Source organism: Phasianus colchicus, chromosome 1 (genome assembly GCF_987193195.1).
Source record: "Phasianus colchicus chromosome 1, bPhaCol1.hap1.1, whole genome shotgun sequence".
In the NCBI taxonomy this organism is placed as follows: Eukaryota; Metazoa; Chordata; class Aves; order Galliformes; family Phasianidae; genus Phasianus; species Phasianus colchicus.
The window spans coordinates 120,502,191-120,603,378 of record NC_143436.1 but is presented as its reverse complement, the minus strand read 5'-3'; the positions used below and the strand labels follow the sequence as shown (position 1 = coordinate 120,603,378).

Here is a 101,188-nt window from a genome sequence, read left to right as displayed (position 1 = left end):
TAAAGAGATAAAAGTGCAGAGAACCAGATAGAAAGATAGAAACGTAAGCTTTTCCTCCACTGTATATGCACTGAGCTTAGTGACACCACAGCAATAAAGTCCCTTTGATGTACGGTCAGGCCAGCACTATGCAGAGAACAGTGCAGAGACACGGTATTGAAATCCACTTATTTTGCTGTATTTCATAGGTCCCTCATTAAGCAGGTTAGGGATATGGGTTTGGAGGGGAGTTTGTATTTTTTCAGCTTGTTTGTGATAAATATCTATTTTGCTGGAACCATTCCTTTAGCTTCACTGCCTAGAGACAGTCATTTATTATCTCATTAGTGAGATGTCAGTAGATAGCTGTTAATGAGTTTGGTTCATATCCACAAAGGCTTATGTGTAACTAGATGAAATAGGTATAATTTTAGTGTGATCTGTTATCGTGCATTTCATTGTAATACCTCAATATTTTCTTAAATCTGTTCAAAAAGGTAATATCCGGGGTGTAAAATTTTCCATGCCAGAAGTAATAGACTATAAAGTTAATGGGACATCTTTCACTGGTGTGTCCATGCTGCAGTCAGGCTCTTACATAATATTTAGATGAAAAGTAATAGGACTAAGACATGCCAGTTTGGACCAGTTATTATAAATTTGGTAGCTGAGACAGAAAGATCCTTCACGACCTCTTTATTATTTTTTCTTTCCTGGCACTAAGTTGCTGAGCCTATGCTTTAATAGAGATTCATTGTACTGCTAAGACATGAGGGGTCTTAGTGTGGGCAACTTGCTGATCCTGTCTGCCCCATAATTGGGGCATAATCTCCCTTGAGACAGATTAAAATTATATATATATTACAAAATATCATTGAAACTAAAAATAAAGGTAAATAAAAATTGTCTTTGCCTCTGCCTACCCTTTCCCTGCTATTATGTTTCTATGGTCAGTGGTGGTACCCATTCACTTTGGAGGAATGAGTTGAAATATGATGAAAAAAGCACACTTACTCATTCATATGCGATGACTGTTACACAGAATTCTCTGAATCTTAAGAGCTCTGTAAGTTTTATAGGTTGAAAGACCATCCTCCATCAAAGCAGCTGTGAAATAGGCTTGGTCCGTTCCTGAGTGGAATGGGATTTCCCTTGCTGTGGTCTTCAACCACGTGTGATGTGAACCCAGCCTTCAAACTGTGGAGAGTACCAAGCTAAAGAGACTTCTTCCTCAGCTGCTTGTGTACTGCATTGCTGATGGATAGAAGGAAGTAATAGGTATCTGCCAACTAAAGGACAGCACGGGGAAAATTAATATATAAGACTTTTGGTGTGGGAAAGAAAATTCAGAGCAGCCTGAGCCAGTAGGACTAAACAGTTCCTCAGTTTTCCATTGGAAGAGGCTTACCCATTGCTCCCAGCTCTCCCCATCCCCTGCAATTTCAGCTAGGAATTTTCTTAGCTATGAGATGAGGGGGAAAAAATGTGGCCTTAGTTTTCTGCAATTCTCTGAAGTGTTTTTAAAGTGAGTAAGGAATAATAGCTGAGTCCCTGACTCACCTTGCCTTTAACATGCTTTTGGTTCAAAAGGTGGTGTTTTCTCCTCTTTTAATCATCTGCATATTGACAGAAATAATGCACTCTGCTATCAATGACTGGTAATGCAATGTATAGGGAAATTACTCTTTTTCGATTGAATAGACGTGTTAATCTCACGTAATCTCATGTTAATCTCATGTAAATGAAAGGTGCTCCTGAGGCATTCTGCCTCTTGAGACTTTCATTTCACCCTGTCTTTTGGGGATGTTCACCTCCAAGGATTGCATTAAGAGAAATCAGCTGTAAGGATGGAACAGGATACTAAACAATGTTGGTATTACGTATTGAAAGTAAAAAATACAAGAACTAAACTGCAACGAGTATGGCTCCTTTTGAATTCACTGTACACAGCCTCTCAAGTATTATGCTTGTAATAATGTGAAATATAAAAATATTGCTATTTAGGTTTTGTATTGTGTCACGTAGCAAATTAGAATTAAATGGATGCCATTGTTAGTAACATTCAACTTGAAGCTTGTTTTCTAACCAGAAAAATCATCTTTATTTTAACTGAATAAACAAGAGCCAGGCAGAATTTCAGATGGTGTAGAAGAGTTTCTATCAATGGTAGATGAATATTAGTACAAAACAGCTCCTCTTATCCCTTCATAGTAAATGACACAAAGACTAAGGGCATACAGTGTATTAAATTTCTCTAACAATAAAATTTAATTTCCAAAAATAGAATCTGCATTGAACAGTCTTCATTTATGTACAGTCTATATAAAACAAGTGTCAGGGATTAATCATTATACGTTGGTGTGTTCATACATCATTTTTGCTCAGCATCAGTATTTCTATGTCTCTCCTTTATTTGGGCTTTTGAAGACAGTGATCCTTCAGGCTGCATTTCAGGAGCATGTTCCTACAAGGCCGTTTGACCTGTTTATTTGTAAGAGGGATGCTCTGAAAGTAACACCTCCTATTTTATTATGTTGATTCACGATGACAGAGGCAGATGTTGGTGGTATGACAGCAGAGGTTGAACCTTCCCACCAATATCCCATTACATTTTGTTGCTGTGTGACAGATGGTAACACGGGCATTCTGACATGGAAGTGCAGATGAAGTAAAGGTGTGTCACTGAATTCCTCCATGCAGAAAAAATGGCACCCACTGACATTCATCAGTGTTTGCGAATGTTTCTGGAGACCAACCAGTGGATGTGAGTACAGTGGGTGGTGCCTTTCAGTGGTGGCAACAGTGACAATAGGTCACCTCAGCTGGTGCAGGTTTTTATAAGCACAGCATGCAGGCTTTTGTTCATCACTGATGAAAATGCATCATGAAAATGCAGTGGTAATGACTGTTAAAAAATAGTGTTTTGTAGCTGAGGATTTGTTCTATCAAATAGTGTTATTGTGCTCTTTGTATCTGTTGTAGTTTCCATGGAAATAAATGCGAGGTATTACTTTCAGAACAACTTACATAAAAAGATTGAAGGCTCACACCTTATATTTTTTTCATTGTACAAGGTTAAGGTGAAGCATAAACATCAGAACACTGGTGCATGTTTATATTCGCACGAAAAAGAAATACTTTGGCTCTGCAGTAAGAGAAGAATTTAGCTAAACTCACCATAAAGACCACCCCTTTTAATATTGTCTCTTCTTTTATTACACATAATCCACTATTCCTGTTCCATAACCAGGAATGCAGAACAGGAAATTAGATATTACATTCTTTGTTCATTCTGAATTTGGTGAAGTCTTTTTTAAACTCTTTTGTCTATATTCATTCTTTTTAAAAAAGAAACCAAATTAATTTAAATAATTACTTTTTCTTTAATAAAGCATTTATACCACTTTTTCTCAAACTTCTAAATATTCTATTCCCTGATCTCAGATTAAATCATTCCTGAATATATACATATTTCTCATTAGTTTCTGTGCTCTCTTATTTCATCAGTACTTTTCTGTGTTAAGCAAAGTGGACAAGAAGAAAGTGTTGATATAAATGTACAAAGAAGATGCTTCCCATGGAGTGTTGCAGAATTAGGAAGTTCAGTCTTCATACAAATATATAAAATGTTTCAGATGATATCCATTCATGGAATCCGTTTGGTTTCTTGTCAGACCTGCATAACAAATACAAGACCAGAAATTAATAATTTATCAGTGATCTAACAGATGTTTCAAGAGAATGCAGAGAAGTACTTGCAAGTTGTAAGGGGGAGTATATTGCCAGCACCTGCAGTGTACTTGTTTACACCTGAGCTCGGGGAATAGAGAGTGGGTATGAAACGAATCTTGATCCACTAGCTTTTTCCACCCACTATCCAAGAATCCATCTGATGAAACTTCATGACTCTCTCAAAAGTTCATAAACTCTTAAAGCGTTGAGTTTTGCCCTCAGTAAGGGTACCTGCATCCCTTGTCCCTCTCCACTGCCCCAGCACTACAACTTGTCCCAGGGAAGTCCCAGTGCTATTCCAGCAGGCACAAGCTGCAAGTCCAGTGGCACAATACAGCAGCAGGACTGTGGCACAGATCCTGTTTCTGCTTTAATTTTCAGGATCAACCATTACTGAACACGGTAGAATCATAGAATCCTTAGAGTTGAAAGGGACCTCCCGAAGGCCATCTAATCCAACTCCCCTGCAATGAACAGGAAGATGCACAGCTAGATCAGAGCCTTACCCAGCCTCACCTTGAAAGTCTCAAGGGATGGGACATCAACCGTATCGACTAGACAGTCCGTTCCAGTGCCTCACCTCCCTCACTGTATAAGATTTTTTTCCTTATAACCAGCCTAGATTTACTCTCTGAAGTTGAAGCCATTTCACCTTGTTCTGTCACCACAACCCCTACTAAAGAATCCGTCCCCTTCTTTCCTGTAGTTCCCCTTTAGATACTGAAAGGCCTCTATCAGGTTACCTTGCAGCTTTCTCTTCTCCAGGGCGAACAGCCCCAGCTCTCTCAGCCTTTCCTCATAGGAGAGGCATTCCATTCCATGGATAAAACTTTTGATACAGTACACTCGATGCAGCAGCACAGTAGTGTCTGTTGTATATATCCCATCAGTGTTAATTTATTTATTATGTTAAGCAGTGTAAGGGGGTGTTAGCTGCTGTCTGTGGAATGATAAGTAATTTCCATTGACCCATCTGCAGTGATTCTTTCCTGCAATGTCACAGCTAATTTGAAACAGCATAGGATTGAATCCTGTTCTCTTACTGGGGTATTGGAGGTTGCCATTACATCAGTGGTTCCAGACAGCCTCAATACTGAGGAAAGGGGTTTGAAAATATCTTTCAGTTTTTCAAGACATTAACTTTCTTAGAGCAGATGTTTAATGAAATAGGATTTAAGTATTTGGTGTGAAGAAATATCTCTATATCTTTTTTTTTAATTTTCTTAAATTAGTGAACCTGTATTGAATGCTCAGAAAGTAAAGAAAAAGCCACATCATGGTGAAAAAATGGCAACCTTCTGTATTTCACAATATGTCATTTAAACAGGGTTTGCTACACTTTGTGTTGGGGCTGTACGCATTTGAACAAATATTGGAGGGACATTCGAAAGACTCAAACTACTTAGCTTTGAGAAGACACTGATGGAGAAAAGAGGTGCTGTTCAGAAAACCCTTACATGAACTCCTTGGAAATGTTGGTAAGTTTTGAATAAAGAAGTCTAAAGAAAAATAACTGGAGTTGAAAAAGGGAGAAGGAGTTATTGTCCAAAGGAAAGAGATAAAAAACAAACAAACAACAAAAAACAGTGCTACTAGCATGATCTTTGGCCATTAACAATCAAGCTTAATCAAGTCTTAAACTGACTCAGTGATGCAGTGTACTAGTCTGCTTCAGCTAAAACTTCCCCACAATCAGGTAATTTTTTGTACTTCTGATCTCAAAAACAAAATCAAACCTTGAAGCTGTATTTGATGGCTCCCCAGGATACGCATGCACGTGTAATCCTGTCCTGTATAATTACTGCCTGCCTACACACACTCTCTTATGTTTCAGTTGAGTATTCTCTTTCAAACTGTTCTGTGCCTGTTCCTGAATATCACAAGGTGACTGTTTTGCAGTGGTGGGTGGATAAAACATTACTAGCTATGATTAAATGCAAATGCTCATGCCTGGGCTCAGAATAGAGGGTATCTATTAGCACCGGTGTGCTCAGCACAGTGGGCACAAAGAAATATAATTCAGCACTTGGTGGCACGAATGTTTTCAGATCTTTCCACTTAAAGAGAACAGTGTCAGGCTGTTTCTAAATATATTGTGGGCAGGTTCAAGAGTGAGTGACAGCTGTAACTCAGCGTCCTCTTTTATAGCTTATGTGCTTTTTTTTATATACCTTTCTAGCAGATTCATGGTTAAGTTTGTACTTCCTTCAAGTGCCATCCTGCAGGAGACATCTGCCCTGCGTAGGAACTCCATGCTCATCTTTCCCTACCTTAGTCACCAAGTAGTTTAGCCTTTCCTTACTTCCTGAGCCCATTATAGCAACTGTTCTGTGCTGTACGCACCAAGAGATCCAGCCTTCGGGGATCTTGATGCAGGTATGAAAAAAATACAGCCCAACTTTCACTAGTGGTGCCCAGTGACAGGATAGGAAGTAATCGACAGAAATTGGAATACATGAAATATCATGTAGACAGGAAAATGAACCTTTTTAATGTAACAGCTCTCTAACACTGGAGCAGGTTGCCCATAGAGGCTATGTAGTCTTCACCCTTGGAGTTGGACAGGCCTGGGTGTCCATCTTCGGTGCACCCAGCCCTCAGAGACCTGCAGGGGCTGCCTGTGCACCAAGCAGGGGTCAGGACAGGTGATCTCTAGGGGTGCCCTCCAGCTTCAGCCAGCCAATGAGTTTGGGCATGGCTTATGGTCTCAGGAGAGCTTGTCCCTCTGTTGTGAGGGTCAGGGTGGTTTTGTGGATGAGGTGAAAGATCCTTATTTGCCCCTGCTTCTCTGTGGGTATGTCAGTGCATTTACAAACTAAAACAACAAAGTGTAATTTGCCATATTATTGTGTGACTAAACCTGCAAATAATCAGCTGCTTGGGTTATTTTCAGCTGCATGCTCAATTTCTTCAAGTACTCCCTTGTCCTTCCCCAGTTTTTCCCCTCATTGCTCCCAGATATTTGATACCTGTCTCTTGCTGAAATCCATGTTAATATCACTTAATACTTTGATGACCTCAAGGTTTAAGTGTCGCAGCTGGCATCATATCACATAGAACTGAACACATGTTTCTCTACTTCCCCAGTGGCACAGGACTCTCATTAGGCAGAACATTCACCAAAAGGTCTGTTATCTCCAGTCCTCCCAGTCACAACAGAGATATAGCAGACTTAATCCAGAGAAAACCAGTTGTCTAGGAGGCCATATCCCAGAAGGAACCATTCCTAGAGGCATTCAAGACTAGGTTGGATGGGGCCCTGGGCAGCCTCATCTAGTGGGTGGCAATTCTGCAACCTAAGCCATTCTATGATTCTATGAAGACTCATTAATTAACAAGAGGAGCAAAAAATTAATACAGCCACCAGGACCCTGTTACTTACAATCCAAATGCAGGACCAACCAAAGTGTCATGGTAAGCCTTACCAGAGAGCTCAGATGCAGAGGAAAATAAAGCCCAATTCTTCTTCTTGAATTTGGTATAAAGCACACTGCTTGCAAGTAGTGCTATTTTAACACCTGCTAATAATATTATCTTTCTCTCAAGTGTACTTCCCGCTCTCTGGTTGCTTATAATTGCAGTCAGTGGACCCTCTATTATCTCCCCATGATGCTTCAATCCACTCAGACCTCCTTCTGGCCAGCTACAGTTCTCTCTCCCAGATCCCAAAGGCACGTTATTTTTAGAGCTCAAACTCCTCCAGACATCAACGGGAGTCCACAAACTCAAAAATAGGTTGCTTATGGTACATTAAAAATCCTCACAGTTATGTTCTCTGGTTATTCTTTCAGCTGCTGCAGCTTATCTATTAGTGCCTCTTTTGCCACTTCAACCTTATTCTGTTGAACAACACTGCATTTTAAAGAAAACAGAAAGGTATGTACTTGACAGAAAATGCAAGCTTAAATGTTGTCATGATTAAGATTTAAGCTTAGAAGCTTTCCTGAATCACAGAATTAGCTTTTTTCCAGTCCTCAAGCCGTTCTTCTTTCCCATTTTGAGAATCTGCAGGGCTCTGATTACAGTCAATGAGATGCCACAGTTAGCTTCTATAGCAAAAAAAAGCTAGGTTCCTGAGTTTTCTAAACAAAGGGGAAAAAAGTGATGGCTATTTTAATGTAAGAGATTATTTAGTTTATGTGTTTGTTCAACATAAAGGAAACTTCTAAAATAAATCTAAATAAATAAATCCATGAGTTTCAAAATCTCACTTTAAAAAAAAAAAAACAACAATTTTTAATGTTGCATCTCCTTTTTTTTTTTCCCTACTGTAAATGTGCCCAAAGAGGTGAACTGCAAGCAGATGAAAGATTTATTTAAAAAAAAAAAAGCACCAATAATCCCAAACTGTCAGTATTTTCTGTTCTTCTACAACATGTTAGTTGAAAGAAGAAATAAGAAATTAATCTAGATGTTGTCTGTACCTCCATACATGCAACAAAATCACCACGTTCAGTGCTAATATTATATAATTAAAGACTGTACACGAATCACCAGATGGCTAAGTAAAATTTCTCTTTATCCAAACAGCTTACAGCCCTATATATTTAACCCTAAAATTCTGATAAGGCAGCTGGTTTTGTAATAAGTGCCCTCACAAAGGAGAAAACAGGCATATAGCATTAGCACTTCATAGAAAATCAGTGATTATAGCAAGTGCACAAAGGTTCAGTAAATGCCTCCCACTCAGCAAGCTTCCAAAGTGAACGACCACATGATGTTTACTCCTCACCAGAACCCATTTATAGATCTCTTACTCACCACTGTCACAGTCGTACATGCAACGTTTAAGAAGGCAGCAAAAAGTCCTCCATTTGGAAGGGGACAGGGTGGTTACAGTGGGAGAACTGCATCTTTTCTTTAGAATAATGTTTCACCAAACAGTGAAACGTGGTTTTAAACATGCAAACTTTAAAGTCTATAATCATCGGAAAACATTAATTACATACCCTGGCTATACAGAGATTGACAACAGGCATGGATGCTTGAGAAAGTTTTGCACAGGAAAACTTTGGTTAAAAAGGTAAAAAGTGTCTCTTCAAGTGCAAAATAATGATAATGACTTCCTACGGAGTTAGGAGACCCAGGAGAGACTTTTGCTCCCACAACTTTTAAGTGACATCTGGGCATTCCCAGTGAATAAGCACTCTGGGAATGAAAAGGGTATCAATTTCAGTAAGATAAGAAGGGGAAGAGGTCATGAACTTTTCTTAGTCTGGAGCAGATTTAACCTAGAATTCCAACACACTGATCTTCAAAAGGAAAAGCTTCTGCAAAAAGGTGTGTGGAATGTGAAATAAAAGTGGACTGTCTCCTTTGACTCCCTAATTCTGTTTCCCTATTGGTGAAGGCCTTGTGCTTCCTGAGATAGTAATCTCAAGTTCAAAGAGATCTGCTTTAATTCAACTGCTCTCACTTCCCGTTAGCGGGCACCACTTGCTGAGATCATCTTCTCCTGTTCCACTGCTTTAACATTGATATCATGTCTGGAATTACTGTCTGCACAAGCAGAGGAAGAAGCAGTAGGAAGTTAAATGTGCTCAAAGTGAACATACTAGAACTGTGATAGGGATAAGAAAGACCATTCAGGTAGCAAAGAGAGCTTCATCCTTTGAATTCCCCCCAGTGATAGCTGATTGACTCAATTAAAAGATTTACTTTAAATTAAACCATGTTTTACTTCTTCTATGTTTGGATTATTATTTTTTTTTTTTTCAAATTATTTCAGCATATTTCTTATGTTTCTGGTCAGGAAAAAGTAGCAGCTCTCACATACTTGAAGATATCTCCTAAAACTTCTCAAATACATTTCCTCTCACACATCTTTTCTGGACGTGGCCTTGGACAGCCTGCTCTGGGTGTCCCTGCCTGACCAGGTGTTGGCCTAGATGGACTAAGAGGTCTCTTCTTACACCAGTCATCCTGTGAGCCTACTATTCTGTGAAATATTGAAAAGATTAAATAGTTTCTCCTATTTTTTGATTCCTTCTCTTATGTTTTGGCTTCTTACCTATAGTAAATTGAAATGCATAGGAATGCAGCTGAAAAACAGATTCACACAAATACACAGAGTTTCAGTACAAAAAAAAGTCAGATTTTTTTTTTTTTTTTGAGGTTTATCTGACAAATAATGTCAGAAACAAATGCTGAAATACAAAAATCATCATTTTTATGACAACTTTTTCTTATCTTTATCATGGCATTTACTGAAAGACATATGTGCATTTTCTCATGCATATGTTGTTCTTCAAACTAACTTACAGCTATCTTTAGGCAGTATGACATGGGGAACTAAGGAGAGTTCTGACCCAATTCACTCCCTATATGCTGCCGTAGTGTATAACATCTTGCTCCTTACATTAACACAAAGCTTAGTCAGCAAAGAAGCTTGCAAAGGAGAGGCAATTCAGTGTGGTGGCTCTGAAATGACAGCTATCAAACGGAGGTCTTTCAGATCAATATGTTAGGGCAGCAAGTTTACCTCCTGCCAAATATAGAACATAACAATCTTGAAATGTATAAATTGGGCACTCAGCTGACATTACATAATTAAGAAGAATGGCACTGCACTGAACTAATGACTGCTGTAATAGTTTGAGTGGTAAAAAAGATTAGATAACAGCATGTGTTGGAAGCTCTTTGGAAGATTTTTGGCTCTGCGTAGTTGTATGAAACTGTGCTTGGTTGCTATGCTGTCCTCTTAGTTATTTGAAGATTGTAACTACTTGGGCACAGCAGCTGAATTAAGCAAGTGGTTCACAGTGAGTTAATATGCATGAAAAAGAGAACGTGAACATTCATAGATGTATTATTCATGGTGAGGTTTGTGCATGGACTCCTGGTGGAAGCTGGTTGAAGCAGCTTCAAGGTAACCAGCTGCACTGTTGCCTTCTCAAGATGAGAAGATGCCTGCAGCTGGTAATTGAGGAATAGATCTCACACCTGAAAAACGTATTATGATTTTTTTTTCCTTTTGAATAACATCTGTTCTTAGAGATGAGCCAATCTTTTCACGTGTATGAATAAGATAACATGAGAGATTGTAGGTTTCAACAAAAATTACAGATTTTACTGTTGTTATGTGATTACAGAGTCATGGAATGGCTTGCACTGGAAGGGACCTTAAAGATCATCTACTTCTAGCATTGATCACTACTTCCAATCTCAAATTAATTCACTGACAACTAATGGCAAATTAGTCCTCCAGAGACCAGTAGACTTCATAGACTTTTGTGCTTACTGAATACCTGATCATTTGCTTTGGAAAGGTAAAAAATATCTGTTGTATAGAATGTAAAGAAGTCTAGTTGCTGCTTAGAGTATAATATCTTGAAGTTTTTCTCACGTTACGTTTTCCTTAAGCCTTCCTCCCTACAAAGAACTGGAAAAACAAACAGAGGTGGCAGCTCTCAGAGATCCAAGCCAAGTTTTGCAGGGCAGGGTTCCACATTTAGGAACTCTGTCTAAGGACTTCAGTGCTCTTACACGCATCTAGAAATCCTGGGCTCATACAGGCATCTGGCATCTCCAAACTCCTTGCTACAGATTTGCAGTAAGTCAAGGAGCTCTGTAAGTAGAGCCCTCAGCACTCTTTGATTCCATGTCCAGACTGAGAATCTTTGGGGTAGGTAACCCACCCCACACCTGGAAATCACCAGGTTGCCCTCACCTCCCAGGATATTTCTAGGGAAGATCCCCTAGAAACAAACGCTGATTGTTTCCTTGGAAAAAAAAGGAAAACTGAAATATTTCTGTTTTTTTCCTGAAAGTATAATAATTCAAAATTTTGGATCTTTGAAAAGACCTGATGCCCATAAAGCCATGATTCTTGATATGAGTTATATTGTTTTTCTGTTTTTCTTGATAATCAAAAACAAAATGCAGATGATGCAAATGATATTACATATAGTTCCTAACAGACCAATGTGTTGCAACTAGTATCACTTGCAAAAGTGAAGCAAACAAACAAATCAGATTTCAGCATTTCCAGTGGAAAAGAAAGGACATCTTCCTAATAACAAACGTCCCTTCTTCCTGATTAATACTACTTCAGAAAGTTTTGGATTTGTAATCTGTGACAAACATTATACTCCATGGACCCTGAAAATGTATTACAAAATTTTCTCCCTTCTCCTCAGCCTTATCAGTCTCTTTTTGTTTTTTCTTCTGCTTGATCTCTTGGCTCAGGTCAGAAACTCACATATAACAATACATTATGGCCCGTTAGTTATTATCATTTAGATGAAGAAGATTTTTTTAGCTTATTGATTCGCTACAATGTATTTATTGCTACAAATGTGCTGGTTTTAGGGATGAAAATCAACAGTTTCTTAAAACTGGGAAAGCGTATCTTGTAGTGTCTCATATCCAAATAGCTCATAGAAACTGAGTCCTTACGGATTGTTTCCAAAAGAGTAGTACAAAGAAAACATACAAATTCTGATACACTTTCTGTTATTTTACTACTGCTTCTGTGACTTTCTCCAAAGTTACTATTCACACTTTCTCTGCATAGTTTACATGTCTGGAAGCACACTGGTTGTGGCATATGTTTACCTCACATTAAATTCAGGTTTCCATTTTAATTTTCTGCTTTTCATTAATGCTTACCTTCCTAATTCTTATAAAGTGTCATCCCTATAAAAAGATTTTGCAGACTCATCTTCAATTGCTTTGGGAGTCTATTGAGGTCATTATGATTTTTAATGGGAAGCAAAGATCAAACAGTATATAATAAAAACTGTTTAAAACTACTGATGAGAAACTGCAATAGCTCTTTCTATCTGTTAATGAGAACTATGTTATGGTACTTACTACCTTTGTAATTATTACCTTCTGAAGGGAAAATACAACTTCTCCTCTGGGGTACTTTACTAAGTCCTGTTATGCTTGTGCGGGTGTGTGTCTATAATTATTGTCCTTTGTAATTACTAATCAATATAGGGAGGAAACTCTTTTCTGAGTTCATATTAAGTTGTTCTCATCCGCCTAAACCACCTTCTCTTTAAAAACCATTTGAATTCTCCTTGTGGGATTGCTCAAGGACTTGGTCTCCTTTTTAAGGTATCATCCTGATTGTATTAGCAAGTATGCCCAAACAGTCTGTTAATGAAACCACATGACTTACATGCATTAAACAGTAAAAATATGGCACTGAGATTAGAAAGGGATTTCCAGTACAGTCCAGTTTTAATTTATTTTCATTCCATGTAATAGTAACTTAGATTCTCAAGATAAAACCTTACAAAAAGAAAGAAAGTTCAGGAACTGTTGTACAGAAAATTCATCAGCAAGGAGATAAAGGCCTAAGAGCCAATGCTGCAAAGTACTTATTACCTCCTCTGAGATGCTACAAATCCTATTGATTTCCCCTATGATAGCCAAAACCACTTATCAGCTTTCAGGCATAGGGTGAAAATTAGACAGTAGAAATGTACCTGGGTGGAGGTGCACTGTGAAAATAAAAAAGATGTTGCTATGTCCTAATGAGAAAAAAAAATAATTAGGCTGGTAATCATGATGTTTACGGGATGAACATATGTACAGAAGGGGACAGGCTAAGCATTATTAGAAATAAAATAACGATTGGTAAGATTTAAAAAGCAGTAATAAGAAACAAATTTCATAAAAAATTAAAAGAAAAGCAGTGCTATCAGAAACAGCAGGACTTTGTGTGTGTGTGTGTGTATGCACTGAAAATGATGAAGGCACTGTAAGGAGGCACTCGCTGTTGTAAAATGAAATGCACCTACTGAGAGTTAATTGCATTACTGGGATTTGCCAACCAGGATGTGTCTCTGAAAGCAAACTTTCCAGCTAGGAGAAAATGTATATGGTGGTGAGTGCTCTCACTGCAAAGACTCCCTGCAGTCAGCTCTTGGTCACCAACCACAGAGATAACAGAGGGTAAATGTCTCACGGGTGTCTGAGGGTGAAGTACAAGAGGCAAGGACATGGCGACTGGTATTGCTCTCTGTAACCTTGGTTTAACATGGGAAAATATAAAGCTAAAATGCAGAATTCCTGGGATTCCAGGAAGGTCATGAGATATCCCACCACAAGCACTACAGTACCTAGGGAAAAAACCCTCTCATGCCATGAAAGGCAGAATAAGCCATGGGTCCAAGAGCATTTTGCAAAACTTTGCTGCCTGCTCTCTTGGCAGCCCCATTCACTTCAGTCATAGCATCACCCCTGCCAGTGTATGAAAATACGTGACAGGGCCAGGCTCACATCTTAGAGTGAGCCATGAACAGTTACGCAGGCCAGCCACTGAAGGAGGACATCTTGCAGCCTTGGAAATCCTCAGTTGGTAGCTTGGTCTATGACATTTTGCAAAAATCTTAACAGCCCTTGTTTGCACCAAGCCTGCAGCATCAATGGCACTGCATGATCAGTGCCATTTTCAGCACAGCATAAAGACCACGCTGCTCATTTATTGGCACGGAAAGTTGTAGAAATACTTATTTCAGATGTAATTATTCTGCTATTTCAGAGTGGGCAGGAAACTAGAAGTCCAACAAGTTAAACAAAGCTTCTCATGGAAAGTGCTTGATTTAGCTTAAAAACTTTGATCCTTTCTCAGGAAATTGAAAATCCTCAGATGTTCTGTGCTTTGAAAATTCAAGCCACTCCATTTTATTTTATATTTTTTGAAAAATGGTTGATTTGGGGTAGACTGAAATTTGAAGAAAGGTGATTTTATTTTTACTGACACTTTTATGCGATAGTAATGATTCTTCCAGCTAAATCTTTTCAGCAGTCTTAACATAGTCAAGCACTGCAATATAAGTATTTGTGTGGATGAGCTATTAGCTTCAAGATCGTGCTGTTTCATGAACACTCTAAACACTAACAGGCATAATTGTGCTATGTAATTAAATGATGAAAAATGACTTTTGAATAAGTTGTATTAATACACTACAGAATTTCTAGAGGGAGGTACTTGCCTCAGACTTCCTTTACACTCGTGCTTCATTCGGTGTTAACTCTCCATATTAAATGTTTAGTTTAAATTATGTACAAATCTTTCTCATTAATCCAAAAGCAACAACTCACTTGTATTTTTAAAATAAAAATTTGTAAGCAAGAGATTGTAAATTTTTGTTTTGTGGGAGTAGTAGAGTTGCAGGGAAGATACCTGTCAAGCCCACAAGCAGATGTCCCCATTAATGACACGTCTGAAGTGCCACTGATGCCTGATTACATCTGTGGAGCTGATTTTTCGAAAATGATTGAGAAACTACATGATAAAAACTGCATATTAAAATAATATTAAGTTGATAAAGGACTCTTGTAGGTATCAGTTAATCAGATGAGACTGAACGCAAAGCCTAATCGTGCTTATTTGTATCCAAAACTTAAGACATAGGTATCAAATTTTCTTTCAGCTGTACTTCAAGTGTACAGTCAGGATGTTAATTCATCTGCACCAGTGAACCCATAAACAGTCACCCTCAGCTTCCATACTTCCTGACTTTTCAGTTCCTACCACACTTGCACCTTCTCTGAACATTTTTATTTCACTATTCTCCAGAATTCACATATCCTCCAGTGCTCTGCCATTCATATTTCATCACAAATACTTTCCACCTCCCATGGAACTTGAGTGTTTGAGGGAAAAGGTCTAAGCATTAGAAGTTAACTCATTAGACTTTCAAAGGCCATGTGTTTGAACCTTGGCAAGACAAATTTTGTCTTTCATTTGTCACTGAAGAAACTATGCATTTCATGCTGGTTTTAGAAAAGAATACTTTAAAAAAATGTTTTTGCAAAATGAAGTCTGATCATGTGTGTCCTGAAGGTAATTGAATTTTAATGCCATTTGTACATATGTAATTTGGGATTAAAGCTATATGTATTTATATCACGACTGTTTATGAATTTCTAATTCCAGGCAATGAAACTAGAAGCAAACACCATCTTTGTGTACTGCAAGCACAGACTTTCTTCTTTCAGTGAAGAGAAAGGGGAAGATGACAAGAGAATTATTAGGTTGGATAATTATGGAGAAAAACTGGAGTTTGCTTGATTTGTTATTTGAGCATTAGCATGGGCTGAAGCTGCAAACGTTTATTTAAAATGCAGTGAGCATTTATACCTTAGATTATGCCAAGCATCAAACTGGTCCAATATTTTCTGGAACATTTCTCCGCTGGGAAAGGTTTATGCTTTGGAAGTGTAACTTTTTATGGAAACATCTTGCTTCCAGCAATTCTCCTAGTGCAGTACGGAACATTGAGCATGACTGATCTGGGCAGTTTCTTATCAGCCCCCACAGTGGCTGCCCGGCAGCCTGCCTGGATGATGTTGCAGCTCCTTGCAATGGGTTTCTAAGGGCCAACATTTTCAGGCCTGTGAAACTCCCAACCTTAATTCCTGTTCAGCAATCCCACCATTGAGAACTTGCAGGAGACAGTCTTGCTAGTCAGGGGAGAAGTACTTTCTTTTTAAACTCTTTTGTATGGCTTAACCACAGCTGTTCTTGTACTCTTACACAGCTGAGGGCAGGACCCAGCTTTGCAGAATAACATAAAACTTGCGTTTCCATACCAGCCCCACAGTCCCCACCTCATCTCAGTCTCTTGCTCTAGTGATCTCCAGCTTCCATTCAGGTGTCTCATGCCAAATATATAAATACTGTCCTTCAAGGTTCATTCTGACAGTTCCAAACTCTAATAATCATATGGTATGTCCCACCTCCGTCAGACTGTGATAAATATATATAGAGAGAGAGAGAGACAGAGGTTTTCTCAGCATTTCATTTGCTTCTTGGTGATTTGGCTGTGAGGGTTTGCTTCTCTTCGTTTTTCTCTGCCATTGCAAAGGTCTCTTTAAAACATCCTACAGTGAATGGGTCAGAAGCAAAGCCCTATTCAGATGCTAAACAATACTCGTCTGTAATAAAAATGCCCTCTCCAGTCTGGGGTGATTCATTCTATACAATAAGACACAATTAATGAACACAACCGCTCTGAGACAAAGGGAAGGATAAGGAAATGGGAACTCAGTTATACTGGGTGTAATAATTAGCAGTTCTAGAATACCAACTGCTTGGCTGGTGACAAATAGCAAGAATATTATTTTTATGTAATAGGCTGAGCCATATCAGTACAGTATTTTGAAAGTATTTAGCCAGTTGAAGATGCAAAATCTTTATGAGTCACGCAATTAATATTTTTGGGAAGTTCACGAGGTACCTATCTGCATCTTACAGAGCTTGAACTGTTTTAGAAGTCTGCCCTCTAGTTGCCTGTGGGAGTTACTGGTCACAACGCATTATTTACATAACTATTTTGACTGTGGTCAGTCTCTCAGCAACAATACTTTCTCTTTCTTTACAGCAAAGCAAAGCAAAAGCAAAGCGGAAAGGGAAAGGGAAAGGGAAAGGGAAAGGGAAAGGGAAAGGGAAAGGGAAAGGGAAAGGGAAAGGGAAAGGGAAAGGGAAAGGGAAAGGGAAAGGGAAAGGGAAAGGGAAAGGGAAAGGGAAAGGGAAAGGGAAAGGGAAGGGAAAGGGAAAGGGAAAGGGAAGGGAAAGGGAAGGGAAGGGAAAGGGAAAGGGAAAGGGAAAGGGAAAGGGAAAGGGAAAGGGAAAGGGAAAGGGAAAGGGAAAGGGAAAGGGAAAGGGAAAGGGAAAGGGAAAGGGAAAGGGAAAGGGAAAGGGAAAGGGAAAGGGAAAGGGAAGGGAAAGGGAAGGGAAGGGAAGGGAAGGGAAGGGAAGGGAAGGGAAGGGAAATTAGATAATATAAGAAAAATAACTTAAAGTAAAATAAAGAAAATAGAATAAATAAAATGAAATGAAATAATGAAATAAAATATACTATCACTGTGTAAAGCCCCTAGATTCAAAGTATTAATGCTTTGAGCAATGTTCTACAGTAGAATCATAACATAAGAAACACAGGAAAAATCCCAATCTGCATTAAAAATAAATGCTTTGAAAAAAATAGCCTTTATTAATGACAAACCTACAAAGCACAGGCAGAAAAAATGACTGACAGAAAAATGACTTTCAGAAAAGAGCCTTTCACACTATAGCACTTCTCATTGCTGAAGAAGCAGCAGGACACACTGCTCATGTGCATTACTATTGAGGAGGGGACAGAAATAACATTTTAGCTCCTACAGATTTTCTAGAAAGAGAAAGAGTCATGGCAAGACATGCCCAGGTGCCTTTGTCATAAGGACAAAAAACTTACTGATAGTCAAAATAATAATAACAATTGTTATTATAGTTCTGTATGGAACAAGCACAGTGCCCATAGAAGGCACATGGCCCTACAGGCCCTGCCTCCCTTCAGGCAGTGTGTCCATCCTGCCAGCCTGGCCAGGCCATAAGGACAGGTTGGATATTAGAAAAACTTTCTTCTCCAAAAGAGTGATGAAGCAGTGGCACAGACTGCCCAGGGAGGTGGTGGAGTCACTGTCCCTGGAGGTGTTTAAGGCACTGAGGAACATGGTTAGTGTGCTTGGTGTGATGAGTTGGTGGTTGGACTAGGTGATCTTAATGGTCTTTTCCAGACTTAATTATTCTATGGTTCTGTCATTCTGTGACAGGTACAGAGGAGCAGCCTTTGCAGCTGAGTTGCTTTGTGTCAGACACAGACCAAGTTAGCAGGCACTCTGCCAAAATCCAGTTTTATTTTAAAGGCTCGGCTATAGTACATGGCTCTGCTGTAGTTTGGGCTGTTTATGGATTTGTTAGGGATTTAGCTAGCTCTTGGACAGTTTAAAACCCTGCAAGACACAACTCACTGCACCATGCTGCTCATCAGCTAAAGGAGAGCGTGCGCCCTGCATGCACAGGGTCAGTTAAAGCTCTTCCAGGGGCTTTCCTTGAAGTGTCAGGGCAGGGCACTTCTCCTCAACCAGGATGCTGTTGCTGGACCATACATTTGGTCACATCATACATCTGTGCTGGGGAATGAGGATGGGGAATGTGAGATGACGGGGCTGGGCCAGGGCAAGCACTGCCACTCTTGAAGCAATATCAATCATGAAGCTCTCTCAGCTTGGTTTTGTTGCTATTAATGCATGAAGAGCAAGTTCATGCCCCTTCTCAGTGTTTCCTCTCCAAGAAAGGAAATATAAAGCTCAGCCTTCTCTATCTCTGGGCAGCAACATCTAATTTATTCATAATGAATTCTGCCTCTTCTGCCACCTTATCCAAATGCAAATAGCCCACATTTGACTATCTACTTACACTTTCTAAAAATGCTGCTTTCTCCTGGTCATATGGCTTCTGCTCAACAGGATTCATTATGTGTGAGTGAGTGTTGTGCACATCTGATATGCCTACAGATAATATCACAGCACAACTGAACTGTGAGTAATCCTGGTACTATTCATCCACTTGTTTTATTTCAATATGTGCAATAAAAATGGGGGCCTGAGACAACAGTCATATTCTTGCAAATATAGTTACAGAAGAGGTGGAAGTTGGCTATAATATTTTCAAAATACTAAAATCTGGATTGGGAAGTCTCTGTACACTTTGCAAATACTTTATTTTCTGAAATGCTTAGTGATTAATATGAAGAAAAACACAATTCAGAAGTAGGACAAACAGAAGGATAAGAATGTGTGGTAAGAAAGTGACTACTAGCTGTCAAAACCAGCACAGTCTTTCTTTAACCCACATTCTCTGCATCTTCTTCTGAATACATTACACTCTTGTTCTGGATTTCATGGCCTCCTTGCCATGAAGAACAAAGAGATCTTAACAAGTCTTAACTTTGACAGCTACCTTGTGCCTCTTTAGCGATGAATGAGCACAAAAACAAGACTCACAGTATTGATTTAACTTGACATGTAATTGATTGAATTACAAAACTGTGTATTCTGACATCTGGTCTATGCAGAATATGTTTAATTCCTTGTATTATCCTGTTTCTTTAAAGCTTCTGAAGGTCATGTGATAATCGTCTCTTCTCTGGAAATATTGTTAAGGTAATATTCTATATACACAGCTGACTACACATTACATGACAGTACACTGTATACATATGCTGTGTTTATAGATTTTTGTTGTATATTACAGCTTCCAGTAGAAGTCTATTTTTTCTTGGAATTAATCTATTTCTTCAAATTGTAAATGAAAACATTGCATAATGGCTAAGAGGCAGGTGCCACTATAGGAATCTATGCTTTTTTAACCATAGGACAGCTTAGTTGGCACCTGGCCTGATTGCTGCTGATGGGGTTCACCTGGGTCAAAGAGGGAAAAGAATTCTGTCTCAGGAGCTGTCTGGGGAGAGCTCATTGACAGAGCTTTAAACTAGGTTTGAAGGAGGAGAGGGGTGATAAGCCTGCCCAAGACAAGGTGGGGGACAGTATAGCTAAGTTAGATGGATAAGGTTCTAGTGGGGGCCCTCAACCTTCTTCATTTCATGCTAGTGAAGGCAGCAGAGAGACTAAAGATAAATACTTCAAAGGAATTGAGTTATCCTCCAAGAAGTTGACAAGACTAGCCGCCCAGCTGAAGTGCCTTTACACCAACACATGCAGCTTGAGAAACAAACAGGAGAAGCTGGAAGCCATCATGCTACTGTAAGACCATGATGTAGCTGCCATTACCAAAAACTGGTGGGATGAGGCCCAACTGGAATTGGGCTTGGCAAGGTGTGCAAAGAAGAATAAGAAAGTCTTCTATAGGTACATCAGCCAGAAATGGAGAGTCCAGGAGGGTGTACACCCTTCTCCCCCCTTCTCAGAGGGGAATATAGGCAGGCTAGTAACAATAAACAAGAAGGCTGAATATTTTTGCCTCAGTCTTCACTAGCAACTGCTCTACACACAGCCCTCAAGTGGGTGGTTCAGAAGGTGGGAAATGGGGGAAAAATGCCCTGCTGGAAGGAAAGATCAAGTTCACAATCACCTGAGGCAACTGGACAACCATAATTCTATGGGTCCCAAGGGTATGTATTCCAGAGTCCTGAGGGATTCAGCTAATGTAGTTACCAAGACACTCTTGATGATATCTGAAAAGTCATAGCAGTCAGGTGAAGTTCCCCAGTGACTAGAAAAAAGTCAATGTCAAACTCATTTTTAGAAGGGTAGATTTAGAAGGGTCAGTTCCTATTGACCCAGGGAATAACTGACCTGTCGGCCTCACCCCAGTGCCAGGGAAGATCATGCAGCAGATCCTACTCTAAGGCACATGGAAGAGAGGGAGGTGATAGGGGATAACCAGCATGATTTCACCGAAGACAGGTCTTGCCTGACCAACTTTGTCACTTTTTATGATGGTGTCACCACATCAATGGACAAGGGAAGAGCCACTGATGTCATCTGTCTGGACATCAGTAAGGCCTTTGACAAAGTCCCCCACAACATCTTCTCTCCAAATTGGAAAGATATGAATTTGATGGGTGGACTGTTCAATGGATAAGGGACTGGTTACAAGATCATACACAGTGTGGTTCCATACCACCATGAACATGCAGATTGTGCTGGTGTGGCTCAGTGTCCAGTTGGAAATCGGTGAAAAGTGGTGTCCCTCAGGGGTCAGTGCTGGGATGGAAGCTCCTTAAAATCTTTGTCAGTGATGTCGACAGAAGCATTGGGTGTAACCTCAGCAAGTTTGCAGATGACACCAAGCTGTGGGATGCAGTCAACACACCTGAGGGATAGGATGTCATCCAGAGATACCTAGACAGGCTCAAGAAGTGGGTCCAGGTGAATTTCTTGGAGTTCAGCAAAACCAAATGCAGGGTCTTGCATCTGGGTCATGGCAACCCACACTATCAGTAAAGGGTGAGGGATGTAAGCATGGAGCACAGCCCTGGGACCTGGGCGTACTGGTGGATGGGAAGCTGGGCAAGAGCCAGTCTTGTGCCCTCGCAGCCCATAAAGCCAACCGTATCCTAGGCTGCATCAAAAGAAGCGTGGCCAGCAGGGTGAGAGAGGTGATCTTGCCCCACTATTCTGCACTGGTGAGGCTAGACCTGGAGTACTGCATCTAGATATGTAGTCCTCAGTACAGGAGAGAGTGAAGTGAGTCCAGAAGAGGGCCATAAAAGTGATCCAAAGGATGGAACACCTCTCCTATAAGGACAGATTGAGAAAGCTGGGGCTGTTCAGCCTGGAAGGCGCCAGTGAGACCTGAGAGCACCTTTCAGTATCTAAAGGGCGACTGTAAGAAAGAAAGGGACAGGCTCTTTAGCAGGGTCTTTGGTGACGGGACAAACTTTTCTGTTTGTGTTTCATAATACAAAATTGATTTTTTACTTAAAAAAAAAAAAAGAAAAAAGAATTAAAAAAAAGCTTTCTACTGATAAATAGAAAGATATGCCTCCAGGATAACTTTTGTTTGTTTGTTTGTTTTGAATTTCTACATACGTGATCTACAGCTTCTGTGGAAAAGACTTATTTTGCTCATTTAGCTCTGCAAGCTTTTCTCATATTTAATAAAACAGTTCCTTTCAGAGTACTCACACAGCTGTATCAGTATCCTGTATCTGATTGCAGAAAGACACAGAGGCTCATTCATTTTTAACAAAGAACAATATGCAATTTGCACATGCAAATTTAGAGTGGCATTTTGAGAAGCACTGGTGCTTAGGAATATCTTTTAGTGGTAAACTTCCAAGTGCTAGGTTAATGGCAGGACTTGATTTTAGATCTCTTTTCCAACCTAAATGATTCTATGATCCTATGAATTATGGGATGTCCAGCGTACAAAAAGGGCTTAGGTGTTTACCTCTGAAACTTTGATTCTCAAAACTGTGGTTCTAACTACACCGTAGCCTCAAGCTGTGATCTACACCCATCTACAAACACCTGAGTTTGGATAAACCTGCTGCATACCTTGGAGACATGTAACACTGAGCAGCACACAGAAACTTGCTGGGTTTCCTCAGAGACCTTCCTCTTCAGCAGCTATCTAATCGCATCAGGACTTGCACAAAATGCAGCAACAGCCATCCTGGTTTCTTTTAATGTAGGGTTTGAGGAAATTGTTGCTACATGAAGTAACCTTGAGACAAGGCACACAGAGATCTTCAGGCTAAGACACAGGCAAGTAGGTTTCTCTATTGCCAGCTGAACGCTACATTGTTAAGCTGCAGTCAGGCACACTGTCTACAGATTAATTCATTTTTGCAATCAGCCTTGCTTTAACTCAAAGTCTAGAAAAGGTTCCCCTGCCAAAGTCGTCTTCAGTGTCCAAGGAGGCAAGAAATGTGGGCTTTAATCCTTTTGAGGAAAAGAAGGATTGAAATACTTTATTCGTACATCCTGGATGTGTGTGATAATCACTGAGCCAGTGCAGGAGGGGCCACCACAATGTTCCTTCTCTTGGTGTGCTTTCAAATGGCTTTTCTGTTTATTATAAAGAGTGTAGTCAATTGCAAACCTGGAGTTGATAGCTCACACTGTACATCCAATGTGAGGAGAAATGGCTCCTGGCTGTACTCAAGACATTGCTGAAGCCCTACAGAAGAAAGCAGTATGATTATTTTTAATTATTTTTCTAATATCTGTATCTAAACAGCTCTGGGCCATCTACTTGTCCATGACAAAGGACTTTAGGACACCACAATGGCAAATGAGTCCAAAATAGCTATACCATATATACCTATGGTATATAGCTATGCCATTCTCCATGGCTTCCAGAAACAGCTGCCTACATCATCCTGCCCAACATGTATCCAATCTCTGCATTGTTAGGAAAATACTAAATGCTGGTGAGGGACATCAAGGAAAGCTGCATGGGTTCATGACACACTAATGCCACTGCACACGATTTCCATACCAGAGGCTTGCTTTCATAGAATAGTTTAGATGCCAAAACTTTCACTGCTGAGAACTTTCCATTGCTGAAGGACAATGAAGCTTCAGCTCAAGGATGAGACTTTCAGGCTCAGGTCAGATCGAGCTTCACTGAGACCCATTCTCCAGCCACCTTATACACCACAGTATGTATTAAGGTAAGGCATTTAAGAAGTTGGAGCTAGTTGGTCTACTTCCCATCCTACAGGAGGGAAATAAATTTCTTTAATTTCAACCAAACTGAAAGTAACTTCACATCTGGACACCTTTTCATGTTATCCTGTGGTTCAGCAAGCTGACAAGCAGCTGAGTTGTGTTTTTTTGCCAGGGTCGGCCTCTTATTTGCTTCAAAAGAACAGCAAAATATGCACATCTTCACAGAGGTTTCTACTGGTTTGCCAAAGCCTGAAAACATGCAAACACTCATCAGTGACTCAGGTGTTGACTACTGGCGTGTTTAACTAAGTTGACAGACAACTAATTTGCTCCAGAAGTAATTTTTTCAAACAACTAATAGCAAATCCAAGACATGTGGTTAAGCATAGAAGAAAAATGAGAAAAGCATATGAAGAGTAAAAGACACTGAAAATCTATGTCTAATTTGTTACTTTTTGTGTTATGAACTTTTTGTGTTAAACTTTTTTTTTTTTTTTTAAAGAGTACATGTCATATATGTTCATCTGAATTAACTTTATTGTCAGCAAATGGGGCTTAAAAAAATGAACATGCCTCTTGTCTTCACAGAGAGAGCATTTTTTAAGAAAAAACAAGACAAAGATTTTTTTTTCCAAACATAAAAGCTTCCTTCAAACCCTGAAGAGATCAATTTAACTATTTTTAGACAAAACAAGATTAAGAAATTCAAATCTATAAGATCAAAGATCCTTAGTTAAATGCTCTGTACAGCAGAGGTTATCCTCTATCCTGGTCTTTAACAACAATTAGGAGGCTGTTGCACTTAAGAACAGCGTGATTTGCAAACACAGAAACAACTGGAGTCTTGCTTTTCCTTCCATTCTGCCTATTTAAGCTCAAAAATTTTGTTTGAAGCCTTCATACTTGTATTTTATTCTATTTCAGTATGCATTTTGTGTTGGTTTCATCTTATCCATAAAAGCTGCATCTTTCAAAGCCTTGAAATAACACCGTCTAGCTACTGTCATCACCTGTTCCTTCAGAACAGGTATGTTTTGGCTATGATGCTGTGATGTTTCCTCAGCAAAAGCAATGTTGCCTACCTGCTCTCTGCCTGTGTACACCACTACTGCTGCGTCTCTGCTGTCAAAATGTGCTCATACAACAGCTGATACAGGCCAGTTAGCCCGTTTCTCCCTGGGCTCATTTGCAAACAAACTGGGCAAGTGTGGTTATTGCCCACTTCTTCTGTAAGTGCATTCCCGTTTGTGGCTACTGTTCATACTGTGATTACATTGCTGTGCTATGAAAGGCTCTGGAAGGCCACACAAGGGTAACAGTAATTTCTAGACAAGGTTCACTCCAAGCCAACAAACATGAACAGAGAACTGGGAGAATGAAAAGCTGAAGGACTCAATTTATTTTTTAATCAATTGAATAACTGTGTTATTAAATTAAAAGCAGCACTATGGCAGTTTTGCCAAGGTGGGGGTGTGAGGTCTGAGCACCAAGTGAGAGGGTTTTATTCTGCTTCTTTTGAATACGTCTGTGTATGGAGCTCAACCATTTGTAGTAAGAAACAAAACGCAGACTCAATAATTAAACCACAAAACAGACAAGAAAACCAAAGTTTATACTCATTCTCAAGTTTAAATAAAGGTTAGTTCAGCTGAGTTTCCTTTCAAGTAGCTACAAGCTGTTATCACATCAAATGTGAGAAATAAATATGATTCACAGGAAATGCTTATTGATGCTGTGTAGTTTGTTCTTGTAGTGCATGGAAATACACTGTATTTGAGACTGTTGCTGCAGATCAAGTGGGAATTAGGAGTTTAAAACTGAGGCAATAGTGTGAAAAAAAACCCACCAAAATCACAACAGACATCTACAGAATAATATTTCCTCAGTAGTGCTGCCCAATCACAGAATCACAGAATCACAGAATTGTAGGGGTTGGAAGGGATCTCCAGAGATCATCGAGTCCAACCCCCCTGCCAAAGCAGGATCCCTACACCAGGTCGCACAGGTAGGCGTCCAGGTGAGTCTTGAATATCTCCAGAGAAGGAGACTCCACAACCTCCCAGTGGCCAACAGATGTTGGAATCACTGTCATGGTGAGCTCTACCTATAGCTGCCATCATATGATGCTTTTTTTTTCCAAGAAGGAATTTGCAACCAAATGTAGAATAGATGTAGCTTTGGTACTAAAAAGCTTCCTTTGCAAAACAAGGCACATGAAGAGTAATTCAGTGGTTGAAGCAAGCCCAATCTTAAGTATAAAAAACAGCCTATGACGTTTGTGGTTGGTCTGCTCGCAGATACAGATGATAAGGCTCATGCAACATTGAGCCAAAATCCTGAATAAGATGACAAAAATTCCAAAGCACATTGATATAGTAATTTATGCAGTTCGTGAGCATAAGGCTGTGAAAACATAATTAGGTAGTCTCTTATCAAATGAAATGAATAAAAACTATAAAACAAAATGATGAGGCACTAAATTTAGAAGAAAATTCATTTGATTATCACATCAGAGCCATGATATTTCAGATCATACTGTCAGCTTAATTGGCTACAATTTATGTAGGTTTGATAAAACCAGCTGAGCTGTTAATAATGTAGGAAATTGTGCTTCATGTATTCGAAAGCAGTTAGCCTTTTTGCTCTGACAGAGGAACTTGAAAACCCTTGTGCTGAACACATTGTGAACTGTGTAAGGTTAATAACTTAGGAATTATTTGTTTTTTGGGTTCCTGATGATGCCTGTCATCACAATGTCTGAGGACTCAACACATACCAAAAGCTGACAGGAGAGTTTCCAGTTCTATTTCCTTCATCTCATTTGTAACTCTTTCATAGTGTTTGGTACCATCTCTTTCCTGCAGTCCAAATGGTTTCTAATACCCATAGCTCTCAACTAGCCCTGTACAATCTCCTGCATGCATGCCTCAGAGTAGATGCTATTTGAGTCATAGGGAATTTTAGAGATTTCTGACATCCTGTCTGGGATTTCCAGGAGGAATGCATTCCAGTGGTACTTCTTTTAAATTCTGCAACTCATTCATAGTGCCTCTTATTACATACAGCCATGATAAACAAGAAAAAGCCTACTGACTGTATCCCATCTTCACACTTCACTTCATATTTGACATCTTTAGGAGGCTTCTTGCCTTTAGAAGCTTCATTTGAGAAGTGTGGACCCAACAATAGTGTCCAACTGAGGAATTCACTGAGAAGTTTAGTTCTTACAAAATCTGTCAAGAGCAGCACTGGTGGAAGCACAGGGGATTCTCTATTAAAGAGAATTCTCTATTAAAGAGTCTGATGATGAAAGTACAGAATCAACAGAGTGATTACAGGAAAGCAGGTAGTAATAACACACTCATTTTTAAAAAATAGGTTCAGCTTGCTAAGCAAATACATAGATCACTCTGAAAGTAATGCCTCCTATTTATTTCCATGGGAACCAAAACACATCCAAAGAGCACAATAACACTATTTGAAAGATCAAATTCTCAGCTACAAAACATGGTTTTTCAACACAGTCACCACCCGTATCCAATTCATATGGATCAGCTGTTTGAGACACTCTTCATTTTGTAGTGCGTCAGCTGTGTGTGGCCATCTGGAGCATGACTTGCCTTTCTTTCACATTGCTGTTGCCACTGCTGAAACACACCACCCATTGTCTCACTGTGCTCACATCCACTGGTTGGTCTCCAGAAACGTTCAGCAAGTGCTGATGAATGTCAATGGGTGCCATTTTTTCTGCATGGAGGAATTCAGTGCCACACCTTTGCTTCATACGCACTTCCATGTCAGACTCCATTTTGTCAGACTGCACCTCTACTGCCATCTGTTGCACGGCAACAAAATGTGATGGGATACTGGTGAGAAAGTTCAGCCTCTGCTGCCATACCCACCAACATTCAGCTTTGGCATAGTGGGGCAAAATAACGAAATAGAAGGCATTACTTTTGGAGCAGCCCTCTGGTGCCTGTCTCTCATTCTGAAGACTAATGGCTCTCATCTGTGAAAGGAGCAGAGATTTGCAGGACCACCCTGCTAGTGTGAGAGGTACTTTCTTACTTCAAAGTCATTAATGGGTCAGTGTAAAAGACTCAATGAAGAGTTCTTCTGTATATTAGTTGAGGTCTGTTGACCTCCACATGTCTGTAGACTCTCAGAGGGAGCCCTGAACACAGCAGTGGCAGAGTAGTAAATAATATGGTCACATTCTAAAAATTAATAGAGACTTCCTGCCACACTCAGACCCATGGGAAAAATGAGAGCTCTTTGAGTTATTACTTTGTGCTTATATCTTCCAGTAATAAAAGCACTCTGCTTGAAGACATAGCTTGGCACAGAAATGTTTTGCATATTTTATGCTTTGAAAAAAAATTCAAGTATCTATTCTTGCAGCTTCCTTTGGAGCAAAATGTTTTCTGGTTTTACAGTGTTTGCTTTGAAGCTGTTAGTTTTCAAAACCACAAAACACAATAATTTTCTGTGTAACAACTTCATATGGAAGCATTTGTTGTTCTTAAGAACATATCTTGTTCTTTGCTCTACAAATGCAGACCTTTAAGCATTTAGAAATTCTCCAGCCAGTTTTCCTGCTTGCTTCCACCATTTAATAAGTGAACGTGAAGGCAACCTCTCCTTGATTTGCAAAGGCCTGAGGAATATCATGCTGAGGCTTGCAGCATTTCAGCAGTGGTAGTGAAGAGACTTGGTTTCCAGTGGACAGCTGAAGGGATTAATTCAATTTTTCCTTTAAAACCCAGAAACACTGGGAAACAAAACATGAGTAACTTTTTTTTTTTTTTTTAAATACAGCTCCCCTGAAATTGAATTGTTTCCTTGGGATCCCAGTTTTCTCTCTTAAAAGAAATCTCTAGTTCTTCTATTTTAAAGTTTGAAAGAATGAAATAAGTAGACTTATTATGTAGTAGTTTAACCATGTTCTTTTGGTCTACCTGAGCACAGAAGGAAGACACAGTCACTGAAAAGTGTATCAGAACAGTGACATAAAGAGAAGTATATAACTGCTCTCAGTTGAGATGTGTCTTAAAAGTAGTATATAGCATGAAACTAATTAACATCCATAGTACTCAGTGGGAAAAATTATAATGTGTATTTTTAGCTCAGAGTAATTGACTTTTTTTGTAAATAATTAATAGCAACACCAAGGAAAGTCTTTTAAGTATGGATATGAGCGCTCTATCCTCTAAGGGACTTCTGTTTTTTTCCCCTTACTCTCTCTTTTTTCTTCAAGTGATGCCAATCTCCATAGCTGCTCTGCTGACAAGAGTCCTCATGTTTTGTGAGGCAAATGATTCTGCTACGTTACAGAGGAGGTATGTTGCAAGGATTGCAAAAGCTAAGCTACCTTGGAAAGCTCTTGCTAGCTGTTTGTTTCCTGAGAACTCACTTTCTTATGTACCTGACAACAGAACTAGCGCTCATTTGGCAGTTAAGCCACTCTCCCAGAGAGTTCTAAGCAAGGGATAATCTACAAGTACCAGCTGTGTGTTTCTCACACCTTAAACAAGACAGGCACCTTGTTAGAAACAGCCCTGAAACGGCTTAGCAACCTTGTCTGACCAAACTATGAGTAAGGATGTGATTGGGATTGCAGTGAGAGCTTTCCCCAGACATGTCCGGAAAGGAATGCCAAGGAATGCCAGCAGCACTGCCTGTATGTCCACGACAAGGAATTTTTTTTTTTTTTTTTTTTGTAACTTCAAGGCAGTAAATTTCCCTTTTTTCCCTTTTGAGAAGTTTCTTCAGTAGCTGTATGAAAGTCTACTTCAAGGAAAGACTGGACCACATTAGCTGATGGCTTGGGCCCTTTGAAACTACATGCCAGTGTTCAGACTTCATGGTACTCTTACAATTGCTTGTTACATAAACATCCACTTTTCAGGACACAAAACACTGAGAGGAATAGAATGTAGAAAGATCCCAAATATTCTATATTCTGTATATCTTCAAGTAATATACACTCTATTTAGGAGAAATGACAATTTGTGCTGTCATATTTTCATTTGCAATTACCATGCTAGTTACCTTATGAGATATATCCACAATCAGTAATGAATCACAGCCATAGCATGCTCCATTTATTAGAAATTAAATGCTTCATAGCATGGCTTACTCGGTAAGACATATACTTAGCTGATAAGTGTGTGCTATTATGCTGTGATTCTATTCTGTGTATGTTTTGCTGTTGTGCACGTAAAAATGGGTATGTGGAAGGGGAGCAGCAAAAAAAATTGCAGGTGAGAAAAGGATAGTGAGTCATATTTATATAATAAAACTAGTTGCATCAAACAACATCTACACTTCTGTGGAAAAAAAATATTATAACAAAGCAGAATATTCTAATGGGCTATTTATAGGTGATAGATCAGCAGCAAGAGATGACTACAGGAATATCTTAACTAATAAGCACTCTGTGACCTTCACTGAATCCAGCTTTATGACACCTTACTAATTATATCCCTCCCACAAACTGTTAAGACTCACAGCTATGATTGTAGTCTCTCCATATTTCCTAGTTTGGTGAAAGAGTAAAACCAAAGATATTTATGTGAAGTTACTTTAAAGTGCAAATTATGCAGGATTGAATTTGTAAATAATGGACCAACCTGCTGTTCTTCAGTTCTTTATTTTTTGTTGATGAGTTTGCAGTATAAAACTGAGCAGGACAACATGGATCAAAATTTAAACAAAATGGACGATATTGACTTGCCATTTACTGAAACTATGCCTTGGAAAATGACAATATTAGAAGGAAGTGTTAGAAATCATTGTTGTAGTTATAAAACCTCTGGTATTTTTGATACCTTTCTGTATGTTTTGGTACTGCATTATATAATTACAACATAATGGAACTTATCCAGAGAATTTGGAGTTATTACACTAGCTTCAGTGGTTATCTACAGAGTACCATGAGAAACATAAAAATACTGACAAAGGGAAATCCCTCAACTGTGAACGTCTGAAGAGTTTATTGTACTAATGTGAGAGATAATTCATTTCCAAACTATGAAAGCCAAACAATGTATCCATTTATCACTACACACTCTGAACAGATATATTCTATTGACCAATCAATGTACCATTCTATAGAGAGCATCACATCCAAATGATGGTCAGTAACCTCTTCTTGGACATGAATCAAAGTATCGGGCAGATGTGAATGTGAATTTCTCGCAAATATAGATAATCTTCACTAGCTTAAAATGGTGAGCCATAAAACAATTCAGTGACTACCTCACATTTTATGAGATTGCAGGACATGATTAAAATAACTGAACATATGAATATCTTATATGGGGGATTATCCTTAGATTTAGTACCTTTCCAGGCCACTGGATGTGGCGTACAGTTGATTTGCATTTCAATATTATGTAGAACTCATGCACATACTTAGTTCAGCACTGCAATCAAAACCAAATTTCTAATCTCCAGTGAGTGCTGTGCCTGAAAGTCTTCTAGAAGTTATCATTTCAGAAATGATCTGACTTTGCTATCCATACTCTAGAAAGTGGTATTTCTCACAGTTGCCAGATAAATATGTAAATGGTGATCATATTTGCATCACTGCAGTAGTATCTGGAATCAAAAACAACCAGCCATTTATCTCCTGGGAGAGATACCTCTAATCAATCACTTCCCCTTGCAAGGGTAATTAGTTAATGGTTGGACATGTGTAACTTCTGATCACCTTCGGCTACCAACAGGACTATGTCATTTCACACAACCATTCCCTCTTACAATCCTCCTGTACTTCAGGGCCCCCTTCACCCTTTGCTCCTTTCTGCCCTCCCCACAAGCAATGTGATCTGCTTTCCCATCTATGTCACCATCAGAACCTGGTAACCAGTGCAACATAAAAAGAAGCATGGAGAAAGAAATGACTTCATAATGACCTCACAGCTTTCAGGATGCCTTTTACTTTTTTTACTTTTAGGTGAATGGTTGGACTGGATGATCTTGTAGGTCTTTTCCAACCTTGGTGATTCTATGATTCTATTATTCTACTTACTAACCTTTCTGTAGAAATCTTTTCCATATAGGAAATGTCTGTGCATGCTCTAATTGTTACTTTCAGATGCTCCGTAAGCTAATAATAAAATAACAATTTTTAATACTGAAAGCAGCAATTGTCTGAGACAAAACATGGAGTTAAATTTCTATCTAAATATCTGATAGAGAAAAAAAAATCTTTAAAGCTTGGCATTAAAAATTCATATTTCTCTGGGTACTCCTTTAGTGTGATGACTACAATGTTACATTTTACAAAATGTTAATTTTCCTTTTCCCAAGTTTCCCAAAGAGAAAGGCTGTTATTTCTTTTAAAATAACAGGCACGTTATGACACAGCAGGGTAAAAGAAGAGAAAGGAAAAAACTAAACACATTTTCCTTCTAAATGGCATATTTATAATGTACATTAAAAAAATATATTAATGCTGCAAAGCGTGTTGAGACAATTCACTCAGATTATAAGCCATTTCCTTTAAGATTGCTGGACCATAGCACTTCTGTGTTCACAAAATCTTTCTGCATTGCTTTTTAATTTTTTTTTGTTTTTCTTTAATGTTTCTGTGCAGTAAATTCCAGACGATGTTCTTTTACTCAGCTTAGCTCTTCTGTTTCTCTTCATGATAAAAAGGACTTGTGTCAATAGGCACAGCTGGCAATTCAGATGACTACAATCTGACACAAGTATCTCACTGTCTTCAGTTATTTTTGATTGAAACTCCTCTGTAAAGCTGAAAATTCATCATAACTGCCTGATATATCTTTATTGACTAAGGCTTGTCAAAGAAATTCAGATGATAATTTCATGAAATGACCTTTTTTTTTTTATGGCTCAGAATGTAGAACAGAGATTTATTGGCTTTGTTTGAAATCAGGTGCAAATAATTCTGAAATCTGTGTTAATGCGCAAGGTTGGGGTAATCCCAAACATGAATACAGCCTGGGCACTAAGTGAAAGAGTAACACTGCAGAGAAGTACATGGGGGTACAGATGGACAAAATGTTCAACATGAACTGGCAATGTATGCCTGAAGCCCAGAGAGCAAACCATACCAATAGAAGTATAGCTAGCAGGGCAAAGAAGGTGGTTCTCCCCCTCTGCTCCAATTCCTTAAGACTCCACCTGCAGTACAGTGTTCAGCCCTGGGGAGTGTATCCAGAGATATGATCAGAGGACTGAAACACCTCTTCTATGAAGACATGCTGAGAGGATTGGGGTTATTCAACCTATAGTAGAGAAGGCCAAGGTACACCTTCAGGTAGTTTCCCGTACCTAAAGAAGGCATATGGGAAAAGATGGGGAGGGTCTCTTCATTGAGGAGTATTGTGATAGGACAAGGGGTGATGGCTTTTAACTAAAAGATTGTTGATTTAGATTAAATGCTAAGAGGAAATTATTAACTCAGAGGATTGTGATGCATCGGGACAAGTTGCCCAGAGAAGCTGTGGATTCCCCATTCAAGACCAGGTTAGAGACGGCTTTGGGCAATCTGGTGTAGTGAAAAGTGTTCCTGTTCAATGCAGAGGGGTTGGAACAGGATGATTTTCAGGTATTTTCTAAACCAAACCATTCTACTGCAATTTTATTCTATGATTCCAAAGTGATGAATATAACCAAGATGAATTATGAGTTGTGGTGCTGATCAGATTAGCACCTCAATCCGTAGGTATCTGGTACTGTCTGTAGTAACTGAGAGTCCTTCTTTGGTCTCCAGCTGTCACTCCAGAGGAGCAAAGATCTTCTTGAGGTCCCGCATCATATTTCTGGGCACCAGACAGACATGTTGCATGTTCTTGGATGCCATAAGTGGCATTAGGTGCATTTGTGTGACAAAATGATTGGAGGCACTATTACATTACTTTTGAATTACAGAAATAAAATCATATCCAATCTCTAGTGTTCTGAAGGAGCTTTTTAAAAGTACTGACCTACTTCTCCATCATTTTAACATATTTATTTGCATTATAATGCATTTATTTGTAGAGTGTACAAGTCCTGTACTCCATAAAATTAGAACTTGTGCTTGTGGAACAAGATGGTATTCTTTAGCTGGCTTCAAAATATTCTTAATAGCAAAACACACTCTTTGTAAGGCAGGTTGAAGTACATCATGTATCATCAGATACAGTCTCCTGCGTGCTGCATGTTTGAAATAAAGCAGAATTCCAAGGATTATTTGCCTCTTCTTCCACAAATTATATTTTATCTTTGAAATATGGGTTGTGATTCCAGGATCTTTGAAATAATTGGAAAGCCATCTTTTGGCATAAAAATGTTTCTAGATCACCCTGCTTTTTCAAAAGCCATGGAAAGAACCTCCCTTACTCACCTGCTTCTTCCAACTACTGCTCAGCTTTGGGGACAAATTTCAGCTCACTCTTTATGTTCTGAATCTCTGACAAGTTGACAGCAGGACCTGGAAGTTTTATAGCTCCTGGAAGATGCTTCTTGTCTTTCTCCTCTTCTGTAGCAGGTACACTCTGCACAAAAGGATATCAGTCACCTTGCTGTTGCAATAGAAAGCTCTTGAGCATAAGCACAGGTCAATTATTTGAGAAACAGTAAAGGACATTCTGGTTGGTTGTTGTTTTGAATTTCCAAATACATTTTGAAAAAGAAAAAAAAAGAAGATGGTCAGAAGAGGAATGTGGATCTTTCTGTAAATGGACAAGATTTTACACTGTCAGCTTGTTAGCATAAATGCAAAAGAATATTAAAAGCAACTGCAGATCTTTCATTTTGAGGGGAAAAAAAAGATAAGGAATCATTTTTATCATCCATTTTCTTACAGTCTCATAGTTGCTGGCCTCCTGGATAGGAAAAACATCATGCATTTTCCCAGTTTTGGAAATCAACTATATCAACAGTAAGCTATCCCCAAAAGCTCTGTCCAGTTTCAGCTTCCATCGATGTTTAATTTTTCTTAAGGGATTTTTGCCACTTCATGTTTGAAATGGGGTTGTGCTTAATGGCTATTTTGCTAACACTGCAAAAATACAGGCTAAATAGCAGTATTAACACAATTGCAAACATAGCAAATATTCCTGATGGACCATAGCATATCACCCCTCGGTACTTCCTCCACTGTACTATTGTTCCTCAGTGAGGTAGAGCATGTATTTTAGACAATTTCTATGCTATACTGAGCAATTTTTTGAAGGTGTAGCTTTCCAGTAGGGAATTTAAGGTTTATCCACCCTGTTCTGTATTTTACAGACTGGACACATAGAGGGAATCAGGTAGAATCAGAGGTGAATGAATACTTTACTGCAAATAATTTCACAAACTATTTTTTATTTTTAAATTACTCTGTAAATGTTCTCTTAGATGGGCTTTTTGGAGTTTGAAGTTAATTCAGTATTTATATTTATTAGCCTGTGATCAGTCAATTCCTAACATTTAATTTCATTTTTAAAATTTCAGAGTTATTTGTTAATTATTATTGGCCAGTAAAATCCATTTATGATCAAGGAACTACATACCAATTAGGAAGCAGAATTTTACAGTAGCAAATAAACAAGGAATTTTAGAAAACCAAGTTACTTTTTATGTAGTCTTCTGTTGTGTTTTTATTTTATTTATTTATTTTTTTTAATCTGAGCTTCTTAGAGATCACCATATAAAAGAAAACTGGAGCAACTGTATTGCTTGGCTTAGTAGATTTTTAATATCTTTTCCCATTTTTAAAGTTAATATGGTATTAGTTATTGCAAGCTAACATTTTTTGTTTTGGTCATTTAAGATCCCAGTCAGTAGTTCAGCCCCAGATACTACATGAAATGTTTAATATCTTGCTTATGATCTAACATCTGGGAACAAAACTCAGCAGGAGAATAATTAAATTGACACACAAATTGTTTGGAGAGATGCACAAAATTATAATAGTTAAAGGTGTCATGAGCTTGTTTTGCTTCCTTTCACAATTATACTGCACAGCTTGCTAATTTGAAAAAATTCAGAAAAACAACTACTAACTAACCCTAGCTACGGTCCTGAAAATCCCACAGTTCTTACTAGCTCATAGCAGATATCATACTACAGAGACCATTTCAAGTTATCTGCAAAACTGTTCTTTCTTGTAGTAAAAACGGTGCACGCTGTAAAATGATTTAGATGTATGACAAGAGTTAACAGATACATGCATGGGATTGTTCTGAGTGAAGAAAAGTTGTTTTCTGAAATCCCCACCTCCCTTTTTTTTTTTTTTTTTTTTTTTTTGCATGTCACTAAGGTCTTTCCTTTGACCTCCACAAATATGCATTTCCTTTGGACTATACCAACCCTTTGAGTAAGAACCATACTTCTCTCATCTCCTTTGCCAAGGTTTTAAAATGCAGTGAAAAATGCTATTAGCAAAAGACTATTAGCAAAAGATATATTTGTCTAAGGCTGCTCTAAAGACTCATGAGCTATACTGACTGCAAAGATTAGCCAGTGGAGAATGCAAAAAGACAAGCTCACTGGTAGCATTTTTATTCTATTCCTATGACCAGAGCTGTTTCTGTAGTCTCTACTTCCATTGGTTTGGGTGAATATAAAATCAGGCCCAAGAACTTTCATTTCATAATTTCTATCTCGTGTATAGTATTTATGTAAGTCTAAAGCAAAGCAATATGCAATTACCCAACCAAATTTAATTTTCAGTACTTGTCATTTATTTTATCTCTCACATACTACCATAGTTCACTCATATCACATTAGTTTCTGCTTAAAAATATTAATTCCTCACCAATTTAATTACTGCAGAGGCAATGTGTTTTTATTTCCTTACAGGAAGCAGTATGTGCTTAAGGTCACTTTCTCTGTTTTATATTCTTTTGTTTTAAATCTTAAAAAGAGTTAAATCAGGCTGAATTTGATAAGAATAATTTTCTGTAAACAGAGCAATATTTATATCGAATATGTTGAAATTCGGAAAAGAAAACTTGTCTCATTTAGACTGAAAAGGAATTAAGCATTCTTTAACAAAAATTTCCCACTGTATGTGCCTGTACCTAGTCATAAGCAGCTGAGGATTTGTCCAAAGTGAACTAGGCTGTTGAATGGGAAAGGCTCTTCCCAACCACAGCAGCTCTACTTCAGCCAGTATGCAGCACTGAGTTCTGTCCAAGCTGGCCTGGCTGCATGGGTCAGTCTGAGCCCTGCTGTCCATGGCTCCAAGGAATATCAGCAGTTCTGGCACACGACCGGTTCTGAGATGGGGATTACACAGCCAGACTATGCCAACTGGCCAAGGAGCAATAGGCAGCCATCCTAACTTGTGTATTTTTCTTATTTGGAGCATCTCTCTCTCTCCACAGTTGGTTTTAGATGCTTAAAAGTTCATGGTAAATAAGATGCTCTAATATCATCCAGAAATATGACATCTGTGATCCTTGTTGGCTAAGGTATAAATTACACTTCCTGTTATAAATCCAGTGTTAAATACTCCCTGTAAATTACAGGTGTCAGAACACAGAATTCAGTCTGGCAAGGAGTATTTTCTTCCATCTGCAGGTAAATGGGTTCACAGTTTCTGGTTTTAATTTGCAAACATTTAGTCTTTACACTACATCTTTATTTGTTGATAAATAATCCAAAAAGCTTTCCAAATGTCAGGTCTGAATTCCTGTCCAATATTGTTAAGCTGTAACAATAAAGTTCACCACAGGGCAGCAGGTAGTAATGGACCCTTCCAAAGCCTTGCTATAACTTTACCTGCTGTATTCCACGAGCTCCAGCCTAGATAAATACTGTTCATGAACTACTGACAGCAGATTTCATCCTGTTGTTGAAGTAGTGCTACAGACCCTCAAAATACTTTGACTTCCTACAAATACCTTGGCAGCAAAAATTACATTTTTACAAAGTGTTTCATAGGTGGTCAGTTACTACCACGGGTCATCTTTGTATGTCAGCTGTGGTACTTGTGATTGGTAGGTAGTGCTGTAAGATTGATTTAAATGCTTTCTTACATCAGTGTCAAGGACTCCCTTGAAAAAAAGAAAATATTGAAAAGCCCCACTTCTTCTTACCTCCTCCACTTCTTCAGGTGTTACTTCTTTTCTTTTATGAGGGTGTCCTGCACCAGGTCTAAACGCTCCCATGGGGATGTTAATATTAGCCTGTCAGAATGAAATTATAATGTTTACAATAATGACTGATATATAGACACAGTTAGTGGTGAAATTCTAGGGTGCAACAGGAGTACAGATTATTGTACAGACATTCGTTAACAACACTTCCATGGGAAAGAGAAACACTTCCATCTCCATGATTCCATGATTCTATTTTGAAGATGGAAAGTGAAAAAACAAAGCTACCCAGACAGGGGTAGGAGAAGCTCTAAAGGGGCCCACTTCTCAAATTAGCCCAATCCTGGTCAAACACATGATAGAGCCTGGCTTCAGCCCCTGGCTTCAACAACCTTCCTCCAAACGGTACCTTTATGACTAATGAAATCTGTGTTTTTATCTGTGAGATAAGCCAGTAGCCACAATAATGCAGTTTGCAATAAATTTTTAAAAACAAAGATTCCTGGAAGGACAGCTTAGGGAAGAATGGCTAAAATGTATCTGTCCTTGTGTGACCCAGACAGGATCATTTTAAAAGTCAAATGGTGTGATCAACTAAGTGCACAAATTAAACCTATTCTTATCTCACGATCTCTGAAAAGAAGCTGCTCATAGGAAATGTCATCAAAATATCATGACTCCCACTTCGAAAACCAGCGGGTGAATTGGTAATGCCACTGAGCTGAAGCAGAGAACCTTCACACAGTGAGCTGCTTTATTGTCATTTACCATCTGACTGATTTGCACAAAATGAGGATGAACAATACCATCCTTCTGCTCAAATCATGGTCCTGCAGATTGCGCCCAGGTTGGATAACCACAGGAACACAGCCCACAAATGTTCTGGCCATAATTCAGCACCTGATGAATTAAGAATCCAATTGATATGAAATAAGCAGCTTTCTCTTTTTTCATTTTTTTATACTTCTATTTATGCAAGTTGCTGATTCCATTTCAGTGGAGCTCACAAATATCTGTAGAGCCATGTATTTTAGAGACAAATAAGGATTCATTTCACATGCTTTTTTGCTGAGCATTAGTTTAGATATTGTGAAACCTTTCATCTGCACTCATTAAGTTCCCAGGAGACAGAGCATTTTCAGCCTCACAGTACTTAACCCATTATTTCATTTAGGAGTGGAAAAAAACAACTTTGCTATTTATAATTTTATGCATCTCCCCAGACAGTCTCTGGTACCTCCAGTCAGAGGCTTTTTTTGGAATAGGAAACAGCTTAGCACTTAACAGAGAGTGTGGCCACACAGGTTTGCAGAACTCAATCACCAGAGCTATTCCCAGGACGGATCTCTCCTCCTCATTTTGTTTGGGCATCTATTCTTCTTGGAGTCAATAAAAGCAGAAATCAGCCTCCTACAGTCACCCAAGGCTGACCACAAAACTGTAAATCCTTGCATTTCTTCCTGTGATGGACAGATCAACAGTGACTAAAAATGGTTCAGGAAACAAAAGTGAACCGTTAAGTGCCAGACTGCTAATCAAATTAAAGAAGCCATTCTTTGGTCCACTTCAGCATTTTCAGAGTGATCTGTATCACACTGCTGTGGTCTGAACCATTTTACCTGCAATAAATGCATTCACTTCAGAGTTTTGACAAGATGTATGCAGACATGAAATACTTAGTAAAATGAGCAGCCTTTAAGACATAGTTTAATATTGTCTGGACTTGACAGCACACCACACTATAACACATGATAACTTTAAATATTTCTAGGATGGAAAGAAAGTATGGCTAATTTCCTAGTAGCACCTGACCAGAAATGCTAGAATCCTGAGCATAAATCTCCTTTTAACTCAAGGCTGGTCCATTCTCGTGGATAAGCAGCCATGTAAAGCATGAGCAATGGACTGAGTCTTGCATGCCAGTGTAGCTCTGGAAGGATTGTGTTTGTGTTGCAATCAACACAAATGTATAACTTGTGTTTATTTTAAAAATCCTCCTCAGGGCTTTTGCTACCTGGCTGCTGGGATGGAGACACAAATCTTGGTGACCTCTTTCTTGTCTGACCCCATCCAGTGAAATGCTAAATAGAACATTTTTCATTCCAAACTCTTGAAGCTGTAAATTATAATTGCTGTAGTCAGACCTCTGTACCTGTGTTTGTACCTGTGTTACTTATTTTTAATAATACCGATTCTTATTGGGTTTACATCTTTCTTTGTTTCTGGAAAGTGCCTATCATAGTTTGGATGTCATTGCAGTTCTCATAATGAGTACAAATTTGTCTTAATGTACTCTACTAAGGTCTTCCTGAACACTCTGAAGGGAACACATATAAAAGTATGTGGCTTCTTTCTGAGAAGCAACATCCAATCTTTGTCTTTCTCAAGGCCACCTTCTAAGTTCTGCTGCAACTAGTAACAAGTTTATGAACTATGAATGAATGTGGAATACGTGTCAATTATTTTGGTAAACACTGTGCATCCCTTGTATTTGTTGGTAGTGGTTGTTGCTCATTCAGTAGTAATCAAAAGCCAAAGTCTTGCTGTATTTTAACCAAAATTGACTGGGATCAGGTTCAGGTATTCAGGAACAAAGGGCTTTGAAACAGTTAGTGAAGCAGTGGAACCAATGAAGCACTGGCACAGGTGCACCCACACTCAGAGAGGTGGTGGATGCCCCGTCACTGTGCACATCCAGGGTGAGGCTGGATAGGGCTCTGAGCACCCTGATGTAGCTGTAGGTGGCCCAGCTTATTGCACAGGAGTTGCATTAGATGGCCTTTAAAGGCCCCTTCCAACTTAAATGATTCTGTGAGAATGAGGGCTGCTCTGAAAGTAATGCTTCTTATATTATTATGTTGGCACATGACCTTAGATAAATTCTTCACAGTATAATACTAATTCCTACCTGTCCAGAAGCATTACTAAATAAGCTGGAAAGCTCCTTGAACATAAACATGTTCAAGTTGAAAAACAAAAAAAACAAAAAACAAAAAAACAAAAACAAAACAAAAAACAAACAAAATAAAAGAGGGGAGGGAAAAAACTGCATGTAATTCAGAAAAGGAAAAGAAAGAAATAGAAAAAAAAAAAAAAAAAGAATAGTGCTTGTGGGGAGAATGATTGTCAGTGAGAGCTATAAACATCCTGAGGAGGAGAGTAAAGAGAAACAAGCAATGAAAGTTACTAGAAGTTAATACTTCTTTGGTCCCCTGTGATCCCAAACTACCCTTAGGAACAAGATGTTACTCTTTACATGTCTGTATTTAGTAGCTCTTGGCATGTGAAGACTTCAGGGTACATCCTGTACAGTCAGAAAGAAACTACTCCTGACATCCAGCATCACCAGATAATTCAGTCAGTGAGGTGGCATTACATTTCTGTTGTTATAGCACTATGTATATTCTCTACAGGATGTCAGTCCTACTGCAATAACATCTAATAGCAAAGGAGGATCATAATATATGAATCACAGTGTATGAAAGTAATGTGACATTTTGAGTTGTGGTTCTCAGAGTACTCCAAGTGCAACAAGCATCAACTCAAGAGCAAGTCTCCCTGCTGGAGCAACCTTTGATACAATATTTAATAGATTTATTTTAAAGTTTGTACAGTAATTTTCCTAGTGCAAATTACCATTGTAAAAATTAAAGTTTCATAATATATGAAACTCACTGCTGCAACTTAATGCATTTTTTAATGGACAAACTAAATTGATTCCTTAAAAACATTTGTACATGCTCATGAAGTTCAAAATTAAAATGTAAAACATTTTAATCTGTGAATTATCTACATTTTTTCATTAAATGAAAAAAAATTTTCATGGTGTCTGGACGAGGAGCTGCGAGATATGGTTTAGTTGCTTGTGGTAGCAGTGGTAATGTGAAGATGGTTGGACTAGATGATCTTAGAGGTCGTTTTCTATCTTGTGATTCTATGATTTCTATGATTCTATGATTAATCATATAAATATTTCCATCATCTATATATGAGGGATAAAAATCTGAACTACATGAAATCAGTGGCTTCTGATGATTTCAACTGAATTAACTTGCATCTCTTTTCCAGTACATATGATGATGACCAAAATTAGCATTTTAGTGTCTTTTCACTTTAGTATGCTGTCTAGCCACCAGATAACTAATCTTCCTGATAGTTCAGTCCACTAAGTTAGTATTACCTTGGGGAAACAGAGGGTAGGTCAGACTTCAGAAATTCCATTTTATGATTCTTATATATTTTAAAGGGAACCTGAACTTGTGACAAAAATTTGGTTACAGGTGCATTTTACAAAATTCAAGAACACTGTTAAATTCTGCATCTCAGGTATTTATTTTTTTTACAAGAATCAATGATAGTGTGAATTAAGTACAATTTAATTACTTCATGATGACAATGGGCAAATTCTCCAAGTGTTTCTTTTACAACAATATAACAACCAACTTCATTCTTATGACAATAAGCCATTTGAGGAAGTATATGACATAAGGTTTTTCTACTGAAAATGTAAGCTTTTCTCACATTCTATTTATGCTTTAAACAAAATGTTTTCTTAATCAAATATTACATTATTTTTCTTTTTATTGAGGGTATACAGGCATTAAAAACCTTAATAGTTCTGCTATCCTTTTAGACTAAAGTTCTTCCAAAATTACATTAACTCTATGGAAAATCCAATAGTTGAAATAATTAGTTTTACTCATAACGCTGATCAGTTTTGTAGATATATCACCATGTTTTACTTTGCTGGTTCACCAACAGACATAAGCTAATGTTGAAAAGGATACATCAGCAAGCGAGTGAGCAAACAGCTTATCTGATCCATTTTTTTCTCAGCTCACATTATAAGATCTTGTTCAGGTCAAAATTTTTCAGTACCAAGCTTTTAACTTTGAAAGAATAATCCCCATTTAGCACTTCTGCAGGGTTTTGTAGGAGCAAAGTGCAGTCTGTCAGACAACAGAGATTGAGATTTATTATTTATTATATTAGAAACATAAATACTGTCTCTTACCTGAATGGCTTTGACATGTGACGCTGGCTGTTTTGACATTTTTAAGACAGTGTCTTATCCCTGCAAGCAAAATGGGAAAGTGTTACAGGCTGTGACATTCTGATACCTAGGGGAGATAAACTAGAACTTAACCCATGCTGCCTCTTGAGAGGCATCCATTTCACCTGCCCATCTCCTATTTCCGTTTCAGTTTCAGAGTTGCTTAGGTATTCCTTCCGAATATCAAAAGGAGACAGAACACCTGAGCTTCTCCAATTAATCTTTCATAGCCACAAATGGAGTTCTCTCTTGCACATTAAAAACAATAATGAGTACAGATAAACAATCTCTCAAACCTTAATGGCATCGTAAAATGAGCATGAACTAAAGGAAGTGTTTGAGAATAAACAATGCATGATTATCACTGACACAGTACGTGCGTAGGAGTTATTAGAACTCTAAGTTTAAACCTAATTTCAAATAAAGCATAACTTGTCACAAAGCATTGATAAGTGCAGATATAATCATCTAATTCACACATCTTTGTAATTTCTTCATACGTGTAGACTGAAAATGATCAAGATGGTTAAACTGTAACTTTCTGAGAATTGCTAGGGCACAAAGCAGAATCTCTTCAAAGTTTTAGATCATTCAGATTCATTAATTTTCTTTAGCAACCAGAAACTAAAAAAAAATTAGAAAATAAAAACAACATTTTTCATATAATTTCATGCAAACAGAAATACAGACTGGTACAGAATACTCAATAACAAAAACAAAGATCTAATGATTCTGTAAAGAAAAGAAAAGGAAGGAAGGAAGGAAGGAAGGAAGGAAGGAAGGAAGGGGGGAAGGGGGGAAGGGGGGAAGGGGGGAAGGGGGGGGAAGAGGGGGAAAGAGGGGGAGAGAGGGGGAAAGAGGGGGAGAGAGGGGGAAAGAGGGGGAGAGAGGGGAAAAGAGGGGGAAAGAGGGGAAGGGGAGGAAAAGGGGAGGGGAAGGTGGGAAGGGAGGGGAGGGGAGGGGAGGGGAGGGGAGGGGAGGGGAGGGGAGGGGAGGGGAGGGGAGGGGAGGGGAGGGGAGGGGAGGGGAGGGGAGGGGAGGGGAGGAAGGAAAGAAAAAGAAATTTACTATCCCTTTAATTGAATAATAGTCTCGGCATTTTACTATTTCACTGAGGTTTATTACTTTAACTGGACTAGTCCTTCATCACTATCTCATTATAATGAAAAGTAAGACTAGTAATACTAAAAGTTGATCAGTAAACACTTGAAAATCCATCAGAGAACTCATTGATAACAACCAAACTGTAGCATATTTTGACTACAGTATTTACCTAACATTTGAAAGAAAATATTGAGAACAGTAATAAATGATGTAGGAAAGAATAGTAGAAATACAGTGAGAAATCACAAGCCAAAGACTTCGTGACTCCAAAGAGCATAACTTTCCCATGGAGGCAAGTAACAAATTAAAATACCGATTGTTGTAAGTTGCCTTCAGACCAGAGTATCAGTCCAAAGTTGTATCCCTGAAGCTGGATGGAAGATTGTTCTTGCGTGCTCTCTTATCAGCTTTAAATCTCTTCCTAATTCTGAACAGAACTTAAAGTGCAGGTGATCTGCCATTAGAGGTCTCTCTCTGATTGCACACTCAGCTGTATGAGTGCTAGCTGACCCCAAACTCAGAGGATGTAGGCTTCAGATTTAAATAGGTGAACTGACATTTGTAAATCAGTAAAAAAAAAATCCAGCCACGTCAAATGCAAATAGCATGCTTCTAGTGAATCTTACATTGTGGCACTATATTGAAATCAGAGATAGTTTAGAAAAGTTCAGAATTCAGTTTGAGGGATGAGAGCTTAGTCACTGAAGTTCATAGCAACATTTGCAAAGATTTCAGTAAGCCAAAATTTCAACTGAAGGATTTATTACACTCTCTTTCCATTTTAAAAGTCCTTGCTATGCATAGAAATAAACATTTCTTTATGACTGCCACACAGCTTACACTGATGCACTGTGCTGTTAATCGGAGTTCTATTCCAAAAATAAATATAAATCAGTCCACCAGTTTATTGGAAAACAGGGCTCATAGTACAGAAAGGTTTAATTATTTTTTCTTATCTTTTCCTCTTTCAAATTAGAATGGAAAGATGGAAACAAAAGAGCAGGAAATTAATAGAAACATTTTAAAACACTGCGGGTCTACTTTCTAAACAGTCACAAAAAAATTCAGGCAAGGTAAACTCTTCCGTCTTGTGTGTCTGCAATGCAGAAACAGTGCTCCACATTTCTGTGGCTACCTCAAACAAATGGGTAGGGATTTACAGGGAATTTCTACTTTAAAAGAAAAGCAATCATGCTCCTCAGTGAGATCCTCTGAGCTTGCAATGATTGCAATCAGACTCCTGTTCCTAAAGACAGACGTATGATACAGTTGTGTAGGACTGCTTTCGGAGGAGGTGATTTTCCTACCAGTTTATGCTGTCCTCATTACTGCTGGAGAAATCAGGACAACAGCACACCACTGAGTAAAAATAGACAATCTTCCCCAGCTCTTTCCTCTTCCTTCCCCCTCCTGATCTTCCCTCCAGAACAGTACTGACCATCAACCACAGGAAAATAAACCCCACATTAGAGATGCATCTATTACTGAAGTAATTATTGTATTCATATACATTTCTATATTTTTTCCAGGTGTCTCAGAAAGTTAATAGTGCTGCACTGACTGATTGACTGATTTTTTCTGTCATTCCACTCCAATCTGCAAACTCGGACAAATCACTCCCCACAGTCACTTCCATGGCCAAATTTCCCATGTGCAGGCTCAGAGAAGCAGTAAAGGCACACAGCCTTTATGTCTCGGTGCCTTTTGGGCTGCCCCATACCTTACCTCTTACCTTTTATGGTCTGCATGCTGAGCCAAACTTAGGAAGCAGCAGCAACAGATTTCAGTTTGGAGCTGTTTAATGCCAGGCTGCCCCTGCAAATTCCTGTGCTTTCTTCACTTCCCAGTGAAAGTAATCACTACATTTTGTAGGCTGACAAAAATCTGTGTTGTGAAAAGATCCTTTTAAAAAACAAAGGACATATCTACTGTCCCTCTGCTAAAAATAATTTCTGACAGGGCTGCAGAAAGATAATGAGCTGACTGATTCAATTTGCTTTAAATGCAATGAGCTATCATAATGCCATCTTTTGTAATCTGCACAAGAGATGCACAGTAGCTTACACACACCAGGAGGGACTCCCCCCAGCTGAATGCTGTCCTTTTCCCCCCTGCTGTACTTACAGCATCAAGCACAAAGGCTATTTTGGACACAGAACCACAGTGTATTATCTTATTAAAAGGCTTAGACAGGAACCACATCACTATGGAACCCTGCTAGCACAAAGAAAGAAAAGAAACCCCCGCTTTGCAGCTTCCTGAGTGTTACTACATGCTGTAAGAAAATGCTATATTTTCTGTAATGCAGTTCCCACCATCACTATTACCTGTTAAACTAACAGTGAAAGACTACCTCTCTTACTATCAACCCCTCCCATAACATCTCACTATATGTAGCAGATAGAAAACAATAAGCATGTACCTATGGACTATAGCATTTAAGCTAATACAGTTGTGCTTCTTATGAGTCAGCAGGCATTTAAATGACAGTTTTAAATCTTTTAAGATCCTCGCAGTCGATGAAGCAATAACTATAATGATCTGTTCTAAATATTGTGCACAAGACATTAAAACAGGCATAAAACCAGAACTACTACAGTAACCTCGCAGCCAGCTATTAAAGAGTTTTCATAAGTCTTTTTTTAATTGAGCTCTTCAACATTAGCTTACTTATCTAGTTATATAAGAAAAGTTCCAAACCGTCAAATGAGTATATACACCTTCCGATGGTGAAAGAGGTACCTTCTTCCACTGGCTGAATTATTGACCGTGATCCGCCAAATGTGTTTCAAACAGCTCTGATGCTTTCAGCCTGGACGGCACCGAGAGCTGCTCCAGGCTGGAGTGGAACTCGGCTGAGAAGCAAAGTGTAAAAGAGAATTCCTGTCATAGCTTCCAGTTGTTCTTCCTAAATATAGCATTTGATTCACCCTGTAACTTGGTCCCCTGTGACACTTGACCATCGTAAAACCAGGGCTCAAGTGTCAAGCAGTAGGTGTTGAAGGAACACACCTTTGGGTCCTTTTCATGCCCTCCCTCTCCCTGAGGCACATGATGGTGGGAGGTAGTACACATCTCCTCCAGCGGTGTGTGGGGCAGCACATGCCTCCCTCCCTCCTGCCACATCAGAGAAAGAAATAATTATGAAGACGTAATTATGAAGAACTCACCTCAGTGGGACTATTTAGGGGAGGTGAATGTCACACCAGCATTTGCTATATTGTTGCTGGATTGAGAGCAAACCTGCTCAAGGGTCTTTGTTTGCTGTTCTTGCATGCAGGAAGGCTGTGCTGGTGGGAAGGAGAGCTCCTGAACTGGTGAGGCCATGGCTGCTGGTTGTTGAAAGGTAGGGCATATGGATGAAGAAAAGCCAAAGGAAAAGTGTGTGGGAAAGCTCATATAGTTAATAAAAACATGAAAAGTTATTATACAGTTGTGCTCACACTACCTGTGAGTGCTGCAGTCAAGTGAAGGAGATGAGCAAGTCATGTGTGGGGCATAGCCTCATTTCCCACTTCTGTAAGTGCAGCCTCCTGCCCATTACAGCTTCAGAGGAGTGAACTTTCCTCTTGCTCTGCTATGCCTGTTTTCCACTGACCCACAGCACTAACTGTGACAACAGCAGTGTCATTACTGGTGTTACTGGGATTATCCCTCTCAACTCTGCTCTTGTGAGGCCCCATCTGGAGTACTGTGTCCAGACCTGGGGCCCCTAGTACAGGATGGACAGGAGCTGTTGGAGGGGGTCCAGAGGAGGATCACAAAGATGATTAGAGAGCTGGAGTGAAGAGAGGTTGAGGAAGCTGGGCTTGTTCAGTCTGGAGAGGAGAAGGCTCCAGGGAGATCTCATTGTGGCCTTCCAGTACTCAAAGGGAGCTTATAAACAGGAGGAGAACTGACTTTTTACACAGTCCAACAGTGACAGGAGCAATGGCTTTAAACTAGAAGAGAGCAGATTTAGGTTAGATGTTAGAAGGAAATTCTTTACTCAGAGGGCAATGAGGCGCTGGCACAGCTGCCCAGAGAAGCTGTGGTGCCCCATCCCTGGAGGCGCTCAGTGCCAGGTTGGATGGAGCCCTGGGCAGCTGAGCTGGTGGGGGGCAGCCCTGCCCACAGCAGGGGTTGGGGCTGGGTGGATTTAACATCCCCTTCAACCTAAACTATTCTATGATTCTATGATACTGCACAACCACTTGAGACTGGAGGAGGATATGGGAACTTTTAAGGGACAGTCCACAAGTTCCAAAACTATGCCAAAATATGGTTGCGATAGTGATTTCAGGGAGGATTTCCCTTGTCTTTAACTCACTTGACACACCACTCATTCCATTTCAACTACCTCAACGAGGACGATGACATCCCAGACCACTTCATTAAGCCAGTGACTCACTCTGCTGCCCTTCTTCCCAAAAGAGCTGTCATCTAGAAGCAGCTTATAAAGTTGATGACTTGCTTTGGCAGCTCGCAGGCTATTCATAGCCCCTTCATTCCCAGGAAAGACACACAGGAACGCATGCCACAGGCACATGTGTTTGGGTTGAGTCCAGCTGAGATACTGAGGGCAATCAGGCCTTGCCAGTGAGGCCTCTGGCCTACCTACCCAGAAAAGGCAGGCATAACTGCTATGAAGTGTCTTGAGGCTTAAGAAGAGTACTGCACTTGAAACTTGACAGAGTTCATAACAGCTCACAGGCAGGTCTTCTCCCTAGAATGCAGAAGTTTGTTCTGTTAGGGTCTAAGGTCATGCTTTCCAGGTAGTTGAGACCATGTTAAAGCAAAGTTGGCATTACATAAATGACTTTATGTACCTCTTCGTGAAGAATCATATTTAGAATAAAAGTATTAGAAGGCAGTGAAAGAGGTGGTATATTTCTGTAATATGGTCTTGTAAATTAATTTATTCCAATTTATATTACAATTATCATAATAAGAATCAGCTCTGGGATACAAGAAGCAGACAGAGTTCTTTCCTCCACGTGCTGTTAAATTAGCAAAGGTTCTGTAGTACAAACCAAGCCATTGCTTTGTAAACCCAGTGTCTTACAAATATGTCTGAGAAAGATCAAGTCAACGCCGTTTTCTGCAACATTTTCATAATATAGTAATATTACAGGTAACTTCAGTGATGTTCAAGCAGGAGGAGAATTTACCTATGTCACTTATCTAACACTCATGAACTATCACACCTAAAAGGTTTTAAATAGTTGTGACTGAAGGGAAAATCCAAGTCCACTAAAAGAAGAAAATGTAGTTCTGTGTAGTTGTCAATGGAAAAAAAAAAAAAGCATTTTTTACAATAATTGTGTAGCGTTTGACTGCCTTTGAATAACCACCAGGATGTACAGCCCCATGACTTGCAGATTCATCTGTGAAATACGTGCAACCAATGATTTAATAAGTAAATCATGAGACATATGTGCATTTCAAATAATGGACTAAATGCATGGTGTGTTAGGGCCAGATAACAGTACACTGACACAGAGTATGTAAACTTATTGTCCTGTGTCCAAAGATCCAAAAAGACATAGTAACTACATATTTATTTTAAGTAGGAAAATCCCAATACGGCTCAAAATATGCTTTTGTTGCATTTCTTGAAGCTAGTCTAATGAACATGCTGGAACAGCGTATTAGTTTTGAAAACAGAGTTGATAGTTAACAGAAATGTGTATGTATCTTTCTTCTTGACTGGGATGTTTCACTGTATAATGTCAGAATTGTTTCTTTAGTCTGTCACTACTCAATATGCTTATTTGAATGTTTTGCCCTTTGAGAAATCTCATGAGCACAGATATAACTTCCCTGAGGCTCCTGAAAGAAAAATATTTTTCCATTATAGTTCAAAATACTGTAGTGTGATGCAAGCAAGGTAATACAAATAAAAATGCAAGTAAACAAAGGAGTAGCCACACTCTCAGTTCACATGAAATAAAACTTCTTTACAGTAAGAAGTTAACAAATACATCCCTAGAGCTTTCCTTCAGTCTACTGGGTAGTAGCAATTGGTACCTTAGTATGTTTGGCATATTGTAATATATTTGACCATGTAAAGCTTTGCTTGATTATTTTATTTTTAGCACTTTTACAATTTCTTGCCAGGCAAAAAAATAGTGGAACCAGAGTATTAATTATCTGGTTAATTAATTATATTTCTTTGAATTATTTGGTGAAGAATATTAAGATTTAGGCTGCAGTGCGAGATAAACTGTTCTCTCATTCAATGCATGTAGGTTTGGAAGCTATGGACATTAAAAAAAAAATCACAATAATGACTAAGGTTTAAAAATAAGAACCTTTATCAGTCCAATTTATCAGAGGACAAACCTAGAGGATCCTGGAGAAAAAAGAACACTCTATTTTCTAACCCACACAAATTTTATTTGAATATTTGGGCCCTTTCCCCCTGCTAAAGAGTTTTGTACTCCAGTTAACAACTATTTGGCACAGAAGCTTGATGAAAGACAGAGAATTTTAGCAGTGGTATCATATGAAGCTAGACAGAACAACAACTATATACATATATATATACACCAGAGCTAGCAATGACTTGGCATTCTCACAGACAATTCTTACTCTTGTCTTAAACTAAAAATATCTGTAAATCCAATATTTCAGAAAGACTCACAAATCTCAACTGTTATGTCAAAAGAAATATTATTTGAGGTACTGTTTATTCCTCCCAGTTTCTCCTAATCTGTACATTTCTTAATACACAGGGAAATTCACACTTAGAGTTTCTACTTGTACAGCTCTGCCAATAACAGTAACACCAGTTTGTTTCAATAATGAATGGCATAAAAAAAGCATGCAAAAATATTTGCTATTATCTAATAGACAGAAAATCAATAAACATGTCTAAATTAGCTGGTTTTGTTTCTGTGACGTTTCTGAGCTGCTGAATATCAATTCAGCTCATGCATGCTCTCTTTCTTTTCCATATAAAAGCATGGTGATTATTATGACAGACTATTCCATCAAGAAATAATTAGCCATGTATTAGAAGATGGTCTCACTAGAGGCTGCCAGTGACCTTGTTCTAAATTCCAGAGTTCCAGCATCTTTTAATAGCTTTGTTAGCATCATCTAAGAACTTGTATTAAGTTCTAAAAACTGCATTACAAATATAACCCACACAAATGTTAGAACATTACAGCTTTGACCACCAAATTACCCCAAAAGCTATATTCTCTGTTGCTTTTTGTTCTGTAAAATTCTTACATGCTTTGAGTAACTGAAATGTGATGATAACCTTAAAATGGCAAATTTGTTTCCACTTTCCTCCTGGGAAATTTTAGTCACTAAAAGCTGATATCATAATAACGAGCAGAAGTACTGGCAGATTTTGAGGGCAATATGAATTTTAAGCGACACGCTGATTCTGTAAACATCCTGGCTGTTACAGTGATTCAGCATAATTTGGAAATGATACAAAAAACATGACATCAAACTATCAGATTTTGTTCTAGGCATACAATTTTGAATTAAAAAAAAAAAAATAAAGGAAATAAGTGAATCATTAATTAAATTATGTGCAGAAGGCCATCCATCATTTTCACAAATGAGGATAATTCAAATATGCCTGTAGTATCTAAGAGACTTCTCTGATGCAGTTGATTACATTACCAGTTAATTACATATGCTCAACAATATTACCTCTCATCTTCAGTGGTCAAATTAAGAAGTCTTACCAGACATACAGAAAAGAATTTTGCCATTTTGTCCAGTTAGTCCAAAGATGAACAAGAGCTAGGTACAGATATATCAAAGGAACTAGGGATTGAGTACCATATAAAGCAATGTACTTGTTTCTTAAACATGTAATAAAATTTCAGTTTTGAAGGTGTTCAGCTCACACACAAAGTTCCTGCTGCTGGAGAAACTGACTTGAGTAGGGCACTCAGCAAAGGACTAACAAAGAAAACAAAAAAGATTCCTCATCTACATGGCAGCAAAAAAAGGCATGGCTGGGACGTGAAAAATCTGGCTAGGAGGATGGATCCAGAATGAGGGAGATAAGGCAATGCACTGGAAGGAGAATATCAAGGACATTAAAAAGAAATTAATGCAGTCAGATAAAAAATAACCAAATTCAAGGACAACTTCGTCAAGTTGCTGAATCACACATGATTGATCAGTTGCTATATTTGGTTTGTATCTGCTGAACAGAAAATAAAAGCTGAAGATTGATAAACTGTAGGTGTGAAGATTTTTAAAGTTTGAATCAATATCAAAACACTTATCTTAGTTCCTATGAGTCATAAGGAAAAAAAAAAATCCTGAGCTTCTCATATCTCCAAAGCTTTAAAAAATAAGATAATTAAGAATGAATGCTTTCTGTGGTGAAGATATGAATAAATCTACTAGTCATACCTATCTATCCAGCAGTCAAACATGATCTCTATCAAACTTTATTTTTATTGAATCAGACCTGATGCAGTAACATTTCCAGTCATTTGCAATCTCCTGCCACACAAACTTTGGAATCATTCAGAGAAAAATTGTCAACAGAAATTAGTGCTGGCACAGGAAGACCACTAAAGTTCTCCAGCTGGTAACTTCTAAATGATGCTTCTCAACACAGTATCAAATCTCAGGTGTTAAAAATCACAGAATCACAGAATCACAGAATTGCCAGGGTTGGAAGGGACCTCAAGGATCATGAATCTCCAACCCCCCTGCCACATGCAGGGCCACCACCATTCCACCTAATGCTAGACCAGACTGCCCAGGGCCCCATCCAATCTGGCTTTGAACACCTCCAGGGACGGGGCATCCACAACCTCCCTGGGCAGCCTGTTCCAGTACCTCACCACTCTCTCCGTAAAATAATATAAACAGTTTCTGTTAGGAAATTGCTCAAAGGATTTTCTATAATCTTCATGTATTACTTTATACCCATATGAAGGAGGGTTGTGGACTGGTATTATCTTCTGTCCAAGGATAGCAAAGACCCTCAAAAAAGAAGCTATAGATATTAAGCTGCTTGATTCACTCACATCAGGCTGTGCAACGCAGGGGGTAGCCCTTCAAAGCACAGTTCAGTTCTCAAGGGCTGGAGCTAACAGTGGTGCTTGAAAATCATTTGTCCTGAATATGACTTTAGAGGACTGCCGGTTGCTCTGTATTTCTTGTGCCCCCCGTCAGTAAGGTGCTAGAATATAATATTTGCATTCTGAGTGCTACAGGAAGATGCTCACAGCTTACTCAGAGCCAACTTTCAAACTGATGATTTATTTTTATCAAGGAAGAGGAAATGTCCTTAGCTCAAGTTCTGAACATAGAATAACCTACGTAAGGTGAAACAGTGGTTTTGTCAGAGGCAGTCCCCATGCACATAGAATGACAAGAGGCAGGGGGGGATTTGTAGTACTGGGAAATTGCAAAACTCAGTTTATCTGCTGCCTGGGGGGCTAAGTGGACATGAAACAGCTGCTGCTTGCAGCCTGATCCTTGAGGCAAAACAAAACCAGTGAGGGTGTAGCTGAGTGCTATGTTGGGCTGAAGTGACTCAGGAGCTACTTCAGCCTTCTGTGCAGGCGAGGCAGACAGTGAAAACCTCATAGATTCCTCCTGTGCAAGACCTTCCTGTTAGAACAGCTAAATGCCTCATACACAGAGGTTAATACAAGCGATTCAAGCAGTATATCTGCTCAACAGTGAATCAAAAACGGCTTTGTCTTCTTCAAAGTGTTATCTCACTTTGACTTACACAAGCTAAGTGCAGTATTTTCCCTAGGGTTCAGGGCTGCCCTGCAGCTTTTGGGATTCAGACTAGGTAGGTCTAATGCTATCACGTGTGTTTATTTCAGGTTACAGTGAGCATGAAACGATATCCATTAAAAGGAAACTATTTATTTATTGCACAGTAGAACAGGGATTTGTGCACCTAGGGATTTCACAAGTAATTCAAAGCACAGAAAAGCACAACAGCTGTTTGGCGTTATCTTCTCATGTGTGCTTCCCTCCTTCACTGTCTGAGCCCTTTGTTTTCTGCAGTTTAGATAAATCTGTTTTCAAGGATGGACTCATAAAATCACAGAAGCATCTCAGCAGAAGAGCTAATGCTAAACAGTTACTCTGCAGTAGAAATTCTATGCTTTTCCTCATATGTAAGGTCTTAACAGCTGCAGAGAATGCAAAGCCAAACAGTTTAGCAAACAAGACTACCATCTAAAATGAGCAGTGGAAGCCCAAAACTATAATTGATACAAAATTTAATTCTAAATCAACATTTGAGCTACAGCTCTCAAGATTCTGTATTTCCTTCAGGGTTTTGTTGTTATTTTTTAGTCTTATACCCATTTCTCCTTGGAGCACAACAGCTTTGGAGGACCTTTTTTGATGCAATTTCAGTTGTGATGTGCCTAAAAGAATTAAGACGGATCAATAAATGCTGAGAACTGATAGCAAATAAGAAAGATCTGTAACTTTTGTTATAAATCAAGAACTAGTAATCAACAACTGATGAAAAAGCATATACAACTACTCTTTGTAACAGACAAACATAGTAAAGGCATGTTTCTATGAATGCTTGTGCTTTTCCTTTATTTAAACTATCTATATAAACAGTAACCTAAGAACCAATTTCATTTGTTGTAAGCATTAAAGTCCCACACTTCCAGCATGTAATTTTGGTAAACAGGTTAACAAATGCAAACAAATGCTGCAACTAAACAGAATGCTTTGACCTCATTTGTATTTGAATAAAGTAAGACTGTTTTGTACTTTTGGGAACATAAAATATATATTAAAAAAAAAAAAAAAAAAAAAAGTAAGATATTCTGCTCATTAGGCACAGCAAGGGTCAAAAGTTTTTCTTTCCCTGTTTGAGTTCCAGTTTAAAATACCATGCATATTACATGACTACAGAACTCTCATTACTGAATTTTTTCCATATTCTGAGATTTCTAGATAACAATTCTAGTAAAGTAACTGAAGAGATGAGTGTTTGTTGTTCAAACACTTATAAGCAACGCTCTATAGATTTCTCGAGAGTGCCAGTCTCTTTATCTCTTGTGTGTTTCTTCTTTTCTCTGATCTTTACATTTCTTCCAGCTGCAATAGCCAATCCTGCATACGTGCTTAATGGATCACCCATTTCATCTTTATCCATTTATTTCTTCTTGTACTCATCTTTCTCTGTGCTTGAAATTCTGCAAGCATTCATGTACTCCATGAAAGCAGTCCAGTCCTTCATTTCAAATCAGTACAGGAACTTAACGCAGAATCAAGGCCACATTTTGTTCCAGCCTTCCTTTCCTCTGTTCAGCTCATCTCAAAACCCAGCAACTTAGTAACAAATACACCTCAAAACATACCTTGTGCTTTTCCTTTTGTAGTCCTCAAGGCTCAAACACATTTCCAACTAGGTCACATTCTGATTGTATTGACCTCAAACTGGCAAAATCCACATTCAGCAGATTTTAGGTCTGAGCCAGTGATAACTGTGAGAAGGCACAACTTCCTTAAGGCCCAGCAAACCTCTCATACATTAGAGCTTTTGAAAGCACTGTTAAGACTGTAATTTTATTTTTAGCCTGCAGTGTGTCATGTATCTAGCGTGACAAAATCTGAATAATTCTTTATCCACTTCAGTAATACGTGAAAGTCAAAGAGATTAATTATTAGATATGTTCATAATTATTTTTAGAAAAAGATATTTGTTATGTCTATAAAAAGATGTGCATGATATTAATTCACTAACTGATTTTGATAATATCTTAATTCATGTACTATTAACAAATTCTGTTTGGTATTTACTTGCTTAATTACATTTAATCACTATTGCTATGCTATTACTTTTTCCTTTAAAGTTTTTGCATGGACTTAAGATAACATTGCATGATGACTGATGTATACCCTTTTTTAATCTTCTTACATATTCACCCTTTAGAAGTCTACTCATACCCTCCCATCAGTGCACACCTCAGCTGTAACTTCTAAAACTATGAGAGTTAGTCAGCATTGTGATGACTTACAGACACTACACACTGACCTAACTACTGTATTTTGTTTTTGTCACTACTTTAGTGTAGTATGTGAATGTGAAGAAAAACAAGTGGTAGCAAAAAGCATGCATCAATATTTCTGCTACCTCGTAAATAATTTTAAATTAGAAATCTTTAATCCTGAAAACCTTAATCTTAAAAACACAATATTCAGTTTCTCCTGTAACACTTTACAGTCTACAGTGGTTTCACTCTAAGAGAACGAGGGTTAATTTTGCCTTTTAGCCACCACTAAATTACCACTAAAATTATGTGAGTAAAAGCAGTGGGACTGAGTGCTCTAGTTCACTCAATACTTATACATTCCAGAAAATTCTCATTTTTGGTTGATTTATTGTGGTGAACTTTCTATCTCTAAAACACAGACTGTGCATTTTAGTCACATTTCTTTTTAACTGCACTGCCAAATTCAGTGCAAATTCAATAAAATTCAATTCTGTATGGTATACTAAATGAATGTTGAAGAAAAATATATAATAATGTTGCAAAAGCTGTTTATTGACTGGATCTTTTAGGGCACTGTGCCCATTTTTGTATGCTTGATTTCACAGAGACTATATCAACACTCTAAGTACTAATATTCATAACTGCATATGTGTGAGTGTCCATTATTGCTTCCAAAGACCACAACTAGAATAGATGTTGTATATTTATATTTAATGCATGTTGGTCATTTTCATTGCATGTAGGGCTGAGTACATTTCCCATAATTCTTCTGTTTTTACATTGGAATGGAAGCCCTTCCACGCTTCTTGAGGCATCAGTCAACAGATCCTATATAAGCGTAATGGTTTAAGGACATTGGAAAATCTGAAGTGTGTGGGAAAAGCACCTCCAGCTTGAGAGGGAAGACAAATTAGTTCAGCAGAGGCCAAGAGAGGCCAAGTGTCTATTACCAGCTCTCGCTTGCCCCTGCAATGGCCAGTCTCTTGTGACTGGTCAGAGCTGGACTCTCCCTTACAATAAAATTTTCAATGCCAGGCTGGATGTGGCTCTGGGCAGCCTGGTCTACTGGTTGGTGACACAGCAGGGGGGTTGAAATTAGATGATCATTGTGGCCCTTTTCAATCCAGGCCGTTCTATGATTCTATGATTCTAAAATCTAGATTTCGTGTTCCCTTGAATGCTTGGCCTACCCATCTCCCGTGTATCAGCTCTCTGGCAATGCCATGTTATCAGTAAAAAGAAAGGGAGCAGGAAACAGCCCAGGAGCTCGGAGCTGAGGTGCTCTTCCTGATGGTGGCAGCAAGGAAAACTCCCAGCAGATCGCTTTGGGAAGGACAAAATGAAGCAATACGTGTGCAGAACACAGAAGGAGCCTGAAAATACTGATAAACTGACTGAAAAACAGCATGAAAACGTTTAAACTCTAGCAAAGAGAAGGCTTAGCTTATTGTTGGATTCAAAGCACAGACACTTGTGAAAAAAAACAACTGCTACAAAGCTTTCTGTGTGGAAAATACAGATTGTGGTTGGCGTTATGAACTCCCAGCTGTTCCACAGCTCAGCCTGTGAACCCACAGACCGACACGTCAGAGCTGAAGAGCCAAGAGAGTAAGTTTTTTTTAGTAGATGTGTCCTGAGTGCTGACAGAGGCCAAGTATATCTGGTGCACACAGGGAAAGGTGAACTGGAAGCTACAAACTGCAAAGGGCTCCCCCAGCACTGGTGTCCTCATCGCTAAAAGAACTTTTTAGAAATAATGGGATAATTGAGAGCGTGATAGTGGTTTTCGTTTATTTAGTTTTGGGGGGGAAAGAGATCAATGTCACCATTTGTATAGGCTGATAAAAGTATCACTTTTCCTTACTCTTCGCTTTGTACGTGTTTGCCTTTAGCGCTCACGGTTTGAGTTAAAAAAGACCTGAGTTCTGAAGACGTGACCACATTACACGCCACTCTCCCGACAATTGCAAAGGCGACAGAGAGGGGACCTCAACCCTCAGGCAAGGCGGGGCGTGGCGGCGGCTCCTCCCGTATTGCCCCTCCCACCCCATCCCGAGCCAATCGCGCAAGTGCGGTCACGCCCGGGTTCAGCACGAGCAGGACGGACGGACGTCTCTCTGCGCACGCGCAACGCTGGGCGGGGCAACGCCTCCCCGCATTCTCCCAGTGCAGTGACGTCACGGCGTCACCTGCCCAATCTCGATACGGATCCCGGAAGTGTCCGTCTGGACAATGCAACCGATGAAGAAAGGTTCCGGAGTAGGTTTAGTTCCGACAGGCTCCTCCTCGTGAGCCGCCGCGACCGCCGGCTGGACTGCCACAATGATCCCGATCCCTGTGGTGGTGTGCGTGCTGGGGGGCTGGTGCGCCATCTACCTGGCGGATACTCTGCTCAAGGTGAGGGCTGTGGGCGCAAAGCCCAACGGGAGCCCTTAGGCGGGTCAGCAGCGCCGCTACCCTCCCCCCGCCACCCCCTCTGGGCTGGCGGAATCCGGCACCGCCGCCAGCCAGCGGCCTCCCCGCCTCCTCTCCCTCCTCGGGGGCCGGCCACGGTCCGCGCCTCGCCCGCGAGGGGCCGCCGCTCCCCTGCGCGGGCCCTGCAGACCTGAGGCTACCCGCGCTGTCCCGCCAATTAGAATTAAGGGCTGCCTCAGGCCGCCGGGCCCACAGCGCTGCCCCGCTCTTCTCACTATGACGTGCGGTGGCACAAGAAATACGAGGAAAATATAAAATGAAAGGTTCCACCTAGAATTCTCTTGCTTTTTGAAATTGATGCTACAGTCCAGGAACTGCTCTGTTTCTACCAAGTACGGATAAGGCCTAGCAGTATCAAAGTAACAAGTGTTCGTTTTGTCACTGGTGTGAAACACGGGGAAAAGTGCTGTAAGGAAAGCTATGTTTTAGCTGATGAGGACCCTTGGAAAATTAAGTAGCTCCCCCTGCTGCTAATTGTCGTAGAGCAAATGCAGCAAAGGCTGGATCTTACAAATGCAGTCGACGGTGAGAGCCATTAATTATCAAATATTAATCTGTACGTTTTAATCTTCAGATTTTAATACATCGAGTCTATATTATGTCTATGTTAAATATATCAAGGCTATATTTGGTAACAAGCACAACATTGCTGGGAAACACATTAGAGAATTGGCTGAACACAAGAAGAACGTGCTCCTGGTTGAGTGACACTCTAAAAACCATCAGGAAGATCAGTCAGCAGGCTGATGTTCTTCTGGTGGCAGTTTTGTTTCTGATGAAAAATCTCAGGCTGTAAAGCAATCACTGAATTCACATAGCAGACTCTTGCGGCATGGTGCTGGGACCCATTTGTATCTCTGAGATTTGGAAGATTTTATTTCAGAATTAGAGTTTAAAATAATTCCTTTTTGTGAGTGAGAAGGGCCGGTGATTTTCTCCGAACCTAAAAGCAGCAAAGGAGAAAAAAAAAATCTACATTGTTTGGGGGCAACTTAGTATCTACTTTATATTGAGAAAGAAAAGGGAATGCCTAGAATGCTCTTGCAAGCAGGAGAGTCCAGGAGTTAAATTGTAACTTTGATGCTTTAACTACAAGTTATCTATGGTTATTAACCTTCTGGAAGTATGTGGGAGCTGCTGGGTTTCAGTAGATCTTGCTGGTAGATCTGTTAAGTTTCAAGTACCACAGCCAAAATAAATTATGGATTAAATAACCAGATTTACGTAATTAGGAAACTCATGTTTGTTTTATTGCTAGTACTCTAGATCTCCCAATACACTCTTAACTCTGAACTGCTGGCAACTGTAGCAAATTGCCTAGCTCTTCAGTCTTTTTCAGTGTAAGTGCATGAAAATGACATACAGAATATGAGTGAAAAGTACTTCTGGAGTACTTTTCTGTTCATTATACTGATCATGTTTTGGGCAAGAGGATATGTGCTGTAAGTTGATGTTTATTTTGTAAACATTTTAGATGTGCAATGTCTCTTGCTTAATTTGACCTCTTATTATTTTTGTTCAGATTTCAAGCGTTTCTGTTAGGCAGTCTCACTCTTTGGGATTCTGTAATAAGAAAGGCAGAACTATGTATATAAATGACATTTTGCACAAATAAATTCACCTAATATTGCTTGAATTACAAGGTACATTTGTGTTAGCAAATCAACAATGATTCAATCTGGGTTTTGGAAAATTTCTCTTGCTGCTCTTCATTTGAACCACTGATGAGAAAGCTTCCTGGTGAAGTCTGGATCTTACAAAAGGGAGTCACTTAGGCAGACCCCTGAATTGCTGCTCCCCAGCATGCTAAGTCATCCCATTTGTCTGAAGGACCAGGGATGTGAAAAGGGTAGAAGGTTGTCCCTGCTTCTGGTGTCAGAAATAAAAGATGCTTTAGGCCCATTCAGTCGAGGTGAGCCTTCAGCTTTTAAGGTCAGGAAGCTGAAATGGTCTAGGGCTCTTGAACAGCCTTTGTCAGCACAAAAGAATGTTAAGGGCTCCTGCTTGCTGGCAGATATTTATGGAGCTCCTGGAGTATTTAGTAGGCGGTCATTAATTTGAAAGATTGCATAAATAAAAAGGGTATTGCTTTTATAGTAAAATTAATGTAGCAGAGATCACTTAGAGTTCAAGTTAAAGAAGCTGAACCCAGGTCTGTGGAGGAGGATTGAGATGAAACAAAGGGTAATAACATACCTCATACCAGGGCAAGATGGTGCGTGTCGTAATGTTATGATCCTACTGGACTCAGAACAGAAGGAGCAAAAGTTTGCGTAGAGCTTTTTAATACGCTTTGAAAAGAATGTAGTAACTTGTTTCAAGGGATGCTGTCATTTAGTGATTATGAATACCATTTACAAAGCAAAGTTGTTTTTTGTGCCACTTTGCAAAGGTATTGTTCAAGAATCCCGCAGTTCTCATTAAGAGCTGCTTATTTGTTTATACCTTGCTAGTAGAGAAGGGCTGCGGTTTAGTTAGAATGAATTTGAAGGGATGCATTAGTGGAATTTCTAGGGGAAATGTGGTTGATGTTTTTGTATGTGGTAAGAGAACAAATATTTTTGAAGTGCCAGATCTCTATTTCTGATTATAATGCTTGTTTATTTGTTTCTTTTTTGGTTGGTTGGTTTTTGTTTGCTTAGATTTCAGAGTGTTTGGGATTGTTTTTTTTTTTATCCTATGTGAACAGAATGGGTTACATATGTTTACTGAATTTGCAGAAGACGATTTCTCATGTCAGATGTACTTAATGTCATGCAGATTTTTGTTCTTAATTATCAGATAGATTATGTGAGAAGGCATTTTTCTTTGTTTCTCTGTCCTAAGTGTTATTTATAAAAGTGTAATACTCTTTGTCATCTCTCCTATTAAAAGTAGGCTAGCAAATGCTGAATGTGGCTCTGGTTGTGGATAGTAAACCTAACAGTGCTGTAGGGAATGACTGACCAGTCATTGACTAGGAGATACATTACAACAAAAATTTCTGTGGTTGTCCTCAGCTGACTGAACAAAAATATGACTAAACATTGTAGAAGTTACACAGAAACATATGAGTAGAAAAGATAACATGGAAGGCTGTTTCTTGAACTATTTTTTTAATTTAATAAATTTTAGTTTATGTTGTTATTAATTCAACAAAATGAGAAAAGCTATGGATATGGTTGTTGAAGATATGACACGCTGCTTGTTTCCCATCACCACCACAGAAGGAGAGAAGTAATGCAAGGAACTTGGCAAGTTCTAAATTTGTTTCAAGAACTGTGGAAGACAGCCAGGAACCTGTGAAGATCTGTCTAGGGGCGTAGGGAGTCTCTTGTGAACTGCACATTCCTGACATCTCCAGTAGGTGCTGCTCCTCATAGGGAAATTCAGGAGCAATGTTATAGTTCAGACAGCTCTGAAGACTTGTCTGGGTTATGTCAGACACACTCCTGCTCTGATACACTTTTCATCAGCTACAAATTTCTCTTTTAACCTCTAAGGAAAGCTGTCCTTCTTTGGCTTTCTGATACTAGCTTCCAGGAAGCAGGCTGAGGAAGGACTATTGAGAAAACCAGCACCATATATTATAAAATAGCAGTTGCAAAACTACTTCCATTCATTTATAATACTGGGTACTAATGCAATAAAGTATTAATTATACAATCTGTAGGTTGCATTCATTACAAAGACAAATATAAGGAGAAATCTTTGGAACTATTAGGAAGGTGTACCAACAGTATCTTGAAAAACTGTAAAATTATCAGTGAAATTGCTGTTGCAGACTACAGGTTGGTAATTTTAAAGTCCTTCTGCCTTTTTGGTAGTATGACCATGTATTTCAAGTCTCTTCAGTAGTAGTCTGTGATTGAAAAGTAGACCTCATTTTTACTCTTGCTAAAGGATACTCCCACTACTGATCCGCATCTGACCAATATTAGAAACAAGTTGATGCCAACAGAAAGCCAATAGAATGTGTTTTTCTTTATTGGAGTTTTAAAAACATTTACTAAAATATAATTATATAGAAAAGAAATACCATAAAAGTTCATTTTTTAGCCTTCTATCAGTTAAAAATCACTCAAAGTGTTGTAACAGTAATAAAGATAATAACGTTCTTATTTGCTAAATACTACTGAATATCCAGTTTCTCTCATAATCCTAGAACTGCTGTGATTTACTCAAAGCAGTGGCATAGCTTTTTGTACTATATGTCACACCTATGAGTCAAAGAGGGTAGTGACATAGTGGAACAGGTTGCCCAAGGAGGTTGTGGATGCCCCATCCCTGGAGGCATACAAGGCCAGGCTGGATGTGGCTCTGGGCAGCCTGGTCTGGTGGTTGGTGACCCTGCACATAGCAGGGGGGTTGAAACTAGATGATCATTGTGGTCCTTTTCAATCCAGGCCATTCTGTGATTCTGTGATTCTTTGGCATGTACCTGGAGTTATGTTTGTCTTTACATATGAATGGATCTCATTTACTGCTTGGTCACATAGCACAGAATCTTCCTTCCAGTTTTGGGTTAACCTAACTTTCCATTGTTTTGCAGTCATCCAGCTCTTTGAAGGCATCTTATGAAGACTGGTTGGTGAATTATGGCTTGAGTGTCTCTCCTTTTCACATGCGATGGCAAACAGCACTCTTCAATCGGCAGTTCTACAACTGGGGGAGATGGAAACCCAGATTTCTGTATTTATGGTATACACTCAGGATATTTTTTTCTGTCAAATGAGTACAGAGGCAGCAACTACCACCATATGTATGCCTTTTATCTATAGCAGTGGAATGGGTAGATCTGGTTATTACTGTAGTCTAACAAAAAAATTGAACAAACATGGTAGCCATAAATGTACTGTGTCAGCAAAGTCTATCTCCTCTGCTAAAAATAACGTAGCTAAGTTATACACAGATATACTGTAAAACTAGAAATCCATAAACTGTATTTCTACCTAGGGTTTGAGCCATTCATAGTTCTTAAATATAGAGCTGTTACATATGTTACTGTCTGAGGAGGTAGATATGAAAGCAGTTTCTCATATCCCAGATCTGTCCATTACTGTACATTGAGTTTTCCTCTGATCATGCCCCTGTTGCCAATCATTCCCCAGGCATTCAGCAACTATACCTAATCAGAAGGACATTGCTCTCATTCTGTCTTTTACTTACCTACTCTTTTCCCTGCTAAGATTGCACAGATTGCTAGTAATGGGTAAATTAGCAGAGAGGTTAGCAAGGATGCTTCTGGACTAGTTTAGGAAATTATTGCTGAACTGCTTATCTACTGTAATTCTATATCCAATCTGAAAAAAAAAAAAAAAAAAGGAGTAGGGCTTGAATTTATTTTCATTTTCTGTATTATATACCCAAAGAGGCAGTTGTGAAAGAGAATTCTGCTTCATATTGATTTCTCTCGCATGGAGTGATTTTACTTTGATTTTAAATAGTTCTACATCAATCACAATTTTTAATGTGTGTAATTTATTACAGCATAATGTTTATACCACTCTATTTAATTAACATTATAGGTACATATTGATTAAAATAGATTTGTTCATTTCCAGTGAGCCTTATTAAGGGTGGTAAAAGAACAATTATGCTGTTATGAAAAGAAAAACAGCTAGTGAATTTAAATGCTTTAGCTAGAAAATAGACTTTATCGCATCATTCAAGTATATAATAGAGTAAAAGAATAATAATGATGAATAAAAATCAGCCATTAGATGGACTGATCTAAATTGAAATGTTTTTCAACATAATGGTTTTAATAAATTAAATGATGAGAGAAAAAATGTCTTTAAAGTAATTGATTTTAACCTAGTGTTACAATTGTATCTCCTAATTTTTCTTCTTTGAGGAAGTTTGAGTCTCATGTAAATGTTTTTTATTTTTTTATTGCTGGTGAAGAAGATGCAAGTATGTATGTATACTACCTCATCACTTGATCCACAGCACTAAATGTGTGATGGTGTGGTGCAGCATGTTAAATTATATATTGTAAAGTTATGTTTTTGTTCACAGTTAATGACAAGTCACTCATATTGAGTAATTGAATAAAGATTAGAATATATAAGAATAGCATAAAAATATTTGAAAATGAATCAAGATGTGATTTGGATGTCAAACAGTTATTAAACAAGGAAAATATTATACAAGTTTATGTTACTGATATATGCTATTAGCACTGTTAGTTTCCTTTAGCTAATGTTTTTGTACTTTATTGTTGATGTGTGAATAGTAGTAGCACTGGGTAAGTTTTGCTTTACTCGTTTTGTCTGCTAAGTTGTACTAATGTGGTTAAGTATATTCTAGTACCTATGCATTTCTTAGCTATTTGCCTGTCTTTGTAGGTTCAGCATGGGAATGGTGTTTGGTATAACTGCTATGTTTGGCTCCGTGATTCTTCTTGGAAAGACACTAATGCAAACACTGACACAGATGCTGACTGAGGCACCAACAGCCCAGAATGATCGTATGCTGCAAGTTGTGGTAAGTGTTTTCTCCTCAGGTCTTATTTGAGGGTTGTGAGCTGATAGTAACCATCTTCTTGATGATATATGCAATACTCAAATTCTCATATGTAAGAATAACCTAGCTGCCGATACTCATTTAAATAAAAATTTGCTATCAGCCTTAAAAATGAGGTGGAGGTGATAAAAAAAATGGGAGGACAAATAAAGGCAAGTATGTGGAAGATCTTATATTAAATACTCTCAGAAATGAGAACTGGCTAGTGATTTTGAAAAGCTTTAAATTATTATACTACTAAGAATGCAAAACAGCAATCATAGTACAAAGAATACAAAACAGCAGTAAGAATTTACCTTCTCTGAGCAATAGAGGCAATTGTGGCCTTGAAGTTTGCAAAATTAATCCATAATCCACAAGAAGAGAGGTATTTTCTTTCATTTATTACTATACAAAGTACTAGTGGAAAGGGAAAGAAATAATTTTAAAGAGCTTTGTGTTATTGTAGAAGCAAAGATTCATTAATGAGGAGATGGCATATTTTTGGATTGTTCAAGGACCTCTCCCCTCCCCTCCCCTCCCCTCCCCTCCCCTCCCCTTTCTTTTCTTTTCAAGATCATTTCCTGATCTAGTGGGTGGCTACTGAGCCCATGGTAGAGTGGTTGGAACTAGATGATCTTTAAGATCCCTTTCAACCCAAGCCATTCTGTGATTCAATGGATCTATCCACTTTTTTGATACCAGAGTAAACTGGTCATCTGCCATACTCAGCTTTTCTATGTAACTGACAGAAATAAATAAAAGGAAAGTAAAGCAAAGATGAGCCCTTGGAAGTAATCTGGTGTGAACTGAAATTATGAAAGCTGAAGTATAGCATAATATTTACAATTTCAGCGTGGAATGGATTCCTCAGTAACTGCATATTGGCAATATCACTGCACTCAAACCAAGGACAGATGAGTACTGAAAAAGATGGATATGATAGGGATAGTGTAATATCATGTATGGGGATAAGATTACTTCTCCTAAGCTGACCTGTGGTTGGTTGATTTTCTTTCCTACCTTATTCTTTCATTTCTGAAATTAATTATACTCAGTTTTATAATTCTGCTTTTAAAGAGTTCCAGTATTCTATTTGAGGGGAATGTGGTAGCATAAGTTGATTCTAAAAAGTGACCCAAACGAGGTTGCAAATAATGAAGAAAAAGTGAGGAAAGACTTCTCCTCCTTTAAATTAGTTATCTATATGTTTCATAATTAATCAATTGCCTTGGAAGAGACAGAGTTAGGTGCTTTCTTTAAAAAAAAAAATAAATTTGTTAACTATATTTCAGCGTTTGGCATGGGTCTGCTGAGCCTTTAGACTTCAGTTTTGGGAGAGGCAAATACAGTTCTGCTTGTGTTCCATTGATAAGATTTTTTGCACCTTTCCTCATTTTTTTTTTTTTTTTTCCAGTCCTGCACTTTATTTAAACTATCCACCAGTAGGTAACTCGGTAGCTGCCCCCTATTGTGTTGGCTGCCTGTTAACAAAAGCAGGGAAGAAGATCAGTTATTAGGAAAGGTTCTTCTTTCAATAAAGGCATTCCTGGAAGACTATGAAATATAAGATGGCAATGCCTATTCACAAAATACTGCATGAATCCTTCATGATATTTAGCTTCCCTTTTAGGTGTATCTTAAACTTGCTTTGACATGTGCACTGAAAAGTATTCAATGCTGTTTTCTCATGTGATGCACTCAGGGTGGCGCTAAGATGGTGGCCTTTGCTGTTGCTATCTGTCCTTCGTGTATGTGGAGCAGAGAGCCACTGAGAACACCACTTAAGTGATCCATTAGTGCCACCAGCCGATGCTTCAATAGCAGCAATGGATGCTTAACAAGTGAATAGCAGCTATTTTCATACAGTGAGTTAGGACTGTTGTGCCAGTTAAGATAAATTCCTTGGTCATGATCACAGTCTGAACAGAATTTGTGAAATGATTCGTAAAATACTAGTGAATATGGTCCTCTGAAGAATTTTTTTTTTTTTTAGCAAGTTGGTCTCATCAAGCTGTTGCAGAGTTTTGCGTGGGTAGTTAAATGCATATAATTGAGAAATGAGCTGGACTGAATGATTGACTGGGGTCTGTTCAATTGAATCTGCTGCCAGAACAGCAGCCAGGAGCTGCAGCATTTTTAGTAAAAAGGGGCCATTTGAAGAGTCTTAGAGGCAGGTGAGGAATTTTTGCCTATAGCATCTCTTTTCTCCCACTGAACCACAATTAACGCCAAGTATACTGCAGCTGATAGTACCCCAGTGTTTCTTACTTAGAAATGGGAGAGCAGCAGGATAGTCAGGATGACTGGACTGCCCCCAAAGTCAGCAGCTCAAGTGGTGTGGTCTTGCTACTTCAGCTACAGCAACTGAGAAGATCTGAGAGCTGAGCAGCTCTCTGTCCCATGGAGAGAGAAGATGGTTCCTCCTTCTGTGACCTGTGCCTCATTAGGAGCCTGACAGAAAGGAGCTTGCGTAGAGGAGCTGGGGTGTGGTGGGAATCCACAGCAATAGAAGGAATGGGGGGCATGCATGTTATACCTTTATCGAAATAATATATCCACTGCAAGTGCTGTTTTAAATGTGAATTTGCCATATATAGACTGCTAAAACTTGAACAATAGAGAGAACTTACCCTTTTTTGATCTTCTAAATTTGGAGTGATCTCATATTTTATATATAGAGAGAAGGAAGACTGACAATTCTGGTTGAAGGCTGTTCCTTTTTTTTTTTTTTTTTTTTTTTTTTTTAACTTTTAGTGCTTATGTTTTAAGTGCAATACACTTTTTCTTTTCTTTTTTCTTTTTTCTATTTTTTTTTTTTTGAGTGGATCTCAGTAGCCACATGACTATGCAGCACAATGTAAACCACTTTTCACAGCGCCAAACCGCTCTCATTAAAGCTGAAGGCTGCGTATGTGTTTATAAAGTTTTGGAGCTTAATATAAAGTAGGACACACTCTGTCATGTTGTGAGGACAGAATACGAAGGATGAAGGCTTTTTCTCCTAGAGAGCTTTTCAACATTTAGCAAAATAATACATATTCCATGTATTTTAAAATATATTGAGAGGAGTTACAAACCAGCAGTGCTGTGTGAGTGGCTCTTACTGTGTCGGTGGGCTGAGAAAGCTGAGTGAGAGCAGCAAGGATAGACAGAATAATTTGTCTTTGTACCTCTTGGTTTCCTAGTGTGTTTTGTTTTGTTGTCATGCCCACATGAACAGGTGCCTGGTGTAAATTTGCCTGTCAGCCAGCTGACCTATTTCTTCTCTGCAATCCTCATCAGTGGTGTGATACATGAAGTCGGCCATGGGGTGGCAGCTATTCGGTAATACAAACTACTTTTCTCTTACTATGTGCCAACAAAGCCTAATATTCCAGAGTATTTAATAACAAGGGAAATGTTGTTAGCATTTTTTCAGCTTTTCTTGACAATCTGTTTATTCTTTATTTCATAACTTCCTTAGATTTTAAGTTTCTAAAGATGTACAATAAATAACAAACTTTTCATATGTATTCTACTGATTGTGGGAAAGGAATTCTGCTTTGTAAATATACCACACCACTCAGGTTTAAAATCATTCTGCTTTTGAGTGATCCTGTTTTTCACGCAGTAATTGTATTTCTGGAGCTGTGGCATTTGAAGAGGACTTGCATGCTACTGCACAATGGTACTTTAAAATACTTTTTTTGATTTGTTAAACACAGCTTGTGAAGTAGCATCTAAAAGGGCTAAAGCAGCAATTCAGTCAAATGTGATTTGCCCCTGTTAATCTCAATGATGTGTGAATTTCTGATCACAGATGAGATTTTTATTATTACTTAACTGTGACAATTACTTCACAAAAAAAGTTATTTGACCTGGTTAATCATTACACTTAAATGGCACTTCAGCATAGGAGGGTTAAGTGGTGCTTCCTGGAACTTGATTTTCAGGTGTCCTCCACGTTTCTCCTAAGCATCAGAGGCATTAGCTGTCCCATGGGCATGAAACCCTAAATTGTTTCACTGATTTTCTTGAGCGTAGGAAGACATGACACATCTAAACTTGTTACTACCTGTTTTCTGGTCCTGAATGTTCTCAGTCAAAGGAAAGATGTGGGTCCCTATGTATCATATAATCCATTTGTCTGCAAGCTTGGTTTCTCTTATGTTTAATATTTTTATCAGTGGAAGAAACAGCTCTTACACTTGTGCATCCCACAACAGGAAGAGCTAAGAAAATTTCCTTCAAGTACTGTTGGTGAACTGCAGAGAATTCAGGAGTAACTGTAGAGCTTTTTCTGAAGTTTGTAACCTGGTATGTGTAAGAGTAGTATGATACTTTCACACAAGATCTGGAGTGATGGCTTTGAATATTCAGCTTCAGTTTATCTTTTTGTAATAAATTTGATTCTCATCTATTTTTAGGAGAAAAAAAATGGTATCGTCCAATGTAAAGTTGCTATCAGTTAAAATCTGGAAGACTTAAGTTGTTTTTTGCTGCTGCTGCTGCTGTTTTTTCCATTTTTCTTTTGTTTTGTTTGATTTGTTATTTTTCCTCCTAGTACAGGTTGAGTATATAGTGCTGTTGCAGTCTATCCTCGGGTTTTACTAAATAGCTGCACTATGGAAAAATTCTGTTTATTATTATCATCATGTATGATAGTAATATTTTCAGGCAAATCACTTTGACTCTCTGAAATCTATTACACACTTCTGCCAACTTCAGTTCAAGATAGTATTGGCTGTGAACTACAAAAGCTTAGAGTATTTGAGTCTTAGCTTAGTCAAAGCTTATGCCAAAAAGTCTGTCCATCTCTGTCCATCTTCTACCCAAGTAATGAAGTATGGAATATCTATGAGAGTGCAGATTTCTTATTTATAGATCTTATGAGCTGAATGCAAGGAATTCATATGTTCACTCTGGGTCATTTTGCATAAATTCTATTCATAATTTTATGTCTTCTTTTATTTTATATGCACCTCATTCTTGCAGCTGCTATTGTATAAAAAGGATCTAAATATAATGCTACATCCACAAAAATAAACAAACAAAAAAATGAGCTGATTTGTGCCTGGTTTGCAACAGCTGTCTTTGAATGTGATTGCCACACCTCTACAAGTCTCTTATAAAATATGTAGCTTCAAAGAGCACCAAAAAAGTGCCTTTAAGGGTGTACCTGTTAAAGGGAAGACATAGATTTTCCAGATAATTTTTCATAGATTACTTTGAAATTAAGTCATAAGGGCTATCCTTCTTTACTTAAAAGACAACCCTAATATTAACTTATGTTAGAGTATCTATTACTTTAAAAAAAAATAAAATAAAATAAAAATTAATGCATTACTGTTGTGTAGGAAGCAGAAAAGTTGAATTTGGTGTTTATTTTTTACCAGACTCATAAATGCTTGTTGCATAAAAGTGGCAGATAGTGCAGAAAGTATCCTCTAGTTTAATTATCTTTCCGTCCTTCATGTTATGAAAAATAAGTTAGCTTTATAATTATAATTTTTGTTCTTCTCATAGACAAAAATACATATGCCATGAAGAATCTCACAGTTCTTTGTTTCCTGGTGTACAATAACAATTCATTTTTCTTTCTTTTTTTTTTTTCTTTTTAAGAGAACAGGTACGATTTAATGGATTTGGGATTTTTATCTTCATTGTCTATCCTGGCGCGTTTGTTGACCTCTTCACAACCCACTTGCAACTAATATCACCAGTCCAGCAGTTAAGAATATTTTGTGCAGGTAATATTTTCTGCTCTTTTATTAATTCTTTGCTTATCACAGTTACTTTACAGGCATCACATGTAAATCTTAGGCAGAAGACCAAACATTTAAAATGGAAAAGCATAAAAGCTTCTCTTTACCTAAAGATGGTCATTCTGTTCTGAACCCAAACTGTGATGTCATAATTTTGTTTTTAATCACTAGTGTCCTTATTATGTTATTTTCTGAGGAAGATAGTTCTGTCTCTAGGAGTTTAATAAGTACTGTTCTCCTGCCTTGAAAAATATTAAGTCTTATATCTGATTCAGAATGCTCATAGATGTGGCTGGGGATGTAGTTTCTGATCATCCTCTCCCACTAGTATAAGAGCTTATGCTCAGGTACAGAAGCTCTTTTAACTCTTTTTGCATATTGAGTGGCCTAAATAGTTAAATGGTGGAGCATACAAACTGGAAAATGTTCAAACCAAAGATTGGTGATATGAGAATGTCATTTGCTGTCACAAGTGAACATTCTTGTGTGACCACAACTGCAATAGGAATAATGTGATTTTCAACAACATCTTGAGTGATTTTCAATAAAGTGTGAGTTACATTATTAAATAGTTGACTGGGTTTTGATGTTGCTATCAGAAGGAAATAAAGGCCAAACCACAAACATCTCCAAAAAGAATAGCAGCTAATGGCTCCAAATAAGCTTCCAAGTGAATTTTATTTGATGTCTTTTGTTCTAAAGAGAAATCCCTGGATACAGGGAATTAGAGCACCATTGTTGTGAGAAGTTATAGTGAGATGGTGTTATGCTTCAATTGCTTATATTACTGACTTCTAGAGACAAAGAAGGTTCCCAACATATGGAAGGAAAGATAGAAAAATTAATGTTATGCTTCAGTTCATAATAAATATAATTTTCTGTTGCAGGGAGCAATAGAAAGCAGCCAGCCTGTTGTACTATGAGCATACACTGTTTTTTGAATACTGTAACTGTAGGCTTTTAGAATGGCACAGGAACACTTAGCAAAGCATACTTGCAAGTTTTCATAGATCAGGTAAATGATGATAAATGTTAAGAAAGTGAAGATATCTATATTCCAAATGCCCTAACGTACCAAAATAATTTGTTGCAGTAGGCTAACTTATGAAGCTCTTTTTCTCAAATTAATCAATTTTCATTTTCAGCTGGTGTGACCAGAACTGAAAGAGAAGAAATAATTCTCAAAATGAGTTGTTTGCATTTATTTCTGGAAAATCATCTAGAAAAATTAGTTTATAAGCTGCAGTAGAAAAGAATTGCTTGTATAGTTTGACGAGCGAACGCTTGTAATCATTTTGAGAAAATCTGAAATAGGGTTATACAAGGTAGGAACAAAAGCGCCTTGCAAGGCTGCTTAGCATCAGTGGCTTTTTACCACTTTGTTATAACAAATATATGCAGGCTTTTTTACAAGTAGTGGTATGTATATTTCAGCACTAGGATGTTTTATGATATTCAGTAAATTTGACTCTCTTTTTCTTAATTTTAAGAGCAGTTGAATGAACCTATTATCAAGTCTTCAGTATACTGAAGATCTGCACTTACAGATACAATATTTTGGATTTTATATGGCTGCAAAATGTGAGAACTAGTAGAGAACTATACTGAATATACCTTTAGTAGTTCACTTCTACTCTGGAGTTCAAAGAATATATTTTTGTACAGCAGATGGCATCATGAGTTCAACAATAACAAATGGGCATTCTTGTGAGACTTATATTTTTAGCTTTCACTCCATGCTCAGTAATTAAAAAGTACTGCTGTACAGCACTTGCTTGTAGTTAGTAGAAATCAATGCTTTTGTTTTTGTTTTAATTTTGTCTTGTCTTTAACAGAAAAAGAGAGTTAAAGATTTTTAAAGTATTATTGAAGGTATGTTAAAGGTTGTGTGAAGTGTGCCTTTTAAAATATTAAGAATTAAGTGTCCAAGGATGAAGCTGTTCTAGCAAAATGAAATTTGTGGTGTAGTCATCAGTGTGCCTCTACAGGTATTCTCATTTTTAGGCTGTTTGTTTTTCTAAGGATCACTTGGAGTGAACTTGAAGCCTTTCTATTTTAGGCTTTTCTGCTGTATTCCACACAGCAAACTGTGTAGATTATTCTATTAAGGACTATGTTTTGTTGGCTGTTGGAAAGTATTTCTTGTCACACTCCAGCAGTTCCATCAACTCTTTTTTTCCTCCCAATTTATGCTCCAATGACCACACTGTTACAAAGCAATTTTGTGTCTTTCTTAGATGTTTAGGGTTTGTTAAGCTGTATAAAAAATAAAGATTTTGTTTTGTTTAAAGATAAAAGATCAATTAAAATATTTTCTTAATACATCTTTTGTGGTATTTGTTTGCGCATATATGCCTATGTGTGTTTGATAAAAATAACTGAATGCTGAAGCACTTTATCTGATTATCCATTATTCATCAGTGAGGTATGATTAAAAACTTTCAGAAGTAGAAATTACTTTGGGAAATAACTACTCCTGAAAATGGAACAAACTCAGCTGAAGCACTCAAGTACTTTCAGTGTTTCCCATTTGTGCAGCATCAGAAACACTGTACTGTAAATATAGAATTGAATCAAACCCTCTTACCAAGTTGAAGAAGAAAGATGTAAGGAGTTTTCAGCGTTAAAAAGTTTTCCTGCATTGATCATGCAAAATGTATTTCCAACAGCATAAATGAAATGAACAAATTTTCATAGTGCTTGATGTTGAAGGAAGGCAAATGTGACTTATAGAGGTTTGTTTCATCCTATCGAGCACAACATTCTGTAAAGAGTGCTGTTACAATATATTGTTAAAATACTGTTTGAAAATGCTGATTGGAATACTTAATTTCATGGAGTGGTTTTGGGCCCAGATTGTCATGTAAAAGAAGCCTTTTTTCAAATAAATTTCTAACCTTGTTTGGTACACACAGATGTACCAAACTATTTTTCTTGTTACAGTGGAAATAACCATGAAAAATACTGAACTGCAACTAAATGTTGTACTTTTTTCTGACTAGGACAACCAGTGTTTATTCATATATAAACCCATTTATTAAGAATCTTCAAGGGTTTATTGTGGTAAAAGGTGACAAGTAATAGATTTCTTTCCACTATTTTTTTAAATATTTATGGTATACGGGTATCTCAATAGATAGAAACTGTAGTTTAAAAATTGATTCAAAAGAAATTTTTCTTCTGAATATTCTGCCATGAATTCATTTTTCATCCATTCTTACATTAATAATTTCAGGAAAGTTAATTAAAAATTAACATTAAAATCTTGCACCTTTTTGTTGTTAGTGTTTACTTAGAAACTTTTTTTCCCTTCTTTTCAGGAGTGTGGCATAATTTTGTTCTTGGTGTTGTGAGTTTCATGGTTTTATTTCTGCTGCCAGCCTTTCTTTTTCCTTTCTATTACACGGGTGTTGGGGCACTTGTCACTGAAGTAACAGAGGTAAGAAAAGTTCTTTACTGGTTTCATATTATATGGTTTGTGATCTGATGTGTACCTGCATCCCTTATTATTACAGTTAAATATGACCAACGCAGTGCTCTTCAGAATCTGTTATATACTTTTTGTCTGCTTGAAGTTTATTTCTTCATCTCATTTTTTATGTATTAGTAAATGAACAAAGATGGCATGAATAACTAGACTACTAAGCATACTCCAAGACTGTTTAAATGTTTGAGATGAGTTTGCAGGCTTATTTCTGTGTGGTTTTTTGTTTTTTTCTTAGTAGTGTTATCAGGTTAATCTACTCAGATATCTATTATTACTCTCCTTATTGCTGTCTGTTTTTAATGATGGACATTAGTTTGATTTTCATGCTTGCTTGGTCAGCTGGAAGCAAAGTAGAGTTAGACTGCTGATTTTCTGGAAACAAATTATTTTTTTCTGACTTAATCAAATACAGCATGGTTGAAGAAAAGCAGAACTGAAAGAATTCAGTCTTTCTTGGATCTAAAAATGAGCAGATATAACTCACGAGGAGAATGATGTTTATTGTGCTTTATACTTCTAACAGTATAAAAATAACTTGCATTGCTGGACTATTTAGGGTATTAACTGAAGCTTCTTCAACTTAAAATGACAGGAAAAACACAGCATATTAAGTTGGATGAAAATAATTGCTCAGATTTTAAGAAGTCCCTTAAAACACTTGGAGACTTGCCTGTTTTCTTTATGCACTCAATAATGTTTTCTTTGTGGAATATATTATTTTTTTATTGCTCTATTATCAGTGAAAATAATGAGTTCCGGTGACACCTCAGATTTTCTGTTAGTCTGAAAGTGACATCTTTACCTCAGTGTTTAATGGATATTCAGCATCCATTCAACCGTAAATGGATCCTAGTTGTTTTAACTATAACAACAAGACTGACTTCAGTGTTTCTTCTCAGGATTCTCCTGCTAATGGACCAAGAGGTCTTTTTGTGGGAGATATTGTCACTAGTCTACAAGACTGCCCAATTTATGGTGTAGAAGACTGGAATTCCTGTCTGGGAGACTTTTCTCAGAAATCACAGATTGGCTACTGTATAAATGCAGCCACTCTACAACAACTAAGCTTTCCAGCTAGAGGTATGGTTTTAGATACTCTCTTCAATATTTTATATTGTAGTTTTATCATGTCTTAAAAACTATTTTGTATTTAGGATTTCTTAGTGGAGACAGATGTCTCATAAGTTGAGTCTGATCTCATGTCTTAAGCAGACAATATGACTTTTCTTTTTGCGAAATACAAAAGCAGGGAGGGGATAGATAAAATAATTTCTCTTGTCTTTCAGCCACTCTGTACAAATGTCCTGTATGATCTTAATAATGAGAGTTACCTTTTCAGGATATTATATGACTTGGTTATTAGCAATTTACAATTATCTCCTCTATTTTGGTTCAGATATATGGATAAACTTGGTGGTTTTTTTGCAGCTGTAAATTCTATACATCACGTTATTGCTCTGATCAGCGTGACATTACAAATTGTGTGGCTTAACCCAATGATGTGCTTTATTATGGCCATTTCGTTTGATGTTTCTCACTAGAGAGGTTTTATGTTTCATTTGCTTCTCCAGCCTCACAGTTTCTTTTCCCATAAACTCATATTTGTCTGGACTGCATATATTGTTTTTAGAAGTCAGTCTCTTTTCTTCTGTTTTCATTTATACATTAAAGTTCTTGTTACTGCAACAACTTACCCCAACAAAGAAGAAAAATGTGAACTAAACTAAGTTAGAACAATAAACAAAAATTAAGTAGAACAAAAATGAGCAGTCAAGCTAAATTGGCTAAATATCTCAAGACATGCCCTACAGTTCTCCACTGTTTGATTTATGGATGCAACCATGGAGACTGAATTCTGAAGGTAAGGGGATGCAGCTGGGCAAAAACTGTATGATGATACTCAGAGCTAGAAAATTGTCGCTGCCTTTTTTTCATCATAATGGGAGTAAAGAGGAAGTTGGACAACTCAAGTATCCATGCTTTTTGATGCAGTATAATTCTGATGTGAGATAGAAAAAGTAGGATTTTGAATTTTTTAACACGTAAGGAAAGTAATCTTACAGATGAAACTAAGATAAATATTTAAAGTGGAAACTAGTGGAGTACGGGTAAGATCATGCTTTTTGATATGTAACAGTTTGGATCATCCCTCTGAAAGCAAGGATATTTCTGGAAAGTGTTTTCAGCTGGGCTGGGATGGCAAGTAAGAACCTATCCTCAGATGCCATAGCTATATATTCTGAGATTCTACTGTTCTCTGAAATTTAATTTCAGAGTCACGGATAATAAAACTGAGTATTTTGCACTGGAATCGGTGCTATTTAGATTGAAATAGTAAGGACTTAATACTAGAGACTTAACATTGCATCCAGACTTGGTTGCTGTATTGTGTTAGCAGTTCGACCCACTGCTGCATTCTAATCAGACCAGTCTGTCTGCATTTTCAGAGCCATAAGCCTCCAGCAGTGAGAAATATTCCTCTGAAATTAAATGAACTCCTTTCATTCTCTAGCAGCTGTCATTTGTCAAAACCTTGACAGTTCACAGCTAACATAAATACAGAGTATCAATAAAAATGTATATAGCAAATGGACCCTATCTATTTGACAATAAAACAAATGAAGAATAAACTATTTGAGTATGAAGCTACACAAAAGAACACTACCTGAGGGACATTATTGAAATTTAAAAAAAAAAAAAGCTGTGTTTTCAATTTAGTTTATATGGGAACTAATTTCATGGTCATTCACTATTCAAAAATATCTCTGATTGCTTCAGGGTACTTGAAAGAAAGAATTGTATGGTACAGTGCTCACACCTGTAAGCCCCAGGCATAAAGTTCCATGTTAATAGGTTGCTATTTATGCAGCATTAAATCAGCAACCAACATCACAGGCATGATCTACCTAAGGAAAGAACTGCAGTGTTGCTGTGACACAGGTTCTTACAGTGACTATTCTTTTCAATTTCTTTTTTTTTTTTTAATTGTTAGACTGAATTACGATTTAAATGGCTTAGAATGGAATAGAAAGATCCTGTGCCATGTTTTAAAGCCTCATTTTTTCACTGCTGCAGTTTTCAGGGCTCGGAATGCTTTCAGAAACTGAATCTTGTAAAGGCTTTTACATTTAAAATAAGACACTTTGAGTCTTGGCTATTTCAGTAGTCTGCCAGTGAAATAATTACAACAGCTGACATAAATTTCTATGCCAGCCCTTAACACAAGTTGGAGACAATGGCAAAAAGAATTTTTTTATTTCACAGAGCTCAGAACATTGAAGTAATAGATCCCCTACATCTACTACTAGATCTCAAGAAGATTATTAAGATGAAAAATTCAGCACGTGGAATGATTGAAATCAGATGATATTCTTAAGGTGATAAAGCTTATTTTTAGTTGCAATGAACCATGGCGAGGCTCTGTGATTTACTTTAATTCTTGAAGTCTACAAAATGGTTATTTCATTCAGAGACCTTGATTTCTTTTTTGGAATATTCTATATTATAATACTGATCTTTTTCTCTGACACCTCTGTTCTTTAGTCTATAGAAGACTTGATGGCACAGTTGAATGTTGTAGTAACAGTAGCCTCACAGACATTTGCTTTTCGTACAACAATAACTTGGACAGCCATCGGGTAAGTTACTTGAAGTGCTTATTCTGCTAGGGAAATTTGAAATTGTTTAAATGAAGTTAGAAATATTCACTAACTTCTATGTAGCATGCTCAAGTGCTTAAGAATACTTCTAGTTTGTATTAAAGCTATATGCGTGCATAACTTTCCTCCTGTATGTCTTACGAGTCAAAATACTGTAATTTTTCCCATGATTAGTCAAGCAGTGTCTGGAAGAAGCAAAAAAGATCTTTTAATCCTCATTCATTTAGGCAGAAAAACACTTCCCCTATCTTCACCATTTGATGCAGAATATTGGTGAGAAAAACAACTTTCGAGAAGAGGGTTACATTTTATATTTTGGAGCTTCAGTCTTTAAAGGTAGTGAACACTACAGGCAAACCAAAGCACCAGACTATCTGTTCTGTTATTTTCTGTGAAGTTGGCAGTGCTGTTCACCAGTTAAAACTAAAACTATGCAAGTCAAGATCCTGGAGAATATTTTTTTTTCATCATTGAGGCCTCCATTTGATTCCTTTTTTATCACACTGATTTTCTTTAGCTTATGGAAGGGAAACATCATAAGTTTCCCAGTAGGATTTTGCCTTAGTGTCTTCAAAGCATAGAAGTGTTTCTTAAAATGCATGATCCATATTGACAGTGAAGGAATATTTTTAACAGTTCTGTTTACAATAAGGGAGAGCACAATTTGCAACTGTGTAAACTTTTCTGCAGGTGCCAATTTGTTATTGTTGTGACCTGTAGGGATAAATACATCTGCTATATTTACAGATTCTCTGATTGTAAACTTCCCACTCCAGTGTCCTTTTCTTGTATTTAAGCTCTAAAAGTTGAGCATGGACCAGCAGTTTGCTTGAAATGTGGTAGTGGCTGGTAACATCCTGGAGTTCAGTAGTGTTTGAAAATCATTTTTCTACTGAGCTTTGACACTCTTAATCTCATATCTGGTACATAGGAACAGCGATGAAATAAAAGCATCCAGAATCCTGTGACTTACAAATGTTCTGATTGGCTGTGAGTTTTTATAAAAATAACTTTAAATAGTATTTTCAATGCTACAGAGCAGTGTTTGAAAATGTTCTCCTTCCTCCTAATTAGAAAAGAAAGAGCTTATATTGAGGTTAATGCAGAGTGTCTGACATACATGCATGTACAAAGCATTGTAACTGTCAGGCTAAGAAGCAAGAAAATCCTCTTTTTTCTTTCCCAAGGCGAACAATAGATGAAGAACTTAACTTGCTTGTGTTTAAGAACAAAAGGAAAATTACCACAGAGCTTTTAGGAGAGACATGGGGAAAAACAATTTCCTGTTCCTTTCTACTGTTCTCTGTTTGGCCAGTGGGGTGCAAGAAGTCTTTCAGCCTGTGGAGTGTATGAGTATTACATAGGTAGAACCAGAGACATAGCATTGCAGCAGGTGCTGTGTTCATCCAGTAAAAAAGGTCACTTAGCAACAACATGCCTTGGGCAAGGTGGTTTGCTGCTTTCCTGAACGTAAGATTTTGTTCAGCCAAATAAGCTTTTAGATCAGTGAAGGCTGAAACCTCTTAAATAGGTAAGTCAGTAGTACGTTGATGCAGGCTTTGTTCATTAGAAATCCCTGACTTATGTTCAGATGCCTTGATTTTTGTTGTGCATGTCAGCTTTTATTTGGATGCATGTAGATCCTCTCCACCAGAAGTGGAATGACAGACTGAATATGTAACAGGTAGATGTTCTGCAGGATCTGGAAAACAATAATCCATCAGATTCTAGCTCTTTTTGAGCTGGTAACATATCAATGAGACCTTTGCATTGAATGAAGAAGGAATATATATGTTACTTTTTTTTTTTTTCCTGTTCTGTTGGAAAATACCTAAAGTTGTTATATCTGCCCTTTGCAGTACGCCTGTCTGCCAGCACGAAAAGTTATTGAGGCCAGCAGAGTTTGTCGAACCAATGCAGACTGTCAGAAGGACTTTGTTTCAAGCTTTTGTGTGACTCCTTCTTTAGAGAATCAAACGAGACTAATCAGGGTAAAACATCCACCCCATATGGACATGCTGTTTGTAGGACACCCCATGCACCTTCAGTACACAGGTTTGTATAACTTACTAGAGCAATCTAACAAGAAAGAGTTCTTATATGGTTTACTTTTCCTGGCTGCTTGAACAAGGTCTTAGAGCACTTGTCAGTCAACTTGTTTAATGCAGAATCCATTTCTTGTTACAGCCAGTGGAGAGACATGGACTTCTCAGGCCTAAAATGAAATGTGCACAGTGCAATGAGTTACAAAGGTAATAGAAAACGTCTGTGATATGAGATAGCTGTTTATTCAGAAAAGTATGCAAGAGCTATTACTGTCGAAGATCTCAGTGAGTTTAGTCATGGGAACCAGGCATCTGCATTTTGCTAACACATACAATTCTCAAGATGAAGTATTGTGAAATCTCCAGGGCATCTTGCTCCAACACCTTGCTTGGAACGTTAGCATGATTGCCTAAATCACACCCAGTATCCAAGTATCTGTGTCAGATTCCCATGACTACTAAGCCACAAGTTCAATCAAAACATGGCTTTTTCCTGTTTTTTTTTTTCCTGTTTTTTTTTTTTTATTTTTATTTTTAAGTGCCCTAAATTAAACAGCTAGAGCAGTTTTTTATTTTGAAATGTATTGTGGCTCTCCCTTAGACAAGCATGTATCCTGCCAGGTATACAAAGAAAGTGGTTCTGCCACTGGAGCAAGAATGGGAAGAATAAACAGACTGATAAACAGACTGATAAACACGCTCACTTAGTAGCTTGAGTGGCAGTTTGAATATAAGCTTCATATACTTAAATACTTTAAAAAGTATTAAGTATTTAAAGTACTGTTCTTTCATTTAAAGACCTTGTCTGTTCCTCACAAACAGGCTCACAGGGAGAGGTTTTGCTTCAGGCATCTTGAAGTACCTCCTTAGAGAGAGAGGCATCATGCTTTTCTGAATAAGCATTAGAATGTGATACAAAAGAGCTTTAGAAACAGTGATGAAATCTGGTTGTGTAAACATATTAGCGTTCTTGCATAAACATATCTTTAGTTAATCTGCTAGTTTTTATCTTTCTGTGCTGGTATTATTTTGATACTCTTTGAAAAATTAATTGACTTCTATTTGTATGCACTATACCCTCATCTAAGTACAAAATGTGATCTCTTGACTTGTTATTTCTGCCCTCTTGTCACTTAGGAAGAAAAGCGTTGTTCAGCTGTGTGACACCAACACACAGTTCTGTATTTGATTACGTTTATTCCATATGCAATCATAACTTGCAAGAATAGTGTTTGATAATTAAGTTCCCTTTCTCAACTCTGGCTTAACAATACATACTCTAACAATTGATATTGTTCTCTTCCAACATGTTGGAGCAATAAAATTTTAGTCAGTGTTTCCTACTAAGTGATAGTTCTGCTAAACAGTCAGATCTGTTAGTTTTTCAGAAAGGAGAACAGTGTTATTGAATTCATATAGAGAGGCAGTTCTACTTTAAGAAGTTACAGTGTATTTAACAGAAATAGAATTTTACAATTATTTTCTATACTCTTGGAATTGCATATCAAATGTGTTAATTTGAAAGCTAAACAGTGACTTTAATACAAACTTGCAAAAACACCAGAGCTAAAAGATCCTGGTCTGGGCTGGCTATCAGATCGTCTACTGTACCATCACAGATTTACATACATTCCAATGAAACAACATCTAAATATTTCAGGCTTACTTTGCACAGTATTGGATTAGGGCCTGCAATTTTTTGTTTTCTTTTTCTTTGATTTTCTAGAGTTGATGATTGCAATATGGTATGTTCATTTGATTTTGGATTTTGTTTTTGTTTTATGGTTACGGAGGACAAATAATTTCTTTCTTTACTGTGTCAATTTTGAAACAGAAATTTTAATCATATTCTTTATTTTTTAGTATAATCTTTTTGCTTGCCAGAAACATTACCTCTTAGAATAATGCTACATTTAACATACGACCAAATATCAGAGTAGCAGAAACGCGTACTTTACTTTTACTTCTTCTAGTAATGCCACTAAAGTCATGTTTGAAAAATATTAAGATAGTGTGTGCATTGTTTTTTGTTTAGGCTTGCATTGCTGTCATGATAGTCCTGATTTATTGAGAAGCTGTAATTATCTCATACTTTCATTTGAAGCCAGCTTCAGGATCCAATATTTATAAAAATTTATATCCTTATTAACTACTTTCAAGAAATAGGCTATCCAGCTAAACCTTCCACTTTCTGCAAAGTAAAATATTGTTTTAAAAATATTTTTGTTAATGTGGATTAACATCTTTATTTAGCTCTTGTTTCTAATATGAAATAACTGTTAACAATCACTCCTAAATTAACTTGTACTGCAGGAGGTCTGGCTGAAACTGGGGGAAAAAAAGGAATGATTAGTGTGGACGCGTTGATTAATCTTTTTAATTGGCATTCCCTCTGTAAAAAACATCTAATGTTATCTAATTTAAATTTATACTGTGGGTTTAACGTATGTGGTATAACTCAAGACTTTCAGTCTTTGCTTACTGCAGGCATATTAAACTCTAGAGGTTCTTCTGTTGGACAGATGATGGTACGTAAGGTTGAAATGGAGATCCCCTGTCATTACTGCCATTCAGCTTTGCAATATTTCTTCTTTATTTTGAATGTGTGGGGTTCTTTTATTCCTTCATGTCATTTCTAGTATTGCAAAATCTTGGCTTCCTTCTCTGGCTCTTGTTGTGTGGGCAAAATCTGGAGGCTAACATTCCTGTTTAGAATTCATACTGCTCGAGGGAATGTTACTGTATCTGCATTGCTCATCAGAAGAGGGATCAACAAACTGCAAAATTTCCTTCATGAAAAGAATATGGAACTAACCTTCAAGATAGCTTCTCCAAAATGGGACCGCTCACCTACTTCTGCTTCATCCAAGCCTTCCCAAAAAAGCAACTTTCTAGCTTTGGAGAGTTTTGGAGACAACAACTGCCATAATCTCTGTCTGGAAGAGTTTGATTTCACTTGTTTTAACACTTGTTTTCCCTTATCGTTAAGGATGATTCTTCATTGCTTTCTACCCTAATATGAAGGGCTACATGCATTGTTTTTGTGGACACCATCAACCATTGTTAATGCCCTCAATCACTGTCCCAACCCTTCTAATTAAAAGTATGTTCTCTGTACAGTCTTCTCAGTACTTTCAACACCATCTAGCATTAGCCAACAAAAGAAATTTTAATTCCAGGTCAAAGAGTTGTTCAATCCAAGTGGGGAAAGCAATGACTGTTCTTTCTCACCCGGCTTTGCTACTGTTTTCCTCTTTCCAGCAGTGCCTTTTGAAGACAAGCTTAGGAATTTCCATAGTTTCTATAACTTCTCTTGTTTCCCTTGAAGGAAAGACTTGTCTCTTACTGTTAGATTTGGTCTACTACATCCCTTACTTCATGTTACAGTTTCTAGAGCTCACTCCAGCAACTTACTGAAGAGTTTCTTACTACTTTGGAGAGAGAGCTTCCGCAGCAAAGTTTGGAGTTTTGATCCACGTAGTCTTAGAGACAACAAGCTGTTTGTTATATCAGTTTGTTGAATCAGTGAACCTTTCTGAATTTAGGCACAGTTTCAGGTTCAAGATGATGACACCATTAGGTGTTTGTCAAGAGGCAGTCAGGTTTTGCAAATACAGTATATTGCAGTGTGTGTCTTTTGAAACCTTTGAATATATTGTATTTTGGCTCATGAACTAGAAATCTGATCAGATGTTCTGATACCAACCTTCAGCTTAATGAACTGTTTGCCTTGGATATCACTCGACTTGGATGCCTCTGGTTTTCTGAGCTGGATGATATCCAGGATTTTTGTCTGTATGTTCTTCACTAAGTAGTCCAACAGACTTACCTGCTCTCAGATCCCCTAAATCAAAGGTCTTTCTTCAGCTAAGGTAAGACTGAACATGGTTTTCAAACCATCTTGGTCCAGATGAGACAGTTTTTGTTTTGGGAAGTTCTCTGATTGTTGCCACACCAAAACCACTCTGTTTTGGGGATCCCATGCTATTAAGGTCTCTCCATCTCACAGTGTGCTTCCTTGTTATACTCATTACCCCTTCTGGCTCATCAGATGGGTGCTATTAAGAGAAGAAAGCATGCTTATGTGACTGAGCAGACTAATTCTCTGCCTGATGTTTCTTTAGAACTATACTTTTCCCTTTGTTCTGGTCTCCTGGAATTATTCATTGAACCTGAAGAAATTTGATTTCTCTCTTAGTGAAGATACACTGAGCAGCAATAATGCTATATTATGTCCTAGCACTGTGATTTCCAGTGCTCTCTTAGTTCGTGGTTTTAAACTGTCTAAAAGGATGGGTTCAACTGTTCCTTTCCCAAGGGGTGCTTGTATTAGAGTAGGATTTGAATTTTTCTGCTCAGAACTCTCTCATTAATCTGTGCCTTGAGCACTTGCTTATCTCTGTGGAGACAGTATTTCTTATGGTGATAACTTTTGCCCACATTGGTAGGGAGAATTCAGGCCACTGGTTTGCCTCAACTCTGTGTGTGAAATTGTTATTTAGGGACAGAGTAACACTTGCATTTACAGTAGAAGCTCATTCTTAAGATGATTTTCTAATTCTATCTTAATTTATCTGAACTTTTTTGCTCTAGGGATAACTTCCCTGTGCTAGGAGTGGAGCTTTATGGTAGGAAAGGAGTCTCTCTTTCAGCTGTCAAAGAACTAAGGCTTTAATACAGTCCCTGAGGCTGACAGACACAGACAGCTGTTTAATTTGAAAGACTGTGTCAAGATTACTTTTGAGAAAACCCAAATGGAGCATCCTTGTACAAGCCAGGTACACTCTGGGGGACTTCAAGCTACCTCTGTTTTCTTTGAGGAGAAAGTCTTTCATGTACATTTGACTTGCCGTCAACTGAAAATTCATTTACACCTTTAAAGAAGTTACAGTACCAAAAGAGTTTTTCAAGGTCATGTGGATTTTGGCACTACAGTCTTCCATAATTTATATGAAGGATGCTGAGTATCACACCTGGGTTTTTATGTTGTACTCAGTTACATCTTGGAATCATTTTATAGTATCATTTGAAGACAGAAGAAGAAGCTGTTTATGCACTGGCTAACTGGTGTTAAGAAGTATAATGCACTGTGCATCATTTCCCAGCCTTTGCTTTCTCAGAATGACACTGGATTTGTGCTCCGTGTTTGTTCCCCTTCCATGCAATATGACCTGAGCTGCAGAACATGAGAATCTTCTGAAAGAAAAATATTTGGGGGGCCTTGAAAGAAAGTGCACATGTGCACACAACAGTATGAATGTGTGTACGTGGACTGCATATGTTAAAAATTCCTGGTAACTTTAATCTCCTTTTACATGTTCTGTTGTTGTTTTTGAAAAGGGCTTAAATTACACCATATGGTCTTTATGAGTACAGATGTCCTCTTGTCTTGAAAATACATGTCTTAGATCTACTTTTACTATAATAATGCTGAATGTATTTTGTGGAGTGACTTTACAATGTTAGTATGTTTTAGAGAGAATTAATGGCTGCACTGTGTCTTCTAAAACCAAAATAAAACAAGCAAAACCATATTTAGATTGGTTCTTTATCCTGGAAGAAATGTCATTTCAAATTAATTGTTCAGCAAGATTATAATCTAGAATTCACAATGTTGAATTTCTGGAATGGCTTTGATTATTTTTTTTTTGTCTATCTTTATATTTTCATTTCAGTAAGTCTCAGCAGTTTTGTACCACGACATAACTTTCTAAGCATCGATCTGCCAGTGGTGATAGAGACATTTTGCAAGTATCCTTTGAAGTATGTTTGTTCTTTAAAGACAAGAAAGAAACTGTTTAGAATTTGGTGACCCTGCAAAATTTCAGTTGGATATCATTTTAGACAGGATGCTCTGAAATATTTCTGTTGAGTTTTGACATATTTATCCCATCTCTGCATTGATTATTGTCTACGTGCCAAGCCCCAAATGCAATCTCCCACTTCCTTGTGCTTAGCAGGATATTTTTGGTCAGCTTTTTTTTTTTTTTTTTTTTTTTCTTTACTATTCCTTGACAGTGATTTTTAGCAGTTCTGACAAGAAAGTCAAAGTAATCCTGAATTTACGGCAGGACAAATGTTATTGCTAGCTTTGCTATGTCAGAGCTTTATTAAAACCTTTCGTGAGCCATCATGGTGAACTAAGTAATAGAGTATAGTTGTTCATTTTCACTCTTGATGGTGCTGTTTTTTTTATCTTCAGTAGAAAACTTGTTCTGTTTAAAAAGCAGAGTGATAGTGCATTTAAACATGTTTATTAATGAATGAGATTGTATATATGCAGAAATAAAGGCTAATTGGCTTGAATATGACTAATCTAAGAATGCTTAGCCTTAGCAAGGCTTTACCAACCATAGAAATTATCTACCCTTACTCATTCTCACATGCACTTGCATGCACAGAAATTCACTTAACTTTTCTGGCTAACAGTTAAGTAGGAGGGAGGCCAGATTTTCAATCATATTTTAGCCATTTACTTACTCCAATAAGGGAGTGCTTTGGAAAATATTCCTAATCGTTATTTCATACTTAGATCATAGCTCTATTATACCTTCTTACCTCAGGCATAATGTCAGATCTATAACCTTGCTCCAAAACCACACAAGGCAAGGGAGAAAGATGAGCAGTATCAAGCATGGTTTTGCTGTCTCCTGCTCCTGTCTGAGTTGTGAAAAGCAGAGATTGTTAAAGCATCCGAAGCTAATGCTTGTTTTTCACTTAAAAACATGAACTGATAAGGGCAGTATTCTGAGCCATCATGGCTTGGTGTAAAACTCATTGTCCTTTTATAATTTCCATGAGATAGAATGGCAACTTAATGTTTCTCCTTGTACACTAGAAAAAAAAAAAGTGTTTTTTGTTGATTTTGGTTTTACGTTTTCTTGGATTTTATTAATGAATCTTAACTAATGTCAATCAGATACATAATTTCACTGTCAGGAGCACTGGCAGTTATCAATGCTGTACCCTGCTTCGCTTTGGATGGTCAGTGGATATTAAATTCTTTCCTGGAAGCCACTCTGAGCTCCTTGATTCTAGAAAAACAAAACAGAGAGCTTGTTGGCTTTTTAATTTTGCTTGCTGGGAGTACGCTTTTGGCTGCCAATGTTGCACTGGGACTTTGGATGGTTACAGCACGATAGGACACAGGATATTCATCAATTCTTGTATTACATGGACATAATGTATCCAAAGCCTTTTAAAACTTGTTCGGTACTCAGACTGAAATAATTCCCTTAAAATGACACTGAAAGAATAATCACTAGAGGCTCCTGATGTAACTTAAATCTGTGCAGTGTTGTGTCTGTGGTCTTGGGAAGAATAAGAGAAAGAAGGAAGAAGTTTTAATGTACTACTTAAGCCCTGTATTAATTTTAGAGAAGTTCCACTGTAAAGTTTCACTGGAAAGAACCTGATTTATTATCTTAAATCTCAGAATAAGGGAATTATTTGGCCTCAGACATTTGTAAAGTGGAAAGAGAAAACACTTAAATCTTATTTTATAATTTGAATAATGTAAAAAAAAAAAGTGTGGGCTCTGATCATTTCTCAGTCAGTGTTATCTTGAGTGCCTGCTTTGCTTTTTAATCTGGTGTTCTACCAAATGGGACTCTTAGACACCCTGAAGTCTTCATCTCAAAATGGTGTAAAACTAAGTAAATGGTTACCATGTATTAATGAGAGAGAGGCCATATGGGTTTGTATCTTTCCTTTACAGCTGGCCAAAATGACTGGAAGCATATTGTCCTCAGGATGTAGATGGGAAGTGCCAGTGTCTGTTGAGAATGAGGTATGTGGGAGGATAACAAAGCCCACATGTCTGTGTTACTTATGCATTTGGTTGCATATTACTCTGCACAGCTGAAGATTTTGTAAAGGCAATATTTGTCAATAATAGCTAGACAATAACTGAAATTTAGTTTTTCAGTACTATAGAATGCTGTGCAAAATTATTGCTAAGTGATAATATTTGTGTCTTTTTACTCAGAAAATAATACTGCATACAGTTAAAAGTGAAATCTGTTGTTTTTATAGTGTCCGTCTTCTGATGCTGTGCATGCTGTACACCTGGTAACTCACTGACATTTCCCTGTCTTTCAACGGGTTGCTTTTCTGTGCTGTAATTGAAGTGTTGTTGAAGCTGCTTTGGGATCAGGATTGTTTAGAGGAAGAACATGATTCTGAACCTAAGTATTCTAACACTGGGTTTTGCTTTCTGAAGTTAATATGGACCATATATTTGTTTTTAAATGAGCAATGGAAGAGCAAACTGTTTTGCTGATTCAAGTATGTCTGACATATTCTGAAGCCCTTTAAGTCTGTAATGTTTGATACCTCAGTAGAATCGTACACTGACCATTGTGTCCTCCAATTTTGTATAAATCAGATTTATTGAGACGCTTGTCTCAATACAGGCTGATATTTCAAATAATGTTGCTCTTGTTTGGAGGCCTACATATTTGAAATATGGAAGTTCTGGAAAATTATCTGCAGCTTCTATCTCATATAGTGCTCCCAATAGGAGCTTCTGCAGCTCGGAGATCCTTTAATGAGATGGCCTTTCCATTCATGAACTTAAGTGGAAGATAAGCTAATGGGTAATGGCCTGCAGGGAGTTGTGAAGCATTCATCATCAGCTAACACAGATTATCTTGGTGCTAGAGCTATAAGGGTAATAACAGCAGGGTTGAGCCCTATTCCTGGTGCTGCTGCATGGATACATAACTCTGATATTAACATTTGCTTACTGATGTGTTACAGTATTTTTGCAAAGTAGCCTTTGCATAAGCTGGGCCTCCTGAGTTCACCTCTGTGGGATGTTAGGCCCATGCCTCTGATTTTCAGTTGTTTCAGCCTAGGCATCTGAATAAATCCTTCAGCCAATTCAGCATGAGTTGGTCCTCCTGGGGACTTCAGAAGTCATCAAGTGCAGGAAAGGAAAACAGAACTATTACAAACTGCCAACTGGTTTCTTAGGAGCCACCAGGAAAAGCCTAGTTCGTTGTCACTTTCAGTAACTTGCAGAAGATTCAAAGTAGCAGTTTCTGATGTGCCTTTCTTCCATCTCTCTATGAGCAGCAGTGATATGAGCAGCCAGGTTCTTACAGAGGCTGGAGATTAAGTGATGCTCTAGAAGGCTGTTCATTCACCTAAGTAGCTGCTTACTAATCTGAGCTCTTCTTTTCAAGCACCATGCCAGTTTCCACTGTCTCTGTTTCTTGTCCAATCGATAGTGCACAAAATGAATTTGCACTCTAGTGCAATTTAATAAGACCAAATATTAGCTTTTCAAAAAAGATACTGTTTATCAGTTTATCAGAACTGTAGTGCTATCTTAATTTCTACAGGAATAACAAATGCATCTGTAGTGATTTCAAAAATATCCAGTGAAAAACATTTCAAGTTTGATAATTTATATATTCATGCTGACTCCAGCTGCTTGGGGTGATCCGTTTTGCATAGTAACTCCTCCTGGAGATCAAAGAGAAGTTGTTTTTAAAAATACATACATTGCATCTACTATATGGATGCCAGCAGATTGTTCCTGTTTATCTAATGTGCTACAAAACATGATTTAACAAACAAAAAATTCTATTGATTTCACTTTATGTGATCTCTGAAAATCAAACTTAAACTAAGTAGAATTTCAATCTATGTTTTACCTCATAATCAAAATGAGGGTAGAGAAGACTTGTTGATCATGGCTTTACCAAAAGAGACAAGCTAGTACACTGTTAAGGCCATTTCTGTGGTAGAGGTAAGTGATGTAAGGGTTTTAAAATAATTTATGGGTCCATTTCTCTGTTCTACTGCATAGGGTTTGATTTAGGGAGGTGTAGGCACTTTGAATCAAGAGTTTAAGCAAACTGAGATCACTTTGATGACCCAGCACATACCTTAGATTAACTGTGGAAAAAGGTAATAGCTAAGGTGGACCATTCTCTGAAGAAAAAGTTGTTTAGTGGATCCATTTTATTATCCTATAATCCTAATGTATGGATCGCATTCTGTAAAGCAAGTGCCATTTTTTATTTACATACAGTTATTGGGATGGTTGGTTTTGTTTTATTTTGTTGTTACTGTTTTGTTTGTTTAGCAAGGGAGAACACAGAAGGGCACATCGTGTCTTACATGATGCCTTTTTATTCTGGGTTATTTGCAATGTTTCTTCTATTTATATTTTTGTAAAGACTAAAAGGCAATTTTTCTTTAAAATGAAATTTTTTTCACTTCTCATAATTAGCCTCCCAGAATAGAGCTTATTCTTTAATAAAGAATATATCAATATCGTTATAGGGGTTATTTTCTCAAGTGTAAAACACTGTTAATGATTGGATGAATAGTGCTATTTATATATGTACAATTTTTTTAAAATCTGTATCAGATGGAAAAAGTAATGTCAACATTGGGAAGTGTTGTACATAGTTTTTACTTGAAAATTGTCAGAATTCTATAATTGTAATCAATTATTGTTCTGATTTCTTTTTTTTTAAGGAGACTTTTTTTTTTTTTAATATCAGCAAGGACTTCCATAGCATGGTCTCATAATGCATGGTGTGACAATGATAACGGGTAACTTCTTAGAACATAGGATGTTACATGCTCATTGTTAGCTTTGTAATTAAAACCAGCTTGCTTCCTTGTAAGTTAAATCAAAAAAAACTTTGCTAGGGAAATTGCAGACAAACCTGCAGATTATTCAGTCCAAAGTTATGAGCTGGAGTGGAAACTGTGTTAACTCACTCTTTTATTACAATGAAACAACCAACTGTATCGACAATTACATTTCTTAGTGGTCATTCTGATTTTTTGTCTGTGTGTATATACAGAAATACATATAGTAGATACATATAGAGCCACAATCTGTATGGCTGCTTTTTTAGAGATAACAGAGCTATCTTCCATATTCTGTAATGCAGGTATTTTTCTTTCTCTCTATGAATTCCCTGATTTTTTCTGGATTTTAAAACTGGAGCTGTGCTCTCCTCCCGTAACTGATCTGTAGGGATTTCTTACTGAAAGACATGTGATGGACATAATGTCACCACAGCTGCTTAAGTTTGATTTTGCTGATGTTCAAAACGCATTTCCTGCTTTCTGAGAAGCCTCAGCTATAGGCACAGTAAACAGAGGTTTCCAGGGTGGTTAAAAGAGGTCAACTTTAGAATCTATCACTATCTCACTACTACTGTTCGTGCTATTCGGAACGATAACTGGTGTGAATGAGGCTGTGCAGAATATACAGAAGAAATGTTAGAAGGGCAGACCTTCCCATGGCATCAGACCGTCCCAGGTTTCTTGATTACCTTGCTAAAGGATGGATTTTTGTTCAGTTCAGTTCAGTCCCAGTTGGCCGTTTCCTGCATGTTTTACAAAATGATGCCATATAGCAAGTAGTTTTTTCTAGATGGTGTTTTGTTCTTTTTTTTTTTTTTTTTTTTTTTAATGATTTCTCTTTTATCTGAAAGATGTGAATTTGTATCTGGATATCGTTTGTGACAGATGAAGAAGAGCTATAAAGGTTTATATAGCCTAAGCTGCATTTGTTTTAAAAAGTTGTGATTCTAACTCTAGAAATGCATTTTTATTTGGAAAATAAGCATTCCATACAGTTGCATTCACATTAATTCCCACAGGTAGTCCTGTCTCACTTTGTGAGTAAGGAAGCTAAATCTAACTCAGGTAAGATTTGTTATTTTATACCCTTTTATCCTGAAATGTGTGTAACAGTACATCCAGATTTGTTACCTATTGTGGCTGAGTTACCTGTGGTACATATGCTGTATTAGTGAAGCATCTGGAAAGCGTTGTAGGGTCTGCCACCCAGTGTGAAAGGATAGGAACAAAAAGCAAGATAAAACACTGCAGTTCTGTTCATTGCATTTGCATTGGCATGAAATGTGAAAAAAAACAAACAAACAAACAAACAAAAACACCTTGTAATTAACATTTCAGAGCATGCAGATACATCTACTAGCCCTTTGTTAAATCATTCAATGAGCGGTGCTCCAACTTCCTTCTTTTTTTTATACTTTGTTGGTCCATTGATAAGTGTGCACTGAATGAGTGGATGGGGTTTTTGCAGCTTACTCAGTAAAAATGGTCTTGGATATTTCTCACCTATAGATGTTCACCTAGGGTTTGTTTTGCAGCATCATGCTGCAATTAACCTTCACCGACCACTAGTTCCAAAGTTCAAAGGCTATTTCCAAGTCATCACAAGAGAAATGTAGTTTCTTTCTTTTCAAGTTGTGTGTTAATGTTTTTAATTCCTCTTTTCCATACAAAACTTTGGTTTTAGATTTCATATGCTCTTATCTGAAGTCTGTCAATGGAATAGGTATTGTTTTGAAACCCACAATGTTTTTTCCTCTGCATAGCCTTATTTCTCATGCTGACTCACAGCTGTGGAATGTTAGATTTCTAGACTCTTTGTTCCCACTATGTATTGTTCATGATCACTTTTAAAAAGAAAAAAAAAAAAGCTTCATTCTGAAAATGTCAGTTAACAAATAGTATGTACAACTTTGAATAATGTATTGTGTTTTTTGTTGTGTTTTTTTCTCTGTTTAATCAACCAAACAATAAGTATTGTTTTCTGTGTGTGATAAATGTATCCTGCAAAGAAATTCATTGTTTGACTGTGAATGTGCTTAAATCTGTTTTTTAAAAATAAGGTAAAATGACATAATTCTTTATTTATGGCAGTTATTATGTTCTCTCTCCTACATTCTCATGCTCCTCTCATACGTAATCTATATTCCCTATCTGGGTACCAGAAAGCTTCCCACTACTCTTCTTAGTACTTGACCACATTTTAAAATTAATAATACTGCCAATTTGCTTTTTCTTACTTACAAGTTTATCACAGTCATAGTTAGGTTTATAATAGAAGTGCATCCAGAGGGACATCTGCACACTGTTCCTGAGCAGAACTAACTTTACTGTAACGTGCCCAAGGTACACAATGCCCACCTTCTAGGAGCACAACCCTCAGTCTTGGCTACCTCCTATGTAATTCTTCTCTTCTTGCATTGCGGACTTCTACTGGCTTGTTTTACAGTGAAATATTTGACATGGGATGCCATCGTTGAGGTAAGTGGAACCCCTTCTCTGGGTGTTAAAGCCAGTCTTATGCAAGGAATTTAAATCTCAGCTCTTTGAATGACATTAGGATGATGCTGTGTGTCACAACCTTTGATTTGTATGTACAAACCAGTGCAGAACAGGGCATATATCCATATATAGCCAGTTCTCACCAAGTTCCCCTAGGTATCCAGATGTAGGCTGGGGCTGTGCTAGCATGGCGTCTCCGGAGTGTTCAGCCTTATTTGGAGATGAAGCTTTATCATTCTTTGTCTTGAGCAAACTCATCTAGAGATAGATAGCCAGGTTATTTGTACTGACAAGTAAATTGTCCTTTGTTGCTTATTGGACAAGCTGTTACTTTATGCAAGCAAAGCTGTTTCAGCAAGCACAGCTTTGTTCCCAGATAACAGATTACTCTGAGAAATAGGCACAAAGCACGAATCACAGACCCATTGGGAGGATTTCCCAGACAGGTTTGTGTGCAATTTTCTCAATTCTTGCATGAGGAGATGTTTTTTTGTTTTTTTTTTCTTACTGATGTTTAAGTTTGGGGTCAACAGTTCATTATTTTTCTTCAGCATTCAAGCATCTATGGTCCTGTAATTTTTCAGTTGATTTTGAAAATGTTATCTGATTATGTTATTATGTGTGTTCTGTAGTCTTAATGAAGTCAGTGATTTATTCATGGCATCACAAGGAATGATGCCTTAATCACTAATATAATTTGAGGATAACATTTAGAAAGGGGTGCTCTATCAATGTGTCTCATTTCTAGCTTAATATAGTTCTTTTTAGCAAGCAGAAGCATTCCTAAACATGCTAAATGTGGGGGGTTGAAACTGGATGGTCTTTAAGATCCCTTCCATCCTATGACACCAAGTTGGCTGGAAGTGTGGATCTGCCTGGGGGTAGCGAGGCCCTACAGAGGGATCTTGACTGTCTGGATAGCTGGGCTGAAGCCAATGGGATGAGGTTCAACAAGGCCAAATGCCGGGTCCTGCACTTTGGCCACAACAACCCCAAGCAACGCTACAGGCTTGAGGCAGAATGGCTGGAAGACTGTGTAGAGGAAATGGACCTGGGGGTATTGATTGAGCCAGCAGTGTGCCCGGGTGGCCAAGAAGGCCAATGGCATCCTGGCTTGCATCAGAACAGTGTTGCCAGCAGGAACAGGGAAGTGACTGTTCCCCTGTACTCATCTCTGGTGAGGCCACACCTTGAGTACTGCATCCAGTTTTGGGCCCCTCACTGCAAGAAAGACATTGAGGCCCTGGAGCGGGTTCAAAGAAGGGCAACAAAGCTGGTGAGGGGTCTGGAGCACAGGCCTTATGAGGAGCGGCTGAGGGAGCTGGGATTGTTCAGTCTGGAGAAGAGGAGGCTCAGGGGAGACCTGATTGCTCTCTATAACTACCTGAAGGGAGGTTGCAGTGAGCTGGGGGTCGGCCTCTTCTCTCGTGTAACTGGTGATAGGACTAGAGGGAATGGCTTCAAGCTGCGCCAGGGGAGATTCAGGCTGTATGTTAGGAAATACTACTTCTCTGAAAGAGTGGTCAGGCAATGGAATGGGCTGCCCAGGGAGGTGGTGAAGCCTCCGACCCTGGAGGTGTTCAAGGAACGTTTGGATGTTGTGTTGAGGGACATGGTTTAGTGAGAACTATTGGTGACAGGTGGATGGTTGGACTGGATGATCTTGTAGGTCTTTTCCAACCTTAGTGTTTCTGTGATTCTGTAAGCCATTCTACGAAATCTTATCTGAGATTTTCATGAGCACTTGAACTACCCAGTAAAATGCAATTTAAAATTTGATTATAATTTTATAGTGGTAAAGTGGAAGAAAATAATATTCATGAAGTATAAGCAGCAGAGCAACTCAGGTTTCTGCTAACTCTTATCTTTTCTCTCTTTCTCTCTCTTGCCTCAAACAGATGTGGGTCTGTTGCTTACTTTGATACTTAGTGCTGCAGTGTGGTTGAAATTGTATTCAACGCTCTTACTAATTCTGCATCTCATTCTCTGTATCTCTAGTTATTTTTTGGCATCTACCTTTTTTTTAGTCTCTTTCAAATGTAGCAGTGGCTCAATACTGTCTAACTGCCACTTCTGACAGTCTTGGAAACACATGGTTGCACATCTTGTTTCATTTCCCCCAAAAGGAACTCTTCTCTCTCTCTCTCTCTCTCTCTTTTTTTTTTTTTCCCCCCTCATTTATTATCCTTTTTACTTGTTATTGCACTGGGAAAGTACCTATATCTTTGTCCCTTCACAGCTCTATGAGGATCTCTATTAAAATATTACCTGAGATTTTTTAAAGTGTATATTCCTCTGAACCTTTTGCATTTGATGCAATTACCCACACAGACATCTAGTGTGATCTGAGATATCCTAAGGTGTTCTTAGGTTAGTAATTTGACTTGGAACAAGGTTCAAGTTTTGATACTCATCCCCTGCTTGTCTCCATTTGTCTTCTGTTGGTTTAGGTCTTAGGGCTTCTAAGACCTATGCATGGGGCTGGCAGATGGGGCCCTATAGGAGATCAAAGACACTGTGGACCAGCAGCTGGATACTAGGAGGGCTACCTGAGGGCATTTTGTATCATGCCAGATGCTTGCTTACATGTGGGCAAGAAAACAAGCTTGACTGATCATTTCCTTGGATTTCTTTCCTTCATTAATTAAATTGGAAAATGGGGCTGAGTGACTTTTATTTGGCATAAAAATATGCCCAAGGTTTTCTAATTTTGCACAGTACTGCTATTCATAGGAGTTATATATATATATTCATAGGGAAAAAAGACATATATTGTCCTGCTCTGGACCTTAACCCTGGAAGCAGCAAAAAATGAGTACAGCAAGAAAAAGGACACTTTATTTTATAAAGAAAATACTATATATCTCCAGCTGTGGAGTAGCAGACACACACAGATCTACAGAGGGTGAAAGAGACCAGATGGAGACAAGGCTGCCCTGGGAGAATGTGACTATCCAGGCCAACTGCTACAGCACTGTGCATGGCTTCTTCTCCCTTGAAGGATCAAAGAAGTGGAGATTCAGTTAGGAATGGGATAAAATCAGGAAAGGAGTGTTCCAGAGAGAAGTGGTTTGTTCATTTACAGTATTTTTACATCAGAAAAAGCATGCATATCTCACAAAGACAGCATGATATCAAGCATTTCCAGAGCCAACTTGCAGATAGCACTGATGGATTTCCATTGCTAGCAGCTACATGCCATGCACTAAGGCCAGAGAGATGATGAAAGCCTGTACTTCCCTGATGATTTAGGCTATCTATCTAGCTCTGCGGGCCGATGTCCTGCTTGCTGTGTATGGATTGCACCTGGTCACTCTTTCAGTATCCTGACTGTGAGATCGGAACTCTTCTCCTGTTTTCTCATTCCTTCTCCTGCATGAGTTGATCTCACAGGTGCAATTACTAAGAAAAATTAATCCACTTTTACAGTGTTTAGCCCCTTGGCTTTATTTTCACTCCTGCAGCTATTTGAATAACTAGCATAAATGAGGCCGAACCACCTGTATCTCTATCATCGCTGCATGATCAGCAAAGTTAGATTATAAGCACACATTGCAAACCACACATTCCTCAGTACTTACCACTGTTTTTACCAACAAACTTCTTTTTTTTTTTTTTAAATAACTATTTACTGTTCTTCATTACTTATCTGGACATGAAAATACCAAAAGCAGTTCTGAAGAAAGCACAGAGTGAGTTAAAAAGGGGTTGCTTTTAGCATGTGTAAATGAACTGGATTAAAAAACAATCTATATCTTTTTAAAATGTGATATTAAGTGTGATACTAAGCATGATAAATTACTCTGCCTATATGTGATTCTTCTGGTTCCTCCCCTGTACTCTACCAATTCAAATGCAAAATTACAGCTTTTATAGCTGTAGCTGAAGATATTAGGGATGCAGCCAGACTGAGTCCAGATTTGGTGAACTGAGCTCATCATAGGAACAGGGAGAAAAAGCTTGATAGGGAACATAGCTGACTGAGAAGGGGATCAGGAAACCAAACGGTTGTACGGTGCAGTGAAACAACAGAAAGAATCCAGGAAATGACTGGCCACGAGGATTTTTTTTTTTAAAAAAAAAAAAGGTAACTTTTATTATTAATTACAAATGCATGAGAAAGTAGCTTGAAAATATGCCTTCTTCTAGATCAAAAGGGTGCTTTGAAATGCAAAACAAATCTTTTTTCTTCTGCCACAGATTTGTGTGTACACACAGATGCTAATTTGATAAGCATTTGGTTAGCTTCTGCTAGCCTTAATTATTATCAGCTTAGATAAAAATGATTGCTAGTGGCCTGAGAAGGCTGTGAAATACATGGGCTGCAGGGAAGGATATGGAAGTGGTTTTGTCAGGTCCATAAATAAGGGCTTGCAGTGAAGAGAAGTGCTTGAGCAGCTATGTGGGAACTTATGATTTGAGGCCATCCAGCTGGGCAAGCCCTGTGCTACATGTTCCCTGTGAGACCATCAAACAGGAAAGGCTGAAATCTTAACAGTGAAACTTGCCAGGCCCTACAGTTGGGACTGTACTTGCCCTGAGGCTAATGGGTCTCCAGAACTCTTCAGCCCTGCCTCTACACGTGCTGGCCTGCTGCAAAGTCTGGGGATGAAGCAGGAAGCATGTCTTTAGTGTGAGGGTGATGGACAGCTTGTGGGTTCGCCTTCTAGGAGATACCTGAAAACCACATGGTCATGGTCCTGGGCACCTGCTCTGGGTGTTCCTGCCAGAGGAAACAGCCTATGGAGATCCCCTGCACACTGTGGTCCTAAAGGCTTGCTGAATCTCCTGCCCTAGAGGCACAACTAACCTGTTCAGTGCAAAAGCATCCCAGAAAATGCAGAGTGGTTACATTTGCTGACTGCAGAGGTGGAAATGGGATACAGCAGGTGGACAACATTCTGGATACAATCCAAAGTCTACTCAGTGACCCACTGTTCAGAATGTTCATATAATGACATTGTCAAAACAATGGGTTAGGCTTAGCTATAATTCACAGGACAGAGCTGTCTTCAGGAATGTTGTAAATTCTGTGTTATTCTTGGTTGTTTACTTTTTAACCATGCTGCCCACGACCATTACTGCTAATTACAGCAATTGAGTGGGATGCTTCCCCTACAGAAAGGTAGAGATGATGTGAGAATGAACTTGTTGGAGAGGAAGGATAAAGGGATATTTTCAATTTTGAAAGTTTGGGGAAATGGTTACTATTATTTTAAAAAATAAAAGTGTTTTAATATTTGAATGGCCATTCTGCTTTTCTCCAATATTTGTGAAATACCTTTTCTCTATCTAAAAAACCGTAACTCCCTTACCAGCTTAGAAAGGGTGCAGTTTTGGACAAAGGAGTTTTGGGACTACCCCTCTCCTCTTTGGCTAGTCTAAATGCCTGACCTTGATGTACCAGTGAGAAGAAACTGTAGAAAGCTCAGTCCTGATAAAAGTTTGCTATTCTCCAGCTGAAAAGAAAGTCATCTGTCTTAAGAACAGCCTAAATAACCAGGCAGCAGACATATAAAACTAGAAATTTCTGCTGGCGCATCCCAAGTTTTGGAATATCATGCTGTGAAGTCTGACACTGCAATCAGACAGATACATCTGGCTCACAGGTCTGTATTAAACCAAACCTGTGTAATAAGCCCTTACTCTGATGCTCACATGAATATACAGCCAAATTATGCATGAGTAGTACAGTTGTTATCAAATTGAAAATAAAAAGGACTCCATCTATCCATGCTCACCGCAGACGCGATCCGGTTACACTGAGGTCAGTGGGAAAGATCCAGTTCCTACATGGAGAACAATATCAAGTTTTAAAGTGAAAACGGAATAAGATGACCTACAAACTGAAGAATGGGATCTGCCCCGGAAGAAAAATAGTTTTCTTCCCAGTTTCTTTAATCTACAGACTGAAGCATAGATTTTCTCTTGCTATAGTTAATTAGTTTTGTAACAACCCTCATCTGTGTGCTTTAAGACAGTGGCCTGTTCTTGTAAAAGTTACACAGTCTGGAAGCATGAGGATGTAGCAATCACATGGAATCACAGTTTTCTCTACTTTGGACTGTAACAAGTTTTCAGGGCTCTAGGTCTACTGGACATGGTGCTCAGAGGAGAGGAATTCAGGAACTTACTCACACCTGGCCAGTCACTCACTTTAGTCATTTGGATAACCATCTCCTCCCTCTATAGCCAGTAAAGAGATGTCAGCTGATGACCACTCACATGGAAGTGCTTCCCTCCCAGTGTACTATAGACACAGCCCAAGTACTGTAGTCTAGTAATAAAATTCCACTTTCTACATATGCATGTGTCATTAAAACCACTGAAAAATGGAATCATAGAATTGTTCAAGTTGGAAGAGACCCTTAATGAACAGGGACTCCTACAGCTCCATCAGAGTGCTCCACTCAGTCTGACCTGGTATGTCTCCAGGGATGGAGCATCCATTACCTCTCTGGGCAACCACAACAATTATAAAAAACTTCTTCCTCACATCCAGTCTAAATCCCCCCTCTTTTACCTTGAAACCATTTCCCCTTGTCACAAAAGACCCTTCTAAGGAGTCTGTCCTTTCTTACAGCCTGCTTTTAGATACTGAAAGGTACTATCGGGTCTCCCTGGACCCTTCCCTTCTCCAGGCTGAGCACCCCCAGCTCTCTCAGCCTGCCCTCACAGGGGAGGTGTTCCATACCTTGGATCATTTCTATGGCCCTCCTCTGGATGATGAACAACTTAGAGTTGCTAGGTATAGAATCATAGAATCACAATCTGGCATTATCAACCTGCTCATATTTATAAAATAAAAATTGCAATAAATTGAGACAGAAAAGTAGTTATAAAGCTAAAAAATATTGATGATGAAGATCGTGGTTTAGAAATCAATCTAGCTAGGGTAGCTTTAGAAATAAGCCAAATGTATGCCAGAAGACAGGAACTCTCATTTATGTCTGTGACATCAAATGGCCCCTTTCCACTTCCCATTATACATTCTCTTCTGCAGTTGTCAATAGGCTTTTGTGTACTGAATAGTTCACAAGACTTTTCTCCATCTTTCTACAAAGATCATAGCCAAGGGTTGAAAAGCCAACATCTCTGCCAGAGCAGGTTACCACTGCCACATTCACTACAAGTTTAACACTGAATTTACAATTTTCTGCTTTCTGCCTTTCCCAGCAATATGCCCATCTTGATTTCATCATCTCTCTAACAAATCCTGAACCACTCCACCGAGTTACTTGTATTGCCTTCTTTAGTCAGTAAAAATCCATTTTTTAAATGAAAAAGAATTTCTCAGCAGCCTATTTCTATACAGTCTGGGAGGAAAGAAAGGAGGAGGAAGGCATCTTTGTGTTTTACTCCTGATTTTAGGAATAATATTTGTCAACCTTTCTGTTCTTTGTATCTTTTTAAAAAACATGACTGTGAGGAGATGACTAAGAAGGACTGTTCATAGAACTACAAGTCAAGGCCTAATTGCATTCAGTTGGCCAGCTGTGGCATCTATTTGAACAGCTGCACTTCTGGCTCGAGTTTATAAGCTGCTTATATATACCAGTATATATGCCTTCATACAATACTTTGCTTAATGCGTTATCTCCCTCGAGGGCATTAGGGAAGTTAGGGTAAAACATGGATTCTTGGTGAAAGGCAGTTTGCTTTAAAGGGAAAGATAGTTGTTTTTTTTTTTTTTTTGCAGTGAATAAGCATTGACACGCACCACATAAAGATTTGGCCAGAGTGGCCACTAAATCTGGATTCCTATTCAAAATGATATACTTTTCCAATGCAACACAGCAGAAAATCAAGTTCTTTGAAAAAAGACAACCTCCACATCAGAAAGAAACTGTGAATGTTTGGGATTTACTGCTCACTGAAAGGAAAAAGGCTGGCAAACCTGGAGAAGGTTACCAATAAGGGCACTGACCATATTGTTACCATTAGCTTCCAGGAGAGCTGGAATAGCAGCAGCTTATTTTACTAATCTTATACCAGTTTATCCTGGTTGATTGCACTTCACAGTAAAGCCATCAAAACCAGCAGCACCTTAATTTTGATACACAGTCACTATGGCAGATGCTGTGGAAATTTCCACGTCCATCCAGACCTGCTTTGGCTCCCAGGAGAGCCAGTTAGGTGACGGTCCATGCAGTAGAATATTTCTACCATGAACATATCAGGCAAAGTTTTACAATATCTGAATTCAGCTTTCAACTCAGACACTGTAAAACAGGAGCAGTAATATTTTGCCAATGCCTCTTATTGCCTTCATTTGAACTGTAAATTCTCTAGGAGGAAATGTTCTCTTCCACTGTGAGGCTGTAACTCAGTTTGGAGAGCGTGGCCTCCAGGTACTGAAATGAGGATGGTTCAAGAG

At 38.1% G+C, this 101,188-nt stretch overlaps 2 protein-coding genes across 8 annotated transcripts; one reads left to right on the top strand and one right to left on the bottom strand.

Annotated features, from left to right (window-relative positions):
- Nucleotides 1-3,380: 3,380 nt before the first annotated feature.
- SMPX (small muscle protein X-linked) lies at nt 3,381-48,693 on the bottom strand. 2 transcript variants are annotated; one of them, XM_090124629.1, is made up of 6 exons: nt 46,855-48,693; nt 46,585-46,697; nt 42,700-42,759; nt 37,686-37,775; nt 34,001-34,151; nt 3,381-3,655 (listed from the first exon to the last, which is right to left on the bottom strand). In XM_090124629.1, the coding sequence occupies exons 3-5, from the start codon at nt 42,736-42,738 to the stop codon at nt 34,014-34,016; spliced, it is 267 nt and encodes an 88-aa protein (XP_089980755.1). In that variant the 5' UTR covers nt 42,739-42,759; nt 46,585-46,697; nt 46,855-48,693; the 3' UTR covers nt 3,381-3,655; nt 34,001-34,013. The 2 variants fall into 2 exon arrangements, with proteins under 2 accessions (XP_089980755.1, XP_089980752.1); XM_090124626.1 differs by having other exon boundaries at nt 3,382-3,655; nt 46,563-46,697; nt 46,855-48,692.
- Nucleotides 48,694-57,083: 8,390 nt separating this feature from the next.
- Nucleotides 57,084-98,309, top strand: MBTPS2 (membrane bound transcription factor peptidase, site 2). 6 transcript variants are annotated; one of them, XM_090124599.1, is made up of 13 exons: nt 57,084-58,193; nt 62,803-62,951; nt 64,601-64,739; nt 67,981-68,084; nt 70,362-70,489; nt 73,825-73,943; nt 74,891-75,071; nt 77,535-77,629; nt 79,510-79,705; nt 85,371-85,446; nt 86,615-86,679; nt 87,413-87,484; nt 87,730-98,309. In XM_090124599.1, the coding sequence occupies exons 1-12, from the start codon at nt 58,119-58,121 to the stop codon at nt 87,451-87,453; spliced, it is 1,368 nt and encodes a 455-aa protein (XP_089980725.1). In that variant the 5' UTR covers nt 57,084-58,118; the 3' UTR covers nt 87,454-87,484; nt 87,730-98,309. The 6 variants fall into 6 exon arrangements, 5 of the variants coding, with proteins under 5 accessions (XP_089980725.1, XP_089980719.1, XP_031455181.1 ...); XM_090124593.1 differs by having other exon boundaries at nt 87,413-98,309; XR_016459877.1 differs by lacking the exons at nt 87,413-87,484; nt 87,730-98,309 and adding an exon at nt 79,838-79,902 and having other exon boundaries at nt 57,086-58,193; nt 86,615-86,626.
- Nucleotides 98,310-101,188: the final 2,879 nt, after the last annotated feature.

Excerpts from the sequence above, each read along its gene's own strand:
- SMPX (XM_090124629.1), bottom strand. The coding sequence starts at position 42,738 with ATGTCAAAACAGCCAGCGTCACATGTCAAAGCCATTCAG. Across the intron at positions 37,776-42,699 it reads CACATGTCAAAGCCATTCAG|GCTAATATTAACATCCCCAT; the intron begins GTAAGAGACAGT and ends TCATTCTGACAG. Across the intron at positions 34,152-37,685 it reads CACCTGAAGAAGTGGAGGAG|AGTGTACCTGCTACAGAAGA; the intron begins GTAAGAAGAAGT and ends CCTTTTGTGCAG.
- MBTPS2 (XM_031599321.2), top strand. The coding sequence starts at position 58,119 with ATGATCCCGATCCCTGTGGTGGTGTGCGTGCTGGGGGGCTGGTGCGCC. Across the intron at positions 58,194-62,802 it reads TGGCGGATACTCTGCTCAAG|TCATCCAGCTCTTTGAAGGC; the intron begins GTGAGGGCTGTG and ends ATTGTTTTGCAG. Across the intron at positions 70,490-73,824 it reads GTTAAGAATATTTTGTGCAG|GAGTGTGGCATAATTTTGTT; the intron begins GTAATATTTTCT and ends CCTTCTTTTCAG.